This window comes from Amphiprion ocellaris, chromosome 11, assembly GCF_022539595.1.
Source record: "Amphiprion ocellaris isolate individual 3 ecotype Okinawa chromosome 11, ASM2253959v1, whole genome shotgun sequence".
In the NCBI taxonomy this organism is placed as follows: domain Eukaryota; kingdom Metazoa; phylum Chordata; class Actinopteri; family Pomacentridae; genus Amphiprion; species Amphiprion ocellaris.
In genome coordinates this window covers 13,231,335-13,353,230 of record NC_072776.1, presented here as the reverse complement: position 1 = coordinate 13,353,230, position 121,896 = coordinate 13,231,335, and the positions used below count along the sequence as shown (strand labels likewise).

General features: G+C 39.8%; 2 protein-coding genes across 19 annotated transcripts; one reads left to right on the top strand and one right to left on the bottom strand.

Annotated features, from left to right (window-relative positions):
* The first annotated feature begins 782 nt into the window (after nucleotides 1-782).
* Nucleotides 783-106,035, top strand: map2 (microtubule-associated protein 2). Of its 18 annotated transcripts, XM_055015451.1 has the most exons (22): nucleotides 835-876; nucleotides 26,762-26,814; nucleotides 29,460-29,499; nucleotides 48,646-48,784; nucleotides 59,068-59,321; nucleotides 72,589-72,678; nucleotides 74,661-74,735; nucleotides 76,984-77,199; nucleotides 79,995-80,288; nucleotides 81,410-84,370; nucleotides 84,489-84,731; nucleotides 85,127-85,264; nucleotides 86,430-86,491; nucleotides 87,506-87,637; nucleotides 87,825-87,966; nucleotides 88,560-88,616; nucleotides 88,884-89,191; nucleotides 94,340-94,432; nucleotides 97,435-97,527; nucleotides 100,985-101,066; nucleotides 102,794-102,906; nucleotides 104,160-106,035. In XM_055015451.1, the coding sequence occupies exons 5-22, from the start codon at nucleotides 59,111-59,113 to the stop codon at nucleotides 104,379-104,381; spliced, it is 5,532 nt and encodes a 1,843-aa protein (XP_054871426.1). In that variant the 5' UTR covers nucleotides 835-876; nucleotides 26,762-26,814; nucleotides 29,460-29,499; nucleotides 48,646-48,784; nucleotides 59,068-59,110; the 3' UTR covers nucleotides 104,382-106,035. The 18 variants fall into 18 exon arrangements, with proteins under 18 accessions (XP_054871425.1, XP_054871424.1, XP_054871427.1 ...); XM_055015450.1 differs by lacking the exon at nucleotides 29,460-29,499 and having other exon boundaries at nucleotides 783-876; nucleotides 59,071-59,321; XM_055015449.1 differs by lacking the exon at nucleotides 29,460-29,499 and having other exon boundaries at nucleotides 783-876.
* Nucleotides 106,036-106,428: 393 nt separating this feature from the next.
* On the bottom strand, nucleotides 106,429-111,415 carry myl1 (myosin, light chain 1, alkali; skeletal, fast). Its single transcript, XM_023294363.3, has 6 exons — nucleotides 111,188-111,415; nucleotides 110,199-110,226; nucleotides 108,253-108,396; nucleotides 107,322-107,495; nucleotides 107,151-107,228; nucleotides 106,429-106,966 (listed from the first exon to the last, which is right to left on the bottom strand). Exons 1-6 carry the CDS (start codon nucleotides 111,311-111,313, stop codon nucleotides 106,938-106,940), a joined length of 579 nt encoding a protein of 192 aa, XP_023150131.1. The 5' UTR covers nucleotides 111,314-111,415; the 3' UTR covers nucleotides 106,429-106,937.
* Between the last annotated feature and the right edge of the window lie 10,481 nt (nucleotides 111,416-121,896).

The following is a 121,896-nucleotide window of genomic DNA, read 5'->3' as shown; positions in this document are numbered from 1 at the left end:
CAGTAAATTATGTAGTATGGTTTCTAAGGAGCTTAAGTGAATTATTGGTTGTAACTGCATCAGTTTCACTCTGGGGGGTGCTGTTATATCAAGGAATATCTTGAACAGCCATCAGTGCATCTATGCAGAGTGTAACCTAAAGCAGCAGTAAAACTAATATACTGTATTGTAAATGCTTATATCATGTTAAAGGTTCTCAGTGTTGGGAATGTAGCCTGGTTGGAATGTAATGTTTGTTGACATTCGGGACTATTTTTCCTTTGATAGAAAGTAGTTCCAAAGTACGTCCACGACATGGTTTCTTCACACATTAAGTAACATTTCATTTAAAAGCTAGCAATATATTAAAGTCACTTTGTCGTAGCTGCTTTAATATTATTTGAAGAAACGCGAGGTTGTAGAGAAGCCAACTTCTAGCTATGCTAAGGTTTACGGTGAGATGTTGTTGGGTCAAAAATTAAGACTTAAAAACTATGAGGCATCTATTAAAACGATGTGGTTTACTCAAAATAGCCAGCAAAAGGCTACACAGGACAGGTCAGACCTTTAAATCATTTAATTAGTTCAACTGGTTTGGCCGAAAGTTAGCACAGGATACAACCATTTGCTGTACTTCTGTGGTGGTTAACAATAAATGGAGGTAGCATTATACGTTACAGTGCATGTTTTGAGCTTCTGCTGAAACGCTTTTGAATTTTTTTCCCCTCTGTGTTAATTTCTAGCACAAAGTCTACACCACATCACCGTAATAACCAGTTTAGACACAGATGCAGTGTCTGTCTGCGTGACTAGTCCAGGCGTTACGGTAGGAGCAGGCTGCGGAGCCTCTGTGTCCGACAGACCCGGAGTTGGACTGGAAGACACTGCGCCGAACAGGTAAAGAATTTACACTTATTTCTCTATTTATCAGCGTTATAATACAGCCAAAAAATAACGAATGGCAACTATTTATTAAAAGCATGTGATGTCGGAGGTCGGAGGTGGCTTTTACACCCGACAGTACATGAACATTTCAGCAGGCAGAGGCTGAAATGATGAGGTGCCCCTCTCTGCGTGGATGGAGAAAGGACGCATTGTTCGTCTACAGGAGAACTGGGTCTGGGTTCTTGTGAGTCTGTCCGACCTGTGATGTCCGCCAGGTTTGCATGAGCAGTGTTGCGGAATTAATATGAAATCACAGCTGTGCAACAGATCTGGAAACCAAATCTCAGAGGTGGGGAAGACCTACTGATTGACCTAATTGCCTTGCCTGTTATTGGTCCAATCACGCACTCGTTTGGTTGACGGGTTGAAAGAGTAACGTCTGCATTGTGCTACTTAAAGGCTTCACCTACTGCGGTGACTGCGGGAACTTGCCTTGCTGCGGTGGCAGTGCACGACTGCCCTCCTATAAGACATTACAGAAAGCTATAATAAAAGGTGACTGTGGAAAAGATCTTTAAGTGGAAGCCTCTGTAGAAATAAAATAGTGACTTATAATCTCCCTAATGAGAGAAGAAGAGAGGGGGGAGGGCTGCAAAAACAGGTGCTGAGTCATATTGGCGGGTCCTTCTCTGATTGATAACACAAATTAAAGCCCAATATGTGCATGTTTGGCATTACCACAGCATTTAATGTTAAATAACTGCATCTCTTGCATTTACGCCGTGTCACACATTTCATTTCATTTTAAAATCAAGTGTTAAATCCAACTATGTTAGGTCTTCATCTCTTTATTGAGTCCCTGTTCCCAACACAGCAAATGCAGCTAAATAAGCCTTAGCTGTAACACCTCAGAGATCCTTTCTCATTCTGAATGGATAATAGGGGGCTCATACATGATAGATTTCTTACACAGTGCATGTAGGCTTCAGTCTGATCTCATTTACATACAGAGGCTGCCTATTGATTTTTGCTCTGTCAGTCCACTTGCTACAGTGTGTGCACATACATTTAAATGCGATCAGGATGAGGCTGGAATTCATTGAGTCATGCCCAGCCAGGCAGGCTGGGCTCATGTTTCTGGAGGACCTGGCTGATCTGCTCTTTTTTTGTCTACTGGGAGCAAATTCAGCTTTACAGTGACATGTTTTTGTGGCCATTACATACTGTTAGCCTGACTGTAAACAAAGATAGAAGAGGGACCACGAGCAAATGACACTTAAGCTTTGTGGACTGTCTCTCTTAGAACATAATGTATTTTCTGACATAATTTCTCTTTGATCTACATATGATCATAGTTTTGTGCAATAGGATTATTATTTGCAACCTCTAAAGTGGTTTAGCATATTATGTTTGTATCCTTGACTATTTGCAATAGTTTGTGTGAGCAAAATGTAATTTCAGTGCTCAGTACAAGGCCTAGACTTTGTGAAAGTGAGTGTAAGTGACAAGGTAAGCAGGCATAGTTTACCGACTGTGTTTGTGTTTGGGTAAGGGCTTAGAAGGGAAGTGGACCTCTGAGGTGGGAGGTACGTGCCTAACTTTACAATGATGTGCCTGTTCTTTACCAGTGACAGTTGAGTTTTCAAGTAATTTTTATCTAAAAATCCCCCTAAAACTCCTGATTTTGTTGCTTTGTTTGTAGCAAACCCAAATGAACATCTGCAATATTGATGTGGATAATGTGTTGACAGTAAACCAAAAGGTTAAAGATGGATCTTAAGACAGGATTTAGCAACATTGATAAAAGCGATAGACCTAATTGTGAGGGTTTATGTTCTCAGCAGTCTCTAAGAAGCTATCTTAGACAGAACATAGTTTTAATGTTTTAGTGAACCTTGAATACTACATGCTTATTTTAGCTGTTTTTACAATTGTACAGGGAATTTCTTACCATCTGTGTCTTAAACTTTGGCCTTCATTCGGTCACGATAACATTTTACTCGCAAACAACAATGCTGAGTTGGGGTTAACAACTCAGCTTCAACACAAAAGAGACAAACAAAGGTGAACCCACTTGTAATGTGTGTTGCACTCCATTGTAGATTTCATGAACAGACATGTGGCTGGTTTGGTAAATGCCACCTCAGTTTTCAGCTCTAAGATCATTAAGATAATTAGGTTAATGTGGGTATTTGTATCTGGCAACATGTGTTACTTGCCTTAGTGGTCTCTGTTTCTTGCAGGATTACTGCGCTCTCATCTCAGGGATTATGCTTATGTGAAAAATGTTCAAAAAATTGATAGTAAGTAATAAGCAAAACGGAATAAGTACGACGGAGAAGAAATTCCCTCAGGACCTCTTAAAAATGACCACAAAAACACAGTGGACTGGAATGTAAACAATGACTGAATTGATTATTTTCAGTGTCTTCGGTACGGTTGGTTGTTGAGTGGGCAGTCCAAGGAAGAGGTGCCAGCGAGGTTAGGTAGCACTGCAGCCTGCCAGTTCACACTCACGTAGGGTGCCACATGCTGTAGGTCAGCTTTACATAAGCCTTGTGTGTCAGTGAGACAACCTAATCCTGATTCCTACAAAGATACTTAGCCGGCCGGACAGACACACACACACACACACAAATGGACAGTCCTCATTTGTCACATTCAAAGCTTGATGTAATGCTGTGTGTTTGTGTGTGTGTGTGTGTGTGTGCGTGTGTATGCGTGTGTGTGGCAGAAAGTAGGAAGGGCTCTCTGTATGAAAGAAGAGAGACACTCGATGGTAGATTTGGCAGCAGCACCAACACACTCAACCGACATGTTTGCCAGCAAACTGCCAGTCTCTCTTCTTCCTCTCTCTCTGCCTCTCTGGCTAAGGGAAGCACTCTAGGTTTTGGAAAGATTAGCACATTGGTTAGCATGCTTTTGAAGTAGTGAGATGACGCTACTATTCTGTGGAGCTGCAATCATTATATTTTCATTATCGATTAGTTTGCCGGCTGATTTCTTCCTGATGAGGCATTTTGCAGTCATATATATAAAAGATGTTTAGTTTACTATCAGGTATGACGAAGCAAAACAGCAAATGCTCACATTTGAGGAGCTGCACATGTAAGGTTTACTATTTTTGTAAAAAAAATAAGTTAAAAATGACTTATTTATTAAAATAGTTGTTGATTGCTTTTCTTTTATTGAATATGCCCATGATATTATTTAATATGCTTCATAAACCATTTTTCCCTCAACCATCGAACATTTTCTGCAATAGACAGTTTATTGATTGCTTCAAGTCATCTGGTGACTGTAAATGGCCTTAATTCAAGTACTGACATCCAGCGATATTTCTCATGTGGTATTTGTACTTGATGTCGATGTGTTCTGTGTTCAAGGCCAGGGAAAGAAGTAGAGAACAAGGTTAACTATAGGGTCCATAAATAACTAGCATGTCACTGATGAAGGGCTTGGTATGCTACATTAACGGTGGGAAATGCCGATGTCCAGATCCATTCCAACGAGGTGACTGATGGAAGATGGAAAAGAGCGAAACATGTTGACAGTTCTGTCTGACATTAGGTGAGCAGTGTGGGGCGCGGGGCCAAGGATGCATACATGGCAACAATTTAATGGCTTTTTGGACAAGATCAGGTCGGACTTTATGCTCAGCGGATAATAGACTTTTTTTGAGTGTACTGTTGAGATTGTGTCTATAAGGCCTGAGTGATAATAAACTGGTATTGACTTGTGTTTTCTCGTCAGGGTCAGTTAAAGGGCAACCATCTGCTGTCAGGCAACGTCTTGCCTCAGGGTGCTGAGTGGACAGAAGTTTGCTGACATCAGGATTTGAGCCTCTGACTTAAAGTCTGATTGAACAATGATCTTCCTTCACAACATCAAATAAAACGAACTACAAAATTTATAGGTTGCAGCAGTGAAATCTATACTCAAGGTTGTATTTTACAGCTGTTGTAATCATGTGTTACATTGGTTATCAGATAGTATCCAGATATTGGTCTTACACAGGTATCATGTTGTCTGATAAACGCTTATATGAAACTTTCTTTTATAGATCCTCATACAGAATGTACTGAAATATTAAACATATTTAAGGGAATTAGAATTATTTGTAATCATCATCAAATCTCATGTTTTACCTCGGAGAGTCAGGTTTTAGTTCCTTTACAATCACATCATGTCCATAAAAGAAATAAAAAAATCTTCCTCACTCTTTCATCATCATAGGAGATAAAAAGCGTAACCCTAGATCAGCCTTAAAATGCTAATGGAATGCAGGGTGCTGACTTCAGTTGTTGTGTTCCTGCCAGTCCTGTCAGGGAATGGGCCGTCACACTGACAAGTGTAAGCTAACTAATTTCCATTTGGGCTGTTGTTCAGGAGGGACATGGCTGACCTCGCCCGACTCGCAGCTAACGGATATCCACTTTGTCCACTGACAGATTTCTACCTGCTACACAGCACAGTAATATGTCCATTTTGAAGTGCCTTGTGGATTTCTGTTCTTCAACTTTCATTTTTGTATGCCCCGAGGGACAACTGGGGTCAAGATAGGTGATCTTTAGTTTGAAAGAGGCTGAGATCAGTCAAGTCAAACCCACAGGAGTCTGTCCCAACACCCAGACTCTATCTGTCTTCCTGACAGCTCTGAGTGCGGGGTAGACCACTGTTGTTTGTTGCATATTGAGCCTTTATAAATGTGCCTCTTCAGTGATGTGTGTAAAAAAAAAACGGTGTCTGATCTCTGACTTAGAGATTTAGAATCAACATTTCCAACATTTCTGCAGTTGCCCCCAGCTGTTACCAATACTGACTCTAGATACCACAGTTATTTTGCTGCTTACAGTTTTTAATAATTAACCTAATCTGTTCACACAAATGGTTCAATATTTGGGGATTTTTTTAAATTAATTGAAGTTTTGATGAAATATCATGATCTTTTGCTTCAATATGTTTTCCGATGAAACAGTATTTTTCAGATGAGTAGTTCGAGGGCAATCAGAAAGTTGAAAATCTAATTTTCACAGTTTCTAGCTCTTATAAATTGTTTAATTTTGGCATAACAAAACAACAACCGACTGGTGAGTTTTAGGATTCCGAGGGTTAAGTTTCGAAATTGCTTTCTTCTTATTGATTATTAGAACTCTCAGATAGGAGCCCTGGCATAATTTGCAGTCATAGAAAATTAAGAAAACTAATTTTCAAGTTGCACAACAAATTTTATGCAGCAAAACCTGCTCAGGATAAATACTATCACTACACACTGTGCTTTGTTTCACTGCAGTTCTGTAATTTAACAAAAAAAGACAAAAATAATCATAGAAACACTCAGAGGTAGAGGTAGCGGGCTGACAGACAGATAACAACAGACTAGCAGCTACAGCTTCTAGTGTTGGTGGAGTTTCCAATGACCAAATAGACGAAGGACATATTGGAGAAGCACTGATAGGTAAAAAGTGGTGTATGTTTCTGCTTTATGTCACATACAGAGAAACAGTAAGCAAATAAACTACGCTACTAAGGTTTTAAATGGGGCAGTTTATTTTTGGCACCAGTCTCATGTCAGGTGTCTATAGGATGAATCTGTTTCTATAACTGCTGTATTCTCTTCACACAACAGCGCTGACAGACCAGAAAGAAAACTGATAGAAATACATGTGTGGGTTGAAGCAGGGAAAAACATGAGGGTGACTCACAGCTCACCTAACTATTTAGTTCTTCCTCCAACCCTCCTCTCCTCTCCTCTCCTCTCCTCTCCTCTCCTCTCCTCTCCTCTCCTCTCCTCTCCTCTCCTCTCCTCTCCTCTCCTCTCCTCTCCTCTCCTCTCCTTTACTGCCCTATCCTGTGCCGCTAACCTATCAAAAAGTGTGGTATCTGTGCATGTGTCTTGTGTTTGTGCATGAACCTGACTGTGTGTGGATCAAGGTTCATGCCCAATATCCCACAGTCTTTGTGTGGGAGTCTGTGCTCGTGTGGAGGTATAATTTACAGCTTTATGTGCTTGTGTTAAAAGAAAACATCACCCTGGGCGTCTTTCACTTTGATATTCCATGTGTGATGTTGAGTGCACCCCAGGCTTTATTTTCTGACATAATACTGTAATTTAGTTTCTTTCTGCCTGCTACATCCAATTCACTGCTTCCCTGCTTTTTGCAGAATGCCTTATAACAAGGTCCATAAAGAGTGTGTGGGCATAGAAGATACAGCTAAATAGCCAGCCTGTTACAGAAACGCTGTTTTAGGAGGAAAATTAGAGAATGAAGTCTGTTTTGCTATAATTGTAGTTGCACAGGAAATATCTCAATTTCATAATCACTCCTGCAGTCTTGTTTAATACAGTAATAACATATAGGAAGCAAGTAATTATGCTTATTTTATGTTTTTTTCAGTATTTTTATGTTATTTTTTGACACTTTTTGCCTTTAGAGTTACAGTAGAAACAGACATGAGATATGCAGTAAAGGGCCGGCTGCCTGGAATTGAACCTGGGACTCAGCTGTTGATGGCATTTTTGCTGTGTGGTATTTGCGCTAGACACTTGGTTCTGCCCCAGGAATGTTTGTTTTAGGTGTAGCATAAATGTAATTTAATGTTTATTAAGTGTTTGAATTATTGATCGGCTGATCTCAGTTTTAGAACCATTTAAAGGAATATGCGTTTCTTCCAGGCAGCTCACAGTTACAGGCGTGATACAGTATATTAGCACACTGATACTTCGATATTGGTTAGATCCTCTATGGCATTCTTTTGTGTGTGAGCACTTCATGATGAGAGAGACAAAACCCCTGAGATGATCCAAAGATACCCATCTACCCACCTAGTGCTCATAAAAATCCCGTGGCCCACCGCTTTTTTGTTTCTCAGTTGAGAATTTCCCTGGGCCCTGATGATGGGCCTCACAATCTGAAGTCTGACAGAGTCTGCCAATCAAGATGCAATAATCTGAGACAGAGCTGCAGACATGAGAAGTTCTCCTTTTTGATATAACTTGCAGGTGGTCTTCACAAAGTGTCTTAAGTTCTGGCTTAAATGTGGTATTATAGGCTGTCGTGTATTGTCTGACATTTCATCTGCTATTCGTGGTGTGTCAGAATCCCTCACAGTAGTGTAATAATTGCACAGAAATTAGTTACAATGTACACACTTTGTGAGTCCCTTCACAACAAGAGAAAACAGACAAACATGCTGTACGTGCTGATGCTGAATCCCTACGAGCTCGCATAAATTGCTTGTGTTACAGTCTTCGTCAGGATAATTGCATTTCACATCACTTTATTGAAATGCTAAAAGAACACTGCTCTGTCTTCTACGCTGCTCCTCTTAATGGCTTTTCTCGATGAAGCGCCGAGGTCGATGGCGACACCCCCTAAGGTCTGTGCAGCGGACCAGTTTACAGGAGCTGCTGAATGACAGCACTGCACAAGAATAAAATCTTTCTTTTTCCTTTCCCAGGTAAATTAGACAACAGACAGAGAGCACTTAAGTGAATAGCACATAATGACCTTCTTCCCACGTGCATTAAGACACATCTTCAATAATGGTATTGTATCATAGAAATGCATCAATGCCGGGTATAAATGCACCTCAGGTATGTTAGAAGTCCATTTATTCCCTCGAGGGATAGTCGGAGATGCCTTTAATTACATTAACGACAACAGTGGGGTTAATGAAATGTCACTACCTTCCAGATTAGCAAGAAATGTTGGGCCTGTTAGAGCTAAGACCCAAGCGAGGCGAGGATTGTTTTGTTAATTATAAAGTGTTGGAGATGCTTTTCATGCAACTTCTGAAACTGAACCAGTTTGTTATTGGACACACTCGGTACAAAATAAAGTGAACTAAAAGCTGAGTCACCGTTTGGCCACAGTTGACATCTGATTTTCGTTTCTCATCGCCTGGCACGCTGGCTTTCCCGGTTTCCCACCATATTGTCGGAAGTGTCACCAGATGCTTTGTAGTGTGCGTGCGATCTGCGGTTTTGAACTCGTTGAAGATCTGTGGGAATTCAGACCCTAAAAGCTTACAAGTTAGACACGAGAAAAGAACATGAATTATTCCCTCAATGTTGTGAAGTGTTGCGTTTCATCTTTTCGGCTGTCGTCTTGGGGAAGCAAGTCGTTCCTCTTTCAGTTATGTCATAAACACTCGTGCCTACACATGTGAAAACCCACACACGGAGCAAAATCACACTGTAACACATTCATACACAAATAGCAGTGCACAAACTACTCATGGTAGTAGATTAGAATAGATACCTAGACAATGCATGGGTCTTTAATCTAGTGCTTCCTGGACCGTTTTGAACACTTTTCCCTTTTTGTCAGTCTGATCCTGTCAAATAACTTCAGTTTTACTGTTACCAATTCCTACTTACCACGTCATCCACACAACCTCAAATACTATGGAGCTTTATTCTGGGATATCTACCATCACCACTGCACTATGAAGGATCATCACAGATTTTTTCATACGTGTGTGTTTCCTTCTTGAATAGCAACCTGTTAGTTTCCTCTTTTTCTTGCATCTGCCTTCTTCTAGGCTTTAATTTGCTCAGGACGAACCCTATTTTTTAATTCATTACATCTCATACAACATATTGCAGCTTATTGTACATCTAAGGGTGATGAAGGTTATATAAACCAATTGCAGATAACCTATTCCTAAAAAGAGGGTTACTTGACCTCCTCTGCTAATTAAGAATTGGTGAATACTAAAAACAACCCCGCAACATTCTAAGGTTAATGTGCAATTACAAATATCAACAATTAGAAAATATCACATCAGATATTGAAACAGATCCTCTTTATGATCTTGCTGACCAAAATGGCTAGAAATAAAAAGAAAAATTGGGATGAAAGATTTTTTTTTTCTCTGTTGGCACAGAAATGGAGGTGGTGCTTTAAACAAACAGTCCCAAATGTAGATAAATGGGAGATCATGGACCGGTGTGTCCTGTTGAAAAACTGTGGCAAGCAAAATGCACTGCTGCCAACTAGAGGAGCATCAAGGCCACGAGAAGAGGTAGCTGGTGTGTCTTCCAAAGAATGATGAGTGGAACTTCTGTCATTGTCCCACTGTGCCCATTCCTTCCTCAACCATCCTTCATAATAGACTAGATTAAATTAAAGACAGCTGGCGCTTACTCCTTGAGGGCATGTTACTGTCTATAGTGTTTATTGTTTGTTATGGTGATGATGAAATCCAAAACAATGCTCCAAGTATTCGTATTTCATTTTTAGATATGCAGTATACTGATTTCAAATATAAAGTGTAAATGCATTTCACTTTTTGAGATTACCAAAAGGCAAAATATAGAGTATAAATTTGTAATTGGATTAGTGTGAAACAAGGCAGGTTCAGGAAAAGTAGCACAACAAAAGGTAAAAAAAATAGTGTTGAGGTAGAATATGTTTGACATACCCATCCATCATCTCTGCATCTGCTTCTACTGACTTTCCACCACCTGTCTTAACATAATTACACAATAAAACTATAGGGGCCAAAAGTACAGGCATACAAAAGAACCTACACACATGCAGAAAAAAGAATACAATGGTTGTTAGATTACCAGGATTAAGGGCTAGTTTATATATGATTAAATGTGAGTGGGAACCTCCCCACTGGAGGAAATTACAGGATTACAACAAGGGAACAGAGGATGGGATTACTTGACTGCAGATCACACACGCACGCGCACACACACACACACACACACACACACACACACACACACACGCACACACACACACAAATGGCCTTTTGCAAGAAAGAGGGGGAGGGGTTACACGAAAAGTGCAAAAGTGTATGTGTGAGATGGCTTTTGTTATTAGCTGAACCTGTTCAGTCTAAACAGCTTCACAAAGATGAGAGATGAGAGATGGATACTTAACCGATCTGTGAGTCTCTATTCAAGGAGCGCATAGTGACATGATTTGAATCGAACAGGAACTGATGATGATAATGCATATGTCCTCTTTTAAGTCATTCAGTCCGATATTCAGGTTCAAGTACCACATTTCAAAAAAAAAAAATACAACTGCTGCTTTCAAAGAATACAACTGCTCAATAAAAAACTGAAGTAAATTAGCAGTAATTTTTTTAGTACCTGCTGCAAAAAACAGAACTGTAAAACAGTAGAAAATAACCATCTCATTTAAGCACAGTAATCTTCCATAAAACATAAAATCTGTTCAATAGCTGTTATTTTACATGTATATGTTTTGGGTTTAAATTGTTTAAAGAAGATTGTTACCATATGTAACAACAATTAAATTAACTATAATCTATAATATTGATAGATTGATTCAACATTTTTTTCTGCAAAAACATTTGTAATTATACAATTACTTCTTTTTCAGTTTCATCTGGTAAATCACAAGGAAATATCTGTGAAGTTATGATACATTTTCACATCTATTATAGCTGCCTTTTTAGTTGAAAACACCAATTTTTCTTTAAAAAATATTTTACAGTTAGAGATTTTTGATCTGTAACATTTTGTTTTTTGTAAAAAGGTTTTATTCTTCAGGAAGAGAGTGTAGGTGGATGGATAATACATACCTAACGCTGTACTTGTGGAACATCATGAGCTCTGTCTTGATCCAAAAGGTCTACAGTATTTTAACAAACTGTGACCTCACTGCATGCCCAAATTCAATTGTCCCACACTTACCTCAGCTAACCAGTTAGCCCAGATACACCTTAACTGCTAAATCTCACTCTGATGAGGCTGGCTTACTGTCTAACTCTAACTTGCTTAATTAATTCTTGTAATCTCACAAACGCCATCAGGCTTAGAATCGCTGATAAAATCGTATATGGAGCCTTTCTCCCAGTGGATGCCATTAAGTCAAACCTCCCACCATTCTCACACATGCGCACACATACACACACAGTAAAGCATGCTGCTATTTCACATCCTCCAATCCATGTGCCTGTTGTCAGCAGCCACGCCTTCTTTATGATTTGCACAGTGCAGTGTTCTTCCATGTTGCGGCGCACGGTTTTATGTGCCTTCTCTTGTTTTCAGTAGCAGGCACTGGAGAGATGAGGATGGATGAAGGAATCCTGGACAGGGAAATCTTTTCACCCTGCCAGGTCCCTTCTTATACACGGTCACTGCTTGCAGAGGGTAGTCTTTAAAATGCAGGGCTGGATCTGAATGATTACTTTTACTTCCTTCCCTTTGTTTCCTTCTGTGTGTATATTTCATACATGCCAAGTGTGTATTTGCTCAACCACTGCATCAAGCATCCTTTTTTGCTTCCATGGCAACCTGGCACAGTTGTGACGTGCAGATATCATTAATAATTATTGCTCACCATTGGGTGTTTTGCGTTTGTGTTACTTCTGCACGGAGGGAAATAAAGTGGAAAACCTGCGATGCCTGAAAAGCTGACAATCAGGAATTGATTTAGTTTTATTAACCGTTAAGACAGACAAGGTTTAGCTGTTTTCCATGGGTGCACTGGTATAAGCAAAAGACTGAGGGGCAAAATTAGTAGACGGTGCCCACCATCTCTTTTTTAATGTGGTACAACGTGGGGGTTTCGTTTTGTGCTTATTTATCTACATTTTGGAGGATGACCATGTAATGCTTGTAAAGCATACAGTAAGTACATACTGCAAGTCCAATGAAATCTGTCATTTTTATTAATTCCAGTACCTTCTGGCCATCTGTTCAGTGTTTACAATGCTTTGAATATGTGTAAAATAGGTGTAGGAATTGGCGCATGACTACTTAATATAACCAAATGCTCTGAAATTGTTTGCTGTTGGATAAAACCAACTGAACCCTCCGTATGTTCAATATGAAATTTCATATTTCAGTGGCTGAAAAATAATGAGACGATTACCTGCATTATCTAACAGAGAAACTTTAAAGGTCAGTGGTTGGCCTCTGTGCCACCTCCTTCTACTTTTCGCTTATTTGCTCATTTCGCCTTTGACCTCAACTCCATCCCAACCCTGCTTCTTGTTTTCTTTGCAGTGATAAATGTGGTGAGGGTAAAGGAAAATTAAAACCAAGGTCAAGTTATTGTATTCAGCTGATATGGCTTGTGTTTGCACTAATTGGGTCATATATCATGGTGCAGGTGTAGAGGGGCAGCATGGGTTGAAGTTATGCTTTAGGTTCACTGTGTAGAATTTGTTGATTGTAGACTGTTTGGTCTCAACACCTTTTCTGGTTAACTAATCTCATTACCTTCACCAGTGTCCCCTCCAAAGGTGTGTTCAGACTCGATGGAAAATAAATATTGAGGTACAGATACTTTGAGCACACCAACATGCTCTGCCCCACTTTTTTTAAAATCCAAAACAGTGGTAATGTGTTTGAGTAGTAAGCAATAACTGTGTGTGTATCCCAAAGCTTTATGACTCCACTCATGCTTTGTGGTGAATTACGAGATCAGAGTCCAAACTATCTCTCAAAACAGTCTGACGTACTAAATATGTGAAAACTGACATGAGTATTTGTCATGTTTTCGATTTGAATGCACCTTAAGGCTGTTTTCATAGAGCATCTCCTCTCAAGGTACTCCATATTTTCATGACAGCATGTAAACATTCAAAGATTGCAGGTTGGTAATCTGTCTTTAACACTTAACCACATTCACAGTATCTTCAGTCATGACTTCTACTTCTTTGCCCCCCTCAAAATATAGAGGAGTTGGATTTTTGCTTATGCAGCCCAGGGGTCCCTCTCCCCACGTTGTCAATGCTGGTTATCATGAACAGTCTTTTTTGAAAATAAAAAAAAAAATCCATTTCCCTCCCTCTGACACGAACCTTCACTTAGGCTGAATCAGCTAATGCTGTTATCAGTTGCCATGGAGACTGACGGAGTTAGGGTGTTGCTGTGGCAACTGAGCGGTGGCTCATTACCACCCACAGCAACCCTCCACACTCCCTGAGCAGCACATCACAAACACATTCATATAAACCCTTATACACACTCTTTAACATAAAAACACACATTAAGCATCAGCACATATGTTTTACAGAATGTATCAGATGTATATATGAGCGATGTTGTACATGGCTTTATTTAAACCATACAGACAGACAGAGACAGTGTACGTATACAAATATGCAACATGCTGCTTTGGCAATATTGCTCATCTAACTGTGAGACCTAAATTGAAATGAGATGGGGAATGTGATGATTCATAACTGAATGTATTGTTCTGTTCATCCCAAATGTCACTTAGCATAATAACAGCCAAGGTGGTGTTTAGCTATAGTTTGCGAAAATGTGAGCATATTGAACCTACAGGAATTTCTAGAGACATTTTTGTATTTGTGTAGGTGAATGTTTTCAATTTTGGGTGGAGTATTGAACGGGCGGCTCAGTGTCGGTTTGAGCGATTCAGCCAATTAAAGAATACGTTACCAGTCTTGCTGACAGCAGCCGATCACTAATCAGCATGCTCATTATCATTGCGATTATCAGGCTGACTCCAGGGAGGGTCAGGATGAAATCTGCTCCACAGAGGCCTTTTTCACAACACACACTAATGTCATATAGCAGGAAAAGCACAGGTGTTTCTAATCTCGTTCTATTCAAGAGTCTTAGTAAGCCAAGACACCATGCACAATACCAGGCACCTGAAACTGAAGCTGCTAAATGGAATTCAGACATGCTTAATTGTGCTTTCAACACCTGTGCTTGTCCTGCTGTGACATGACAAAATGCCTTTTTTGTCTCTTGCCGCCTGTGTTGTACAGTCTGACTAAACACTGACATGCAAAATGTTCATATACTCTGAGTACCATTTTTTAAAAAAATCCTCAATCCATTACATATATCATCTCAGTGCACCGTACATAGTAAGGTCAAGACCTTTCAACACTCTAGAGAGAAGCCCCCACAGGTCAGGACTTGGCAGCAGTGGGGAGTAAACACCCTTTTGACAGGAAGAAACCTCCCACAGTACCAGGCTCATGATGGGCAACCATCTGCCTCGACTGGTTGGAGTGAGAGAGACAGCAGAGAGAATAATGACCGTTGAGAAACAACAAACAGCAAACGGTGTAGCCACAGATCAGAAACATTCAGCTCCAGAGCTGGAAATACCTGAAGAAGGGTACAGAGAGAGAGAGGAAGGAGAGGAACAGCTCAAAGTACAGGAGAGAGAGCACACAAAGTTAATGACATGCAGCAGTGGCATTAGTGCATGGAGAGTATAAAAGAGTAGAGGAGAGGTGCTCAGTGCATCATGGGAAGTCCCGCAGCAGCTTAGGCCTACAGCAGCAGAACTAAGGGATGGTTCACCTGAGTCAGCCATAACTGTAAGTTTTATTAAAAAGGAAATTTTAAGCCTAATCTTAAAAGCACAGAGCACTCCAAACTCAAACTGGGAGCTGGTTCCACAGGACAGGAGACTGATAGCTAAAGGCCCTGCCTCTAGTTCTAGTTCAAGTAACTTTGGGAAATTCTGGGAACCACAACTAAACCTGCAGTCTGAGGGTGAGATGCTCTGTTGGAATGATATGGTCCAGTGAGATTTTTTAAGATATGATGGAACTTAATTATTAGGTGCTTTTTACGTAGGATGATGAAGGATTTCTCTTCTCTTCTCTTCTCTTCTCTTCTCTTCTCTTCTCTTCTCTTCTCTTCTCTTCTCTTCTCTTCTCTTCTCTTCTCTTCTCTTCTCTTCTCTTCTCTTCTCTTCTCGTCCATGGTGTTCTCACAGGGACCCAATGAGGAGAAACTAATATAGGAAAAATTTAATCTTGATGTGTTTTAGAGAGTGATTCAGGAATTACAGTATTCCAGCCTTTAAGTAAAAAATGCATTGGTTAGTTTTTTAGCTTTACTGTGGACAGGACATTCCTAATATTGTGCAGAAATACAATACATTAAATCCAAGTTTCCTCACTGTAGTACTAGAAACTAACTTTAGTTTTGTCTGAATTTTGAATAGGAAAATTGTATGTCATCAAGGCCTTTTTGTCTTTAGAACATGCTTGAGATTCAGCTAACTGATTTGTCTCATCTGACTTCATATAAGTGTGTGTCATCTGCATAGCAATGCCAATTAAGTCAATGTGACAATAAAATGTTGTATAACAGTAGTGCTGTATGTAGTACATGGCTTGACGCAGCACTTTACTGCCATAAACTCCTCCTCCTAAATTAAATTGTGATTATGCTACAAAATAATTATATATTGAATGAAAATCGTTTGAACTACCAAATGATCACAGTTACAGCATTTTACAAATAGTATCGAAGACAAAATGTTGATTTTCCTTTATTTTTGTCACCCTCAGGTCAGCAGTGAGATGTAGAAAACCTGACCCATGCACTTGATCAGGGCTTCTTGCCTGCAGTTGTTTATTAATTCAGCAGTAGCTGTTTTGCCTGCCGTAGCTCACTGTTTCACTGCTCCCCTGATACTTTTCCCTGTGATACTGATACATACGAAAACACAAACACACGGCCCAAAAGGCTCATAGAACAGGCTTTGCAGTGAGTCCCATATGGTTTTTTATACGTGCAATATTGGACCATATTCAAGTGTGTTGGCACAATATTCTCAATAATGTTTTAGTGCTAAAATAGACATGTTTTTAGCATATGGAGCACCTTTTTCTTCCCCCAGGCAGACGTATGTAATCCATGCCGTTTGTTTGTCCGTCAGTCCATCAGTCTGTGTGTTTGACTAAAATGACCTAGCTGAATGACATGAAACTTGGTGGCGAGGCAGCACGGGCACAGGAAGAACCTTTTCAGTTTTGATGCAGATCCAGACTGCTTATTTTAGGAGTGGCAAAGAAAAACAGACAGTATAATATCAAATTAACTTGTTGGCTGTTGAATAATGTATTAATGTAAAAGTGAAGGTGGCTAAGTAATGTCTCTCAACACTTCAGATGTGTGATCTATCATGTGGTCATATGATGAATACGTCTTTGTTTGTTTGGTGCATCTTCACTCAGCGACAGAAACCTTCCCAGAGGCTTTCACCTAATGACAACAAATTTAATACCTAAAGGTGCTACATTTAGGAGCAAAGAATTTCTCACATGTCCCAAACTCATTTTAAAACTGTGAATGCACTGCAGTAAACCTAGTGGACTTTTAGATTAGTAAACTTCTTCCAGACAGTGATATTACACGTACAGTTGGTAGATTTCACACTCACAGACTTGACAGTGCTAGTGCTGTATCAAAACACTGTGTGGAATAAATCAAATCATTAGCAGTGGTGCTCTTAAACCCCTCTAAAATAGAGAGACTGATCTCAACATCCTACAGTGGCTATAAAAGCTGCATTTGCGCAAACAGCAGCGAGTGATAACACCCATAAGCTGTCCATATGTGTCTGCTGGTGAGCGCCTGTACATATGTGTGAGCATGCACTTCACTGTACTGTAGGAATTTGTGCACTGGTGTGTTTGTGCAAGATCACACACTGGGGAATGCTCATTAGTTTACTGGTCATATAATCGACTGGTGCTGTTTATATTGCAGCCCACGCAAACTCATAAAGAAGCTGTGAAAACGCTTGCTTCGTTGTAAAGAGCCCCACCATCTAAAGATGTACAACGTCTGACACCAGTAGGGCAGGCATTTTATTTGACAATACATATGGTGGCTTCGATTCCCTGACTGTTGAGCTCACACAGGGAGAACAGTAGCAGGAAGAGGCAAGATGAGGTAGAGGCAGCAGGAGGGGTGAGGCAAATAGAGGGAAAAGAGAACAAAATCTAATTTTAGCAAGGTCATTTACTCTTTAATGTGTGTGAAGCCTTTGTTATTACTTTTACTCTTTTTGGCTGCTTGTTTATATGCAGCAAATTGCACTGAATAGGAAAAGAGCAGGGAGAGGGAATTCACTTCCATAATTTGGAGTTAAAAAAGGTTGTTTTCAGAGATTCTCTCTTTTTCTCATGCCCCAGTTGATTCTTTTTTTTCCCCTGTTTTCATTTGCAAGGGGAAATTAAGGGTTATTTTGGTAGGCTGTGGAGTAAATACTCCTCTGAAAAATCAAAGATGTTTTATCTGTCTCGAACAGTCACACATTACACATTGTTTTGTACAGTATTTACGGTTATAGCATGATCCATGCGGTGTTGTGCAGGAAAGGCCAAAAAGGGATAAATGTTTTTTTGAATAATAGTTTGTATTTTCCTCCCATAAAGTTAATTTAAACTGCAGATGGCCCTTTTTACTGTTTGTCTTTTAGCATTCTTCATCATCACTCTCGTCACTTTTTCCTCTTAATTATACCTTGTTATTGTATTCCAGTCCTGTGGCTTGATGTAAAAAGCTACAAGAGCGTTAGTCACTAAAGCATTCACAAATGACCCTTTAGTTTCACTAATGTTTCCACTTCATTAGGCTTTAATCAACTGGATTTGTTTTGTGCGTTGCTGGGGAAAATTGACTGGGTAATTTGACATGTTTGTCACCTGGAATACAAAGACATACCTTCCTGTATCCTGACCTCAAACATCCTCATCTCTTTGGATGGTGTTAAAAGCTGAAGAGAAGTTGGCAAACAGCAGCTCAGTATCAGTCTTCTTTCCTGCAGCCCTCACTTGGACCTGTAGGCAAACTGAAGAAGGTGCTAAGTTTAAAGCTATGTTCTGACTAATGATAGATTTTGCCACCAGGGAGGTCAGGGCTACTCGCCTTGAGCTCCGTGGGGTGTTTTTTTTTTTTGTGTGTGTGTGTAAATTACATGACTGTAGACTGTTCCTCCAGCTTTGGCACCCTCTGCTGGCTCAACAACATATTAAAAGTAGAATGAAAGATGGTTCCAAGAATCTCAGCACAACAGGCAAGCAGCAGGCTTGCAATTTCTACTTCTGAATATTCTCATTATAACACGTTCATTGCAAAGCAGTGAATGTGAAACATCTTTAAGATACTATGTTTGTGCCAATATCATCACATACATACAACAAAGAGTAAACCCTGTGTAAAAAGAGATGGACCACAATAAATAGGAACTGCATCATGTCATTAGTGTCAGAAATTACTCTTATTAAAGACTGCTGATTTGGCTGTAGTTTTTTAACCATTAAAGGTGAAGTATGCAATTCCAGTTGAATTCATTTTTTGTTAAATTAAGCAAATACATCCACTTAATCTACAAGCTGTTTGTTCTGTGTGTGTGCTGAGAAAAAGATCTGGTGTTCATCTTTTGCCCTTGTTCTGTAAGTAGGAAACAAAGGAAGTGGCTCAGACTGATCCACACTACACTATTCCAGCGTACCTTGTGCTCGTGCTCAGGGGGAAAGGGACAAGGTGAAGGGGAGATGGGGGTGAAACGGCAGTGAGAGCGAGAGGGACTATCAATCAGGCACATGCTATCTAAATATGCTAACCAGCTACATAGCAACAATTTTTCTCCAGAATCACAGTCTGTACCTTTAAATTAGAATGAACAGCCTCTCTGCACTAATTACAACACCATCTGAAACAAATTAACAAATGTGCCTCCTGTTCAAACAATCACCACGCTGACTGTCAGCAGTCATTTTAATGCAAGCCCTGTGTGCGCTCCAGCTAAAGAAAGCAGGGGAAGCATCCTCCAAACTCCACCCAGCAGAAGGGCGACTGATGTGGGTTCACAACAGACCGCAGAGGCCTGGGAGGACTAAACCAGCTGGATGTCTGTGCCTCACTTTTTCCAACATCTGAGTAGTCCCAGAGAAACACACATGCACACACTGAGAGGAAAAAAAGTACAAACTGTGGCATAAATATGGTCGCAATTCTGAGAATGTTCATGCATTAAAACATGCAAGAATCAAGTAGACTACACACCAACACTCTGAATAACATTTAACCTCTATAGCGTAGCCATCTTTATTATAAAGGAACAAGCATAATGGAGGGATACTCAACTCAAGGACAAGTTGTAGATATTTCTTTCAAAATCATAACTTTCTTAGGGAGTCTTTATGGGAAATGTCAGATTAGCATTTGGAATAAAAGAGCCCTATTTATGATAGAAATAAATCGATCCTGAGGAGGAATATTTTACTGCAGCAAGTGTTTAAAGTAAGAATCTGTAACCAAGAATTTTTGGCATCTGACATTCTACTTAAAGAATGCCTCATATAATTAATTGATTTCAGCTCTACATACTATTGATCCATTATTGAAATAATCACGCTGATCGTTTAATATTGACGTGTTTAGGGTCACATCGAGGTTAGAGCCCTGGACAAATTAAACAAGACTGGCCACACAGAGAAGCAGTGTTTCTGCAAGTCAGTACTGTCTGTTTGTCCCTCCTCATCATGACATTCAAACTTGATTTGTTTGAGCAGAGAAAAGCAAGACTAGGATGATGGGTGACTTCAGTGAGAAAGAGGGATTAAGGGACTCTGATGAGAAGAGATGTGAGGAATATTTGTCTTATTTGCTCAGTTTTTTTTGTCCAGTTTCTCTTTTTCTGTTGGCCTTTTCCTCACCCCAATTACATGCTGCTTTCTTGTCCTGCTGCCTCCTGGTGTGCATGTCCTTCCTGTTGGCATAAGGAGCTTTAGCTGCTTTTCCAAGAACGCAGAGTCTGTTTTCACCAGAGGGGCTATCTGAGTGTGTACAGGGTTTTTTTTTTTTTTTTGTCTGAGTATGTATGGGAACAGATTATTACAGGTACTACAATACTGTGCTAGAACTTGGATGACACCTCGAGTGGTCTTTGTGATATTTTGTCCTTACAAATGAGGCAGAAACACAAAGCAGAAAGGTTAAATTCCCAGCACTGTCCAAAGGTTGTGTGTATACATTTTGATTCATGAACAGAACAGGCCTGTTTGCCAAAGAAAAATCTGCTATCTCAATTCAGGGGTTTTGCAGAGGCAAACTTAAACTGGATCAAGTTCTCATATCCATCTGTCTCCTTTCTGTCTTGATTAGGTTGCTTAAATCTAATCTCATCACAATAGTTTAACTCCATGTATTTTTGATGTATAAACCTGTCCTATGTAATATTTTGTTGCCGGTTATTTCTTCCAGGTTGAGAAATATCCATCGTCAACTGGCAGTTTCAGATTTAGTGGCTGATTTTAGTCCCCAAGACGACCCCTGATTGTCTCTGTGGTCTTGGTTTTGCTGTGGTGGCGAGCACAGACGGGCTAGATTGTAGCGTTTAAAGGGAATTGGTTCATCTTAAATCACCTGCTGTGACTGCTGTGCATTCATTTTTGATTTTGAGCCGATAAGACTACAACTGGCTCAAACATCATTTGACTTTAATTAATGTACAAAGTGAAGAGGCAAAAGTGCAGAAAAAAAATCTCGATGCTGAAGTGTTACAATGCATGCACCACATCATCCATTCCAATGCAGGGTTATTGATGAGCGGTAATGGACTAGTGCCCTCTTGATTCTAATGGATTCTTTGGCTCTTTGCTCCAGATGCTGATGCTGAGCCATTTCACAAATCAAGAGAACCAAACTACAGAGACCAAACTTTACTTCTTCAAAACCAGTGTCACTGCTGCATGACTGCAGATCCAGTGTCACCTGGTTGTTTGCTCATCCTTTTGGCTTTTCCTTGCAGATAAAATTAAACTTTTCATGTTGCATAAATCCTTTTTTCTGACGTTCTTGAGGTGTGTCATGTGTGGAGTTCAGCTTCTTTGTCAAACACCATTTGGTCAGATTAAGAACAGCTCTTGTTAATAACAGCAGGACCAGTAGAAAGCTGAGCAGGACAACCCATTGAGTTCCCATTGGGAGGGAACTGTAAATGTTAGAGCAGATACAGGAAGAGGGATTACCACCAAGTCAGAATGTCCCAAGTGTTGGATGGTCTCCAAAGACTGTTCTGTCTCATGAAGAACATGTGGTGTTGATAGTGGCTCATATGACCAATAGCGACATCATCCAACTCCAAGACGTTAAATTAAAATGACATGCTTTTATACCAATTATTTGTCAAACAAAGCCTTTGAAAAAAAGAGATTCCAAAGCCTGTTGGTGCTGCTTCCCATTGAGCTTAAAAAAACAAGTTTTTCTTCTGTGACTGATTCCAGGACCTTTTAAATGATGATGGAAATTCAGTCAGACATTGTGTGATAGTGGAAAGAACTGTTGTGTTCCTATGTAGCTGTTGAGCCTTCATTTTGACCAGATGCAGACTGGCATTCGTGAAGTTGTGAAATTCTGAAGTTGTGAAACAAAGACAGACACTGAATAAATTACTGGAGGGCAGATTTGACTGGCACACTAATTTATTGGTTGACTGTGCATTGGGAACAGTTCGATTTGAAATCGGTGTCGTGATGTGAAAAAGTGCAATTAACCTATTACAAAGACTACAATTTAGGATACATTTCATAAAGTATGTAAACCCAGAGTTTAAACAGTTTTCACAGTTTGATGATATCTTATGGGGGTAATGCTCTATCATATGTTTAAGATGGGTGCATAGTGAGCTGAAGCTTGACTGAAAATATGTGACAAAACGAAACATAATATCTGTCAGAAAAATTTATTTTCCCTAATTTATTCAGCCCTATTGGGGAGTTAGCATCACAAATACAAGTCAGTAAGGAACCATGTCCATGTCAGTTTGACAGAATTTAATTGTTGGTTCCAAAAATAGGGGGTAGGAGGTACCACAGTTTGTTACACCAGGTGGGTAATGACTTCATACTTGTGCCTAACTGTGGCCTTTCTTGTGATCCTATTGTCCTTCTCCTTAAAGAGTACCCAGTTCAGCATCATTTCACACAGAGACATGCTGTGTTCAGAAAATAACATTGTGTTGAACTCCATAAACATACGTAGCTGTGTTTGTACAGGTATTCAGCGATAGGTACCAGTAAGAAGACAAACAACAAAGTTCAGTTTCAAGACATATTGGACACAAGCGCACTACACAGAATGTTATTGTTCTTTGTGAAATGGAACATTTTCAAGGCAGCAATAATTTTGTTCTCAGTCTTCATACTTGTACGTTTGACCAGTACAGTACACCTTGTTACTGCTGCAAGAACAACAGTAGCAAATTCAGTGTTACAAGAGTCGCTCTTGTGTCTCTTGTTGATCTTCTGTTTCACCACCATGTTTTCCTTTCCTCCTGTGTCCCCTGTCCTCCCCTGGCTGTGGATACGGTCCAAAAGTTGTTGTTTTTTTTTTTTTGCCGAGGAAGGCGCTTATTGACCAGAAGTGTCTAAGTGGCAGTCATGACAGGAGCTGGTTGCGTTCTCTAAATACTGAGGAAAGATGCTACAGCGCTTTCCTTCTGATCTCCTATAGCACAGGATACACTGGTCCATTCTTGCCATCCCATAATTCTTTGCCAGAGCAATGTTGAAAGTGACGTGTCATCCACATCAACAGCGTCTCCTGTCACAGGATTACGTAGCCTAGTGTAAGAGAAGTTGTAATTTCTTAGCACCGTGGTTTTCTTTCAATGTCCTCATGAATTTACACACATCATACCTCATGACGTTTTCCATCAATGTTAAGCAAAACTGTTTAGGAAAAGACATAGGATGTACATTTTTAAGACTATTTGACTGCAGCTAGTGTCTCTCTTTGATTGGTATACTCTTTCCTTGTTTGTATTAATCGATTTTTCTTCTTGTCTTGTACTTCTTCTTGTTCCCACATATTCCCTGTGTATGTCTCTATCTGTCCTTTGTTAGTTTGTCTGTATTCATCTCCTGTCTTCCTTGTGCCATTCCTACTGCTTTTCTGGTGTGTACCTTGTTTGGTCTTTTTTTAACCTTTTTGTTGTGCTTCGTGTCCTGAGAGTTTTCTACTTATGGTTTTGTTAGCTCTCCTGCACTTTTGTAAGCCTTTACCTGCTCCCAGTGTTTTTGTTTGTCCTTTTGGACTTTAGTATCTTGTGTCAGCTTTAGCTCATAAAAATTGCGCTTTGTTTTTGCAATGTGCCTCCGATGTTACTGCATTTGCCATCTTCAGTTTGATCTGCAGTTAAAATGTGTTGCCAAATGATGTTTGGTTGCGCTGTTGCAAAAGCTGAGTGACCCTCAGACTGCAGCCCTACTGAAATAGTCTGGTTAAGCTGAATGCTATTACTGTTCTGGAAATTATGGCATTGCAGTTTCAACCAGGTGTAGTTAGTTGGTCCTCACAAAATTTTGTCAAGGAAACACTGGATATTTAGATGAAGATGAATTCCTGTGCAACCTGTTGGTACAATACAAATGCAAAAATGCATGAAATCAGATGTGTAATATGTTAGAATACATACTTCTTAGACCTTTAAAAATGCCTTTTTCTGCTTCTTAGTAGAACTTTCTTTATACAAGATATTGTGATTATGCACATTACATCAGCACTATGCAGCAGTTTGCCTGGGACTCATAAGCTGAGGCAGTGAGTTGTAGAATCACACCTTCCGATTGCTGGGAAAGCTTATGCCAAAAGGTGTGAGAAGGAATACTGCACCAGCTTGGTGAAACTTTAGAAGGAGAATTATGAATTCCCTAAATCACCCCAGGAAAAATGGAACAGCTTTTTACCCTCTGAGATTATTGAGAATTCATTCAGGAGTATTCCTAGATGGGTTTTATGAAAAAAAGCAATGTTTTTATGAGGATTTCAATCAGCAAAACCTTCCCGATGGAGGTGCTGTGGGAGTACAGAGTCCCAGCTTTGATTCTGAAAGCTGTTCAGCCATTCAGTCCATGTGCGCTCAATGCCAAGAGTTTAAACACTGCTCTCGCTTTTTGACTCGGACATTCTCAGGCTTTGGAGCTGAATTATGCCTTCCCTTTCCCGTTTTGTTATATTCATGGACAGAATATCATGATGATCAATGATGATCAGGTATAAGGATTCATCTCCACCAATTGCAATTCGCCTGCATTTATTGGACACAGATCTTTCAAGTGCTCTGGATGAATCAAGAGTATGGATCAGTAATTTGATGTTTGGGCCATAATGTATAAGCACATTATTTGTGATAACCTGTAGCTAGCACCCAACAATGAATAACATTTCTTTACATCATCATGGTGCAGAAGGAGTTCAGGTAGCAGGGGAAATGGCAGCATTGTACTATCAAATAAATTGTGCAATTATGAGTATACTGCATGTTGTGTGCATGATGTTTTGCTCTGTGTAATTACTTAAAGAATGAGATTTCAAGCATTCAAGATGAGTTTTTTCCACAGTTGAATGCTCTGACTGTTCACAAGAGGGTGATTGAGTCAATGAAAGGACTTTGCTAAATCAATATTTTCCAATTTAACTGAGTCAGCAGTGTAAAATACATATTCAATTGCATTTCTCTTGCAATCATTTCAGAGAGGGGGTGGAGGTTTAAATAGAGAGATTCCATTTTTTAATTTTTTGGTTCTCAAAGATGTTTTACTTCTTATCCAGGAGGCTTCTTCAGTTCCAAATATGCAACGGTATTACATGGATTCTTTTCTTCAGTGTGTCACGTCTCATGTTTTACCCACTTAAATTATGGTGCAGCTCATCTCATCTTTGATGGTGCAGTCATACTATCTCTCCTGTGTGCCCCCTGACACTGCTGTCTGCCGAATTGGCGAATATGCTGGATGGAAATGGAGAAGTTTGTACCAACATTTGGTTTAAAAGCAGCTTAGCTGACATTGTCAGCATTCAGTGCAGTGGATGAGACCATCAATGCAGCAAGCAAACTAGTGACACTGTACTTTGCTGCCATCTGTTTCCATTTCTCTTTATTATTTCTATTAGCTAGTTTGTAATTAGGTGCTTTTGGGACAGGCTTATAAAAGTTTGTCCGCTGTTCTACTAAACAAAAATGGAATGATTCGATTGTCAGAATGAGGTTTCACTTAGTGGTTTCTCAATTGATGATTTCATTTGTTGACATTTAAGTGGTGGCTCTTGAATATTGTATTAATCGTGGTCCCCCACAATAAATTGGTTCGTCATGATAAGTGGTTTTGCAAGGTGTAAGAGGACTTCAGGGGAGATTCAGGATACACTAAGGGGACTCAAATATCTCATCAAAGACTATAGTGATCTATCTATAAGGATAGATAAGGAAATTGCTATCAAGACTACTGGGCTCCTTTCTCTGCTCACATTGTTGCATTTGCAAGCTAGAGAATTGATATATGGATAGATAAATGACCCATGACTCTTTTATCCCAGGTCAGTAATGAGGAAAAAGTCAATTTGCTGTCCAGATTGATTATTGGTAGGGACTGAATATTGGAAAATGTTTGTAACAATGTTTTTATATTGACGATTTATGTAGCTTGTTATTAGGTTAGCGGTATGCACACCAACATGAACCAGTTGCCCTCTTGTTGAGCTACAGCGGCCCATAGTGTGTTCATGTACTAGTATGTTCAGACTGTGGCTGTTAGACCAAAGCCAATTAGTGTTTGTCTGCTCTTGTCTGCAGCTGTGTGTCTGATAAATGGGGCTGTAAGTTGTGTTTATCACTTCATGGGGCTCTTCGCTGTATGTGTGTGTGTCTGTGTGCGTGGGAGAGTGAGAAGGATACAGCAGCGGGGAAGTAGAGATACCTGTTGGTCTTTGTGGCCGCTGTTGAATGGACAGTGCACATGCAACACACACACTGATAAGCTCTCGGCCCCTTAGTGTCACTTCATGCTGTCTCTCGTTTGTGCTGTGACCAGCGAGCACAGGGCTTCCTTTGGATCCACAGTTGATTGGAAACCACTGTTAGTCATACTCTCCCTCAGTCGCTGCTCACTATTTTCTCACCTCTGCCTCTGCCCCTTCCCTTCCATCTGTTCCTAAGACATGCTGATGGTGTGTGTGCGTGTTAACTGACGTGCCACCTGCCACTGCACTCCCAAAGTACTGGCAGCCAAATCTAATCTCTCTCTCTTTCTCTCTCTCTCCCACTCTCTCCCTCTTTTTCTCCTCCTCACTACTATTCTCCCCCCTTATCCTCTCTCATCCTTTCAGGTCTCCGATGCTATCCCTTCTTCTGAGCCACGGACAACATTTCATCTAGCCAGGTGAGCCTTCTAAATCTCTCCTCCTCTCTCCTTGTTTTGTCATCTCACTCTCTGTGTCTGCCTCTCTCCCTTCACTGCATATGCCTTTGGGTGCTGCTGCAAAGATGCTGCGTCACTGTGCCGGTTTCATATAGACACAGTTGTTGTTTCACTGTTGGACCGGTAGCAGAAAAAAACACATGCATTTTTCTTTTGTCACCCCTCTTTCTAAGTCACCTTGTCTTATAGGGGACGTGTGTGTTTGTGTATTTGTAGTGAATTTGTGTATGTTTGGTTTTATTGAAGAATTTAAGAACGTAAATAGTATTGTGCATTTGTATCTGTCACTGGCTCAGTGTTTTTTGTTGAGAACATTTGTATGAAAGCAACTGTATTGTTGGTCTGTGTGTGTGGACATGTCTAGACAACCTCAGACAGTAACTGTCATGGGCAATAACACGTTCACGTGTTTCAGGTGCAGACTAGCAAGGCACATTATCCCCGCTAATTGAGACACTGTAGATTCACTTTGGTTGTCAAAATTCATGTCTGGTGTCAAGTCTGGTCACCAATCTGCGAAGAATCTCTGAAGTACAAATTGTCTTGCACTCCATCCATAGAAAGTTCAACGACAGATCTTTTGCCTTTGTATCCTTTTTTGGTTGAAGTAGCATAATTTGGCTGGTAAGTAATGGCTCTGAAGTTTACTGAGTTCACCTCAGCCATTTAACACAGTGATCCAGACGGATGCACCCAAAGTTTGCTTTAAAGTCAGTACCAACACATCAAACATGAATCACTGAACTGTACCTTAATGCACTTTTTCATAGATATGAGTTGCTTTAATCCAAAGTGTTAGAAAGTGATGTGCTTTGGTATACACACTGATCTACCACAACATTAAGCTCTGTAGTTTTCTGCAGAGACAGAAGGAATGACGACCATCTGTGCATCACCCTGTCAATCAGGCCTTTCTGGTAGTGACTATAGGTAGGACACTTTGGAACAAAAGATATATGACATCCTGTTTGCCAATGGCGTTTAGGGCATGTTGAGGGCATTGGAACAGATTTTTAGATTTGATAACACAAAGATTAAGCTTTTTTTGGGCAAAACTTTTAGTACTTCATAGCTGTGTTCCCATGGTGTGTTTAATGTGCATGTTGAGGTATTAATGAAAATGGCAAAATTCTTTAAAACTCTGCCAATTTAACAAAAAAAAAATTTTTAAGTTTGATTGGCGTGGTTTTTGACTTGTCAAAAAAAAATCATGTGTATAATGAAGGGTGGAAATGCCTTTTCCAAGTAAGTTCTGGCATAGAAAACATGTAATGCATATGACTGATCAGCTATTTATGCTTCTTTTGTTGTCCATGCCTCTGGACATCATGACACATGGCCAATATCAGTTGACATGAAAGAGTTATTCAAACTTTGCCAAGTGTAAATAATTCCTGAAGCCTTTCTCCATCCAGTTTTAGCTACTACTACGCTGTTTATTGCTGTATGCTGCCTGCTTCTGACACTACACAGCCTAGTTTATTCTCTCCAAAGTACTTAATGGGAACGAGCCTAATTTGCCTCTTCTCTTCTATTTTGCAACATGTCAAAAGTTAATTTCAAATTCACTTGACAGATATATTAAAGAATGACTTTTGAACACAAGGCAATGCTCATCACTTGGGTAACACCATCTTGACAGTGAAGCATGGTGGTGGCAGCATTATGAGTGTCCTACTCAGTGGCAGGGACTAGGAAACTGCTCAAAATCGAGGAAAGAGTGAATGCAGCCAAATACAGAGAGGTTTTTGAAGAAAAACTGCTCCAGGGTACACGCGACCTGACACTGGGGCGAGGGTTCACCTTTTAGCATGACAATCACCCAAAGTACACAGCCAAGACAACAATCGTGCATCTGTAATTATTGCCACCAGGGCTTCTACAAAGTCCAAAGTTAAGGGTCTCAGTACTCCTATAAATAGAAGATTTCAGGTTTAAATTTAGTTATCTTACAAAAACTTCTTAAAGCCTGTTTTCACTTTGTCATGAGAGGTCATTGAGTGTAGACTGATGGACAAAAATGTCAATTTCATCAGTTTATAGTTTAATCTACTACAGTAGCTTGTTTAAAAAGAGAAGTGTTCTGAATACTTGATGAATTCCCTATTTATTTGAACCTCAACTCTAAGCAGCTTCTCATCACTGACATGTCAATGAGTCTTTCCTTATATTTAATTTTTTATGAATTCTAAGTGGCTGCAGGTGACAGCATTCACTGGCAGCTTTTAACTACACAATCAATATTGATCGTTCAGCTCCTGTGTATACTCAGTGTTCCTCACTTTCCCTGACTCTTGCTCTTTCACTTTTAAACACACACACACACACACACACACACACACACACACGCACACACACACACACACACAATCAGTATGACTTAGCAGGGGCTGTTTTTCAGTATTCAATAGCAACATGTGCATTCTAACAAAATGAGAGCATGTGATGTGAAAACATGTAAGCCTTCTCTCCGACTCTCGCTCCCCTGCTGTCCTCGTGAGGCAAAACGTTAGTGGCATTTCCCAGCAGGTCTGTTTGACCTTCTCCTGTTTGTTTAGCTTCTCCTTTCTCCCTTTCTCCCTTTCTCCTCATCCTCCACCACATAGGCTGCTAGCTGAACCAGAGAGGCAAGTGATCTTGACCAGGGTATGTTCCATTTTGTTTACATATTTTCACTGTCTGATATCAATTAATATACTTACAAATTACATTACCTTCTATAAATATCTGTCATCCTGTATACACTCATACAGCACTACTTATTATATGTAATCACATGGACACTGGGGCACTAAAGTTTACTTGGTATTCTATTAAAAGATCTAACTTTATTTGACCTGAGGACCTGGACTGAAATCTTTGGTGAGACTGTCTACATCCCTGTAAAAAACTGAAAGGAATCTATGTTGTCAAACTGTTTTTTCTCAGCCCCTTGAATCAAACCTGCTTCTGTAAGCATACAACATAAGAACATAAATGTGACAGTTATAAACTTACATCAATAGATATTATTTACCAGGACTGCTTTAAAAATGTAAGCAGTGTCAGGCTTTAAAACATCCATCCATCCATCCATCCATCCATCCATCCATCCATCCATCCATCCATCGAGTCACCGCTTAATCCTCATTAGGGTCACGTGGAGGCTGGAGACTATCCCAGCGAAGGCAGAGGACCCCCTGAACCGGTCATCAGTCCATCGCAGGGATGCATGTACAAAGCTACACTTGCATTCACACCTATGGACAGTTTAAAGTTACCAATTAATCTGAGTATGTTTTTGTATTGTCTCCAGAGAAAACCCATGCATGCTCAGGGAGAACATGCAAACTCCATGCAAAAAGATCCCAGGAAGGCCAGGACGTGAACCAGGGATCTTCTAGCTGCAAGGCGACAGTACTAAACACCAAGCCATTGTACAGCCCTGGCTTAAAAACAGCAGTAACAACATAAAAAGAAACTAAGATTCAGAGCTCTAGTTTACTTAATTTAGCGTTCCCAACCTTGTATAACATTCTGCTCCTATGAGACATTTTATGGACTATATTTTCAAAACTGACAGTCCTTGAACTGCTAATCTATGATGAACCATTCTATCAGAAAAATGTACCAAATCTAAGCTTTAAATTGTGACATTCCGTCAAAGCTCCTATTTCTACATGTTACATGTAGGGCTGCAACTAACGATTATTTTAATAATTGATTATTCGGTCGATTATTTTTTCGATTAATTGCATTTAAAAAAAAGCACATTTTTAATTCCCACCTCTTTATTCAGAAATAGAAAATTTGGACTGACAGAGCAAATAAGACCATTGTAGTGAAGCAGTGTTTCCTCTAGGATTTTTTTTCAGCAGCAGTGACAGGCTCTCCGGGGAGCCGTGGTCAGTAAACAAATGACACTTGACTGCAGATTTTCCTTGTACAGCCTATTTATTGAATGTCTAATGGAAAATAGCTTTTTAAAGGCTGAATGTAAAAAAAAATAAAAAGATTTGAACAAGCTCATCTGAAAACGCAGTCAGCAGTTACATCATGGTGTGTAGATATTAGCTTAATGTTATCAATTAGTTTACTCATGTTAGCGACACTGAGTTTGCACCGGGCCCAAATAAGTGGTTCCGATATGTTACGAAATGTTTACTGCTCATCAATATTTTGTGAATGTCTATTTAACTTGTAACATCTATTATGAGTTATCTTAAACTAATAACTTTTCTCCAGTAAGTCGCTGCTCTATTTTCCAAGACGATACTCCTTTGACTCTCTGACCTGTTGCGTGGGTGCTTGACGTGACGTCACTTTCAAGGCCACGCTCTAGCGACATCAACGTCGTATTAACCTGACGTATCAAAGAGTAAATACTGAGCAAGATAGTTATCTGTAGTTTACCTTAGTACTCGACGAGTACCCGACACAGTGCAGGACTCTGCTGTGAAGATGGAGACATGCAGCGGTGGTGTGTTTGCGACAATAAAAAAAAAAAAAAAGAAATTTGAAGGAGTGGCGGCTAGGATTTAGGAATGGCGGCCCGCCGCTGCTGAATCCACTGTGTTTATCCGACTTGTCTGCCGGACTGTCAAGCTGAAAGCTCGGTCATGTGACAATGTTGTGGCACGCTAGTGACCGCCCGCTGTCTGTGCGATTTTCAGATGCGTGCGTTGCCGTGTGGAAAAATCGCATGTAGTGGACACGCGGCATGTTTTTTGTTTTGTGAAGCGTGAAATGCTCCCACACTTATGAGGACTTCGGTCAAACTGTTTTCTCCATGCCAGTCATGTTTCATTTGTTGAATTTACTCTTCCACTCTGCATCCACCTCGCTCTGTTCAACTCGCTCTGCAGTTGGAGTTGTTGTTTTTTTTTTTAACTTTATTTCAGTCAACCAGCATTGGCAAAGCTCTACAGGTGAAGTAGACGGCGCCACGACATGGCGAATGACGCATGAATCGCGCGGCACAATAAATCGATAATCAAATTCGTTGCCAACGATTTTAATAATCGATTTTTATCGATTTAATCGATTCGTTGTTGCAGCCCTAGTTATATGTATAATTTTCAAAAAATAGAATGTGCACTGACCAGATACTGTTAAAAAAAAAAAACACTAAAAAAGTTCTGCACTCCTTGGCATAAATGAGATGACTTAGTTGCAACCAACAGACATGTAACAAAAATTCAGCACCTTTTTGGTTGGACTCCAGGCTGTGTTTTTACACAACACAAAAAGGAGACCACTATGGAAACAAGTTAGAAATGTAAGCAGGAAAGCATCTATGTACCATGTGGAACCACCATTTTTTTCTAGTATTATTAACACCTGGCAGAAATATGTTGCACATGTTCATCCCAGGTTTTTTCTTTATATAATTATAGAAATTAAACCTTGTTTGTTTTATAACCACAACTAACCACGTCCACCAATTCATTTTGTTTGGAAGATACCCTGATGTTGTCAGTTATGTTGGACCGGTTTATTGATCTGAACTGAGGCCAGTGTGGTAGTCTGATTTTCACTGAGGAAAATGAAGTTATAGCAAAGCTTTTTTAAAGACAAAAATCATTTACTTTTTGAATTGAACTAACTAGTTTTGCACATGGAAATGAAACTGCATCTTAACCACAGGGCCAACTGAATAGAAAACATTAGTCACTTTTGGAAAAGCAATAATAACCTATTTTGCAATATTAATACATTTCGATGTCTATTCTTGATTATCTGTAGTTAAATTTAAAACTTCAAAATGTTAATACTGCTCATGATTAATATTCCCTACCCATAGCAGCAGTAGTGAAGCTAACGAGACCAAGACAGTTTGTAACAATATGTTGACAAAGAGAAACATGGGAAGGGAGAGTATCGTTCATATTGTCAGCCACTGCAGCAGTGATGTAATGGGCTAGACTCCCCCACTCCTCAGACTAGACTCTTTTCTTTCTTTCCTTATCTCTCTCTCTTCTTGATCACATCTGCTCTACATATTTGCATCTCTTTGTCTTTCACTCATCTATTCAACTGCCAATTATTGTCTTTTGCTGTCATTGTCTTTCTTTTTGTGTTATTCTACACACAAATATTTGCAAATCTGTGTCATTGTCTTAGTCAAGCCCTTTATGCTTCCAACAGAAATGACACTGCCAAAATTGTAAAACGTGCAACATGTTTTCATTATTAATACCCAGGAAGCAAGCAACAGTTCGTACCTGAAAGCCACACAAGAGCTTTCCCTTGGTCTGTGATTTTATGCTGACAGACTGAGCACAAAAGAGCTTTGAATATTGTATGCTGAATCTGGCATTCACTGTTTTGGAAAGCATCTTGTCGAAACATTTCTGATCAGATTTGATTAGGAACTAAGTACATGTTGTACCAACCTGCACTACTCTGTAACTGCAATGGCCTCCCAGTCATACAATATCCTGTTCAGATGAACGATGTGGGTTTTGGAAGGTCACGGATTTCGTACGCTGTTCCCATGAGGATTTCACTGAGAGGAGTAGAGAGTGGTCAGCAGTTCCAAATGTGCAGTCAGTGTCATCCAGCGTACATCTTTAGACAGATCTTTTTAGACACGAGGTACATGACATTGCTGGCTTCATCAGTCTGTTAAAGTGCAGACAATGTGTCATTCACATCTAAGTCACTTTTATGGTCATGTTTCTCACTGGCCCATAAACTGTATTTGCGCTGGCCGCAAATACAGTTTAGAAGTACAGACTCCAGAGAACGCATCGTTAATGTGCAGTCGGAACACCAGCGTACTTGATCATGTCACATACTCGGCTCATCTACTCCGATTACTTTTACTTTTATTCACTTTTTTTTTTTTTTTGCCCTCAGAAGGGGAGCCCGACAGAAAAAAATTGAGAACCACTGGTTTAAAGGGATGTGAAACTGTAAGTGCTGTGCAGTTTTTACATATAACGTTAACATTAGTTGGACTCGCATTAATGTATTGTGTGTAGGGAGAAAGGCCTTTGATGCAAACACATTAGCCTCCACTCAACGGACAAACAATGAGCATGGCTACATGGTTTGTTAGTAAGGTAATATAGCTAACAATTATGATAAGCACGAGTGACATGATGGTTGTCACAGGAGAATAAAAGATGAGGACATTGTTTTTTTTAACTTTACTGCAATGTGTTTCACAAACTTGTTAACAGCTTACCATGGAAACACCCCATTACTTTGCACAATGATTGGTTTTCTCTGCTTGCTTGCATATGCTGCTGCGAGTGTCACGAACAATGGTGTCGGAACACACCCTGCTCAACAAACTATGTGATTACACCGCTTTTCATGCATCCCAAGCCTCTTTTTCTGTATTATGCTTTTAAAAAGAATCTTTCAAATCATACAGTACCTATGCTGATACTGCTGTATCTGTGATAGGCGTAAATGGACTGATAAATTCTGCAGGTTGATAAATGGTTCAGGCTCTATATAGTACAATGTGAAAATTAGTTTTTTTGCTAACAGTCCCTGGCCCTAGCTTCAAATTTAGCTCTAACACAAGAGACTGGTCTTGATCTTTTCAACAACTCGTGACAGAAAACTCTGACAGAAAAGTTTTCTCACTCAAACTTAAACATATAATGTATAAGTAAATAGCCGTACTGTTCTTTGTATAACTTGGATACACTACAGTTACACTCTGCATGTGATTAGTCATCACATGCACGCACTCTAGACTGCAGTTAATAGAATATTAAAGGGTAACTAATTTAAGAGCTTTTACTGCATTCACTTCCTTTTCCTACACGATAATCTTATTCAAGTTGTTCGTCTTGAGCATTAGCTGAAATTACAATAGGAAAATGTATGAACTGAGTAATGCCCTTTAAATTGCAGACAGTTATCATTAATGGACAGAAATGCTGTAATGTTCTATTGTTCGACTTCACTGTCCAAGTTTGATGGACCAAATTAATGAAACTAAAGTTAAATAGTACTTTCCTAAGCCTGGGTGGAGATTGCCTTACCATAAAGAGACACAGTAGTTCATACTCATACAATCCGCTCATTCCCTGCTTAAATTAGATATCTGTTCTGTCATTCATTCCTTTCACTACACAGGATTTTAGCCACAAACCCTAAACTGTAACACTGGAGGAGTGCTTTCTGTCATCCCTTGGAAAATTCCGTCCAAAATGCCAAATGGTGTGGATGAGGTGGCAAATTGTTTTCAAATTAAATATCGGAAAGAATGTATTCTCTTCAAAGTAATTTGTATTTGCATCTTGCACTTGAAATTCTCTTAACATACGGACGTTAGATAACAGTGTTTCACTTGTGTACCTTATTGTGCGCATGCATCTAAAACACGGCAGCTGTGTTTGTACACTTTGAATGGTAACTTTTTAGAATGATAGAAAACTAGAAGTGTGGTGTGTGCATTCACACCCACACACACATATTTGTGCCTTTCCAGTAGATCACAGCACCCACTGATTCCAAGGGAGAGCAGGTTAATGAGGAGGGGGATGATAAATGTGAGCCTAATAGAGAAGAATAATCACTTTGTGCAGCTTAAGCTCTGGGAAAATTGTGTTGAATAGCACAGATTTTTCATTTTAGGTATCAATTACATTAAATATTGCTTTTTGCAAGCTATCATGTGGACACAGTGAGGTAGCCTGAAATAAATGGGTAGATTATCGTCTATTGAAGTTGAAGGTCCACGCATGCCATAATTAATCTTGGGAAAATGGTCTTCCCTCAGTGTAGGTTGAGGTTGTGTGAATGCAGGATGCACTGCAGTCTGTACCTACACATTACACAGAGGTAGGGAAGTAGTTGGCACTACGTTTTTTGAGAGTTTTATTGCAGCATCATACAGGCTGGGGTAAATGCCTTAGTTTGCAGAGCACACACTCATTAAAAATTAAAGCTTTACATAACCGTATGATCCACAATCAAACCTTCTAGGACTCAATTTTACAGCATTGCTGAATAGTCCAAAGCTGGAAGCATCTTTTCTTCTCACTCCTTGAGAAATCAGCACATATATTTGAACTCCTCACACAGGTCTATTCACAATACAGGAGGTCCTTGCTTGTATTTTCAAAGCAGGAAAAAGCTTGGTCATTTGAAACACACACACACGCGCGCACGCACGCACGCACGCACGCACGCACGCACGCACACACACACACACACACACCACCACCACCACCCCCTGCAGACTGCACTAAATGGGCTGACAGGTGGCTGCTGGATGTGCAGTCCCAGGAGACAGAACAAAGCACTTTCATTGTGTGTGTGTGTATGTTTAATCAGTGTGTGTGTGTTTGCAAGATCAGAGAGTGTGATCAGTCTGTGTGTGTGTGTGTGTGTGTGTGTGTGTGTGTGTGTGTGTGTGTGTGTGTGTGTGTGTGTGTGTGTGTGTGTGTGTGTGTGTGTGTGTGTCTTAGAAGTGCAAGGTTGCATAAGAAACAAGCAGAAGCAACCTTCACATTGGGGACAGAGAGGGTAGCTGAAAATGATGTGTCCAAAACTCTTATATACTTTGTTACTAGAGTGTGTGTTAGTATTTGTGTATATGTGTGTTTTTATATATGCATCATATTTGTACAGTAGTTGTTAAATAGGTCATATATGTTTGACTAAAGCATGAATCTTTTACATTTTCTATTTGGGTTTATGAGGACAGTAAGCCGATGTCACTTCGTTAGTACTAGGGCTACACTTTTATGAATAGAGTTTTGTTGAGCTCTGGTTAAGTAACTCAAATCACGGGCCTAATAATTGGCCATTTGTGAAATAGCTTTATACCTTAACTTTTAAATAATTTTGGATTGTCAGACCTGAAGTTTCTGTGTCTGCTGGATGTGTAAATAAGCAGTTATGATAAAATGCGGTCTGTTATAGAGAGTGCCATTTGAACTGACGGAGTAAACTCTGCAACTAAAATTATAATGCTGATACTAATGTGCAATTATTTCTCATTTGGTCATGGGAGATATGAAAGAAAATTCTTCTCTGTTACAAACAGGCGTATCTACAGCCAACAGCCGCAGGTAGAACAGAACCATCAAAATGTGTTTCAGCTTTGATGTTGAGAAGGCATTTGGCAGATTGGACTGGGTGTGCCTAGAACAAACAGTGATTAAAATGGGTTTCATGGAGACCTCATGAAAATGTTGCTATGGGACAACGCAAGGAGATTACTACCATTAGTTTTATTTGTACTCAGTGTTGACCCCATTAAAATAGTATTTTACTTCCCATGAATATGAGAGGGTCTTCTAGGGTCCCTGTGACAAGAAGTTTGTCATCTGTCCAAATCTGCTTTGGTCTCCACAGATCTTTCTATGGACATCAATGTGCAGCTTTAAATTGTTGTCTGTGTGGAAACTGTGCTACCAGTGGAGTGCAGAATGTTGTAGAAGCTGCCTGTAGTTATATAAGAATAAAAACTACACATCTGTAGTTCCCACAGTTGTCCATGTGCATGTCCGCAAGGGAGTATAATGAAAGCTTTCTTTTTTGATAGAATCAGTAAGAATGAAGGTGTTCAGTGCAGCCCCTGGGAAATCTGTCTGTTTTCGGAAAGAATGTATTCTCTTCAAAGTAATTTGTATTTGCATCTTGCACTTGAAATTCTCTTAACATACGGACGTTAGATAACAGTGTTTCACTTGTGTACCTTATTGTGCGCATGCATCTAAAACACGGCAGCTGTGTTTGTACACTTTGAATGGTAACTTTTTAGAATGATAGAAAACTAGAAGTGTGGTGTGTGCATTCACACCCACACACACATATTTGTGCCTTTCCAGTAGATCACAGCACCCACTGATTCCAAGGGAGAGCAGGTTAATGAGGAGGGGGATGATAAATGTGAGCCTAATAGAGAAGAATAATCACTTTGTGCAGCTTAAGCTCTGGGAAAATTGTGTTGAATAGCACAGATTTTTCATTTTAGGTATCAATTACATTAAATATTGCTTTTTGCAAGCTATCATGTGGACACAGTGAGGTAGCCTGAAATAAATGGGTAGATTATCGTCTATTGAAGTTGAAGGTCCACGCATGCCATAATTAATCTTGGGAAAATGGTCTTCCCTCAGTGTAGGTTGAGGTTGTGTGAATGCAGGATGCACTGCAGTCTGTACCTACACATTACACAGAGGTAGGGAAGTAGTTGGCACTACGTTTTTTGAGAGTTTTATTGCAGCATCATACAGGCTGGGGTAAATGCCTTAGTTTGCAGAGCACACACTCATTAAAAATTAAAGCTTTACATAACCGTATGATCCACAATCAAACCTTCTAGGACTCAATTTTACAGCATTGCTGAATAGTCCAAAGCTGGAAGCATCTTTTCTTCTCACTCCTTGAGAAATCAGCACATATATTTGAACTCCTCACACAGGTCTATTCACAATACAGGAGGTCCTTGCTTGTATTTTCAAAGCAGGAAAAAGCTTGGTCATTTGAAACACACACACACGCGCGCACGCACGCACGCACGCACGCACGCACGCACGCACACACACACACACACACACACCACCACCACCACCCCCTGCAGACTGCACTAAATGGGCTGACAGGTGGCTGCTGGATGTGCAGTCCCAGGAGACAGAACAAAGCACTTTCATTGTGTGTGTGTGTATGTTTAATCAGTGTGTGTGTGTTTGCAAGATCAGAGAGTGTGATCAGTCTGTGTGTGTGTGTGTGTGTGTGTGTGTGTGTGTGTGTGTGTGTGTGTGTGTGTGTGTGTGTGTGTGTGTGTGTGTGTGTGTGTGTGTGTGTGTGTGTGTGTGTGTGTGTGTCTTAGAAGTGCAAGGTTGCATAAGAAACAAGCAGAAGCAACCTTCACATTGGGGACAGAGAGGGTAGCTGAAAATGATGTGTCCAAAACTCTTATATACTTTGTTACTAGAGTGTGTGTTAGTATTTGTGTATATGTGTGTTTTTATATATGCATCATATTTGTACAGTAGTTGTTAAATAGGTCATATATGTTTGACTAAAGCATGAATCTTTTACATTTTCTATTTGGGTTTATGAGGACAGTAAGCCGATGTCACTTTGTTAGTACTAGGGCTACACTTTTATGAATAGAGTTTTGTTGAGCTCTGGTTAAGTAACTCAAATCACGGGCCTAATAATTGGCCATTTGTGAAATAGCTTTATACCTTAACTTTTAAATAATTTTGGATTGTCAGACCTGAAGTTTCTGTGTCTGCTGGATGTGTAAATAAGCAGTTATGATAAAATGCGGTCTGTTATAGAGAGTGCCATTTGAACTGACGGAGTAAACTCTGCAACTAAAATTATAATGCTGATACTAATGTGCAATTATTTCTCATTTGGTCATGGGAGATATGAAAGAAAATTCTTCTCTGTTACAAACAGGCGTATCTACAGCCAACAGCCGCAGGTAGAACAGAACCATCAAAATGTGTTTCAGCTTTGATGTTGAGAAGGCATTTGGCAGATTGGACTGGGTGTGCCTAGAACAAACAGTGATTAAAATGGGTTTCATGGAGACCTCATGAAAATGTTGCTATGGGACAACGCAAGGAGATTACTACCATTAGTTTTATTTGTACTCAGTGTTGACCCCATTAAAATAGTATTTTACTTCCCATGAATATGAGAGGGTCTTCTAGGGTCCCTGTGACAAGAAGTTTGTCATCTGTCCAAATCTGCTTTGGTCTCCACAGATCTTTCTATGGACATCAATGTGCAGCTTTAAATTGTTGTCTGTGTGGAAACTGTGCTACCAGTGGAGTGCAGAATGTTGTAGAAGCTGCCTGTAGTTATATAAGAATAAAAACTACACATCTGTAGTTCCCACAGTTGTCCATGTGCATGTCCGCAAGGGAGTATAATGAAAGCTTTCTTTTTTGATAGAATCAGTAAGAATGAAGGTGTTCAGTGCAGCCCCTGGGAAATCTGTCTGTTTGAGCAAACTAAAAGTAAAAAAAGTCTGGTCAACATTTACTGAGAAACTTTCTACTATTCATGTAGGATGCTGGTTTCAAGTAAGTGGCCAGACAAATGTCTTCTTTTCATCAATGGAAGCGAGTTCAGGCCTTTCTCTCAGCAACAGCACCTATTTGCATGGCCCTTGTGTAATGTATGCATTCAAATGAGCAATTTATACTCTATTTATTGTTGGATAGTCAGGGAAATGGTTAAAGAAGCCCAACAAATGTAGAACAATATTTTATTAGTGTATTAGAGTAATGTATCATTAGGTATCTCCCTCATAGGGATGGGCAATATATCCAAAAAAATAAACCGTTTTTTTTCCCTGATTAAAAAAGTTTTGTTTTTTAACCATCTGAACCCCAATCAGTCTGTGGGCATTTTCTGCTCCTATCTTACTTTAGCTTAGTGTATTCTCATTTTACACTCCAATATGAAGTCCAGCACCTCTGTGCTCTGTACCTCTTTGATTACTTATTTTACAAAAGTGACCTACAAATACCTAGAATCAACGTGCAACATTTTTCCAAGGTGTTAAAAAGGGGGCTCCACATACTATAGATATTTAACAATGTACACTTGTAATCATTTTCAATTCTTGTCTGTCCTGTGTAAGCACAGCCTGCAGTTCAGACAAAAAGTCACAGTATTTTTGCAATGGAACTGTTGGTTGTAGCTGAGTCATCATTGGCTTCCTGTGTTTTTTGTTTGTTTTTACAGAATCTGGTTAGCGTATATTTATTTTTGGGAGTATTTTTAAATAAAATATGTAAAATAAAATGATTTTGATGAATTATCAACAAAATATCAAAAAAAACTGTAAACAATTGATGAAGTGGTATATTATAGGTGAGTAGTTTAAGGACTGTCTGATTATGTTCTCAATGGAACGGCACATTACAGATGAGTTATTAGTTATTAGAAAGTTGAAAAAGTGATGATTCTTTCTGTTTTCACAGTTTCTGTGATAAATGGTGTGATTTGAGAGACTTTCAAACCTGTTGGTGGGTTTTGGGGTTCAGACGGTTAAAACCTTTCCGCAGGAAGAGCGATATGTGGAAGACTAACTAAAAGAAAGCACCACTAGCAAGGCTATTGTCCTTTAGCATACTGGAAACAACCACAGGAGCAGCTGTAATAACATACAGATGGGGCAATGCTCAGAAATATTTGTGGTAGGGTAGCTCATACTTGAGATTGATTGCTTGTGCAGCATTACAGTAAACCCAGTCTTTTTTGTAAACAAGAATAATGTTTTTCCTGATGTAAAATGCCATTGTGCACTGTTTGTCTGCTGCTTCTTCGTCATCTCAGAAGACAGTATTCCCCTTTCACTAACATGTGGTGATCTCGAATTGTTCTGGAGGCCTGGCCCAAATGCCAACTGTCAACTGACTGATAATGTCACATAGGTGACACTGTCGGATATTTGAGATTGCTTATCATCATCATCATCATCATCACAAGTGAACAAGATTGAGTATTTCTCCAAGGAAATGGCCACAGTATACTTGATTGTCAAGATTTCAGATAAATATTTGTCTCTGAGGCCACAGATAAAGCACATACCACAGTTTTGCAATTTAGGCATTTCAACAGTGAAGTTAACCAAAGATATATTGTTCAAATATGTACAAAATTATTAACTTGCATAGCAGAAGATGCTTTTTTATGTAAAAGAAAATGCTAAAATTAAAGATGTGTATAATAGATAAATGTATTAACTGAGGACCAGATGGGAAGATCAAGCTTTTGTTTATGATAATGGTGTCAGCAGTCATTCCTGTAAAAAATGTAACTGGAATTTAAAAATGAGGCTCTTTTGAACCCCAGTTGTATTGTCGATGCTTGATGAAGGCATCTCACAGCTCTGTGCTGAAGGAACTGTGGAATGAGTGGCAGTCATTTTCATAATTTCTGAGAATGTCAAAATGACCCCAGTAGAACATATAATGGAATGTAAGTACAATAATCAATGTTGATAACCTACTAGATTTTGCATATTTTATACTGAGTTCTTAGAAAAGCAAATAGCAAGGACCAATGGCATATTTAATGCAGTCTTTTAATGGTTAGTGAAGTAATCATCCACATACTGTAAAACAGTCGAACTGTACATAAAGACGGACCCTTTTCTGCAGTACACAGTTACACTTATGTTTTCATAACTAGACGACAAATGCTTAAACAAAAGGTGTCTTTATCTGTCAACACTGTATCCAGTGCCAAGGACTGTTTATAGCCAGTTTTTAAAATGAATGAATTGCCAAAGAAAAAGAATATTGTTCATTTCCCATATGGTACACATGAACAATATTGATAATATGCTTTTCCAAATGTAGAATAACATCTATAGACTTACATTTTACACAGATTGCAGCTGAGTGATGCACAATTCTTGTATAACAGCAGGTCATGATTTTACATTTGTTGCTATTGGATCAGAAAGTGAAGGTTGTTACCTAGGAAAGAATAGAAATAGCTGTCTGAATGAGTCATTACAGTGAAGGGTGTATCGTTACCAAAACATTTTCACCTGGGATACAAGATAGCAAAATACATGAGTTTACTGAAAGTGAGAAGTTACTGATTCCAGCAAAGTGAAGTCAGACTTTATTTGTATCGTCCATGCTGCAAATATGTCTGTTTTAATCTGACCGTTTTTCCAGTGAAGCTTTTATTGTCAAATGTTTCCTTTCCATTCCTGGCAGCTTTATTTAGATTTCTTTTTTCAATAGTGCAAGACTGTTGGTGTGGTATGATGTTGGTGTTGCATTGTTCACCTAAGAGTGTAATACCTCATTTCAAATACACTGCATTAGCAAGGTATTTTCATACACCATTGCCATGTTTTAGTTTTAGAAATTAGAGGCATTTAGAGTAGCAAAACTTATTGTCAAACCTTTCTGTTGGCAATAGTTTTCGTGTTCCAACCCTTTCCAGGTTTTAAGTGTGTCAGTTCTGTGAGTTTTCTCACTCTGTAATGATAAAGAAAATAAAATCAAAAATAAAACTGGTCTGTTTTCCATTTTGACGGTTGGCCACCTGGAACAACTCCTCACACAGTAGGTTCCTGGCAGCCACAGATCCACTGTACATGGTGTAAGAGTGAAAAGGACTGCACACAGTATAATTTAGGCCCACGATGCTTTGCAAACACTGTAATGACATAGCGGACAAATGAGTGAATGTGGCTGCCAGACGCTACCCGTCGCTCCAGAGCTTCACCAGACCTGGGTCTGGTCTGTCTCTGCTGTCTGACGCTGTGCCACCACAGTTCAAATTTCTATCTACTCAAGCCATCCACCAACGGCTTTTCTTATGCGTTTTTTTCCCTCTTTCCATTAATTATGAGTCATTTCACTTCAAGGCATTTCATTTGCATTTTTATTGGAAACTCTTGACCATACATAATTGAAGTTACATGGGTTGATCATATAGGGTGGCATGGCACGTCTCACAATGAGCCTCTTTATACAGAATTTGTTATCAATTTTCAGGCTATACAGCAATCACTGGGTGATTAGGTTTTTATGGACTTTTCATGCCACATGTGTTTATAGTCCTGTAAAAATGGTTTATTGTGTTTTTCTAGGAAGCAACTTATTTCCCTCAAGAAGTAGCACCTAAAAGTGATAAATGCAATAAAGATAGCACCATAGAGTACAATGAGGTGCAGAACTGTGCCTTCTGCCTGAGGTGTGTTGTCTCCTGGTTTAATATGCGCTGTGTGGGAACCAACCTGCGTCCTTTCACAGAGAACATACAAGCCTGTCCAAGGTCCTTGTCTGATGTATGACTCACATGTGACCCTCAGCTGTTGTCGATCCAAGGCAAAGAAGAAAAAATGTGTCTTCAGCTTTTGTAAACATCGTTGGTTTCTAAGCTCTGCGGGTTTGTTTCTTTAGCCAAACAGGCTGGCGTTGATTTCATTTCAGTCACTCTGCTCCTTCTATTCTCTGTCAAGTATAACAACAGAATGAACTGAGTTAAGATGGTGCTTGATAATAGTGGAAACTTGAATAACATTCTCGCATTGCTACATCTGGTGCATTGAAAATTGTAGCCATCCATTTAGGTTTGAAGATTCAGGAGCTTTTGCAAGTGTATTGCTAAAAGTTATGTCAAACAATCATTTAAAACAAAAAAAAGACTTTGACATACCTGTGTTTTGTCAAAGCACCTTATACATTTGACACACAGTCAAGCTAATTTGTTTTTGTTTCTTTTGGTGACTCAAGGTAATTGTTATGTTGCTGAAGTAGGAGGAGAAGATGTAGGATGCTGATTGTGCTGCCATAGTATAGGTATTAGTGTTGACTTTGAACAGCTTAACAGAAAACATCTAAATATGAGAGAAAAGGCCATCCAATGATTCAAAATGAAAATTTTCAAAAAAAATAATACAGGAAGCCTATTGCAACATTGAGGAATTTGTTATTAATAAATTCCATATATATATTGAAGTACACATTTTGTATATTCACTGCACTATCCTGGTTTTGATTACCCTTCAAAATCTCTGCTTTGTTCGTATCTTGATGGCCATTTAAACTGACTATCAGACTACTGCTGCACTTTTAATTGAAGTATATTACAATCCCATGTGTGCAAGCTTCCCTTGGTTGCTTCTCTCCTCCAGAACTCCCCCTTTCTCTTTTTATTCAGTGTGATATAAGAATGCAAGACATTTCTTGTCATATTATGAAGAAAAAGCTCATGGCACTGCTGACTCACACAGCTTTGATCTTTAAGAAAAGCAGGAGTCCTCAATAGAATGAAAACTCTGTGCTAATAGATTATTATTATATATTATAAAGTAGAAAATTATTATTGAGGTGTCCATAGAGGTGGAAACAAACTGGTTATTCAAGCTGGTGGCAGTGAGTCACTGTCATCATTTAAAGTACAAATTAGTTGAAAAATATAAGTTCTTACAGTCTTTTAAGAGGTTAATTAAATTATGAAATCACAAAAGCAAAACTGAGGTGTGATATGCAAGTAATTGGGGAGCAAGGTGTTATAAAATGACACTCTAGATGGTATTAAAAGATAAAGTTTCCTTGAATAAAGGTCGTCTTTAATTTCGTATTTAGGTGAGTTCATCAGCACATGAGCAATTGCATTCAAAAATTTGTACAATTGCTAATTTTACATTTACACTGTTTTTAAAACTCATTCACACAACCTTTGCTTATATTTCAGAATACTTTTGAATGTGAGGTCGTATTACTGTTTTGTAAAGAAAACCTTTGGTATTTTTTTCTATATATATATAATGTTAGATGTTGTCTTCTACTTCCATTCTTTTGCTGAATTAAGCTGCTTACTCTAGGTTCATTTTTGACACAAGTATGAAAGTGGTTTTGATCTTATCAACTTTTTGCAGGACAGTGAAACATTTTTCCACAAATGGCAGAGTTCTTCAATTTAGTCGTCATCATCTGTTGGCTACAAAAACAACACCAAAAACTAGCATTATCCAATTTGGAGCTCATATAAATGCCTGTACATGGACTATTTGTCACCATGAAAATTATGAAAACACCAATGTTATTTCTCAGATGAGTTTTTTCTACTATCCCAATATCAGCTCTGTGTACACTGTCTGCTCCACATGTTCATGCATTGGGTGATTGCTTTGGACTATGTACAGAGGTAATTATGAGAAGAGTTTGCATATGGAGGCTACAGACATTTGTCAATCAAAATCTTCTTCTTGGCCTCTTTGAATTGCAAGAGGTAAAATTAGATTACACTCTCTGGCAAAACTAAAGATAAAAAAAAACACTTTTTGGACACTACTCAAGAAAACCTGTAAACAACAGACAAGCATCTGTATATCTCACAGTGTCTTGTCACAGTGTTGGTACGCCAACTTTGTACACAACTAAGCTGCTAGGGTGCCTGAAACTAGTTCGCTTAAAAGCCCTTGCTTGATGTATGTCATGTATGGCTGTTAGTATTTTACATATTGGCAAGCAAGCAACACTTTAATCGCTCATGCAGGCAGTTGAAAATACTTTTCTGATCTCCTTGCAGCTTGAGGGGAAATATAGAGTACTTTTATATGCTGCACAGGGTCGTGTATCTGTCGCCCATCAGCAAGTTTTAACTTTGGTAGACTAACAGAGTAACTGTTCTTAGCCTGCAGGTACTTGTGAAATTTGTGCCAGCAGGTACTCCTAATAATAACCCAGATTTAGGCTCAGTAGTCATAAAATAGTCTCTGCCAAACATTTAATTTCCTTTTTGTTTGCAATAGTACTGTAACCAAAGGTATTGTATTGGTGGCTGTGATTAGAAATGCAACAGCAGAGATTTCCAATATGTATCTAAGCAGCGAAAATACAGACTAAGCTTAAAATGGATTCTGTAATGATTCAGCACTGCATGTGTGGGGTTTATAGGATTGACAAGTGTGTCATTTAGGGGTTTAATTGAAACCGTAGTTTGTCATGTTGTAGATCTGTCGTGCTTCAGAAAACATTCAGACCTGTCCTTTTTTTTGCACATTTCATGCACAATTATAAATTTGTACATTTCATCGCAAATTGATAACATTTGCATTTGTTTCTATTAATGTACACCCAATAGCTCATAATGACAATGACCGTATTTTTAGAAACCTTGCAGGAGCTACTTTGGCAGCCATTACAGTTTTAAGTCTTTGCACATCTGTATTTGGGCAGTTTATTTTTCTTGGAATATTCTGTCAAACCTTGTCAGATTGGATGGGAAGTGTCTGTGAACTGTCTTTCTTTAGATCTCTTCACAGATGTTGGTTTAAATCTGGGCTTTGGCGCAAGAACAGTCAGACTTGTAGCAACAGACAGACAGACAAACAGACAAACAGACATTATTCACCCTCTTGGGGAATTTTGAGGTATCCATTAGTTCACACATGTTACATTTAAGAAAATAAGGTGCGAATCAAGCTGGTAGAAGAAATAAGTCCCAAATCATGCTGGTACAAGACCAAGTTATGGTGCAAGAAAAAACAGATGTTAGTGGCACAATAAGAAAGAGTATTAAAAAGTTTACAGTATAGCAATAAACATAATAAGCATATCTAAAGAAGGGGTTCTTGGGTCCTGGTAGCCCCAGGATTTTTGTTTGTTGAAAACCACTCCAGTGTGTTGTGGCTGTGTGATCTGGGCCACAGTCATGCTAATACTTGAACCATAGCCCCAATCTCAGGCCGAGCACACTCTGGAGCAGGTTTTTTTTTTTTTTTTTTTTTGAGGACCCTCTGTATTTAACTGCATTCGTTCTTCCATCACATCTGACCAGTCTTTCTGTCTCCACTGGTGACAAGCAGTGCAGTGCAATGCAGAGAATGGTGTTAGCTACAGTTTGAGAAGTGCCTGGTGTTTGCCAAACATAGTGTTTGAGGTTTGCTGAAATAGTTCAGTATTTGGCAGGTTCTCTCCAAAGGTCTGTTGGGTCTCTGGTCACCTCTCTGACCAAGGACCAACTTGATCAGGGAGATTACCAGGGACCAACTTTATGAAGAATCCTTGTAGTTTTAGACTTCCTACTTTTCACAGTTATTGGGGCAACTGTGCTCCTGGGAATATTTAAAGCATTAGAAATGGATTTCCTTGGACTTCGTGTCTTGGTTTTAGTGTGACTTGTAGGATCTTTAGATACATAGCCGTTGTAATTTCTAAATTATGCCAAATTTATTCAGTTTGCCACAGGTTGACTTATTCAACTTCTAGACACATCTCAGGGATTGGTAAAGCAAACGGGATGCATCTGACAACAACTTGGTCAGATTTTGCCACAGCAAAGCGAGTGAAAACATTTGTGAAAACATTTGTACATGGGAGTTTGGAATTTTGAATACATTTTCTAAAAATGTCTAAAACCATTTTTTCGCTTTGCTATGACAGATTATTGAGTGTAGATTAATAGAGAAAAAAGTGAAAGACATTCATTTAAAACTACATTCACAACACAATAGTGTGCAAAAAGTGAGGGGATCTGAATACTTTCTGAAGATACACTGTCGGTAGTATTATTCCATGATGTTTGGCCATTTATGTGTGCCCGTCATTAATTATTCCACCATGCATCCGTCTGGCTTCAGTACACAAACAACAAATGGTTGTATCAAACTGTAGGAGGTTATATGCAAATGATTGCTACAATGGATGATGAGTAGCTATGACTATTTATATTCCTTTGCCAGTTTATTATGTACAGTCTATATGAAGCCAGCAGAGCTTTGAAATACAAACTTGCCTGTAGAAGTTTGAAATGTCCAGTTGTTATTTTAACCTATTTTGGGAAAGTTTTGAGTCAACGTTATGAACATTTTTGAGGCGGCAGTTTTTGTTCCTGCTGAGTTACACTACACTGCGTGGTTGAGTGGTGTTTCAATACTTAGTCTACTCTTGCTGATATAGGCAAAATATTAGAAACACACAGCTATTGCATGGCTGCTGTGTTAGGTTACTTTTAGCTGGTTTACCTACTGCACTAGTGCTGCATGTTTCCTATCATTAAACCACAGATTTTTAGCTGTTCCTATAACTTGGAGAGAAATTTGTAGGGAACTTTCCTCTTTTCCTTTTGTGCCTAATCTGTGTTGAATAGCTCATAGAAAGTCTCAAATTCTGATTAATTCTCTTCCTTTCTTCCTTTTCTACTCCCTTTATCTTTTCCAGAAATTGCCAAAGAATTCTAAAAACATTTTACTGTGTGATGTCTTGTTTAATTAATCAGCTGTTCCCTAGAGAAACAAATCCCAGCAGTCCAGATTGGTGGAGACAGATGAAGGTTATGTAAAAACTAAAAAAAAAACAAAGTATTGATCTTCTTTTTTATAATTAACAGGTGCAACTAGGAGGCTGTCTCCCTTGGCTTATATTAATCTTCTGACAATCTTGACGTCAACATTGTGATTTTTGAAAAGAGGACAGATTCTTGGGATCCAGCTTGACTCATCGTCCAAAGTCCCAGACCAGCTAACCAGGTAAAATACACCACCGTTTGCGTATACATGTAGAACGTGTGTTGCTAGATCTGGTGACTGCTTTAATATTCACTCTAAATACAAAATAATAAAACTTGCTACTCTCAAAATTCAGCACAAATCATTAAATGAAAACAACAGCTTGTGTTGTTACTTTCTATTGGATCTTGAATATTTGTCTTGCGCTAAAATGTGGAAAATACTCCTCCTCCTTGACATGGTTGTTTTGTAGTGGAGAGATGAATCCTGTAAGCGTACATGGACACTTTTTGCAATTTGACCCTCCTTTTGCGCACCTGGAACACAGCTATACTCATATACTAATGCAGCTCCACTGCTCAAATGTCCTAGAAATAATAAACTACAGCCAAGAACCTGAGTGCAGCTCTGGCAAGTCAGAATCATTGCTGGCAATATGATAATTAGAAATAAGGCATTACTGTATGCCATCATTGCTGCAGCAGCTCCCCAAACCTGAATGAATTAGGCCAAAACCAGCCCAAACCTCTTACAGTATCATGGGAAGCCTGTTCATAGTCATCTATGTCTATTATAAACATTTGAGATGTGATGAATATCTGTCAGAAAGAGAAAACGAAACATTTACAACAAGAGAAAGAGACAGAAAGAATGCTTGTTACCTCCACAGATGAAATGGGTGTGTGGGTGGATGTACATGTGAGTGCAGGCTGCTAGGAGCTATGAGTGGGAAGTGGGTACTGAGTGGGAAGAGAAGAGCTGCTTTAGTGAGACAATCAGCACCGAGACCCACTGAAAGGCAGTCACGCTTTCATGGCTTCTCTTTGTTTTCTACGCTTGAAAGACAGCGTTCCAGGTAGCGAGGTCGGCTATGGATGGTGGATTAATAGTGACTCTCTATGTGTGTCTGTATGAGGGTTAGTAGATGGTTCCCCTGCCCATTACTGTCATGCAAAGTCATGATGTGTCTAGCTACAAGTCTGCATATAAATAGGATAGAATAGATTAAATACACTAGACAGATAGAGCCTATTATTATTATTATTATTAATATTATTATTATTATTATTATTATTAAAACATAAAAAACAAGCAACTGACACATTATCGTGAGGATGCAGTTTGATTTTGTGATACAAACTGTACACTTTCATGTAAAAATGTGCTCACTGAGATTCAACACAGTAGCACATTGCACCAAGATTGTATTTAATAATACTCCAAAGACCAACGTGTAATGGATATTTGATACGTATTTTAATCATGTAAAATGGTAAAATCACAATAGAGTGGTTTATAAAACACAACATTTTTATGGGTCAAATTTGTTTTTAGTTGGTGTAATACTTGTCGAAATAAATTTTATCGACAAATATTAAATTACAATATTGTAAAAAGCTAAAGCAATAGAGAAGGCTAAGCATGGACAAATGGATAGAACTGATGCAGAAAATTAGCTGGAAGTACGGAGAAAGTACACTGTGCTGCTGTGCTTTTAATGAAAACCATCTAGTGGGTCAGGAATCAACCGGTGTCTTTTTCTGTTATACCTTTTTTCTTTCTTTTTTTTTTTTTTAAATCAATGCGTGTTCACAGGCTTTTAAAGGCCTCTCCAGTACTAATAACATCATTTCTGGATTGACGCTGCCAAGAGCCATTTTTTTAATGCAGTTCAACATCGTTTTTGCTTTTATGCCAAAAATCACAAGTGTGCATATTTCCTAGATGTAAAGCCTTTGAAGCAGTGGTTACATTACACCGAGAACTCACCACTGAAAGCTGCCCTGATAAGGTCTTATTTAACAGCATCTTAAAGCAGACTTTAGATGGGCTTCCTTTCAGGTTTTATAAAAGGACTTCAGTGAAGATTTTCTGTACAAGTGCACAATGACAGGAGGATTTTAGTATTTATACTTACTCTATATGCTCTTCTACATTTTATGTGTTAGGTGAAGTAACTATCACAAAGAATGGATGTATTATTTGAGAGGGCCTTTTGATGCTTTAGTGAGGAATTTGTGGATAAAGTTTAGGCCATTTGACCCTATGTCTTAGTTTGGAACAGTTGTACAGCCAAAACTCCACTTTGTCTTGCACCAGTTAAACCAACCGCAGGACTGTCAACTATGTTATAACATGAAAATGTCTGGAACAACAAAAGGAATAGCTTTACCTCTTGGAAATATATCTTTTTGCTGAGAGTTAGATGAGAAGATCAACACTGCCATCATGTTTGTTTGGTAAATATGTAGCTGGGGCAGTTAGCGTCAAGACCAAAAGTAGGCAAAACAACTACAGTATAAAAAATAGCTATAATTCAGACAGATTATTTACTTTTTATTTTACATAGTTTTTCAAATTTTTATTTTTGAAATGGCAAAACATTTTTTAAAAAAATTGACAATGAATTTACATGTCTTATATAAAATAACATCAAAAACCTTACAGTGTCATTTTGTTCCATTGAATGGCAACAAAATCTGCTTGTCAACACCTATAAAGCTTGTTAATTAATGTTATATTAATCTGTCCATAAATGTGTGTAATCCATATCAAATCCATACAACAATCCACTGTTTGATATCGAGTTATGTACTGGACTGTTTTTTGGCTAGGAGCAGTTGCCAAACAACCAGCTGATTCTCCAGTGAGGTACTGGTTCTGGCCCAAAAATAGTCTGACACATAACCCCAATAAGATGCTTGTTTTGCTATTTTTGTTTCGCTACATTGGTATATTTTGTATATTTACTGTACATACACTAGAATGACATCAATCTAGTCGTTTCAGGGTCAGCAAAAAAGACAATGAGCATATTTCTTCAAATGTGAAACTGTTCCTCAGCACATGTACATGACCTTGCTTGCAAATAAACGCATGCCTGCACACATCTCCAAGCATGCAGCCACTCATGTACAATATCGAAGCTTGAACTTACATACGAGCTCACATACACAGGCACTAAAAGGGACCAGATCTTACATACATCCCCAGTCTCTCTTGCTCTCTGGCTCCTGCAGCTAGATGGCCCTCAGAGGAGAGCCCTGCAATGCAGCATCTGTGTGACTCACACACACATACACGCACGCACGCACGCACACACACACACACAGACACACACACACACACACAGTGAGATGGCAGCATGTAAAAGTGCTCAGATCGTAGGAGGGAGATGAGGCGATAGAGAGCACAGTGAAAAGAAAGATAAAGCCTGATGAAAGGTGTAGGAGGAGGAGGAGGAGGAGTGTGTGGGTGGAGGAACAGTGATGGTAGGAGGTGGAGGAAGGTGAAGAGGAAGAAGAAATGACAGGTGGGGAGAACATTTCTAAGTGAAAGGATGCTAAGGATTTAGACAAAAGGCGAAGGCGCAGATAAGAGCCGTGGAAATGACGAATGGACTGCTTAATTAGCTTGGTGATTATGTCTGGAAAGACTTTTTGTGGCTGATGTGTTCGTCGACAGTTTATCAGTTGTGCTTCATCTCTTTAAGCTGGACACACATTGTGATAAATGCTTGAATTGACAGGGGGGAAATTGTGTTGAAACAATTGGAAATAAACCAGAATATTCACACAGCTTGAAAGTTTGTCTTCAATAAACTTCTAATTGCTGCATGGTGTCACTATTAGATTTTGATTTACTCATAGCTCTTTTAATGTGAAGAGATATTATGGAAGGAAATTCTGTAATTCAGGTTTGATGCATTGATAGACTCAGATAATTCATGTTGTTTATAAAAACTAAAAAAAAAGTACTCAACAGTAATTCTACGTTTCAGACTTCTGATAGTCTTTGTTTGACTGTTATGTTAATTAAGGTTACATTTTGTAAAAAAAAAATATAATTCAAAGGTGAATAAGAATTTTTAGAAATGTTAGAAAGGGGACAGGTGGTAGGAATAATGGAGAGGAAAAGACACTGTCAGCCTCTGGAAAAAACACACAATTCCACTTTCCCAACCTCTGTGACAAGTGACATGTGCATCTAAGTACCATATCAAAATTTAAAATTTTATAGTTTCTGTCTTAATGGACTATTATTTATGTTTCAACTGGACAGCCCACGCACTATTTTGAGGTCATGGAAATGCATGTGTGGAGAAAGTGTTGAAGCAAGTGCGTGCGTGCGTGCGTGCATGTGTGTGTGTGTGTGTGTGTGTGTGTGTGTCTTGGTTTGACTCTGCTTATAAATAGTGTCTTTGCCAGTGTATCTTCATTCTATTGACTGCAGCTCTGTTGTTTCGTATGGATTGTGCCTCACTGGGAAAATACAGATGGAAAAAGTGATGGTGTCGTGCTTTTCCTTCCCTTCACAATTACTGTCAATGTGCCCATCAGTAAGAGACTGAACCTGCAGCATCTCCAATACTGCAGCTCAGTGGATGTCAACAAAACACTGTGGTTATACTGGGCAGCTTGTGAAGTGGATAGTTCCTGGAAGACATCATGAAAAATACTTGCTATGAGGAAATCAAACGCTAATATCTGACATATTTTCATAGTCCACCCAACCCTCCTCTGAATAACCTACTTCCCGAGCCACAGTTTTAGCTGAGTTGAGTTGAGTCTGGGGAGGAAAAGTACCCTGAGTGGTCTATTCTGAGGACACAGTGAGGAAAATTGCCCCCCCACAGCAGCTGTAGAAAGCTTTTCAAGTTTTCTGACACACAAAAAAAAAACAACACTGGACTATTTTCTAGTAATGCTGCACTCAAACTTTACATAAGACTTAAAAATGCAGCATATTTACGGGATTATTTTCACAACCTGACATTTACAGTGTGTTGCTAAATACAACTCATCACTGATTCATTCCTGTGAAGTGATCAATTTGCCAGCATGAGGTAGTTGACAGGAGCAGAGGGGATTCAGATGTCACCGTCATAAATATTGTTAGGACAAGTTACAATGTTGGGCTAAACGGTAGATGTAAATACGTCTTAGTTTGATGTTATAATGTACATACTGAAGCAGATCTAAATGTGAAGCAACGATTGCAGATCATACTTCTATTGTACATATGCACATGTTGCTTAGCAACCACTATGAATTAATTAGAACTAATATATCATACAGCTAAGTCAGCCTCCTCAGCAACTAATAAATACACGGTTCTTGTTGCTTGGGGGTTCTTTTTCTTTTGCAATAATGCTGTTTAAAATGGCCTGTAGTGACATACATATGTTTATTGTTGGTGTAAAGAGAGACGGATAACCGTGGTTGTTAAGAAAATAGCTTATCACATATTTCTTAGTAAAGCATTTTCTTGTAGGCAGTAGCTGAGTGGAACTTTAATTTACTATTTCCCTTCTGTTTGTCAGCATAGTTGAAATATTTGATTGAATAATTGATAGAAGAATAATTGTTAATGGCAGCCCCATAATGAGGATGTCACGGTTACAAGATGTTACCAGACCAGAAGAACTGTCTGTTTCTCTATATATTAGTTCCTTTTATTTTCTCTGTTTTGCTTCCCCTCTCATACACAGGTTTTAAAAAAGAACCCTAAAGAGATTGATGTGTAGTTGATTATAGGCTTTGAACATCATGTCATGTCAGTGTTGACGTGTACATTTACTTCCTTCACGTTGCTTTATGCTGTCCAAATGTAAACAACAACAATCGTGCATCAGACTTATTTTTAGTATGTCTTGTTGCCATTAGAGTCTGCGCTTACCTCTCATCCTTTGGATCTCAGATGTTATAATTTGCATGTACAAGTCAGAAAATGCTTTTCAAAACAGGTCAGGTGCGTCAAGTTAAGTGGTTTTTATCTTCAGCATTTTACAGTAGACTCTTGGAATGCTTTCGAAAATGTTGAGGAATATTACAGTGTAATACCAGAGTATATATCCACAGTTGTGTTTGTCTACAAAAAGATCTGTTTCAGTATATGCTCATAAAATCTGTTGCCCAATATTTAAAACATTAATGAAGAGAATGTCATTTTTTCTAATATAAACAAAATGTGAGTGGCAGTAACATAGCAAATTATTGAAAATAAATCAATGGCTGTCGTGCAGTTGCCCATTCTGCTCTCTTTTAGGATAGCTAACAAAACTCACAGAATGGTGACTGTATAACACCACTGTTATACATTAAAGAGTTACAAAACTGTCCTAAATGTCCAGTCGCAGCAGTGCCCATCTCTACTTGTCTACTCACTATTCTACTCCATTCTTCCCTGGCACAGAGAGACTGCCTATCAGCATCAACCAACCCCCTGGCAAAGTGCCATGGGCTTTTTGCCAAGTGCAACAGACCTGCTGTCTACTGAGACGCCCTACGTCTAACTCTATCATATCACCATCTCATAGAGTCTCTCTCCTCACTGGACAGTACATTATCTGAACAATATGTATTATTTGAGATTCTGATCTACAGTTGTCTGCTCTTCACATCTCTCCATCATTTCCTCTCTAAATGGATCACGATAAGACTTCATTTTTACTTTTCTCTCCATGCTTTAATCATTTTAAGTTTGCTCTTCTCTCCTTGATTTTCACTGCTCACTTTCTCATGAGACCCCGAATCAGTATTCTGTGTGTGTTATTTAGTATGGATGAGACACTGTAATGCATTGCAGCCCAGTTTGTCTTTTAGTCTGATAAGAAAAGTTAAGTCTCACACTGGATATGCTGATGCATTCTCGTAGTTCCAATTGTTTCCTTTCAGACTTTAATCCAGAAGAGGGTGCTGTTTTATTCAGACAAGAAGCACACTCTTATGCTTAAACTTGTTCATCTTACACTAAACATCATCCACAGCTCAGCAGGCCACCATGAGGCCAGCCCACACTTCCCACTCCTTTTCCATCCTCTTGAACCACCACTGACCCTCTGAGCCTGTACACCAGTCAGGATGATCTCGTTGGGTCTGGAAATTAGCCACAGAGCTCAAAGTCACCTTCATCATCAGACAGACAGCACGTAGACGTAGCATCAGGACAGAGGCCTCATCTCTGTATTTTATGGCTCTTTTAATATTGGAAGTGCTCTTCAATGGAGCCTTGAACAGGGACACAGTAGGTGAACAAGCAATAGAAGATACAGTGAAGGAACAGTTCAAGATACACTGACAGAGACAGAGAGAGCAGTTTTGTAAAGCAGTCGGAGAGGTGTAGTGTTGTGTGATGTGGAGTCTCTGTAGAGGTTTCATTCACTCTGGTGTTCACATCAGGACCTGAGTCATGCAAGGCTCCACTGACTCTGACTGTGATCCATTTAGGCTGCAAAGACTTACAGCCATAACATGCAGTTCTACCCTTTCCTTGCTGTCTGCTAATTGCTACCTTGCCCCTCTGTCCTTGATCCTTATATTATTCTTTTTTAATAATTCTCAACCTTTTTTGTAACTTACTCACATAGTACTAACAGTGGAACTCAAGTACTCCGTAATTGATATCATCAAATGAATAAATACTGTGAAAAATACAACAGTGTTCTTCTAAAGACACTGTTCCAATTCTTTTGTTCAGAATGAAATACTTTTACAATGACTGGATTTATTGCTGAGATTTTTGGAAAGACATTTATGGTGTGCAGAGCCTGAAGCTTCAAGAGTTTTGTGATCCTATGGCCTCACCAGCAAGCCAAAGTCACTTATCAAGTAGCGTAGTCAGACCATTCTCGAGTGCTGACACTGCACTGTGCAGAATGGTCTAACTGCACCTAATTATCATTCTGCTACAGAGAGAAAAAGTTCTGGCTTGTTTGTATTTCTTTAAGCCAGTCACAAACATTTTGGGCAGTGCTACACCCAGGATGCAGCAATGGTGCTCCCTCAAAGTAGCAATGAGGGAATTGTTTTTGTGGAAAATATGCATGCAGGCAGGCAACCACTGTCATTACAATAACAAATTCACCAAATTAAAACCAGAATGACTGCCAATCCAATCCTTTGGCAAACATTTGAAGTTTTCAGTGTGGTAGGTAAGGGAAAGGTATTCTGAAAACAGTAATATGTAGAAAGGGGAGGAGAAAGCTGCACAAAATGCACAGCCACTGACAAGCTTATATATCCAGTCTACACCTGGTGAGTCAGACTTCTTATCTAGAGAAATATCTTAAGATCGATGAGCTTAACTGGCACAAACTTCTATTCAAGTATTCATTATTTCCAGGTGGTGAATCCCTGAAGTTTTAGTGATCTGCTGACTTTGAGGTATCATGATGCACAAGATACATTTTTTTTTTTTTTTTTACAGATAACCATCACCTTCAAAAAGTACATGACGTCTGATTAAATTAACCATCTATCTCTCACCATTGACCTACGCCTAAAACACACCTGTAGCTGCCAGTCGGTCCTCATAGTTGGCTGATTGTTCTGCCAGACCATAAGCACATATCTTGCCACCTGGCTTCTCACTTGAGCTTGTGATCTTTTGAGAATTCAATTTGTCTCACAGGATAAGTAATGAGGTTGAAGTTTGGGAGTCTGAAAATACTGTAAGGACATATTAATATTTAATGCCATTAAATGTACATGGCCATGGCTTTTGCATTTGCCACAAGTGTACAGTGCCTAAATGACAAATTCTGCTAAATGACAAATACCAGTATGCTAATACTAAACTAAGATGGGGAACTTGATAAATGCTGCACTTAAGTACAGCCATTCTGATATACAGTCTAAGTACTCTCTACGTTGCTGTTCAATATAGAATTTATGTTTCCCTTTCATGGTTTCTCTTCTTACTTGCTAATTGCTTTTCACAAACGCTCAATCACAGCAAGTGACATGAAGGTGATTGGACTGGCTCAGACCTGACTGTTTATAACCGGACCTATTAGTTCGTTGTTTATTGTTTATTTTGACAATAAATAAACTAAAGATCAAATGTACACTAATTTGTAATAGTATTTGTGCTTATTTTCCCCAACATTTACTGTTTGACTCTTTTCTGTTGTAGTCTATTCTATTCTCTTGGTGGGTAGACAGTGAGTAGTAGTATTGAATGCACAGTGGATGCAGTGACTAGTGCTCATTGTAGCAGTACCTTGGTCTCAGGCTGCAGTTATTGACTCCTGTTTTCTCCAGCAGACTTCCCTTCAGTCTCTGGATCTCTGTGGACTGCAGAGCTAAATGACAAATTGCTCCTTCACACACCCCCTTATGCACAACTACACAGGCTGCTCTGCTTGAAGCACTGCCGTCCACAACCCTCCTGCAAAAATCACCAATTCCCCTTCAGAGCCTTACCTTTATTTTGTGTTCGACTGTGGGTGCTGTTCTTGGAAGACCGAAACTACCAGAAAACAAGCATTAACAGAGTAGAACAACAGAGACCCGCACTAATTATTAAAATATAATGATCAATGTATTATCCAACTAACTTAACTATATGCAGAAGAGAAGCCGAGCATGAGTAAAGGACTTCACACACACAACCTTATTCATTGATCTTACACTACATCAAATCCATTCATCTCCTTCCCCTACCTTCTGTCCAATACTGTCCAAGAGATCATTGAATCTTACTGCCTTTCCCTGCCTCAGGCGATTATGTGGGCTGATCAATATTTTCCACCTTCTGCTTCTCCTTGATCTCCTCTTCATGCTGTGCTAATCAATCATCTTCACTCAGCACGGGATTTCATGTTTAGCATATGTACTGTATGTGCTACGATGTTTGTGCTGGTCAACACTGGATATGCGTGTTGTGTAGATCAAACTATACTTCCTGTCCAAGTTCTTGAAAAACTGCATGTCATTTTTGTTGATGAAATAGTTGCCGTCACATTTTCAGATAATCAACAATATGCCACAGTGGTTATCTGATTTTGTTTGCCTAATGTTGGATTGGATTTTGTCAAATCAAGCAGAGCCGACCTTTAATCCCGACCACCCTGCATGAGTCACCAAAATCCAAGGTCTGCTCTGTTCATTTTCAACCAATTTTGACATCCACCTGAGCCAGTGGCTGTATGAGTCATTACACACTCTCAAAAGCACACACAAATCAATAGGGTTTCGTCCAGTGGTTGTCATCTGCCCACCAACATCCAAGGACAGTATTTCACAAAGCCACCTACACACAAACTCACACAAGCACAGCTGCACTTTCAGAATTGTTGACAGTGAAGCTCAGTGGAGCTGCAGCAGGGATTATGACTGACAAAAAGAGATTTGTGAATGTGACTGATGCAGTGTGTCCTAGAGCCTCCTCTGGTCTGCACACTGTTCATTCTCCTTTATGTAACATTGCCAACATTGCAGTTAATAACACAGACGTGCTGAGTTTTCACCATGCCTCGCCTTCTCTTCTCTCTCCTCCATCTCTTCCTGTCTTTCACCCAGAAGGAGTGACCCCATCCCTCGCCCAACCTCCCCGGCTGCTAGCATGGCAGACAGTCGACAGCCAGAAGACGGGGCCCCCCAGTGGGACCCATCAGGAGGGCAGGAGCCTGGTGGCACCCACGGAGCCAATGGTTACTCTTCCTCAGCCTACAGGACCTGCCAGCCTGGCGGGGCTCACATGGCCACAGCCCCCTACTCTGCCAGGGAGAACGGCTTCAATGGGGAGCTAACTGGAGCTCACGCTATAACTGCAGGTAATATGTCCTTCTCATTGTTTACTTGCCATCAGAGGCATTAGTAAATAGACTCAGCACCAAAATATCAGGATTTCATTTCACTGTAATTGCTGGAGAAAAGTGCAAATTTGCACATGTATAGTAAGGGATGGGTTGTGCAGGGAAAAAGAGATTTAATGTGAACTAACCTGAATAGTTGAGAGATGGGATCTCTTAGGGTATCAAAACAATTATTTTGATAAAGCATCTCATGATATTTACTTGCAAAGTCAGTTTCAGTGGCAATTTATTGTTTGTTAGTTGACAGTAGAGAGGAAAGAAGATGCAAGAAAGGTCCTTAGCAAAGATGAAAGAAAGACAACATTGTGACTTTATACTATAATGCATTTTTACATTTCCAAATTACTCCTACAATCCACTCTAAAATTGATTTCTAAAATCTTTTCACAGGTAATAATTTTCCTGTAGTATTTCAATAAAAATGTTCCAAGAAATATTTCCCAAATTGAATTAAAATTGTAGCACCGTATATAAATGTATAAAAATCTTCTTTATAACATAAAGATAAAGCACATACATTTCAATATTACATTACATCATCAAAAACAGCCATTGAGTTGTGACCAGCCTAACTTTGGTGTGTGTTTGCACGGCATCACTGTAAGTGTGTGGATGAAACCAGATATCACATGCAAGTTGAAAAGACAGCTAGCAGTGGATAGTCAGAGTCATGAAAATGTGAGAACATTAACAAGGTTTTCTGTCAGTTTTAAAGAATACAAGTACGTGAAGTGGAAGTGAGGTCTATGAGTGCAGGATTTAATACATGTCTGATTCAGAAGCCTTCACATCAGAAGCACTGTTGAGATGCATGTTGGCCGGGGCCTCTTTTTGACAGCCAAGGTGCAAATCTATGCAAGAGTAACAGTTTAGCCAGCTAAATTCCTTCTGGTCATCAAATTCTTTTTTGTTATTAATTTTGTGTCCAGAGGCGGTGACACAGTGATGACACAGATGGCAGCGTAAAAAGAGTTTGTCAAAAAGTACGTGTTTGTGTAGAAGGAGCTGGTGGCACTCGTGGCAAAACACATCAGCAGTTTTTTTAGCAAAGAGAAGTCTTCATACCAGAGTATATTTGTTTTGATTTAGTACTCAGTTGTGTGTAATTTGGATTTGCATGGATGAGCATGCTCATGAATATTTGTGCGTTATCCCTTCATATTAGAATTATATGTGTGTGCTTGCATACGTGAACTTTTCTTGTGATGTGGCCATATGTAGATGTTTGTGTGTTATTGTGTGATGTGGTTTTAGGGGTGTTTTTGAGTTTGTACGCTGCATAAAGTTGTGCATGCCATGCGTGCGTGGGTGTGTATGTGTGTGTCCTGTCTCTTTTTGTATGTGAGTTTGCAGTTCTCTGGGTCTTCGCATACTGTTATTAACAATGCTATAATTAACACATAAAATCTGTCTCTCTACCCTCCACCCTCACTCACACCCTGGAGACAAGGCCGATAATGTACCAATAGTGTAACCATGGCAACAGATCCCCTACAATTTACTTTGCCGGGGATTTTGTTCTTTTCGGCTCCAGCTTGCCACAGACAAGGCCATTCCGAATGCAGTGACAAGAGACCAATTAACCTCCCATCTCCCCATTATCGGGGCTTAACTGATAGTAGTTTTTAAGGCCGATAACAGTATTTTTGAGTGTATAGCTGCCTGTTGCCATTTGACTATTTTTATGTCCTCAATGCCCATCTTTAGTTTCAGTCTTAGGGTGCTTTCACACCTGTTAGTCCGCTAAAGTGGTTCGTTTGGACCCAAAAGTTGTTACAATGTTGCTATTTTCAACTGGTTCGGTTCGCATTCACACCAGTGTTTTCGCAGGTGAACCTACTCCAATTAATGTTATATCTCCCCCCAGTCGTTTGGCGGCGCTGTTTACAAAACAAGGCGTTTACGATGACGTAGGTGTACGCTGATTGGCGTAAAATTCCCTGTGCAGGTTGCTACGGAAGCTCCCGTAGACCAAAAAGTCTGCTGCGCCATCAAGTGGTCCGAATGGAGACAGGTTTGTGTTCTCACCAGGAGCGAACCGGAGTTCACATAGAAGCGGACCGAGACCACCTCCCGAAGGTGGTCTCGGTGCGGTTCGTTAGTCCGAACCAAAAAAATCTGGTATGCTTTCACATCAGCCCAAACGAACCGTACTTGCAAGTGTTGCGGACTCCAGTCCGCTTTAAGCGGACTAAAAGACGTAGGTGTGAAAGCACCCTTAAAATCAAATTTTGAAGGAAGGTAACATTAGTGCAGATGATTGTGCGATGATTACATCTGCTTCTAGGAACATTTTACTTTGATGATTCATGAATCTCACTACTGCATTTTCATCGTATAATGACACTTGATTCAACACTCAAATCTAGAACAGGTGCTATTCAATGATTACTTGTTATATTAAAATGCACTTTTAATATTAATATATACTACTACTAATATAGCTATAACTGACCAGAGGGTTGTCGAAGTGATGCAAATGGGTGATCTAAAGCCAGAGTTTCAAGTGTCAAAAGGGTTGCCCTCTCTGAACCTGGCTACATCACCATGGATATTTTAAGAGCCTGGGATTTAAATTGGCTGTTATAAGTGCTACAGTTTACCCATTTCTTTACCTGACCTTGTTCTTTATAAGCAGCGGAGACTGTCATCTTAGGGGATGGGTTATATCTGCAAACCTGCCAAAGCAATCCCACTCAGTGAAGCTGTGCAGTTAAAGCAGGCTAACTGTGTGCATGTTGCTGCCACAGGAACCTGCATTCAGAAAATGCATAAATGTGTTGTTTTGCTTGGTCTTGATGTGGTCTCAAGTCTGTTTTACACTGCTAGACCTGCAGCTAATTAAATACAGAATAGAAAACTGATTCGTCTATTAGTATTTATCACAGAGTATTTAATTAATAACTTTTTTGCTTTGATTTGGCCAAAGACTAAACTTGCATGTGTACTTCAATATGGGACAGTGACAGACCTAAATGCACTTTTTCAAAATCATGTTAAATAGTAGAGACAGAGGTAGAGGCCTTTATTTGTCATTGTGTAAATCCAATGCAATTTTTTAAATTGTATAAAGTTAAGTAAAGTTTAAGTATTCTAATGTGTGGCTGTGATATTGAAAGTACAGATTTTTTTTACCAGCATTCCTGTCTTGAATCATTTGCAGTAACAGTGTTGCTTTTTATAATAATTTTTATATTCACCATAGCTCTATGAATGGTTAATTTCCAAAAGTCAAATGACATGTCAAACTTTTTATGGAAGCATGCACAGAGCCTTATAAAGAAAACCTGAGTTAACAAGGATAGTTGATTACCATCCTTGTGACACCCATCATACCCGATTGGGGTTTTTAGGTGCTGTCAAGACAGCTAATGCAAAGAAAACCTGGCTATATTGAACTTGTATCACACTACATTCCTCGGGGGTAACTTGACCTGAAATCCATATATACCCCTCGAGCTGAACAAGTAACTTCTTTCTGTTGACCACAAAATTATTTTGATTTTCTATTCAAATGCAACTGAAACATTAATGACTCTGGTCATAAAGCAGTCATGGAAAACGAGATGCAGCTCTGGATTATTTTGCTTGTATAAAATCAAAATTGTCATTGTCCTTTTCTATTTAAACCTCTTTGCATATCACCATTTTATGTCCACTGAATTCTATAGAATACGTAAAAACAACTGTCCGTCAAATGTAACATGGGTAATTTCTTTCATTTGCTTTCTCTAATGTCTCTGATATCCAGACCACCCTCTGTTTTTGAACTTGCCCTGCATTGCTCTCTAATAAAAATTAAGCTACCAGTGAGTCAACATAATTAGCAGCTGCCAAGGCCTCTTGTGCTTCTCTGTTTCATTACTGACATTTATCAAAGAGCAGCAAAGAACTTCAAAGTCATGGCTTGAAAGTGATGTCAACAAGAAAACAACATTTTTTTCATTTAGATGAAAAAGCGAAGTATTTAAGTTTTAGCTTTGCATTAATGTTGAAATGTTCAAAATAAACTTTCAAAAATCAAATCAAAAAATCAAAGCAACTGTAATTTCAGCCTGATGTCCTGGAATTCAGCAGAAAATGAAACTAACTTAGGTATGATATAAATACTTTCAATGTATCATTAGTCCTTAGAGGCTCTGAAAAAAATGCATCAACCTGCATCAAATGCATGAGTGATCAGACAGCAGAGGTTGTATTGAGATCAGGATGAGATTGGCTCTAAAATCAGATGACCAACAAAAACCTCCAGTATCACTTGAAGCCAATATTATTTTAAAGCACTAACTAGTAATGGTGCACTTAAGTTAAGGCTTACACACAGTGATCTGTTAGAATTTTAATGCACACTCATGGCCACTTGACCTGTTCAGTTTGCTTATTACACAAATAGCTAATCAGCCAATCACATGGCCGCAACTCAATGCATTTAGACATGTAGATGTGGTCAAGGCAACTTGCTGAAGCTCAAACCGAGCATCAGAATGGGGAAGAAAGGGGATTTAAATGACTTTGAATGTGGCATGGTTGTTAAGTATTTCAAAAACTGCTGATCTACCAAAATGCCTTGTTGATGTGAGAGGACAGAGGAGAATGGGCAGACTAGTTATGACAGAAAGGCAACAATAACGCAAATAATCACTCGCTACAACCAAGGAATGCAGAATACCACCTCTGAATGCACAACACAACAAACCTTGAAGAAGATGGGCTACAGCAGCAGAAGATCACACCTGGTACCACTCCTGTCAGCTAAGAACAGGAAACTGAGGCTACAATTGGGAAAGGCTCACCAAAATTGGACAACAAAAGATTGAAAAAATGTTGCCTAGTCTGTTGAGTGTCAATTTGAGCTGCGACATTTGGATAATAGGGTCAGAATTTGGCATAAACAACATGAAAGCATGGATCCATCCTGCCTTGAATCAATGGTTTTGGTTGCTGCTGGTGGTGGTGGAATGATGTGGGGGATATTTTCTTGGCACACTTTGGGCCCCTTAGTACAAATTGAGCATTGCTTAAATGCCACAGCCTACCTGAGTACTGTTTCTATCCATGTCCATCCCTTTATGACCACAGTGTACCCATCTTCTGATGGCTACTTCCAGCAGGATAATGCACCATGTCACAAAGCTCAAATCATCTCAGACTGGTTTTCTTGAACATGACAGTGAGTTCACTGTACTCCAGTGGCCTCCACAGTCACCAGATTTCAATCCAGTAGAACACCTTTGAGATGTGGTGGAACGGGGAATTGGCATTATGGATGTGCGACCGACAAATCTGCAGCAACTGCGTGATGCTATCATGTCAATATGGACCAAAATCTCTGAGGAATGTTTCCAACACCTAGTTGGAAGTATACCACAAAGAATTAAGGCAGTTCTGAAGGCAAAAAGGGGTCCAACATTTTACTAGCAAGGTGTACCTAATGTAGTGGCCAGTGACTATATATCAATACATGTTTTGTAATCATCCGCAGCTGTGTTTGTCTGCAGAGCATCTTGTCAGCATACATTAGCATTGCTCTAGAGCTGGGCAGGGTGGGGGATAAGTGGGGCAGGATGGGTGGCAGAAGGGCTGATGCTGGCACTTGGTGAGCCTTCTCTCCCTGTGAAAAGCTCTTCAGACACAACAAGAACTATTGAAGCACGAAATTGCCCTCTTGACTTTCCTTTGAAACAAAGTTGAAAAAGCCAGTCAGCCATGCTAGAAGTGGTCAAGAGGACGAGATGGAGAGAGGGAGAAAGAAAAAGAGTGAGTTAATTGAAAGAGAAAGAATGCAAAGAATGTTGAGTGTATTCCAGGGAGTGGTTGGTTTACACAAATCAAGGAAGCCCTGCTGTTACATTAGGAATATTGCACTGACTGATGTCAGTGTCATTTAGCTGACGCAAGTAACTGGGCATAGTGTCAAGAATTCTGGACAAGATTATTTGTTAAAGTCCCTCCGTCTCATCAGCCTAAATCAGTATATGCTAGGCAGCAACAGAAAGGAAATTTGCCCAAATTAAGCTCTGGTGTGAAGTGTAGAGACAAACAAAAAGGGACAAATCCAAAGTTTAGGAATGTCAGAATCTCTGAGGCATACTTATTGAACCCAAAGGTCATGGCTGAAACATATGAAGTAAATTGACCGTTTTTTGTGCAAGAACTTGATGTGTTAAAGGACGTAAAAGCAATGCTATGTACACAAGTATTCTAGAGTGTGGTACGAATTTAAACATTACAATTTTCTGTATTTGTGAAAACCTGGCCACTACATTCCCCACAATGCAATTTGACTATAGACAGTTCAGTTGAAGGTTCAGGTAAATTGTACTCATATCTGCTAATGTAACCTTGAGCTGCTATTCTCAAGCAGTCATAAGGAGTGAGCTACATACGTCTAGTAAGCTTATTTCCAATTTATAGGCTTCGGTCCTAATGCTGATCCACTGGAGGCTGTTTATCAGACTTCATAGAGCTCCCTGTGCAGTCACAAAGGACTTCGTATATATTTATTATTCCCATTCACAGTTGTTGTCCCTGAGCCTTGTAAACAGATGTGATACATGTACAATGAGTTGAGTTCTTCCTTTAACTAACCTATATAGGTCGCTTAAATTGACATTTTCCTGCACATTTAAAGTATCATAACACATATTAACAGCTGTTAATATGTCATGAATAGTTTGACCTCAGAAAGCTTTGCAATCTGTATAACATGACACCGTTTATTCTTTGAAGCTTGACTTTAATTTGAATAAAGAAACAGTTCAAAAGTGATTGAAAAAAACCTCAGGAACAGCTGCTGAGCATAAGCCCTTCTTTCAAGATGGGTGGAAACGCTGTAGAAACAGAACACATAAGTAGAAATGGAAAATGATTGTATTATATAATTTTTCTATAATATAGTAAATATTTAGAATTAAGTGAATAAAATACAAATTGTCAAAGTCACACCTTTTTTTTTAATCAGAACCAGAAACTATAAAAACAAACAATTGTCAGATTCTCAACTTGCCTTTCCTTCAGTGTGACAGTCCTTTGAGAAACTTAATCAAATAAACTGTGATGTGTCGTGCTTTGTCAAAATCACTTTATTTTACACGTCTCATTGAAAGTTTGCACTGTGTAACAAACTGTTTACCCCAACCAGATTCTGTAAAGAGCTACAAATTCTCCATTCTTCTGCAAAACTGAGATACTATGACCGGCCAACAGTCACGTGACAAATATCCAGGGACTTTTCAAAAGAACTGGGCTGAACTGTAGGCTGTGTTTAGACAGAGCAAATGAGAGAAAAGTCTAAAAGCAAATTGAAATTTTGAGTAGTGAAATATCTTTAGTATGCAGAGCAATCTTTTTTCTCCAAATACTGGCAATATCTTGGTGCTTGGAAAAATGTTGTACATAATGATTCCTGTTTTTTTTTGTAAAATAAGAAATGAATAAACTCATCTTTCATATATTGCACAAAACACTTTTAGAGAAGACATATACTTCAAGACATAGTTCTTCTGTTTCCATTGAGGTGCACGACTGTATTACAATGAAAAAAAATAAACCTGGAAGCAAAAAACACCCAGGGTTAAGGCAGTGGTTCTTTAGAACTGGACCATGTTGTACATATAAACAGATGAGCTACAACCAAAATCATTAAAACTACGTAAGTAAAAACTTTTTCCCCTTTCTTTTGTTTTGTCAGCATTGTGAAACATTTCTATAAATCAGTCTAGTCTGCTTAACCTTTAAAGGCCCCGTTACCACTTTTTATTACTTTTAGTTGACAGTGAAGTAACACCAGTCGGTTGGAGCATGATGACTTCATTTGATTTCAGTTCTCTTAGGAATTCTGCCTCACAGGGGTGAGACACATTTTTTTTAACACTAAAATTTATATGCGTTATAATAAAATAATTGAAGTCTCAGCACTGTCAACTGACTAAAAATATAACAAGTGAGAAGTTTTTACATTTTATAAGCACCTTTTCCCTTAAATTTATAATGTGTCAGAGAAAATTACAGATGGGCCATACATTTTGTAAAATTAGTCTTTTCTGAATGAGTGACTGTGAGAATGGAGCAGAGGAAATGATGTCCAGAGTGAAAGTTGACCAGCAGTTGCACAGATGTTCACCATGCATTTAATGACCGCTTTCTAACAAGTAATCTGACAGATCCAGCCTCATTTTAAGTGGATCTCCAACTGTAAGATAAGGCAGAGTAGTGATGCTCAAATACAGAAATTAATATTTGAATATGCTACAAAATGTAAAATTAATAAAAAAGTCTTTTTTGTGTATTTCTTAAAAGCATCTTTAAAATTGGCCTTCAGCTTTTTATAAGTATCAACCTCAAAGCATTTTATTAAGAACCATAACTGCTTTGCTAATGTAAAAAAAATGTCAGCCAGCTCTTGGTGCCTGGATTTGAAAATCATTCTGAATAAGAAAATGTCAAAATAAAGCACTTGAATTATTATATTATTTATTATTTAAGGGAATTATATATCATATTAGAACATTGTTCCTCCAGAAGATACAGTGCAGGAAAGACTTGATTTTTAAACCTTGTACTCACGTGGGACAATATTTACTCCATCTCTCCTTTGAGGTCACTAAAAGGCTTGGTTGAGTGACGGTGCATCAGTTTGTTTTCACATACTCCATAGTTTCTTCAAACTATGAATACATCTTTCCTAGTGGAGATGAAATGTACGCTGTATGACCACAGTCTACATAACCGGATGTCTGATGCTGCTGCAGTGAATACACATTGTTAGACTCATAGACAGATTTTCACAAGTACATTTCCCTCTGCTGGAGCATTAATCTGAGCAAAAATTGTCATGTTATGGTCAACTTGATAGAATTAACTTATCACACGCTGGACAATTAGACCTTGTTCTAACATGCAGACCATGTAGCTTTGAGATAAAGATAATTAATTTTGGGATATTAAATCAATTAGTCGGACTTTATTTGTGTCGCCCTTTTGATGCAATTAAAATGTAACACATATTGATTTAGAAAAAAAACAATCATTAAACATTGTATAATTACAAGAAAGTATGAATAGATGGCTCACATATGAAAGATATTAAACAGGCGACATGATGCTGATGTGTGTGAGGACAGTCATTGGCCAATGTTATTACATGACATTCCTTATTTTTTGACATTCAATTTGTAACAGGCTTATTTTATTTGATTTTTTTTTTTGAAATATAAATAACTGGTCTTCATAGCAATAAATATTATCTTTCCCTCAATGTTCATGGTTCAATGTGATGCACTAGAAAAAATTGAAATAGAATTTCATTTCACCAGGCAAAAATCTGGGCTGAAAAGTTAATTCAGATTTAAGTCATCTGTCTGAAAACTATTACAGCCATCATTTCCTATTTAATGACGGCCGCAGAGACAGAGGCTGAAAGAACCGTGACATGTCGCTCGCATCTGAATTAAGTATGGACCCAAGTCAGTGGCCCACCAGTCTGTTGCCATGGCAACCCCTTGCTTTACACATTTTGGGAGCACTGGTATCAAACCAAACAGCACTCCTGCTCTTTCTGTGCCCTCTCAGCCCTGCTGTGTGTGTGTGTGTGTGTGTGTGCGTGCGTGCGTGCGTGCGTGCGTGTGTGGCAGTCTGGTTGTGCTGTGCATTGACTCGGGGCTTCCAGTTGTAGTCTCAGCTCAGAGAGGGAGCGTTCTCAGCTTCAGCCAGCCAGTCATACAGGTAATGCACACTTTTTGATTTACTGACAGCGTATGTCTGTGTGGATGTGAGCTGGTGCGTTTGATGTTGATGTAGGTAAAGAGATGCAATGCAGCCTTTCTGTAAATCAAAGCAAGTTTTTGTGGATGTGTTTTATACTGCTGTCAGAGGCAAGGACAGGCAGACTGCTTTGTCATTTGACATCACTTTGTCAGGGAGATGCTGAGCCAAACAAAGTTAGTTTTCATCACTGACAGTCGGCTCTATGCATGTGACAAGGTCGTTTTTTTTACAGTGCTCCTGATTTGTGAATGTGCATGTTAGTAGATTTGTTTGTCAAACTAAAAATCAATGATTTCTGAGTGAACCACTGCCCTCGATGTAGCTTCTCAACACTGCGCTGTTTGTCTGAAAGAGATGGCATTTATGTGCATTTATTTATTTATTATACATAAAGACCATCTGGAGAATACAGCTGGAGTGCTCTAGTTGGAATTGTGTCCATTTTTACCTCTTCTTTTTTTGCTTTTAATTTGTTATCTCAACAGACAACTTTAAGACTTTTTGTACTTTTGTCAATTTTAAAGCTAAATATATATAATGTCTTATTTAACAATATAAACAAAATAATTAAGCAAAGTGTGCATTGCCTCATTCTTACCTATAGCTACATCTTGAACATGAAGTAAAATATACAGTGAAAAGACTATTGCCTGAAGGATTTTCCATTTCATTTGGGCTAAGATGTAACCTCAGGAAAGCTAAAGTGTTCTTAAAATATGATGAGTCAGAAATAGTTTTACTGTTTTTGTAAGCAATATTATGGTCACACAGGAAGGTGGAATGAAAAAAATCCCAGTTTTTAACAGGAAATGTGCAAATTTCAGACAGTCACACTCTTCAGAGACACACTAGTAGTATTGTATTTGGTTGTTTACAAGAAAAATGCCACAAATAGAGAGCTATAAAGTGAAAATAAGTGCCTCGAGCCTCACTCACCTCTGTACAGCTGGCCAGTCCAACATCAGAAAGGTGTGTAAGGCATGCTGTTTGGATAGATTATTAATCCTGCTTTAGTCTCTCACCAAAATCCATCTTCTGTCCTAAAATGAGTTTGTATTGGATGGTGTTCCATGAACAAACCTACTATTCATTGTGATTTCGAAGCCTTCCTTTCAAAAATATGTCATTCTGATATTTTAAACCACCAAAAAAGCAAACATGAAAATGATGAAAAAATCTCAGACACTCTCTTTGAATGTGTTGTCTCACTCAGAAAACTGAACCATTCACAGAAATCTACAGTGTTATTTTACCCCTCGTGTAAGCTTGAGGGGTTGTTGTTTGATGTTGAAGCCACTGAGTGGGTCTGACGTCGACACCTTTCCTCTGTTTTTCAATTTTACAAGAAAGGATTTTTGCCTGGAAGTACTGAATAGGTGGTACACATTTATTGCACTTTGCTACTGAAAATGGGAAATGGCTGCTTCGAGTTGGTGAGTGGGCTGTGCTAAGTGTTCCCGGAAGAAGTGTGTGCGTGTTGTTGCGGGTGTGTGTACGCCTGCCAGCTTGTTTGTGTTGATGTGTGGGTGATGTCGGATAAAAAAAAAAGGTTCTGAAATGGCAGCGGTAAAAAAGCACTGCCACCCAGTCCTACATAACCACTGTTCCTATGCAAATGTAGGCTTTGAATAGGAATCTGCAGTCTCCCTGCATACCATGCGCTATTTAAAATAAATGGGTAGACAAACTTAAATGTGCAGCTATTGGACTGGTTGATAAATAGCCTTTATTGGGATTCTAAGTTGGGCAAAACAAAATAATGCAACTGCATACATTATTTTTCACACATTTAGTTCTTTAACATTAAAAACTGTTTTGGTCGTGGTCAGTTCAGCTTGAGGCTTTTCCAGTTCTCGTTTAGCACCTGCTGCCTCCAAGTGTTACACAGCCAGAGAGTGTTGACAACCTCTAGATGTTAGTTTTGTCAAGAACAGTGCAAGTCTAATATTACTTTAGTTTTCTTGCAAAAATTGATTTTTATATGTTCTAAACACCTGCAAGCTGAAACTGCACTTCAGTCACCTCTAGAGGGACTAGAACTAGATAATCTACATTAAAGTATTTCTCTGATCATTGATGAAACATCTAAAAGCTCTTCTCTGTGTGTCAAAGTTACATATTTAGAAGTTCACCTTACAACGGCTTGGATGTGACTCTACACTCATGACTCCTTTCGAAAGTCTGTCTGGATCACCTCTCTCTGCTTGCTTACATTTCTGCTCAAACACTTAAAAAACACTCTACCTTAATCAAAAATGTAATAATACAATATTCCATCTGTATATGGTTAAACTGGAAACTAATTCTGAAGATACACTGACACTTTAACAAGGCAAAAAAATAAACTTTCACAGACGTTGGTTTTTAAATAGAAGAAGAAAAACACGAGCAATAATAGTTATCTGTAGGTTGACTGTTCACAGTCCAATGCAGTCATTCTAACCATTTTGAAACAGCCCATTTTATTTCACTCAAATTTCACCCAAGTTGGCTGAAAAAGAAGCATTAGAGACTAGAAGCTTTTTGCAAATGGACTCCAAACAATATATGTTGTTGAGTTTTATGGTGTACAGACACTGTTCAAAAGTACTAAGCCGTCAAGGTCAAGTGTTTCAGCACTAATGGTTGCCGTGTTTCCCCACAGATGATTCATTGTATGGAATGCTCTACAGTCCATTGTAAATACTATGTATCTGGCTGTCAGCCTAGTGATAAAGACACATGCGATGAAATTACAGCCCCCAGACATACTTTCATTCTGGCCAGAACACTTTGCTCCAAATTATACACTCTAATTTATATTTCTACTATCCCTTTCAAAAAAAAAGACAAAAAATTTCAAATGCAATCTTACTTCACACTTGCAAGTTCAGCATCCTTCTTTCTAAATTTTGCATTTTTTTTTTTTTTAGGCATAATAAAAAGTGTAGACCATTGCAAATAAAATAGCTTATTTCATCCAGTATGATGAAAATAGGGCAAAATTGAACTCATTTTGGGAAATTATGTGTCTTTAGTCTCATTTTTAGCTTGCACTTTTTAAAGGATTTTGGGTTTCTATGGTGACACTCACAGTCTTTACCAGCAGCCTTTGTGTTGCTGCAGTTATAGAAACAATTCCAGCCCACTCACACAACCTTTCATCTCAGATTTTGAGGGAAATGATTCAAAAATAGAGAAAAATGAAATGAATGGAGGATTAGACTGTTTTAAAAAAAATATGTATGTCAAATTTTAACATGCTATCCTCCAGCAACACCCAGCCTCACATTCTCACAACAGTTTGAATTTGGAGGCTACTGTGGGGCTTTTGTGCACTTTTTTTCAAGCCAGCATAGAATTTTAAACCAAATTAATTCTATGAACGTATCTAATTTAAGATAGTCCCTTTTAATATTTTCTTTGAATAAAAATGGCATTGATCTTGTGCGTCTGTGTTTGTGTTACTGTGTCTGGTCAGAACAAGTGTCGGCGCGGATTGTGCAGGAAGTGACGGCAGAGGCAGTGGCAGTACTGAAGGGAGAACAGGAAACTCAAAGGCTGCCATCAGGTGAGACACACATATCAGCACAGTTGTATTGTACAAGTACTGCACTGTAGTAGCCGTGGAGAAATTATATCTCCTGTTCAGTGGTCCTTACCAGCTGGCACTGGGTGAGGGGCCGAGTACATCCTGGACAGGCCCATTCATTGTGCTGTCCAGGGACTGCCCACCTGATGTTTAGGAGTCAATCTCATTACGTCACACACACAAAAGTTGTTGCTGTTTTTCATTATTTTGTCATAATACAGCATATGTACGGAGTAAACAGTCACATCAAATTCACACAGTCGAGACAGAGAAGAGACAATGTTATTGTGCAGCTAGGATCTAGGCTGGCTGCTGAAAGAAAGAGTTAACATCATGCTGGGAAAAGCAGAATGTGTTGTGGAAGTTCGGTTGTCTTCGTGTATCTTCAGCTAAATGCTATAAGTATGTTTTTATGACATGCTTTAAAATGTGAAAAAACTAAAAAAAATAATATTTTAAGCTAGGGTACCAAAAAATACTGTAAAATATTGGGAAGCAATCATTTCATGAAAGTACAATAATTTCTTTCAATCAAAATCTATTTTCCCATCTTTTGGGGCTTTTTAGTGTTTCATGAATGATATTTACATATGAAAGAACTAGGCGATAGTAATTGCCAGTGCATATATAGATATATATGCCGATCAGACATAACATTGTGACCAAATGGACCAAATGGACTCCACTAGACCCGTGAAGGTGTGCTGTGGTATCTGGCACCAAGATGTTAGCAACAGATCCTTTACTTCCTGTATGAAATGAGGCCTCCATGGATCTGACTTGTTTGTCCAGCACATCCCGCAGATGCTCGATTGCATTGAGATTTCAGGAATTTGAAGGCCAAGTCAACACCTCAAACTTGTTGTTGTGCTCCTCAAACCATTCCTCAACCATTTTTGCTTTGTGACACAGTGCATTATCCTACTGAAAGAGGCCACATCCCCTGGAGCCTTTTCCAGCTGACTTCGGCAGGGACAGGTCACCATTCTATCACAGGGCTACACAAAGAGACAAACAGTCACACTCACATTCACAACTATGGACAATTTAGATTCACCAATTAACCTCAGCATGTGTTTGGACTGTGGGTGGAAGCTGGAGTACCTGGAGAAAATTCACACATGTACAGGAAGAACATGCAAACTCCACAGAGAAAGATCCCGGGAAAGCAGGGACGCAAACCGGGGATCTTCTAGCTGCAAGGCAAAAGTGCCACCAAGCCACTGTGCAGCCCAGAAAAAAAGGAAATATTTGAAAAATTATGACAAAAATTATGACAAATGTAACCTAACAGTATGTTCTTCAAAAATAAAAAGTTTGATGGTCATTCAAAGTTATAAATTTTTATTGCTGATCCTGCAACCATCGATATCTAAAAGCTGCCTCTTTCATATTTAGATGTCACTGAAGTGAAGGTATGGAAAGAGTTAGCAGCAGAGTGTAGGAAGGAAGTCTGTATGTTTGTTTTTGACATATATGACATATACATTTTTTTCTAGTTTTGTAACTGTACCAATATTTTTTTATATTCCAAAAATACAGCAAAAAAATTCTGAATACAAAGTAAAAATTCTGTTAAATTGTTGATTTTTCTTAAAGAATGGCTGTTTCCCCTTCATTCAGTCTTAATGCTAACTGGCTTCTCCAGCTACATACAGTATTTACCAAACGTTAGAGTGGTGATGACCCTGTCATCTAGCTCTCAGCATAAACATGAATAAATGTATTTTCCAAAAAGTATTAAACTACTCATTTGCTGTTCTTGAGGGCTTCATGTTAGAACACACAAAAAATTCAGCTAAATTGCAGATTTTCCTAACAGTGTCAGTGCTGGTCTTACCTTTACTGTACTTGTATCGCTCTCAGTTTTATGTTGATGAATCGCAGCACATGCTTGATGTCTTTTACATTGTGTGATTTATATACTGTGTCCTCCTCTTCCTTCTGTCTCCCTTTTGTAGTCGAAGACACCACCAATTTGCCTCCCTCTCCTCCCCCATCACCTGCTGCCGAACACTTTGGTCCTCTGGAGCAAGGTAGGCCGAGAGTAGTGTATATACAAGACTATGTCTGTAAAGGACGAGAGTGTGGTTTCGTTCTCTCTCCTCGCTGTAGCTTCTCTTTTACTGGAGTTTTGGCTTCACCAGCACATTGGAGAGCTGCTGGTGTGTGTCAGTACTAGGAGTACCCCCTCCTCTGGGGACATGCCCCGCCTCCAGGGGAGAAACCACACATCCATACCCGTTTCAGAGACCTACCAGAGTTGCTAAAATCAGGAACATATTCACCTTTTTCTGTCATCTTTCCTCTGAAATCCTACTACCTCGTCCTCATCGAACACCTGGAACAGATACAATTAGAACCTTCATCGCCATCACCATTTATCTTGAAAGAAAGACGCACTCACATGCATGATATGTTTTACCAAGTGCACTCTTTTTATCATCCTCTTCTTCCATTCCACTTTCTAACCTCTGCACCTCGCTGTCTTCCAACACACTAATATGACAGCCAATTTTAGGTAACCCTCCAACTTCTTGTTGTTTGTCGTTTTGGTTGAATTATGTCTTAAGTTTGCATGTGTGATCATGGTGTTGTGTTTGTCGTCATTGTCTGCTGTTTGTTCTTGTATTTGTTTGGCTGTGGCTATAGGGAAGAATTTTAGTTCAAAAAATGTTGCACATCGCTTCCTGCAAGGTAAAGCCACAGGATCAGAAAGAGTGAAGCCTTATAATGAAAGTAAGGCAGTAAAAAATTGGCTAATATAATGAAGGCACTTTGAATGGTCCAAATCTAATCTAAATGCGTAACATGAGTGTGTTAGTTTACATTCTGATGTAGAAGGTTATGAATGCCATTATCATAAATAACTTAAAATACCTAATTTAGATTTTTATATAACTAAAGTCTAAAAATAATTTTTCTTCAAATGCTTTCCCAGTTGTCCCGGTTGGTAATTTGTCTTGGTAGTAGAGGTTGAACAGTGGCAAAGAGGTTTAGTCGTCTGGGCTGTTGTTGTATTTGTTTGTCTGTAGTTTCTGGAAGGCTTAGTCACCTCAGGATCGTAAAGACGCTTCTCTGAATAATATTTCAAGATCAAATTCTGATCTTTGGAGGGCATGGGAGTGTTTAGTTCCAAAATGCTGATCAGATGGTGTCTTTGACTGGGTGCAGTGTTTTATTGGCTGGCAAGACACACACATACAAACCTGACTAACAACTACTGCTACCTAAGTATTTTAACTGTTGCTGTAACTGTTTGCTTTTAATGTTGTATGTCTCTTCTTTAGCTTTTGTCATTTGTACTTGAAACCAAAATCTTTCTCAAATTATGCAATTTGCTCCTTTTGTTGGTCTCAGAGTATGGCTGGCCCCCAAAGCTTTGTTACCTTTGATTTGCTCGTCACTGTCTACTTGTCTCTGTCCTGTGTGTGTTATGTCTCTCCTGCTCTTAAATAAGCCTTGTCTCCTTCTTGCATTCCCCTCTCTGGTGAATCTTTTTTGTTTTTTGTTGCTGTTCAAATTTGTCTCTTTTTCAGTTAAGTTTTCTCCTCATGCCCCAACCCCTTTTTTACTGCAAAAAATGTCCATCTTAAAAAAGTCACTTATGGATTCAAAGAACATTGTAATCACTTATTTCCCAAAACTTCAAGGACCACAGCTGACTCCATTTGGATTATTGATTTAGAATGATCTTCAATTCAAGCTAGTGTCCATAATTTACAACTGAGGAGCTAAGCCAAAAAAGAGAAAATGATCATAAATTATTCCAGTGATCTTCCTGAAATATTTACTGGTTAAGATACTATACTTCCATGACACTTGACACTTTCTGCTTCTAATTTTCTATTTTCTGTGCAGTTTAATTCACACTTTCAACTGATGCCAAAGGACGAAAAGAAAAATAATCCCTTAATGTTCAAAGTATATATAAATGTGGTGCATTTTGACTGGTTTTGAAAATATTTTTTTAAACTGACATTTTAAAATTTTGAGTTTACAGAAATCAAAAACACAATAAATGAAAAATGAATGCAAATGTTTTGTACTGTTAGTGTTTTGACATGAAATCAAAAAGAATCAAAACAAGATAGAAGGACTCAGTGCTAGATTGTTTGTTAAATCACCTTTAAGATGGTCATTCTTTGGTATGTTCTCCATTTTTTGAAATATTTTTTTCCTTTGTTTTTCTTTAGTTTTTCTTCCCTCTTCCTCACTCTCTCTCTTTCAGTCTGTGTCCAGATTTCCCTGCAGTTCTTCTCCTTGTGTCTGTCTTGTTTGTAGATGTAGGGGATGAGGAGGAGGCGGGCCCTCTCCGCCGCTTCCAAAATTCTCGGGAGAGGTGCAAGTTCCTCGCCCCCTCCATCTCAGTTTCCGTGCCCGAGGACGACCCCTACCACTCCGACGAGGAGTACTATGAGCACCCATTGTTCAGCCCAGAGTGGACGCACTCGGGCTCTCGCCCCACAGGGCAGGCCGTGGCCTTTAGACAGATTGAAGGTGAACCACGCATGGTTCCTCTTTGCCATTTCCCCACCTTACCATCTCCTCTCCTTTTCTTTCCTCTCCTTCTGTGATTTGACCTCCTAATCCTTCCATCCCTCCCTTCTTTCGTCCTTCCGTTTCTCCGTCCGTCAGTCCGTCTCTTCGTCTCTTCGTCTGTCTTTGTGTGCGTTTGTGTGTCTTTGTGATGTATGTTCACTCAAAATTTAACAATATATTTATTTAACAGTCACATTTTGTTTTATTTTGTTTATTTTACCCAAAGCCATTGCTACCTGTGGTTGCCATGCCGTTGACCTAATACGTAGCAATGATGTCTCTAAAATCCGGCGTTTTTTTGTGAGTCACTCAGTGGACATTCTCATCAGTAAGACCACATGGCCTGCAAGGTTGACTTTTGAGACATGACCTAAGGTCCATGGCTTTCATAACTGTCTCAGAGACACTGTGCATAACCTCTATGCACAGAAACTTCTCTATGCCAATCATCTCTCAGAGTTGTATTTTGGTTCATTCCTCGAGACCCCTCGTTCCTTTAACCCTGCTGTACTATGTCAGACCCTCTACACTCATTCGTACCCACTCTTACACTCTCGCTGTGGCAACAAGGAAGACTTTCAGCTCCAACACATACACCCGCATCACTAGTTCAACAATCTAGGCCATGTCCCAACAATTCCACTCACCTGGAGTGTTTTTTTTAGAGTCATCAGTAATTAAGTCATTGAAATGCATTTAAGAAAATATACACAATCTAAAATCTCCCTTTTTAGCATATTAGAATTATCATGTGAAGTATTCACTGCAAGATTGTAGAACATTATTTCCATCACAGTTTTCAGGTTTTCTTGAGCATAAGATTAAGATGGAGGTCCATCTTAGTCTTCCCCCTTCACTGAGAAAGTATAAAGATTAAAAATCTAACCTTGGAAGCCTAAAATCCCAATCCTTTGATGTACAAAACATATGAAACCTCTGGATTAGACTCCTAACCCACTCTGAGTGCAGGAGTCATGTGGTATAATAACTCAGTTTGAGCTATTATGGTTTTTGAAAGTGTTAGTCTAGCATGAAGCTTAATTTTCATTAGAAAATGGATGAAAACACTCTTAAGAAACATGTTTCAAAAGTTACTGCTTGTGAAACATTGTGTGTTAAATCCTTCATAAATCAGTGCAATATTGCACAATGCCTATAATGTAATAAATTGGCTATTTTATTTTCTCTTTTTTTTTTTTACACGTTTATTTGCTCGTAACCATTATTATTTACATAATGAGTAGTATCGTGAGACGACAATCGTGATGGATCTCTGGCTGATTTAGTTTTTGTAACTGTTCTCAGACTGAACTCCTTCTCTAAGCTAACAATGTAAGTAATAGCTAGTTAGCCATGTTACATGCCAGTATTTAACCATTTGAAAAATAGACAGTGTTCACAGAAACTGTTTGAGATATTTCACCATTAGAGTCCTATTTTCTTTTTTTAATTCTAACAAAAAGTAGTATGTCAAGCTATTTATTCAACCAGTTGTAATAGTTTAGTTATAGAGCTAGTAATGTAAAACTGTAAAAACAATGATTTATTACTTGAAATCGTGAGAGCCCTTTCCATTTTGTGGCTATTTTATATAACTTTGCTTCCCTACTCCCCTCCCCTGATGCCCTTGGCCTTTATACAACCATCCAGGCTAAAAGATTTTGTTGTGCTCAGAAGTACAACATACAGAATGTTTCTTTAAAACTCTGTCTTTTTCAAAAACTTACTGTATGTTGTTACAGTTTAACTCCTCTTATAATTAACTGCCCATCAGCATGTTCAAGCTAGATGAACACAATTATGAGCATTGATAGACCTAAGAATATTCCAAAGATATATTGATCTATTTCTAAATGGCATTATCTATGCTTTTAAAACTCTGAACATGCAATTTTACCATTTTATTTTTCCTTCAGCTGCTTTACAGTTGTTAAAATTGTCTTTTTCCTCACCGACTGACAGCATAGACCCGGTCCAGTGTTTCATAAATCAATATGATGTTTAAACTAGCAAAAACTGGACAAGGTTTGGGTGCACAGCATAACCACTGGTGAATCATTTCTTGTTATGAGGTTGAATGTCTGTATTGATAAAAGCTGTACACCCCACATTGACCATTATACAGTTTAAAATCCAACCCAATGCAATATCAGGAATCATAGGCACTTATTTTACTGTACTGCAGCTCCTCAAAGTGACCCTTTCTAATGACCCTGGGCACTTGGTAGAGATTGGAACAAAAGGGTCTCATAGTAGCACAATTTTAGACCATGTCGTTTTTTCATTTTCTTTAAACAGCCGCAGCCATCAGTGATAGTAGGTCAGTCTGGGTTTCAGGTTTGTTTGGTGCAAGAGAAATAGAGGAGTGGAAATAATTACATTTTTAAATTTTATTTTCCAATATAATAATTTCATAAGGATTCTTAATTGTGCAGTAAATAATTCTAAATTTTAAAAAAAATCTTATGCATGCCTTGAACCAGTGTATATTTATAGTTTCCTTACATACTGGGTACATTGAGCACCTGCAGCAGAAATGTATGATTAAAAAACACTCACAGAATGAAAAGTAAATCACATATCGACACCCCTTACTGTATGTGCAATGTACCCATATGCGTGAACAGACAAACACTTTAGGCCATCTTTTCCTAGAGCTGAAAGTGTCCCATCACAAGTTGTGTTCTCACATAACCCAAGTCTGTGTTGCCTGTAGTCTTAATGTGTCCCCCTTTCACCCTGTTTTTGAGAAGAAGAGACCATGGAGGCTCTTACAGCTGAATACGAGGAGGAGGTGGAAGAGGAGGAGGAGAGTGCAGAGGCACCAGAATCCGAGGCAGCTCTTGATGAGCAGCAGTGGAGTGGGGAAGAGCCCGAGCTGGACAGCCCCCAGGCTGACTCCTTAGAGCAGGCAGAGGCCATAGACGAGGCCCAGGATCTTGACCTGGAGCCGGCCGAGGCAGCTAGTGCTGCTGCAGAGAGCTCTATGGACAGAGAGGAGGAGGAGGAGGAGGAGGAAGCAGAGGGTGAGGAGAGCCCTGAGACAGGTGTGTCCTGCCCTCTGCTCTCCCTGCCTGCATGCTACTGCATTGTCCACTGTATAAGAACGCAAGGAAGCGTACAACATAAGCATTTTAATTCAAATGGAATGGCAAGTAATCCTCCCTGCGCTCTGCTGTGGCTGCAAGGCAACACAGGCTTGTTGGTGAAAAAAGCCACATTGTTTTACCTTAACCTGGTTTTATTGTGTGTTATCTTCGCTTGTATTTTCATTTACTTGCTGTGGTTTTCGGGGCCGGCCGTTTCGTATTGGTATGATGAAGTGACGCTAACAGTGCTTTTTTAATTTATTTTTTATTTTTTTGAAACCGTCTATAAGCTTACAAGTTTCTCGTTATGTTTACACATTGCTTGGTGCTGGTATGCCAGTGCTACGCACTTGTATTCATGAATCATACTTACTAAACATACATTGCACTTCTTAATATCAGTGCAGAGTTTGCAGAAGATTTTGTGTTGGCTGTCTCATGTTCAGTGTGGTACAGTTGTCTGTTGAAACATATCTCATCAAATGCATTACTTTATTGGCAAAATTCCAACTCATTTGTTTTTCTTTGGTTTACTTTTGTCACCTGTAGCTGGTGAAAGTATGGCATTTCTTTGTCATTCAACAGCAAGGTTCTTCTATATATGTGCTAATAATCTGTCATTGACATAGTGAAATTTGAGCACCATTATGCTTGATTTGATCTTAATGAAACTATTTGAATATTAACAGCTAACTGGGAAAAAAACCAAAAAGTTTCATTACAAAGAATGACAGAAATGCTATTTATTTTTGTATCTGATATTTTGAAGAACCGCATGGATATCCCCTCCATCTGTTACTGCTTATTTCCCATAAATCAGCATCACAGTTGCCTCATGCCGGCTTTCCGTCACACACCATCCCATGTTCTCATCCATCTGTGACGTGGTGGACACCATAATCTCGCCGTACTTCTTCAGTGATGGCCGTATCATTGTGCTGTAAGTTTCTGAGGAGAGCTTTGCCTGTTTCTGTGATAGCTTTCCCAGTCCCTAGCTCAGTAAATATCTCATTTGCGGCATGCTAAAGCAATATTGTTCTGTCGTGATCAAAACAGCCAACTTACAGATATCCTTTCAGCTTTAAAGATGGACTCAGACAAGCAAGACAGTGGGTCCATGAGCCCAGACAGCATTGGATCGGAGAAACGCCCAGAGGAGTTTTTTGAGCCACAGATCCAAGGGTTTTTTGCTGGTGAACGAGTTGTACCAGAGAGCCCCACCATGGATATGCCATCCTTTGTACCTCCAGATGTTCGAAACCAAGCCAAAGAACCCGTAAGGTCACTCACACTTCAGCCTACATATGGTGAGCCGATCACCGTGTCTGAGAAACAGCCATCAGTGGAGGTGGTGGAGTTCAGCAGCATTGGTGCTGCTTCTGACTTCTCTTCAATGGGAGTCAAAGTCCAGGGTGGAGACTCAACAAGAGACGCAAGCGACAGGTCTGGCATGTCAGCATATTTTGAAACGTCAGCCATGGAAGTTGATGAAGGTCCCCACAGTAAGGGTGAGGGTTATTATGAACTGAGCAGATCTGGCGAGCAGAAGATTACAGTCGATTCTGGGTCTCAGGATATCAGCTACAGCACACTAGCTGAAGTTCAGGATAAACCTGAAACTACAAAAAGTACGACAGAAGACACTAGTGTGTTTACAGTTCCTGACAGAAGTAATGACTGCAGACTTTCCCCGGGAAAACTCGCCTTAGAACAGAGGAGTTACTCACTTAACATCACCATTGGAGCAATGGATCAGAGTGGGCAAGGCAGACCTAGGAACTTTTCTCCACTAGCCACAGATATCATGTCCTATACTAGTGGAAGTCTAGATGAGTCAGCAGACTACCTTCCAGTTACTACACCTTCTGTGGATAAGCCTCCGTCTTTCCCACCCCTGATCCTGGAGACTGCAGCTTCCATCACATCAGATTCTTCATCCCCTCCAAGGACCACTGAACTACCTTCAAAGTCAAGCCCTGAACCAGAGTCTCCAGAGTCACCTCAGCTCCCAAAGAGCAACTATAAAAACGGCACAGTGATGGCGCAAGACTTACCTGAGATGCTAGACCTTGCTGGTACCCGTTCCAGACTGGCATCAGAAAACACTGACCCAGAAATCACCAGGAGAAAGTCAATTCAAGCTGATTTTTCTCCCTTTGCTGATGACCCACTGGCCAGTCTAATATCAGGGGAACAGAGTCCTGGACCTAGAAAGAGTGACAGCCAGATGGAAGAGATGGGCTATTGTGTGTTCAGTGAATATTCAGGGCCCATGCCATCCCCTGCAGATGTGTTCAGCCCTACAGACACTGCCACACAAGTCTTCACTCCCTCTGTCCTGGAGGAGAAAGTGGCTGAGCAGGCAAGGAAATTAGCAGTCAGAGATACATCTGTGGAGGACAAGATCCAGCCATCAGAAGTTGCTGATGAAGCTGAAGAGAAAGAGCAAAAGCAAGAAGAAAGAAAAGATTCTGTGGAAGAAAAAGGCAAAGATGTTGTAGATGATCAGCCTGTTAAGATTGTAAGTGAGACACCACTGATTCAGCCAAGTGAGACTTTTGTGACACCAACTGTCACTGTGACTCTAGAAGAAGGTGGAAGGTCAGGCAGTGAGACAGAGCGACAAGCCAGCGGTGAAGGCTCGGCATCAGAAACTGAGATTGCTGACTATGAGAGGCAGATCCGCAAATTGGAGATGGAGGACAGGCCTCTCAGTTTGGAGGAGGAGCGAGAACTGCAGGAGCTCCGAGAGAAGGTGAAACTGGTGCACCAGGAAGCCTATGAGGAAGTGGATGCAGAAGATGTGTACCAGCTGACTGGTGTGGCCAAGGACCGAATTGCCAGGCCTGTCAAAACTTCACCTGCTTCATCAGTGGAGAGTAACATCGATGATGACAAACTGCTCTCTCCGGTGCTCTCACCTTCCAAACTGAAACAAAGAGAAGTATATGGTTCCCCCAAAAGAGTTCCATCACCAGTGTTAGGAATAAACAAAGAGGAGAAAGAGGAGGCAGAAAGAAAAAAGAGGGAAGAGCAAGAGAAGGAAGCAGCTGAGAAGAAAATGAAAGAAGAAGAAGAAAGGAAAATCAGGGAAGAGGCAGAAAAGAAAGAAAGGGAAATGAAAGAGAGAGAAGAACAGGAAAGGAGAGAGAAAGAAGAAAGAGAAAAAGAAGAAGCAGAGAGGATATTGAAGGAAGAAAAAGAAAGGTTGGAGAAAGAACAGAAAGAGCAGGAAATGAGAGAGAGACTGGAGAAAGAGAAAAAAGAAAAAGAGGAGAGGGAGATAAAAGAAAAGGAAGAGAAAGAGAAGAAAGAAAAAGAAGAGAGAGAAAGGAAGGAGAAAGAAGAGAGGGAAAGGAAAGAAAGAGAAGAAAGGGAAAGACTAGAGCAAGAGGAGAGAGAAAGGAAAGAAATAGAAGAGAAAGAAAGAATAGAGCAAGAGTTAAGAGAGAAGGAAGAGAGAGAAAAGCTTGAAAGGCAACTGAAAGAGAAGGAAGAGCTTGAGAAATTGGCTGAGATGGACAAAAAGGTTGCAGACAAGCCTGAAGAAAAAGAAGATATAAAACCTGCTGAGACGGAGGCTGAAAACCTGAAACAAACGGCTGAGGAAGACGTGTTAAAGAAAGCAGAAGCTGGGGCAGAGGTGACGAAGGAGATTCCAGAGACTCGCGCTGCCATCGAATCAGTGGTGACAGTTGAAGATGATTTTATCACTGTGGTCCAGACCATCGATGAAGCTGAGGAACCGGGGCACAGCGTTCGTTTCTCAGGTCCACCTGAGGCTGAACCCCTTTGCGTTGCTTCCCGTAAAGAAGACGAAGAGGAGGAGGAGGAGGAAGAGGAGGAGTCTGTTGAGCTGGCCCAGGAAGCAGACATGGAGCCCGCCAGTCTAGAGGAGGTGGGTGATGTTCCTGAAACCCCAGCCTCCCCCGAGAGGGAGGCTCAGACCATAGAAACAGAAGGACCGACAGAAAGCTACGATCGAGATGAAACCACAATGGACGACTCCATCCTTGACAGCTCCTGGGTTGACACACAAGGTGAGATTTCGTCTGTCTTTTTAAAAAATAAATGTTTGTTTTTTATGTTTTTTCCCTGCTCTGGTTCAAATACACAAACTGACTGCTGTTTTTCATGCCCTGTCTTGCCACACTACAGATGATGATAAGAGCATGGCAACAGAGCAGATTGAGCCTTTGCCCAAGGTGCCTAGTCCAGTCAGAAAGCCTGCTGTGGTCCAGAACAAGCAGACGCAACAGTGGAAGACAGAGAAACAGGAAAAGCCTGTTAAACCCAAGACCAAGGGTGGCCGGCCTAAAGGACGAATCTCCACACCCGAACGCAAACCTGTCCGCAAAGAACCTGTCTACATCCCCAGAGAGGAAATCAAGAAGAAAAAAGGTTTTAATATGCATTCATGTTATGGTTTAACCCCCATACTAGCAAATAATGTCTATATCTATATCTATATCTTTATCTATATTCGTATCAAAAGTCTGACGGTGATTTAAGATATGATAGCACATTTTCTTGTATTACAATCACCAGAGTAACATAAATGGACACGTTCTATACAGAATAAAAAAAACAAAACATTTGCACAGCCTTATGCAAGGATTGTTTACGTAGTTATAGTCACCAATTGCATATATGTGAGAGAATGGGGGTATAACTACACATCAGTCATCTGTTTTTTGTATACTTATGCATATTTTTGACATAGAGCAACAAATAACCCTGCTTATTGTCGCATCCCTCTGTTTTTGTCAACGACCTTGTTTCTTCTGATAATGTAGCTGTGATACGGAAGACTGAGCTTACCAAAAAAATGGAGACTCAGAGTCAGTCCCCATCCAAGAGAAGTGCGATGAAACCAGCAGTCCGCCAGACCCGACCCATCCATCACCACTCCTGCCCCAGAAGGAGACCCACAGGTGACACATTGCCTTGGTCTGTCAAACAACTGGTGCTTTCTGCAGGAAAGTCAGCAGAGCATCAGTTCCACACTACATCTTTTACCTGCAGTGTCAGCCTCCATTTAGTTTTGGCATTCATTTCGTTTCTTTGGTTGCCATTCTTTTGTTTTTTTTGTCATGTATGTTTCGTTGTATTTGACCACAATAAAATTTGTCTCATAAATGTTTCATTTGACATCATTTAACTTATTGTTTGCTTTGTGTTTTTTTGTTTTTGTTTTTGCAAATTCTCTCTAAGAGCACTGTTTTACTGATGTCCTCTCTTTGAAAATGTGTTTATATATGTATTCAGACAAGTGCTTGCATAAATATCTGTCACTACAGCATGGTCAGCAGAAAAAGATTTTCAGCTGATATTAATTTACTCTTCAAATGCATTGTTCCATGCCAATACCATTTTGTAGCAAAATGGTTTTATGTGCTTTGTGAGAAATTGCTGTTCTGCTGATTTGTCACATTAATAGACTCATCTTTTACGTAATTGCCCAGCATTTTTTAAAGCTGTCTTTAATAACCACAGGCAAGTTTTTATGCTCCACAAAAACTGTAAATTGCCTGACCTGTTTGGCCTTTTTACAAATTACATAGGTTCTCTCATCCTATGGTTGCCTAGCAACTAGTAATCCTTGGTTTTGTGCTGTGGACGTGGTACTACACAGGCTCTGTAACGCTGCTCTGTCCCAGAGGCAGTTTGCACTTCATTTTCCCCTGACGAACTGAATTCTGTGTCGCCGATGATGAAAGCTCAGTATACTGCTGCATTGCCCCAGTTAGATTATTTTCCAGGGTTGCCTTACGTAATACAAAATCCCCCATTCTGTGTGATATCTTGCCAAACCTTTGCAGAACAGAGCTCTCAAGGGGGGAAACAACCAGCTCCCACAGAACACTGAGTTTGTCATTTAGCTTACCATGCCAGTTTTGGGAATACAAAGTTTGATGTCTGCATTTTTACAATGCTGTAATGATAACCACATATCCTCACAAGGATATGAATATGATGATAACTGTCCAAATCTCACAGGCTCTCGCTTCTCCTCCTTCAGAGCATGAAGGTTAACACATGTATTTCGTCTGAGTACTTTGATTTGCCTTAAAGTCTGTTTCTGTCTCTGTCCCTCAGAGGCCCCACCAGACGGTCGTCAGCCTCTCAGTGTTGCCAGACAGTCTCGCGACAGAGCATCGGTGAGTATACTCAACCAGCCCAACAATGACATGACCTCTGGAACCAGTCAGAGAAATGTCAAATGAAGGCTTTACTGGCAAACAGCCTGAATCGCCAATTAGAGGCAAATAAACGTCAATCAGTACAAAATGACACTGAAAGCAAATTGAAACTTTCTTCAAACAGAAAAGACCAATTTCAGTGAGGTCTGCTGCCTCTGCTTTCTGGTTTGACAGATTTGAAACTTGTATCTCTGGCTATTAATATGGATCTGTGAATACACAACTTGGCTTGTATATGTGTAGAGCACACACTCAAACAGTGAATAACACATTACATACAGTTTAAGGAAGTGCCCTCTCCCTCTGCTCATTAATGGCATTAACGACACTGCACTATGTTCCGTATTAACACAGCTGCTGTTTTTCCTTTGTGCTTTATGGAAAGAAAACATTCGTGTTGGTTGCATTTTGCTTTTTGTGAAATGTTTAATGGGTTTTTGCACAACTAGTGAAGACAGATCCATTTGGAGGGTTTATTGTACTGTACTGAGTGGGTGCTGCATCACCCTGTGACATTTCTCCAGCGGCTGTGGTCGTGACTCCATTTTACTCCTCCACCATGGTAATGACAGATATTGTGACTAAAATAACACAGTTTCTGCGTTTCTTAAATGTCATGTCATTACAGCATACTGTAAGTGTCTTCTAATTCACTCACTTTGTTCTGTCATGTAACCTGTTGCTGTTGCATGAGCACGGTGAGCAGTATTCTCACAAATTTAGATTTTGTTTTGCTTCTTATTATCATCTTCACAAAGAATGTGCATGAATGGCTGTTTTGATTAGTTTCAATTAAATGGGACACACACAACATGTGGTGTTAATATTTAATTTGCCATCCCAACAAGCAGACATGAGTGCACTGATAATGCATGATAAATCATTGTTATTTTCACCATCATTTTGTCTCTGTGTTCTTTATTTTGGTGCCATGCTACCCACCCGCTGGGCCTCTTTCTTGTACCATCTCAGTGCCATGCCCATTGTTTGACACTTACAAAGATCCCCACCTCCATATCCAGAGAGGCTGTCTCATTAGATAAATCTCGTCCGTCCTCAGCAGAGCCTCGAGGCTCGCCACAATTACAGAGACTTATAGCCAAGGTAGGTGGATGGTAGGGTGGAACTGTTGCAGCACAAGCTCTAGAAATTACAGAAAAACATGACTATGATTTGTTTAAAAATGTCCGTAATTTTTATAGTTTCAGATCTAATTAAAAAATAAAAAAGTCACAGGCTAACATCTGCTTCACTGGCCTGAGGATCTACTTCTTTATATGTCCTCCAACAGGATGGTGGATCACGAAGCCCAGACAAGAGGACCTCTCTGCCACGACACGCCTCCATCCTGACTCGCCGTCCGTACCATGACCACGAAGAGAGTTCCACATCTATCACTAGCTCCGGCTCCACAGCTCCCCGCAGACCCACATGTAGGCTTCATGTCCTCACTAGTAGAATTTAGATGACTTTAAGTAGACTTAAACATAAATCAAACTCTTGGTTTCTAGTAAGAGAAAAACACTGAATAAACCAGCAGATCTCTGTGAAATGCTTTTTCCAGTGCTGACCAGTTGTGTATTGCTTAATAATATAACAAGCCGGGAGATTAAACAGCACTTCCGGAGTTGTACTGTATGTTCATGAGGGTTATTTTAAGAAGATCCAGCTGTAGTGTGACAATAAGAGATGTACTCATCTGTAGAAAAAAAACGTTACGGAAATCTATATTCTTCCGTCATATTATTTTATCCGACTAGCTTAATAAATTGTACTGTATCTTGCTTCACTCATTCTGTACTAATCAGATAAGCTTATGTTTTCATCTTTCACTCTCTTTCTTTCAGTATCTCTGTGTACCAGTGTTTTTTTATTGATGCGTAATTTGCTCGAGTACACATTCAGAATGCAAGGCATTTGTACTGAAGAGTGCAAAAAGACCATTAGCCATTCCCACAACTCACCCTTGTTCTCCTTCTCTCTGTCATTTAATTCTGAAACTTTCATCTCTTTTTCATTTCTGCAGCATTTCGCACTGAGATGAGGGCAGAGCATAGGACAGGACGAGCCCCTAGTATGACAGGTAGAAGGGATTTTCAAAACCTCTGTCGTGGCAACAAAAACATTTTTACTACAGGGCTGTTGCAACAGATTGTGTTAGTCTGTACATGTCTACTTGAAAACTGGTACCTGGGTGGATGTGAGTAAATTTCAAAAGGACACTTGAAATAGTGATGCAACACATCCAGTTCTTGTTATAGACTGTTAAAATAGTTTTATGCAACAACAGGGATTAAAGTTCTTCCTCACCTCCAGTTCCGGTTCTCATCCGTATGTACTTCCCCACCAGTTACAGAGTCGGTGCGCTCCCGTTCGGCTCGCAGTGGCCACTCCACCCCCCGCACCCCTGGCTCCACAGCCATCACCCCAGGAACCCCTCCCAGCTACTCGTCATCTTCAAGGACCCCCGGGACCCCACGCTCCCTCAGTTTGATTTCCCAGGAGAGGAAGGTGGCCGTGGTCCGCACCCCACCTAAGTCGCCCGCAACCACACCCAAGCAGCTCCGAATCATCAACCAGCCACTGCCTGACTTCAAAAATGTCAAGTCTAAGATCGGCTCCACAGAGAATATCAAGTATCAGCCCAAAGGAGGACAGGTAGCACACTCTTCTCATACAACCCCCCCACAAAAAATCCTAAAGCTTCTGTCAAAGTGCTTGCTGCTTGCTCCTATTTCCACTGCTTTTCATATTTTTTTTCCTGTGTGTCTTTTCCTGACACAGCAATGGAAACTGCCATAGATTTATTTTTGTTAGTACAGGTAACGTATAGAAAATGAAACTGTCTCCGCTTCTTGTAGGTTCATACATATGAACCTACAAGAAACACACAAGGAAGCTTTGAGATTACTTCCTGCCACACTACCTCGATTCTGAATTTAGCTCATAAAGCAGCAGCAAAGGGTTCAATGACAGGAAAGAGAAGCTGAGACAGACAATAACCTTTTTCTTTTTATTCATTTTTACAAAGTATATAGTAGAAAAATCTGTAGAATACCATTTACTATTGGCACACAGCAAGGCCCACTGTAACAGCACAGGTCCAACTGTTTTCTAAAGTGTGCTTTTGTCTAACATCATCTTTTTCTTCTGCCTTGTAATGCTTATTTTCTGTAGCCTTTCTTTCTCCCACCTTTGTCCCTTACATACCTCTGTCCGTTACTAGGCATTTAATTATCCTGCTGGCCCACCACTTTGAAAGAAAGTGAGATAAGAAATAATGGTGTTTTATTGGTGAAAAAACTGTAATACTGGCACACAATTCATGTCTCACAGAATATGCATTAATTTAAGCTTCGAAAAATGATTTTTGCACCATTTTTCTTAACTTGCTATGCATAGTTTGGTTGAGCTTTCCCAGACCTGAAAGCCCTGTGAAAATTTATATGAAAGACTTACCTAGAACCTCTTTGAAGCCATATTGCTGATACTAACATTGATTTAAATAACATGGATCACCACCACCCAGCTGTTCAGTTCTTTACATTTAGCTGCTTTCAGTCCATTGTATGGTTGACTACTTCTGGTGTTCCAGTATGAAACTATAGTGCAGGCAGCAGTTGCAGCGGCAGCAATTGAGCTCTCTCACATGATGACAGGCTTTCTGCCTTGAGTGAACTGTTAGAGAGACGCCTCATGAACAAGCAAAGGGAACAGTCACTGTAACACAAAAAGAAATATTTTTCAGGAATTGGGGAACCGAACCGCTACTAAAAGCTGACAAAACATCAGACGTGCATTTGTCAGATGACAAAAAAAGTGGATTTCTATCTGTCTGTGTAGCTCTGTGTTTGATGAGTGAGCACAGTTAGCAGTTTAGCGGTTTTCATATGCACTATATGCCGGCATTAGGCACAGTATATCAGAGCTCTGTTGCTGTGAGTTTTATATGGACTCCCTGCTGCCTGATGGTCAAAGACTGCATAAAGAAGCTTCAGCATCATTCAGATAAAACACCCCAACGTATCAGTGTTCCAACTGTGTCACAATTCTAAAGAAACATGGTTATCCTGCTCCAAAACATAGCAATTGTGCAGCCTCAGATCTCAATAAATAGAAACTTTGACATCTCAGTAAGTGTCAGAACCGAACGTGGTATTCTTCCCTTGAGTTTTCCTCCTGACTCTGTGGAGTAAGGACAGCAATTCAGCCAACATAAATCTGCATCTCAAATCGTGTTTTCCGTTCCTGGGCAGAATCTGCATTAACAGGGTGTCTGGGAGTATATACCCTACAGTTTGACAAATATCTTGTTCCAGCATGAGCCTGAAACGAAGAGGCAGCGCTGCAACAGGAAGCATAGTGATGAAAACAGCAGTGTGTCTGTAGCCATCAGCTCTTACAAGCCTCCACTGATGACCTGATTAGGAATCTAAGCGTTTGGCTGGCATCTTTATGACTTGCCAGGTCTCTGAGCAGCTCTGTGCAGTCAGCCACAAAATAGGGTGGGATCATGTTCCAAACGCTGGCCTGTCATCTGCAGGAGAAACAGGCAGACTACAGTTTCTCTGTTTGTTTGCATGTGTGTTTATGTGTCAAGAGAGGCACGCTGGGTCATAATAAGTCACAGATTTATATTAATTCTGGCAACCTTGATCCTAACTTCTACAGTGAATCTCTTATAGAGGAGGTGTGTAGAGCAGAAAATACTTTGCAGCTTGTGGGAATTTTCTATTTTTTTTTTTTGTCATTTTATATTTTGAATGTCAATTTGGGGTGTTACGCAGCTAAAAGTCACCTAATGCAGTGTGAGCATTTGTGCGAGGTTGCCTTGACAGCAGGTAATCCAGTGCTCCCCACCAATCCTTTCAGCACTGGATGGGATTTTAGCTGCAGTCTCGTGGATAGTGAAGTGGTTGGTCAATATTTGAGGGGGAGATTTTGGTCCACTGTGCTTCTGTTTGCTTGTGTGTAGCTGTGAACACGTCACACTTTTGTGAATCTGCTATCTGTGTACACTGTAGGGATTACACAGCAGTTTATTAAAACATTCTTTTGCTTTTAATTGAAATCCTATCCTTAAAGGGAGGAATTCTGCTTGTTGTGGACCCAAAAGGTGTTACTTGTCATCACGGATGTGTCTTTCACTTAAAGCCATGACACCTCAGGAAAGATTGCGTTGTCTTTGAAATCTGTATTATTGATGCAGACGAACGCAGTGCAGGGGTACCACTCTGTGCCCTATGTTGAAAGAGCTATCTATCTTCAAAGGTTGGGCTAAAACTTGTTAGTTAACACAAAGTTGAAAGTAGCATCCACTGTACACTACCACTCAAATAATTGCATTAGTAGCTTTGATAATGAAAATGTATTAACAACATTCATACATTTACAATTATACAATCACAAGTGCATTGTGGTTAATATAATTAGACTGTCGTTTTTGATGTGTCATCATGCCCCTGTGTATGTGCGTGTGTGTTTGTGTGTGTGCATGTGACGTGAGGTGAGGTGACTGTCTCAGGAGAGTGATTGGTCTGATTCACCAACTCCTGCACGGCCACAAGCTGCCCGATTCAAACTTAAAATTTAATCTTCCTCTTAAGGCAGTGGCTTTATGCTCTGATGATGGGATGACTGAGGGGATTTAGAGGCATAATATGTTTTAGGAGAATCAGTAAGAAGTGTCTTGACAAACACTTTGCCTAAATGTTGCTATTTCCGTCTCTTAAGTGGATTTAACGGTAGCACCTCAAAGGGGAATGCATTATTACTGAATATCATTTAAAGGACAAAAATAGAAATGTAATAAAAAGAGTTCTGGCAGTAGAATCCAATATAATATGTATAAGAGGTTCTGTTGAATTTAAACATATGTTGTGAGTGATCCCTTATCGGAACACTGCACTTTATGACACTGTAATAGTAGAAATTAGACACACAGGATCATTTTAGTTCCAGACTGACTAGTTTAGATTCACCAAGTCATGCTAAGCTTAAAAGGATGCGTTAATTAAGTTCATGGTGTCTGTATAACACAAACGTTTTTCATTTTTCTTTCAACAATACCTGATAACAGAAATAACCGGTTCAGTTCTAACATGTCACAGTGTTTCTGCGGCCCCATTTTTACGTGAAAATCACACAAGAGTTACACATAAAGTGCAAATAACAGTTTTCACATGACAGTGATAAACTCCTCTGACCTGTAGTAGTTCTTAGCAGCTCCAAAGTCCATGTAGTGCTACTGTAAGCACCATATAGTGAGCCTCCCGTAGCCCACAGCAAGCCCCCCACCCAGCCACTGACCTGTCCACTGACTGTCCTCTTAGAAACACAAGGACCAAAATAGGCCAACAGAGGCCAAACGCAGGGCCTCTTTGATCTGGAAGTCAGTGCTGCGCTTCATCTCCGTTACTCTGTGTCTGTCGGCGGCACACAGTGTGACCTGGACCCAAGACCTGCTGGTATACTTTAACACTGTTAATTATAGCACCATGCTTTTCAAACTTTGTTTTTGTTTTTTATATTAAGCCCTGAAAGCATGTGTCAGTGGATTAATTTTATAGGAAGTCTGCCATGTGAAGTTTTACTCAACTCATATGTTGATACTTTTGAAAAGGCCATTAATGACTGATTCAATTTACATTCAGATTAGGCCTTCAAGCAAAAGTACATGGAAGCTCTTTTGTAACCCATTAATAATTCTGTTGCTACAGACGTTTGTCTTTTGATTGATGATTTTAAACACTAAATTAAGTCCAGCCTACAGAGCAGCAGCAGAAGCTGTTTGTCCAGCTATTGTAGGAATAAGTCATGTTGAGATCAAGCAAGTCAGAACTTCAGCTCTTACTTTGTAGATAAGATGTTGCCTGAATATTTAGTGCTGTACATCTTTGACTTAAAGAGGTTCTTCTGTAAATATAGCAGTCATTGAATGGAGACTGCAAATGTTGAAGCAAATGCAATGTACTTGGCATTAAAGGCAATTAAGACTGGTTTCACAATTCTCTTTTTATTAATTTAAGTACATGGAGACATTATAATTAAAATGTATTTAATGTCCTTATAATAGTATTTTTTTATTCAGCTAGTTTATCAACTATTCATAAATATGTTGTTTAATTTTTAACTTAAATGTGTATCATATTTATTTTAATGGCACACTCCAGGATTCAGTTTTTCTGCTTTGTTTATCAACTTAGCCATGATGGAAATACAGTAATCATTACTTGTAGATTGCTTTTTTCCCACTGAATTCACTTGAATGTCCAACAAGGGTTGTTAAAAAATAAAAAAAATCATTTAATGTACGCCACAGTACTTTAATACACAGATTTTAAAGAGAAGGGCCCTTTCCCCGTGATGACAACTACTTTTTTTTTTTTGTTGTTGTTGATCAGATTATCTGATTTCAATTTATATCCCTCTACATTCAGTTTTGGGAACTTACAGTAATACAAAAAAAAAAACAAAACAAGGAAAGTCAATCTTTTTTCTTTTGATGTAATGCTAATGATTTATTACCAATCATGGCAGTGTGTGATAACGTGTGTGTATATACCATATATACAGAAATTTGATAAACTGTAGATGATGGATGATTGAGTATTTTTTTAAACGTCAGTATCACATTTACAGAAAATAAGCTGTGCATATGCTCAGTGTCTCCCATGCTCACTAAAGCAGTCAATTTATCAGTACACTCTTCATCAGTATCCTTTAGTCTGACAGGCTAATCTTGGTAAACTATATTGTGATAAGCTGCCATGCAAGCGGTCCATATATCTCTGTATTTCTCCATAGATTCATATTTTAAACAAGAAGCTGGACTTCAGTCACTCACTGTCAAAATGCAGCTCCAAGGACAATCTGAAGCAGTCTCCCCGTGGGGCCAATGTATGTACCCTGCTGCCTTTACCCTCCTTGATTAAGGGGATGGGTGAAGGCCACATTTAATTATAGTTAGTCTGTCTGAAGCATTTCCCCTGCATATTTTCCTTAAAGTCCTATCTTATCATGTGCTATGTGCTGCTTTATGTTGTGCTGTTGAAGACTAGTTATATGGCTAGGTTAATGATGTGGTATTGTAGTACTCTAGTTTGTACTTTACCACGTCTTCTTACTGCAGTTTGAATTTCACACTTAAATTTTTCTATGATTTGTCTCCCGTTCCCCTTTTATATATCGGAATAAAAAACTTCATTACTTTCAAAGCTCAGTAAAATTTTATATTAACCTTCTGAACCTCAAGCAGTTTCTGGACATTTGTTGCACGTCTTGCATTTTTTTAGTTAGCGTGGGTTTATTTTCCCCTGCAATGCGAATCCTGCACCTTAATGGAAACAGAAAACAGTCTTCTGTGCAGGATGACGAAGTTATAATGCAATAAGTCATAAAAAGAAAAGAAAACAAAGTTGATTTTTTGATTACAAAATTACAGAAATATATATTTTAAAAATAAAATCATCATGTACAATTTATCCAAGTGCCCAACATGGTGGTGTTACTGGAAAAAAGACAACTCTACATACTATAATTATTTGCTATTTGCATTTTTATTTGTTTCCATCCTTGTCTAATGTCTGCTCTGTGTAAACACGTACTGCAGTTCAGCCTAGTTCCTAAATAAGTGGTTTAGATTAAGCTTAAATTTAGTTAAGCTTTGTCATGCACATACAGCATGATTAGTTCAATCCCTGTTTGAAAATTCTTCCTGTTCTTATGGTTTTAACATGTGATAAATGTGGTAATTTTGGCATTTTTTTAAACACCAGTGCGTTTTAAATCCAGCAGCAGGTTTTGGGATTCAGAGGGTTAATGGCAGACCTGTACTCAAGTGAACACAGCAATGGTCTGTGATCTTTGGATTTTACTCAGTTTCCTGCTGTCAGAGCAGCACCATAAACCCCTAAATTACTCAGCTGTCAGACATGAAGGTGACCTGATGGTAAAATTCAGCTAGATGGACATAGCCATGTGCTGCTCAATGCCTGCCATGATAAAATGTCCTTTAGAAAGTAATTTTAGGTCCCGCCAGCTTCGTCTGCCAAGTGTAGCTTGACTTCTTGTCAGAGGGGTTTTTAAAGAAGAAAAAAATGTCCTTATAAAATTCCATGTCAGTGTCATCATTCATTTTAGTTAGTTTTTCATTTAATCCTGTACAGTTGTATGTATTAGATTTAGCCCAGTGTCTGGTGCTTATTTTGTCTTGTCTTGACAGACTAGTAACAAGTCTACCACTGAGTTAAATGAGTTTTTTACCTTCTCTCGAAATGTCTCTGATTTCCATTTTCACAAGTGGTTTGAGTTTGTTTCATGTACTTGATTTTTCCTAGATGTAAGTCTGTACAAGTAATTCTCAAGGCAAAGTGCAATTTGGTTTGCTCTCCCCTGCTTGTTCATTTTTTTCTACCTTCTAGTCTGTGTATAAAATGCTTGTTTCCATTATAAAGTGTGTCCCACAATTCAAGGCAACGTGAGATTGCATGGGTCACAAGCTATGCTGCAGGTGTGTTGATCACATTCTGTGAAGGTAAATGTGTGAATCATCTGCTCTTGTGGTTTATTTACTGTGATGCGCTGCCATCAGGTTGGGGTCAAAAGAAAAATGAAAAGTCATTTTTAAGTAAGGACCAATGATAAAACATCAACCATTATTAAATATTGCAAGGACAATTAGTTTTCCTTTAGAGAATGAAGAAATTGTTGGTTTTATTTCTAATTTCCAGCATTGCATTAGCAGCACTGGGGAAAATTTTTATTGTCCTTTTATTGGTCTTGGGGGTTGTTTAATGAGACAGATTTTTATTCAACAGCACTAGTTGAAGAAAAAGCAACAGCATAAACATTGTACTTGCTGGGACTGAATGCACACACAGTAAATCTTTTGCATATTCCTATGCTGGAATTAATGCAAAGCAGTATTTTTGGTCAGTTCACGCTGTATTGAAGAAAACAATATGCACTTCAGGGCTCACATACCTGATAGTCTCTCCTGTTTTCTCTTCTCATGCAAAAATATGTGGATTATGTTTGTGCTATGTCTTTTTCTATCTGGTGTTAGTTCCCATTGCTTTTAATGTGCTGCCAGGTAAAATGTATTTATTTTTTCTGTACAGACTCTGCAATATCTGCATCTCAATCCTGCTCTCTCTCCCAGCAGCTGCAGAGTCATTCAACATCACAGCACTATTTTATCATCCTTGCACCATAAACCAATTGTCACAAGTCTTAGTTGCTTTTAATATGCAGTTACTTGTATTTGGGCTTAACAGCAAAATGGAAACCCTAAAAGAACATTCATCACATGGCTTTAATACATTCTTGAGGAGGTCCCTCTTCTTGTCAAACTGCGTGAAGTCAAGATTTCTGGAATGTTTCATATTTTGTTTAATTGGCTCAAAATATATATGTAGAAACTAAATAATGACAGTACAATCTTTAAACTTGATGTTACTTTGCTCCTTTCAAATTTTAATTGGAATGCAATGCACACTAACTGGTTTTGGCTTCAGTTAGACAGCTGTTTTAGCATGGAATCCAGTGTTGTAGGATATGTATAGCGTTATGTTCCAGTTGTTGATGAATCATCTTCTGACGAGTCATCAGATGTCATACATTTGGGTGCATAAACCAGGCTAACATGGTGTTAAAGCTCATGCTGTAAGACATGTAGTGAGAACAATAGGTCTCTCCTGTTAGCGTAGTGATTACAGCCAGTGAGTGATGTTTATCAAGGGCATCCAGGGAGCAGTTAGGTCATTAGTGCCCACATTCCAGCCAAACAAACTCAGATGTGTAGGACAGAGTTTGAACAGTGGGTGGATGCAAACTGTTTAAGAGTTTTGCCAGAAAGCCCGAGCCTTTTCCCACCTCATTCCTCACCTCCGCCCCTGCAGGTTCTCATCCCCAGTGTTAAGCTGGACTATAGCCATGTTCAGTCTAGGTGTGGGTCCTTGGACAGGCGGGGCTACTCAGCAGGAGGTGGAAACGTGAGTCTTGTGCCGCAAGCCCATTGTCTCAGTGTTATTTATGTGTTGTGTCGTGACGTGTTTTTCTTCAGTGTTATCTATTCCTTTTTCACCTCGCTTTACAGTTTACTAGTTTATTGCCAAGTCATTTACTCATTCACCCAGCGGTGCTGGTTCTATTAACCGGACCGCTCTTCATCAACACAACATTCTCCAGTGGTGGTTTGTGTCCTGCGAGGAATTTTGATGCTAAAGGCTGAGTGTCTCCTCCTCCAGCAGAATGAAATGGCTGTATAGCTTTGTACTGGTGCAATTTCATCTTACATACAAAAGTAGCTTCTTTGCCTCAATGGTAATTTGGTGACTCACTGTGCCCCGCAGTAGGAGGGAAAGTGTCACCAGTGATCCAACAGTGCACTGTAATTTTGGTATCAAGATTAAGCACATTTTGCCCTGTTTACTGCCTGCCACCTCGCAGCACAACACAGTTCACATTACAGCCAACAAAGCCATGCACTGTAATATTTACTTTCACTATGATTGGTACAGGCACAGTCTTAGAGATCTGAAGAAATCAGACTAACACATTTTATTTATTTATTGCTTCTGATTTTCTCTTGTAATATACAATCATCAGAAAGTAGACATCTTAATCCAAAAAAGAGATTGCTGTTAGTGCTAGCAAACCTCTTGGCAGCATCTCTCATCCACAGCAGGCAGCACACTGCATGAAGCACTTGATTAAGTCTGATTACAGTCATCCAAAGGCAGCAGGTACAGTGTGTGCTCCATCTGCAGCTTCTGATTTGAATGATGTATATTATCAATGCACTGTTACACAAGCCTAATAACAAAGAGACAGAACTTATCTCTTGACTTTACTTCCCTCGGAAAAGTCTGGTCCGTTGAGATCTCCTTTTATTTGCACCTGACAACACAGGTTACCTGGGCAACAGCTGCTTGCACCTTCTTCAATTTTGCAGTCATGGCATCATTGGCTGGAATTCCAAATGGTTTATTATTACTGAGAAAAGTCGCTGGAGTTTCAATATATGCAGAAACTGATTTAACTTCAAGAGACATGTGGCAGAATATTTTGGCCAATTGATATATAGTATATAACTATATATAAAACAGCAGACACTTTGGTGTAACAGATTTGAGTTTGCTTACCCCACATTAAGAAAAATAAACCTTAGCTGTTTGGCTAGACTAATCTCATCTTAAGCTATGGTGCCATGTACAATATGTAAGGATTATCACAGACACTAAAAACTCCTCGATGTTCGAGTCAGAGTGCATACGAGAATCTCAACACCATCATAAATATTGTACGTCAACCCACAGCAAGTGACGAGTGGAACATAGGCTGACTGCTCACTTTAAATCACAGATGCACAATTGACAGTTCTTGCAGCTTATTATAGCAAGCACATGACGACAATGAAGGCACTGGTGAAAAGGCAAATAATTGGGGGGATGGTCAAGGCCACAGAGTGGGTGGATGAGTTATTGAAAGTACCAGTCATGGAAGTGGCTTTAATAATAGACCCCTTTTTTTGAATTGCACTGTAGTATTTTGCATTCAGACAGTGCTGTCAAAAGTGACTATAACAGAATGCTACAGGCAAAGGCTTGATGTAATTAAATTCTAATTTGGTTGCTGTGTATATACATGCAAGTCGGCACAATGTGTTTTTTGTCCAACAGAAGTGGCACTTACTCTTCACTCATTTCCCAAATTGTGCTATTCAGTTATTAAATTGGGAGCCACGATGAACCAGTTTGATTGCCCATAATTGTCACCAGCCATTTAAGGACCCTTGTGGGGATTTAGTGGCATCTAGTGGTGAGATGACAGATTGCAACGAACTCCCTCAACTCTCCCTTGTGTGTTGGAGAACTCACACAGGCGATACTTAACCATAAACACTCTAAATGCCCTCTTTAGAAGCAAGGTTTCGGTTGTCTTTTCTGGGCCCCTGTAGAAACATCATGGACTTACTGGAAGAGACCCAGTGCCTGAAATCATGTGCTTTCTACTGCACAGTTGATAATACATCAAGTTTTTAAAATACAGCACGTTGGTAAAGATTTAACCAGTGGTTTCCAACCTTTTTGGCTTCTGATGTCTCTGTATAGTCGAATGATTTTTCATTGAACACTTCTCACATGGTGTAATTTCAGTAAATCTTTAAAAGAAATCTCACCAAAAATCAAACACTAGATGAGATTTATCTGCTGTCTCTGTAGTAGTAGTAGTTCAAACAGGCTCCACCTGCAGCAGCTACAACAGCCACATGCTGCTGACAACTGATGCTACATTAATAGTCTAATGATGTCATAAAATACAGTCAGCAAAAATGGGGTCTTTCATTTAAACACATCCATACAAATATAAAACACATCAGCAATAGGGTTAATGCACTTCTAAGAGACACGATTGCTGGAAGGATGTTCCAGACTGCAGCCAGATGTTCTCCCACGCTGACACAAAGCACATCTCATCTTTTGTCTTTGAACTCATGCTGTATAGCTTTGCTAGTGTTATGCATGTGTGAGGGCCTCCGAGCTCCTCACCAGTCCACAACCTAACAAAGCAATATGGCCATCCTAGTAGATGCACAGGCCAAACGGTGCATACTGTACTTTGTGCTCTTGGTGTTGTGTTATGTGACTCACGATCTTCATCATTGTCTCACTTTTGCTACCGTTTTTACCTCTCAGGCCCTGTGAGAGAGGAGAAAGTAACACCAAATGATTAGTTACAAACAGCATATCAACTAAATCGGTGTCTTGGCAAAGTGATTGCTGACCACAGGCGTGTCTCAGCGATTCATCTCAGGATGTGGTGTATCTCTTCTTGTTCATTGTGCTGTGTCTAAAGCTTTATAGCTCCACTCTGTTTGCTGTCTCATCGGTTCACTCCTTACATATCTCTCTGTGGATTTCTCTTCAGACCTTCTGGGTGTGTCACTTAACTGCACATCCCTGTCTCCTCTCTGCCTGTGGCCGCTTTCAACTGTGCATTCCTACTTTACTGCTGTACATGTGTCACTGTTGCAATGTATCTGACAAGTTTTCTGGATGTGCCAAAAGACATTTAAGACGTAGCTTGCATTCAGTCTTTGGTTTGTATAACAGGCACCAGCAGTTCTCTGCACAGCAGAACACAAGGACTGCTATTTAATGGTCTGGTATCCTGCGCTCTCTTGCTCATGTTTTCTAATAATTACATGCAATCAGCTATCACAGTGTTGGAATGTAGAAAATTACAACCTTTCATTCTGAGCTGATACCCAATCATTTTCTTCAAACAGCAGCTACAGTGGAAGGTACAGTGCAGATCAGATATTCCTCTCTATAAGTGAGAAAAGGGAAGACACAATTGGAATATAGTTTGAGGTCAGCAGGAGTGTAAAACCTCACAAGAAGTGGGAGCTCTGACCTTCTCTTTTCTTCACTTTGCTTCTTCCAGGTGCAAATACAGAACAAGAAGATCGACTTGAGCCATGTGACCTCCAAGTGTGGTTCTCTAGACAACATCCATCATCGGCCAGGTATAGAGCTCCCTTCAAAGAGGGCAGCACTTGTGGTGGCAGCGTTGGTATAAGCATGCTTGGGACTAGAATGTTGCCGTCATTTTAAATCACACCCTGCAATATGTGTTTATCCAGAGGATGTCCTGAACCCCTTAGCACTGCTAAGATGCACTTGACCAAAATATCTATATTTAATAAGCTGCTGAGTTCAGACTCTGGTTCTAGAGATAACCTTAAGGTGTAAATGTGAGTGTGGCTTAAAAAAAACCCTGCAAATTTGTTGCTTGCTGGGTTGAACTGCCTGCTCCTATTCTTTGTTGTGAGAAGGTGGAACTCCTAGGCAAGAATAGGATAGCGTAGAGGGAAAAATTGACATGAAAACTGTATCTGGGTATAGTATGTGAATAAGGAAAAATCCATGTTAGCCTGTTAACTTCAGCTGCCTTGCTAATTCTGTAAATAGAAGCAGTTGCTGGTAGGTCTGTTCTCATGGAAAACTATTTTATAAAATTCAAAAATTGCAAATGCCAGTGGATCAGATGTCATTAATAGGGTGGTTAGCATCACAAAATGATACCAGGTGTAACTCAGGCCACAAAGTCCCAGAGGTTAGTTGTTCTAATACTTGTTTACTTGTACTGTATATGCCAGACACTGAATGTGCAAACTCATCCAGTGTAAATAATAAATGTGTTTAGCAGTTTTTTAACTCCTGAATAACACGTCAATCAGACGCAGCTCCTGCACTGATCTGTATCGTGCTGAGCTGAAAAATCAGCAAGAGTGGAAGCAAGCAGTCAGCTGCATTTGGACTGACAGCTAGATAGATCTGTCCACAGGCGGCCGAATGTAGGAGGTGTTTTCATTCCTGGCAGCATTGCTGCATTTTGTGTCTTTCTACCTTAAGTGTGAGAATGTGGAATGAGATGTTGATGAGCAAGGTTGGACCAAACCTGGAGAGGGTTATACATTCTATGTCTTTTTTCATTCAAATCGCTGAAATACAAAGTACAAAGTTACATTTACAGCTCTGAGCTCTAATACTGATGCCAGTCAGAAAGAGAATGTTAGCTGTGGATGGGATCAAATCAAGAGCAGCTGTTGACAGCAAGGTATGATGATTACACGGAAGAACAGACACATTGTTTATGGGCAAGATTTCACATTTTACCAAGACATTTCACAAGTAAAAGCTCAATCTGAATGACTAGATGCCTCTTGTGTTAAATGGTAAAATTCATTTTAAAATATATTTCTTAGACTGAACTGGTCTTTTAAGTCACTGGTGTATACCATTAATTTAAAGCAGTGAAAAGACTAGGGGATTTGTACATTGAAGACAGGTGTCCAGACTACTTGCTGTTTTGCTGTGAGATGTGGAAACCCTCACTTACCCTCCCACATGGTGTTGCAGACTGCTTTGTGTCCTGCAGCGCCACCTGCTGGCATTTTCCTGACATGTTTCTACTGTAGTTTCTAACCTGTTCACAGAGAGCTTCTTAAACCTCTGTCCTGTTTATTCCTGTTGATTAGAAAATACACATTTTTCAGCTTCAACTCTTGTCTAACCTTTAGTGAATAGCACCATTATTTGAGTGCTGTGTCCATATCTGGTGGCGTGACCATCAGTGCACTATTCAGGATTATTTCTGTGAAAACTGACACACAGGGATAGGTGACTGTGCACATTGTACAGGCCTTAGTTCTGACCGTCAAGTTTTTACACCCGTTCTGCTTCTTCCCAGGGGGCGGTCACGTGCGTATAGAGAGTGTGAAGTTGGATTTCAAAGACAAAGCCCAAGCCAAGGTGGGTTCCCTGGATAATGCTCACCACATTCCTGGTGGAGGCCACATCACGGTGAGTGTCAGCTCCATGCTCCAAATCCATGACTTAAAGGAAAACATCAAGTTTTTGAGAGATTGAGCTGCTCATCAATTTAGATATAAACTCAATTAAGAAACACTTCCTACTCTTTTTAGTGACTGTGTAGATTCTCAGTCATCCAGGTTATGGTAAGCCTAGGATTTTCACTAGCAAGCAACTTCTCTTTTAGGTTATTTCCAAGGAACTTAAATAGAAATCCAGTTGCTTTTTACTGAAACTCTTGGGATTACTCTTAGTCTGTTTCTAGAGTAATTCCTTATTCAAGTCATGGTCTACAGACTTTTTAGCTACCTTAATTTGTCAGTTTACTTGTAAAGTGAGGAGAAGATAGATACAGAAACTCATCCAATAACGCCACAAATAATGACAATATGTACAGACAGGTGACAAATTAAAGAAAAAGCCAACATAAAGTGACTTAGTAAGGTGCCACTAGAGCAGTTTCGATGTTCCTTGGCATTGATTCTCCAACTTACTGAAACTCGGCTGTAGGGAAGGCAAAAAAATATTCCCTCATCTGGTGTTTTGATAAGGGTGGTGGAGAGCATAGCACATGCTTCAAACAATATTTATCCTCAAACTATTCAGTGACCCTTTGCGTCCTACGGATGTAGGCAATGTCATCCTGGAAGAGGGAAGTCCCCTCAGGACAGAAATGCTTCATAATAGGTTAGGACAGCTGTGTATTGATTTGCAGTGACCCTTCCCTCTTAACAGACAAGCGGACTCAAACTGTGCCAGAAAAATGCCCCAGACAGGATAACAGAGCCACTGGATCCCCTCACTGTAGAGTTCAAGGTTTCAGGCTTTTCCTATAATTTATCACCCATCTGTATATTACTGCAGTCTTTTAAGACATGTAAGATATGTGTGTAGTATGATGAACTACAGGATAAACTAGTAAAGTTTGCTTTTTTTTGTGTTGAGCCAATCTTCCAAAAACTTGTTGTATTCCTTTAACTTCTCATGTCGGTAGCGGTTAAGGTATGGTATACGCCACAGTAGACGCTAATCCACACAACCTGAACCATTCTCAGTGAGAGTTCAGCCCACCTGTGGAGGCCTCCGAATTTAGTCAACCCAGGACAACACACATTATTCACAGTTGCTTTATTGCTGTCTCACAAATACTTAAATCACTGTTTTCACATGTAAAAATGTTGTCTCCCTTTCACCTATATGATATAAAAATGTTGTCTGCCTGTCACACCACTTGCCTTTAACAGATTGAGAGCCACAGGTTGACGTTTCGCGACCACGCCAAGGCCCGAGTGGACCACGGAGCCGAGATTGTCGTCCAGTCGCCCGGCCTCTCCGGCTCGGTGTCTCCTCACCGCAACAGGGACAGCCACCTATCATCCTCCGGCAGTCTCAACATGATGGAGTCGCCGCAGTTAGCGACCCTGGCTGAGGATGTCACCGCGGCTCTGGCCAAGCAGGGTTTGTGAACACTGGATCTGTGGATTCGCCGCTCTGCGTCCCAGACGTCCTCATCCTGATCCTCTCAAACTTTTCTGCCCTGTCCTGCCACCCTGAGGCCGACTGATTACCACTGCTACTCAGCTACACCACAGCCTCCGCACATCTTTACTTAACATCCTTCACTCAACTCTAAGTAGAGACTCAAGTTAGGAGCTACTGTACTTTGGTCCTCTTTATCCTGTTTCCTGTCTATTTTAAACCCAAACATGTGCTACTTCTGATTTATTTTGTTGATCTCCCTCTTTTTGAATGATGTTGCGTAGAATAGTTCAATTTGAGCACCTGGTCCTGGATTAAGTGGGATACACACTTAATGTTGGGGACCAAATATTGGTTTGACTGGTCTTGGATCAGTGTTTTGAAGAAGCTACAGCCTTTTTTCTATTTTAAATAAGAAGTAATGTGACCAGTACACCATGCCGCACGTATTGTTCTTGCTCAGTAAACGTGCATGGACGCCAGACCCCCCTAACAAAACAAGCATCCTTACTGCTAGTCATTCTTGTCATCCAATATATAATATATTTAACAAATATATATAGAAACATGTATAAAAACACCAGTTCTTTGCCATCTACATGTCCTCAAAACATTTTAAAATGAAGCGACGATATGGCTATAAAATATACCTGTAAAATTGCATTTATGCAAGAACTAGGTCATGTTATGACAAGCATGTATGGATTCAAACATTAAAAGAGGCTATTTTGTAATTTAAAAAAATGATTTTAGTAAGTTATTTCCTCATTTATTGGATAAAGATTAAACAAGTTCATGTTTTGTAGTTAATAGTTGTTTACAGTGTAATGCTTGGTGACAATGTCAGACAGCTGATTTGGTGTTGCTAAGGAATGCATCTCAGTCCTGTTGAAGAGCATCATTCACACATACCTGCTCAGCAGTTCAAAATAGAAGCTTGTTTCTACATCAGAACAGTATTAAACACTGGAGCTCATTCTGCAAAAAAATCCATCCGAAAAGGACACCACTAACAGAACCGTGTCTTTACAGCTGCAGCTAAACAGTGCAGACGTTTCTCCACTAATACAAGCTCACGTTGAACTCGTCATCAGGACGGTCTGGTGTCTGAACCGCAGAGGAAGATGCTACAGTTTGCGACCTGATATTTAGCAGAAGATGCAGCTACTCTGAAACCTGTCTGTGTGTGTGCATTTGGTGCAGATCCCATGCCGCTTTATGGCGGATGCTACTGTATCTGGATGTTTTGTTGCAATATGTGGGAGACGAAATTGGGAAAAAAAATATTTTGACAAATTAAGGACACTTAATGAGGAAAAAGAAAATTGACAGAGGGAACTCCGCTGACTCCTGTTATGTCTGTTAGGAAAACAAAAGTGTTTGGGTGATCTAGTTTCTTTTTCAGACACCATTTGTGGTATGCCCCGCCTCCTGCCTAATTACTTCCCTCACCTGCAACTGTTTGTTTGCTTCTGTGTTTTTTCTGCATTCCCCATCTCCGTGTGCCCCTTCCCCACCTCCTGCTCCACCCTACAGCAACTGTAAATGTATTTAAAAGGTCAAGTAGATGTACGCAGTTTTTCTCTTGTTGATATGACACCAGTTACAATGATTAATGACAATAAAAAGGACAAAAAGTGATACTGGAGTGCTGTTTTCATTTTAGATGACCAGAGGGAGAAATGGATAGATAGACATATTTGCTGTCTTGAGATTTATACCACTTTCAGATCATTATTGTAAACACGATCCAGTGCCATGTTAGCTTAAAGGAACCCAATTCGCTCAAAAGATAGCACTCTTGTTATTAGCACCTTTGACGCTCAGTAGCAAATACTATCACTTTTGTTTAGCCTGTATAAAAACAGTAAAATGACAAGTGGTAGCAGAAATGAGAGTGGAATCAATCATTCCCTTGCAGTGAAACAAGTGTATTTTCCAAAATGTCAAACTGGTATTTTAACCTACATCTGGTTAACTTAATTACCTAAATATCAGTATCACTAAATAGAGTCAAAAATTGGGAAATAAAACGGGAGTGTGAAAAGTTTATTGTGAAAGAGCAGAGGAGACAATAAGTTAAGACTTAGGGATGGGTTGGGTGAGGAGTGGATTCGTTTTGATGGCCAGTCCTGGGCCAAACCAGTCACTTTACTGGCAGACAGAGAGCCAGCCAGACAGACAGTGGGAGGGGATGGTCATCATTATTCCACCTTCTCCTCCATCACTGCTCCTCTGTGACGACAAAAGACCCCAGTGACACTGGGGGGCACTTGGGTGAAGATGAGGAGAGAAACGCCTCATGGGAAATCGGGACAGATTCCCAAATAGCAGGAGGAGGAGGAGGAGAGGAAAAAAAAAGCACCAGTTGGACAAAAGGAAAAAAAAAGTGTAGAACAAAATAAAAGAAGGGTTCAGGAAATGACATCTCATAGTCCTTTGTTCCCCCTGCTTCCACAGATGGTGCAGGAAACAGCGAGTGGATGTCGCGACACCATGGGGTCTGCACATATACGATGTTCACCACCGCAGTGGCAGGGTCCTTACACAGACATGATGTGCTTGACAAAGGCTGCAGGAGGAGACGAGGGCAGCAGAGGGGAAGAAAAGAGGAGAGGAAAAGCGAGTGAGTGAGGAGTAGAGTAATTAAATCGCCAGATGATGTCAGTTTAACAGCTGAGATAGTCTCTACAACACAGTTAATGTTGCTTAATGGGCTAAAAATTATTATTATGATGTTGTAATTTGTGGCTTACCCTCATAGTTGACACAGCCGTTCTCATCCTCCTGTCCTGCCATGAGGGAATCAATCTCAGCCTCAGTCATCTTCTCTCCTGTAGGGGGAGGCAGCGGACATGCCATATTAACAACACACAACGCGCCACACACACATAGATGCATAGAAACAGCGATCTGGCCTCGCTCACCCAGTGTTGACAGGACAATACGCAGCTCGGCACCCATCACTGTGCCGTTGCCCTCCTTGTCGAAGACACGCAGACCCTCAACGTAGTCCTCAAATCCTGCCTTGTTTGGGCTGTTGATGATGGTCTGGAGCATAGGCAGGAAGCCCTCGAAATCTACTCTCTTGGTGACCATGTCTGCACCAAAGGAGACAGTCAGTTACATCCAGATGTGGATGAGCTGGGCAAGTTTGGAACAGCAGGCACCACACGGGTAACCTCCATGTGCATCAGTCATGTATTTTTAACTTTCTACTACTTTAAAATAAGTTCTGCAGAGTCATGATGGAGCACAGAGAGGTCATGTGACCATCACCTGCTACCACAGACCACACCAGAGACACTGAAAGTACAATTGCTGCGTAATAGTAATTCAGTAGGAAAGTACATTTTCTGAGTTTAGAAAAAGACAAATTAATTAACAGACTGAAACTCCAGATTGGCTGCATGGGTACGAAAATTGCACCAAAAACACAGCGATGACATCATGAAGACTGGTAGTAGTAGTTATTACTTAAAAGAAAGCCACGATTTACTGTTTATCTACTCTTAACTAAAGATCACTTGCAAAATGTGTTTGAGTTCTATTGATTATTATTAATGACTGCAGATTATACTGATATCAATAAAAAAAAGTCTAAAAATAATTCATTTTATTGCTATCATTAATAGGAACAGAGGTAGTATATTGTATTCTATGCTCAACAGTCTACAGTGGTATTTCAGTCCCCTTGTTAAACACTAGATCACTGCACTTTTTAGGGTGTTTTGCATGAAATGATCAAATTTATGAATAATATATGGCACCTTACAACCCCGAACATCTGAATTATGTAAAACCACAACATCACCTCATGAATTCTGTGACAGAAAACCGACTGAATGTGTCTCTTACCGTCAGCAGTGGGGTTTCCCAGCAGTTTGTTCACCTCCTTGTTGGTGGGGTTCTGTCCCAGAGCACGCATGATGTCAGCGATCTGGTTGTAGGCCACCTTGCTGTCACCAACTCTGTCAAACAGACCAAAGGCCTCCCTGTAGTCTGTTGAATGGAAGGAGGAAAGGATGATCAAATACTTTCATTGTCATTAAGGGGTTTGTGTTTCTGTGTGTGCATATCTGGCCATTCTTTTACAAAGTGAGGTTTCCTGTAGATACTTGGACTTAACCAATCCAATGTGTAGTTTTAGTACATTCATTTTTAATCTGTGTAATGTTTAATAATTTTAAAAATCAACTAATTTCATTTATTATATTAATGTATTGTTCTGGCATTAGCTAAGTTATCTGCAGATCCAAATATAACAATGAAAGACCAACAGCTGATGTATGTAGTGCTGAACTGTTTTGCATTGACTTGCATAATTTTACATTTAATGACGTAAACATAGCACTAATCTTATTTATTTTCAATATTTTTTGTTCGGAAACAATTATTTCTTTTTATTTATTTTGCATTCCTTCTCAAATATTTTAAGATATAATCTGTGGAGTTCAGTGGATAAAATCACGTAAAAACTTCATTTTAGAATATGTTAAAGATGGACAGATATGGCATTTGCTTACATGCATAGCATCTGCTTCCACGTGAACATGAAATTTAAATACGTGTAAAATGTAATTTTCTCACAACTGGACTCGGTGGCTGCTGCACACCTGCCAGCAGGTGGAGGTAACTACTCCACACACTGACAAGGGAAACCTATAACGGTACAAGACATCGCAAAAGGTTGTGGTATTATTGGCTGAATAGACTACCAAACTCCGTCACCCCCCCTCTCCATACTATTTCTATCTCAGCTGTCTCCTTCTCTCTCTCTCTCTCTTTCAGCAGGGCTATGGGCTCTTTTAAAAGACCACCTTGGAATTGACAAACATAGCTGAGAATATGAGCCCCTCCTTTAAAAGGCAAGGCCCTCTGTGGGTGAGCTGAGTAAAAGTAGGGAATGCTGACTGCAGTGTAACAAGCAGCCGCCCAGACTATAGGTCTGCTCTCAATCCAGCCCCACACAGGTGTCTCTTTCTGTCAAACTCTGCACCGTCATTTCACTATTCTTCCCTCTTTAATCTCGGGATTGAGCTGCCGATTTTATTTTGGTTCTTCGCCTCTTGGCTCGTAGTTCGATATCACTGGTCTAGTGACACACAGTCTCAAATCACCTGCAAACAGCTAGTAAACAAGCTGAAGGTAATATCAGGACAGAGGGAGTGGTTGGATTACTTTGCGACACCTGACCCTTTGGTCATTAAATGCTGCCGATTAATGCCATATGATCTGAATGTTTTTTAAACCGGAGACCTGCTAGTTTACCACGTTTGTTTTATCTGTTCTAATTAAACGTGATAATGAAATTAATCAGCTGGTTTGGGAATGAAAGTCTGCCTATTTTTAGTGCTGCACAAATGCACAATATACTTTATATGCACTGTTATTTGCAGAATGTTTCAACATTTTTAACTATTTTCATACAACTTTCGGTGCATTTAGCCAAGAAACTATGATTTTGTATTAAAGACCACCATATTATTGATGCTTTTTCATGATGTAGGAGTGACGTTTTAATTATTGCAGGCAACAATTCTGAAAACATATGAAATTGACTGCACATTTGAATGGTTTCTTAGCTTCATTTAGCTACTGTCAGATTTCACAGGACATATGATATTTTCATGGAATGTCAAAACACAAAAGTGACTGAGGTGACCATCTGTCACACTTCACCTGTTGTCACGTCTATTGTAGGTTTAAATTAAGTTAATGTCAATGTTTGAGCACCTCACATTGTGCTTTATGGACTGCATTTAATGTCATGTGAGCACAAAGGCAGGATGAGGTTTACATACCTTCAATCTGGTCTGCGCTGAATTCCACCTACAAGCCAATACAAAGCAACATTTTAAGTATCAAACAGCATAAATCAAAAGTACTGATGTGCCATGTATTCAGCAATGCAAACATTTTTATTCACAAGCCAGGCAACAACAAAGCCAGGCATCTCCCATTTCATCTAGTCTAAACAATCACGTATAAACTGGCATTAAACTTGTCTCTTTGCCAAATTTAGGTGGCACCTGATCTGTGGAGGTCCATCTTTAGCTACATTAACATGTCCACATTTGGTGCCACTGCATTGCCATCACACATTAGTCACCACTCTGGTAGTCCAATCCAGAGGGCCTGGGGGCGTGGTCTAAATCATTCATGATTCAAGATTCAATTTTCCTTGTCATATGCACAGTGAAACATTTGGTTCAACATTCAGTTGCACTGTGCAATAAAATTCTTACTCTGCCATCTTTCCATTTACCAGCAGATTATTGTCAGAACTGTCCAAAATATTACAATTAGAAAAGTGAAAGAATACTAAAAAGTTTGAGAAAAATATTAACAAATATTTGGAATAATATGAAAAATTACATATTAGGAGCCCAGGATGTTTTCTGTAAGCCACGGTTCCAGTCATTCTGCACAAATGTGAGTTTGGTCCTTCAGACCTGCAGCTGTTCTCACTAACTCACTATGAATCGTGCATCTGCTTAAAGATGTTCACATAAATGTGTCAGGATCTGTCCTGAGCATAAACTGACTTGTACAGCCAAAGGAGTCACAACAGTCCTCTGTTTTTCCTCACATTGTCCTCATTATAAAACTATGAAATGCAGATGAGAAAACTTGGCTTATTTGGCCCCCAGGAGTCTCTTTCAATTTAGACCCACAACAATCTAGATGTGTCTGAGCGGAAAAGTCCAATCCCAGCTCCTCCTGAGCAGCCGGCATCCTACCTCCATCCCTCCCTACATCAGCCCACATTATGCCTTCACATTCATCGTACCTTGACGGCGGACAGGTCGACAGCGGGAGCCGCAGGAGCAGGGGCTGGCTCGGGTGCTGCAGGTGCCGGTGCCGGTGCTGGTTCGGCCTTCTTGGCGGGAGCCTTAGGGTCCTTCTTGGGTGCCATTTCAAGTGATAGTAGTACTACTTTGGCCCTGAAGCACAGACAATTCCCAGTTCCGGTGGCACTCAAGGAGTGTAGCAAAGAATGGAGGGGACTCGGAGCAAGAAATCACCGTTCGGGCGTATATATATGAGGCTATTTTTCCTCTTGACCCCCGCCGACGCTTTCCCCGTGTAAGGATTGGATAGCGGGTGGGAGGGGGGTGTGTTTGTGCGTGCGTGTGGCAGGGTTCTCTCTAAACATGGAATATAGGGCTGCGGGCCAGAAAGTGTTTATTTACGCCATATAGCTATAATCAAAAACGAAAACATTGGAAACGGCGTGAAAGGTTACGCGAGGCCATGTGTTTTCCTCTGGAACACATCGGAGAAAGTCCCACTTTTACGCACGGCGATGCGCTTCATTACGCACGACCTGCATCCATCTGGGTGACATGCGCGACAATTTGAAGATGGTTTAATGCTTTAATTTTTGTATGCGATGAAGTAATAAAGGTCACACTTTACTGTGTTTTATCTCATGGATAAATAACACTGTAATCCGTGCCTATAGTCTTAAAGAATACGCTTAAAAAAACAACTGAATATATCACAGAAGAAACTGAGAGCAATTTGCTATGAAGTGAAAAACATATCCAAAGTGGAATTGCATAATCTCCTTAGCCTCCCCTGGTAAACATCAGCTTCTGTCAGGCAGAAATTATGGTTTCAATGAATGATTATAAATAAGATGCTGGAGATAAGTGGATGAGGGTTTCCCAGAAAAGATAAAGGTGTTCAAGATCATCTGCCCTGAGCACTGCAGTATCAGTTTTTCCTTTATCATGATTAGAAACATCTGATGTGAGTTGGTAACTCATTTTTGACTGCAACTCTGATGGACTCATCAGTTCTATCTTTACCAACAGCAGTGTAGCCAAGCACTGAACTGAAATCAATTTGAAATAAAGTATAGCTCCAATAGCCTACATCAGACTGAATCTGAGGTGAATGTATAAATGTTAAGCAACATATCAACAATATCTACATTTGATGTTATGGTGCAGCCATAAAGACATGGCATATGTGGTTTAATATATTTCTCAGCATGAGCAACTTTTATCTGGCTTCAGTGATGCACCGATATAAACACATTTTGAACGCACTGAGCGGTGTGAAAAAGTCACAAAGAAATAAATGCAGATGGAAGTTTCTGGAAAGAAAAATCTGTGCTGTTGGCTAAAATCTCACAGAAGAAAAATGCAACCGTTCAAAGTAGTTCAAATAAGTATTTGAGAAATAGTGAGCAGACCAGGCTTTAGGTGGACAGGTGGTGGAACTGGTGTCTTTCAGATCTAATAATGAGCCATTGTTTATTTCTAGTCACTGACAGCGTGCGGTGGGTAGAGCAGCACCTGTGTTCAATTTGGGGGGTGGTGGGCCGCCATCACCGCCCCGGGGAAGGATGTGACGTAAAACCATGGGGAGATGGAGATATAGAGGAGCGTTCAGCTGCTGATGCCAGTAACACAGACAAGGCTAAGAGTGCAAATTCTGTCTCCTTAATTCTTGTCTATATCTGTCTTCCAGGGCCAGCGGTGCAGCCCAGCCCCCACCACCATGACAGGGCCTGGTGACGAAGGAACTGCATAAATTCCTTCACTCCCGCAGCCCCCACCCTCCGCACACCCTCAACCCACTTGCTTTCGCTGACCCCATCTCCATGAGGGTAAGCCAGAAAAAGCCTCCGTCCCTCAGCTGTCATCTAGGCTCACCCCCCGGCACTCCACTGCACCTTCTCCGAGTCTGACTTCCCTTCACTCCCTCCTCCTATAGAAACTCGGCTCCAGGCTTTGCACCTGTGCCGCAGTCCGATCTGAGCTCCACTACTATAGAATCTTAATGGATTCAGCAGCATGGAGGAGCTGGGCTTTATTAAGATGTGATGGCAGGTCAGCTTAGGGAAAGAGGGAAAAAAAAGCCAGATCAAGTTTATTTGGCAGTCACCTATAGCATGTTTTAATGTGTGAATCATATACTGTGCCAAGTTACATGCTAAGTAACACATTTCTGATATTTAGGAACATTTTAGGGATAAAAACAAGCTTTTGTGTTGCTGTTTGGTCTTTTTAAATCCCAGCCCATACTTTTGTACTTGCAGTGACAATGCACAGTTTTCAAAACAAAAAATGTCATGTTTTTTAAAGAGTAAGTAATTCATTTTGTGTCATTCGCTCCAGCAGCTTGAACTAAACAGGTTTCTAAATCTGTTATAGTATACTGTTACCGAATCTTGAAAGCAACATATTAGTGAAGATATACAATCTTATCCATGTGAGTAAATGTGCAACCCTTCACTGTATCCTTCATCAGTGTCCAGTCCCTTTGAGGAGGCCATACTGGGGATGTGAGGTCAGATCTTTAAGGAGAAGACGAGGCTTCAGCTGTACAGTACAGACAAGGCAGTGACAGGTCAGGTTCAACAAACCTCCATTGGTGACCACCTCTGCCATCCACCAAGGACACATGAGAGGCAAAAACTGAACAGCAAATTAAAATCTAAGGTTCTTTAGTTTTCATTTAGTGATGCTGTTCCGTCTATGCCTGTTAGGAGGCCATCTTGGATAAAGTTGAGCATCTGCAGATGGAAACATGTAAATGTCTTTGTCAGAAAGACTCCTGTTTTATCTAAGCAACCTTCTCAGGGGCCAATATTTTATTCTAAAAGCGAAGGCTTTATTATCATGCACAAGGCTTTGCCCAGATTTCCTTCAGCAAAGCCTAAGGCATTATGTTAAATCTTGCATCTCTGGCCCTTTAAACTACAGAAAATACATCCGAGACAGAAACATGAGTAGTAAAACTACCTTTATTTTGCCTTTTCTGCAAAACTGTCGCCCCATTTTAAATCTGGCACTTTAACATTAAAAAAAAAAAAAAAAAAGGAGTTACTCAGGCTTTAGCACTCATTTTGCTCTTTCTTTCTACACAGTGCTTTTGCACAACCACCAAGAAAAGATAATGAGAAAAAATCCCTGCTAACACCTCTGTAGAGTGTTTGCTAAGGTCAGCATGGGAAAATACTCAAAATTACAATGACAACATGCTGATGTTGAGCAGATATTACGACCACCACCTTCCTTTAGTATGTTCTCTTTGTATTCAGTCAGTAACTAAAGAACTGGATCGATTAAAATTTCAACTGAGTGATGTCTAAAGAGAAGTTGGAGGGTCACCAAAGTGACTGCAGTTCATTCTGAGGGCAACATGGATGTGTGTACCAAGTTTTACAGAAATCTGAGAAAATGTTGCTGTGACATTGAAGTGAAACCAGAGGAAAAGTCATAGGATCACCAAAGTCATTAGGATATGTTTCATGTGAATGAAAGTTTCAAACACTCCTGCAGACTGTCTAACTTGCAATGATACATTTATTCGTGCCACGTTTTGGTGCCAGACTTTCATCGGGTGTTTCTAGCACTAACTAGATGTGCGAAGAGCTCCTTTGGGTTTAAATGAAAGTGAGCACAAAATTTTGTGCCAGCTCTACACACATTAACCTATTTCGCTCTATTTCTTGGTAGTGCTGCATTGAAAGTGTTCCGTTTCACCAAAAGTTGTTTGTTGGTTCGCACCATGAATGTCTATCATCCACCCAGACACCCAGTGGTGGGTAGTGGTCCAAAGTAGGGCAACATGTGTGGACACATGACACTGACATGGCTAAAAAGAATAGCTGGTACTGTTCCTGTAATATAAGTGCCTTGTCTTTGTATTTTCTTTCTACAGTTTTTTATGCATAGTGACATCATCCACTGGCTACACCCACTTTATCCTAAAGAGGGCTGTGGGTAGTTGGAGTCTATCCAAGGTGGCAATGGGAGAAGATCCACCCTGGTCAGGTCACCAATCCAAGAGGCACACAACCATACACACTCACACCTACAGCCAATTTAGAATCACTAATTAACGTAACATGCAAGTCTTTGCACACCCAGAGAAAACCCACTGGGGCACATCGAGAACATGTGAGCTCCTCACAGAAAGGTCTCACTGCGCCGTCATCTAGAACCTCTGTGCATGAATTTAAATGCAGTAGGCAGAGCCATAGACCCAGTTTTTATGGATCGGTGATGTTACACTAAAGCTCAGTGAAAAAACAAAGACAGGTAAGAGAGCATGAAGCTAGTATAATTAGGAGGGCTTATGTTCTCATCCCATATGTTACACAAGGTGGTTAGTTAGCTTGTCCTCTTTCCGGCTCAAACAATACTGATCTATAAATATCCTTGTTAGGGCCAAGACTGTGAATGAGAGCTGTCAGAGCTATTCGTATTTTTGCATGACCTGTGCTCCTTCTTTGGCAGTCTGGTCTTTCAGTTGGTCAACACGTGCTATTCTTTAGCTCCAATCGAATAATACATCCCTTTAGAGTATTTGAGCCAAATAAACAATACCCATGTTGTGTTCCGTACACAAAAATTCTTCAGCTTCTACCTCCACACACAGCTGTGGTTAAAATATCACAGTGGGTTTTATTTTTAACAGATGGGAATAAGATCAGATTGAACATCACTGATCACTTGGGGGGAACTTGGGACGCTAAAGCATCAGTAAACAGTAATGGGAAGCAGCAACCAAAAGTGGAGTACAAAATGAAACAAAACACATGTGGTGCAATAACACAAAACACTATTATTAGCCTTATCGCATTTAAATCATTTTGTCTGATTCACGTGAGCGTTCTGGAGAGAGGCTCTTCGCTGCAACATGCTGCTTGGATGCTGCCGGCTCCAAGACACAGAAATGGAAAATATGTTCATCGAATGTAGCAGAGATGAGACTAAACGAGGCAGATTCTCCTCAGCTGTTACAAAAAAAGCCTTTTGGATTGGATCAGTTGAGACTGAGGAGTTGATAGATGGAAGAGGAGGGCTTTTTCGGGGGGGATATTCTTTTGCAAATCAGTATGCTTTGATCTATCTTTCCTGTATCACTTCCTCACCCTCCGGCTATGCCCTTGGTGGGACAAGCAGGGCATTTCATAATATCACCCCCAGGTTTGCTTCAGGACAGGCGCTATAACCGTCTCCTCTCAGGAATGACGGTGTGAGACAAAGCGCCGACATCTCTTTCCTGCCATGCATTTGTAGCAGTCTCTTCAAATTTTGTGGTTCACTGTACTTCTAACCTGGACTCCTATTGGGGGGACGCCATTTATGTTACCAGTTGCTCTTAACCATGAAATTGTGATTTGTTCAATTAAGATTCCATGAAGGAGAAATCACAGAGGCACTGATTTCAAGACGCAGCATGTGTTAGGCCTGATTAATGAAATGTGAACAACCTGAGAGTGAGAAAAAAAGAAATCATGCGATGGGTGCCGTGCGGCGTAAGATTCCAAAGATGGCTAAAGCTGCCTGGTCACTGACATTTCGCCTCAGTGTCGAGCTGCAGCGCCGAGAGAGTCGCTGCGGAGAAGGAAGTGACAGAGATCGCCGATGGACTTCCTTTGCCACAAAGCATGCAGCAGAGGTCACCCAGCGAGCCATCTGGGATGACTAGAGAGTAGAGTTTGGACTCTGGTTCTATCCAACTCCCCCCCTTAAACCCTGAGCGCTTCCTTCCCTGCCCTCCATCCATGCCAAAAGGAATGAGGCTGTAACTGAGCCTGGGGGGACAGATGGCGCCTATTTATAGTCCCTACAGAGAGGTGTGAAGTTTCTTGGGATTTCTAAGAGCGGGGGCCATGGCTCCTTAAGGGGGCTGATGCAGCCTCTGTGGCCTGCGTGTTCTCTTCCCCCTCCCTCGCTGGCTCTAAAGCCTCCCGCTGGCCACACAGGGATTAGATGGGGGCAGGCTAAACAAAGCTACTCACTGCCCTTTCTACTGGGGGACACTACATCACTACGGAGGATGGAAATCCAATACCAGCTAAAAGTGAGAGTCTCCCGCCTTTTGTTTTCTCCAGCTGATGACTTGGTCTTCCTTTAACAATCTGGAGACAGAAGTTGCTGCCGCAGCAGGACGGCCACGCCATCCCAATGCCATGACGCCACCCGAAACAAGCAGGGTGATGCTGCGTGTGGGTCAGCCTCTAACCTGACAGCACATGCATCATGGGAGTGCGATGTGAAAATAACAGTATACTGTCGATGATAAGCCCATTACGGGCTTGAGAGAGACAGTTTTTAACCCTCTGAACCCCAAAACCCACAGGTAAGGTTGAAAGACATGCTGTCTTTTTTAAGAAAAATCACCAAAATGACACGCCACAAACTGAAAAAACTGAAAAACATTGTTAGATTTTCAACTTTTAGGAAGCCCCTCAACTACTTCCCTGTGATATCTTTCCACTGGGAACCAAATCAAGCCATATTTCATCAAAATACCTTTAGTCTACACGTCTCATATTTTAAAAAGTTCCAGAAAATCTGTGTTTCTCGGTACAATGGAAAAGCTATGAGCAAATCAGCTGCAACCAACAGTCACATGGCAAATATTCAGGGACTTTTTGGTTGACGTAGGTTGAACTGCAGGCAGTGTTTATGCAGAGCAGACAAGAGATGAGTATAGAAACAAATTAATAATGTAAGTAGTAAAATATCTGTAGTATGTAGAATTGCCATTTTCCCCCCTGTATTAGTAATGTGGTTACACTTGGAAAATTCTTATACATGGTTTTTGTTTGTTTGTTCGTTTTTACAATATATATTTGTAAACTAAGTAATCAGGCTGAAGTTGATGTTAATTTTTTCTTTTTTACATATAATTTATGGCATTCTAACTTTGCTATACTGCACAGACGTATGACAGAGTTCTCTGTACTTCTAACCAGGGTTGTGATGTTTCCATACAGACTTACTTACTTAAATTCTGTGCAATTCCAGAATATAATTACGATGAAACAACTATAAAAGTGTCACACATCACTCCATTTTCACATTGGCTGCTGTAAAATGCTGCGATACTTATGTCAAGCATTGACAGGTTTGGTTCCAAAACTAATATCAGATCTACTGCGACTTCACAACCATCCTCACCTCTCAAATCATCAGTCCCTCGAGTCAGAAGCAAGCGTGGAGAAGCAGTGATCACGTCTTTGCACCACCTAAGCTATAAATCTGCTTCAATTCTCAGTTATTTTAGTTACATTTTTAAAACTTTTCTGTTTATATTTAATGTACCTCTTTGTGTTTACCCCTTTGTGTCGTCCTTCGGGTCAAAATTGACTCGTTTTAAAGTTTGAAAATGTGGAAAAAAATATATATTTTCACAGTGAAACTTCTGATGTCCACATTTTCAACATTTTTGGGAAACATTTTTTGGTGGACAAAAAGAAATGTTGAAAATGTTTCTTAAGAACATTCACCAAAAAATGTTTTTTGTGAATGTTCTTAAAGAAGACATTAGAAGTTTTACTTATATGTATGTAATCACTTCAGATATTTTTACTCATTTTTTGGAAGATTTTTACTCATTTTTTGAAAATATTTACAAGAATTTTCTTGCCAAATTCGGGGGATTTTTTTTTTCAAATAAAACTTTTAAGGGAAACTTTTAAGGAATTATTGGAATTTTCTTTCTGAAGGTTTTGCAAATTTTCAGAAATTTGTGGAATTTTGTTGCTGAATTTTTGGATTTAAAAAAAAAAAAAAAAAAGACAAGGAAACAATATTTTTTGGTGCCTGTAAATGAGGACAACGGGAGGGTTAACGTAAAACACTCTGAATTGCCTTGTTGTTGAACGACGCTATACAAATAAACTTGCCTTTGTATATAAAATACCAATATTTTCACACTGGCCGGTCTAATCGGTCCTGCCCTCCACTGAACAAACACCATCATACATCCTTGAAACGACGAACCATCTATTATTCCTGCCATCTCAGGGTCAACTCTGTGCTTGGAAACCTGGCAGAGAGAGCGGCGAGGGAGCCTGCCGGTCTATTTACGTCCTCTCTTAAGCTTGCTCACCATCTGAAACTCACACTTGAAACCGCAGACAATGTGGGATCCCTCCATCGAGGACAGACACTGGGTCTCATTAGGCCACCCGCCAGCCAATCACCGGAGGAATTTAGAAAGCAGCTAATGACGGCCCTCCCAGTAATATGGGGCCATACAGTACATTGCACAGGGTTCTCATGTTCTCCCAGTCATCACCTAGCAATTTTCCAATGTATGCGTTCATGACAGTATTGGCACGGAATTACCTCCGTCTAGGTTCATCGTGATAATCAGAATACATTTAAACTGTTCATTACATGTCAGCTGAGTGTGTGTGTTAACCCTCCATCACCACAACTCTGATGATTTGCAGCTTTTACAACAAAAAAAACCTCAATCAAATCTGATATTTGATGGTTGACCTTTCAGTTGTGTTCTGGATTTGAGTGATAATGAGGAGTCTTAGTGTTTATATTGCATTCTGATTGCTTTATTGGACTGCAGGAATCAACACTTTTATCTTCAATGGTAACAGTGGAGCAAAATTTATTGCCCAGTTAAGCGTTGAGAGGCTTCATGTTCTCGGTGTCTAAAAATATTTACACTCTTAGTATGAAGTCCATGTAATTCCAATAATAATTGCCGAGCTGACCGATGTGCTGCATGACAGCTATTCTCAAGGACGACTTCAAATGAAACGATTACTTACTGTACATGGAGGGGACGAGGTTTGTGTTTCCACAGACTGTAAAGCAAAATGAAATGACTGTAATGTTAGCTAGGCGACTTAACCAGTTTAAATTAGTGCAGTGCTGAATTTTCTGATGTTATTTTCCCTCTTCAGGCCACATTTGTGAGCTCCCTGCAGAAGCTAAATGTGTTCATGGCCTCTTCTGCAATATTTATTTCATTTGATACCATCATTTTTTTCTCTGAGAGGTTTTTTTTTCTTCCCACAGCCTGAGTGGAGTTCATAAGTCAGCATCTTTAATTATCCTCTTGGTACCCTGATGCGCTCCAGTCACACTTTGAATTTGTATTTCTAACGTTTTCCTACAAACTAATAAACAGTGTTATATTTACATGAAGAACTCTTGCCAGTTTATTTTGAGGGGCAAACTATAAATGAAGCTACGACATAGACTACATACAGAATCATCACAGACTTTCATGATTTTGTATCTTGAATTTTAGATCACCTTTAGTTGTTGTAGACAGAAGATGCTTCAAAACCAACCTCTCTAAAAATGTTTTGTTCAACAAAAAGTTACTAAAGCCATCAATACATTGTCAGCCAGTTTACTAGAGGAGTAAAGCTGTTAACTGAGGGACAAATGTCACGTCTAGACAGAGGCATATAAATGAATACTGTACTTTAATAAATCACTTCCACCGGTACATAAATATACATGGTCTTCACAGAGACTTCAGTGTGGGTGTCATGTCAACTGTAAAGCCGTTACAGCTTTTACCCCACGCTGGCAGCTCAATGATACGACAAGCTTCTCGGTCATTACTATAACTCATATATATAAATATAGAGCTGCACTGTCATGTACTCATCAAGTGTGCCGCAAAAACCCGTTTACTGACTCCCTGTGAAGCTTTGGAGCTAAAACTGCCACTGGATGTCAGCAGAGTTCCACAGAGCAGAGGAGGAATATCATCTGTGGGCAACAAGAGGCTTGGTTTAGTCAAATGCAAAGGTTCTACACAAAACTGAAGCATAATGGAAATCAGAAATGAGGAATTTTGCATATATATGTGGTTGGTGTGCACATAAGGTGTTTAAATGTGAGATAATTCTGTGATTCACTTAATGCTGAAGATTTGCAAACTTCATCAAAGTTACCCACAGAGCACATCCTATTGTTCCAAGTCCAATTTCTGGAGTGTGGAAGTATTTTCCGATCTACACAGGTCCTAATACTCACACCCACTTTGTTCAGACTGCTGAACACAGCAGAGTGGCAGTCAGACAGCCTTCTCCACAGAGGACCGGTCTTGCAGTGATCAGCAAATACAGAGACGGCTCTAATCCTACTACCATGCAGCCTGTCCATGGTCAGTTTGCTTTTTTTTTTTTTTTTTTTTTTTTTTTTTTTTTGCAGGCAATTGGCTTCAAATGAAAAAAAAAAGGCTGTAAAGAATTTGTTGCACAGAAAGCACTATACACAAGTTTGGTAGAAGCAGATACTTTCATTTCCAGTGCCTTTTCTTTTTCCAAGATCTAAAATGTAGCCTGTAATCACTCATTTTTGGATATTTTTGGAAGCAGTCAGGGGTTTTTTTGAATGAAAGACGTGTTTAAAATAAAGGAAAATGTGACAAGTTGGAGCAAAAAGGCCACATGTAGTTTCAAGTAAGCCAGCTCTGGCATATAATGATACTCAACACAAAAATTGATCACCAAAAATTGATATGAATAAGGTTAGTATGAGTATAAATACTGTATAAAGGACAAGGGGGGTGAATTTTATAGGTAAAATATGTTAACAGGAGAGTTTCATGGCTTTGAATTCCCTTCAACGTGTGTTAAAGATGTGTGTCAGTTTTTATCCACCTAATTTGTCAAAAAAAAAAGTAGGCGTGCTGCTGAAGACAAACCTAAACACCGTGCTGCTGAACGCAACAAAGCTCCGGCGGATAATCCAGGTC

Bases quoted from the DNA above. Each gene is read 5' to 3' on its own strand.
- map2 (XM_055015444.1), top strand. From the start codon at position 1,169: ATGAAATCACAGCTGTGCAACAGATCTGGAAACCAAATCTCAGAG. The intron at 72,679-74,660 runs GTGAGACACACA...TCCCTTTTGTAG, and splicing joins AACTCAAAGGCTGCCATCAG to TCGAAGACACCACCAATTTG. The intron at 102,907-104,159 runs GTGAGTGTCAGC...TGCCTTTAACAG, and splicing joins CTGGTGGAGGCCACATCACG to ATTGAGAGCCACAGGTTGAC.
- myl1 (XM_023294363.3), bottom strand. From the start codon at position 111,313: ATGGCACCCAAGAAGGACCCTAAGGCTCCCGCCAAGAAGGCCGAACCA. The intron at 108,397-110,198 runs GTATGTAAACCT...TCCATTCAACAG, and splicing joins CAGCGCAGACCAGATTGAAG to ACTACAGGGAGGCCTTTGGT. The intron at 106,967-107,150 runs GTAAGCCACAAA...CTCCTCCTGCAG, and splicing joins CGGCTGTGTCAACTATGAGG to CCTTTGTCAAGCACATCATG.